The 109,947-nt window shown below is 38.2% G+C and overlaps 6 protein-coding genes and 1 long non-coding RNA gene across 17 annotated transcripts; 2 read left to right on the top strand and 5 right to left on the bottom strand.

Annotated features, from left to right (window-relative positions):
- Window positions 1-436: 436 nt before the first annotated feature.
- Cher (filamin A protein cher) lies at window positions 437-59,591 on the bottom strand. Of its 11 annotated transcripts, XM_077426544.1 has the most exons (25): window positions 59,487-59,591; window positions 54,763-55,061; window positions 52,509-52,927; window positions 40,322-40,665; window positions 39,534-39,661; window positions 39,163-39,177; window positions 38,422-38,560; window positions 37,429-37,713; window positions 36,995-37,311; window positions 36,263-36,689; window positions 35,784-35,999; window positions 35,115-35,502; window positions 31,293-31,862; window positions 28,808-29,152; window positions 28,038-28,651; window positions 25,939-26,237; window positions 23,062-23,200; window positions 15,428-15,653; window positions 9,034-9,174; window positions 8,234-8,536; window positions 6,986-8,044; window positions 4,621-4,814; window positions 3,071-3,512; window positions 2,241-2,444; window positions 437-1,815 (listed from the first exon to the last, which is right to left on the bottom strand). In XM_077426544.1, exons 3-25 carry the CDS (start codon window positions 52,849-52,851, stop codon window positions 1,631-1,633), a joined length of 7,323 nt encoding a protein of 2,440 aa, XP_077282670.1. In that variant the 5' UTR covers window positions 52,852-52,927; window positions 54,763-55,061; window positions 59,487-59,591; the 3' UTR covers window positions 437-1,630. The 11 variants fall into 11 exon arrangements, with proteins under 11 accessions (XP_077282670.1, XP_077282672.1, XP_077282671.1 ...); XM_077426546.1 differs by lacking the exon at window positions 31,293-31,862 and having other exon boundaries at window positions 59,487-59,579; XM_077426545.1 differs by lacking the exon at window positions 39,163-39,177 and having other exon boundaries at window positions 59,487-59,579.
- Window positions 59,592-60,994: 1,403 nt separating this feature from the next.
- Window positions 60,995-65,201, bottom strand: LOC143908770 (succinate--CoA ligase [GDP-forming] subunit beta, mitochondrial-like). Its single transcript, XM_077426556.1, has 6 exons — window positions 64,780-65,201; window positions 64,487-64,586; window positions 63,365-63,960; window positions 62,633-62,767; window positions 62,432-62,560; window positions 60,995-62,253 (listed from the first exon to the last, which is right to left on the bottom strand). Exons 1-6 carry the CDS (start codon window positions 64,979-64,981, stop codon window positions 62,141-62,143), a joined length of 1,275 nt encoding a protein of 424 aa, XP_077282682.1. The 5' UTR covers window positions 64,982-65,201; the 3' UTR covers window positions 60,995-62,140.
- An 11,070-nt stretch (window positions 65,202-76,271) lies between these two features.
- LOC143908771 (contactin) lies at window positions 76,272-84,572 on the bottom strand. The gene is made up of 8 exons (XM_077426557.1): window positions 83,311-84,572; window positions 82,843-83,221; window positions 82,644-82,746; window positions 82,089-82,561; window positions 81,692-81,970; window positions 81,030-81,479; window positions 80,145-80,860; window positions 76,272-79,938 (listed from the first exon to the last, which is right to left on the bottom strand). The coding sequence occupies exons 1-8, from the start codon at window positions 84,136-84,138 to the stop codon at window positions 79,468-79,470; spliced, it is 3,699 nt and encodes a 1,232-aa protein (XP_077282683.1). The 5' UTR covers window positions 84,139-84,572; the 3' UTR covers window positions 76,272-79,467.
- Window positions 84,573-86,202: 1,630 nt separating this feature from the next.
- Window positions 86,203-91,662, top strand: Rpn1 (regulatory particle non-ATPase 1). Its single transcript, XM_077426559.1, has 4 exons — window positions 86,203-86,368; window positions 86,906-87,636; window positions 88,298-89,868; window positions 90,183-91,662. The coding sequence occupies exons 1-4, from the start codon at window positions 86,291-86,293 to the stop codon at window positions 90,482-90,484; spliced, it is 2,682 nt and encodes an 893-aa protein (XP_077282685.1). The 5' UTR covers window positions 86,203-86,290; the 3' UTR covers window positions 90,485-91,662.
- Window positions 91,663-93,599: 1,937 nt separating this feature from the next.
- On the bottom strand, window positions 93,600-100,340 carry LOC143908772 (VWFA and cache domain-containing protein 1). Its single transcript, XM_077426558.1, has 11 exons — window positions 100,196-100,340; window positions 99,401-100,127; window positions 98,837-99,202; window positions 98,357-98,527; window positions 97,816-98,288; window positions 97,382-97,583; window positions 97,067-97,313; window positions 96,318-96,984; window positions 95,859-96,228; window positions 95,215-95,791; window positions 93,600-95,147 (listed from the first exon to the last, which is right to left on the bottom strand). The coding sequence occupies exons 2-10, from the start codon at window positions 99,942-99,944 to the stop codon at window positions 95,253-95,255; spliced, it is 3,579 nt and encodes a 1,192-aa protein (XP_077282684.1). The 5' UTR covers window positions 99,945-100,127; window positions 100,196-100,340; the 3' UTR covers window positions 93,600-95,147; window positions 95,215-95,252.
- LOC143908774 (uncharacterized) lies at window positions 95,658-97,100 on the top strand. Its single transcript, XR_013260244.1, has 2 exons — window positions 95,658-95,799; window positions 96,885-97,100. It is a non-coding gene; the product is annotated as an uncharacterized LOC143908774 (long non-coding RNA).
- Window positions 100,341-108,521: 8,181 nt separating the features above from the next.
- Window positions 108,522-109,899, bottom strand: LOC143908767 (uncharacterized). Its single transcript, XM_077426538.1, has 3 exons — window positions 109,297-109,899; window positions 108,841-109,195; window positions 108,522-108,611 (listed from the first exon to the last, which is right to left on the bottom strand). Exons 1-2 carry the CDS (start codon window positions 109,424-109,426, stop codon window positions 108,849-108,851), a joined length of 477 nt encoding a protein of 158 aa, XP_077282664.1. The 5' UTR covers window positions 109,427-109,899; the 3' UTR covers window positions 108,522-108,611; window positions 108,841-108,848.
- Between the last annotated feature and the right edge of the window lie 48 nt (window positions 109,900-109,947).

Below are 109,947 nucleotides of genomic sequence, written 5' to 3'. Positions count from 1 at the left end.
ATTATCATATTTCTTCTCCAATTATTTTTCGTCATCAAAATTGTTTTCTCTTTATATCTCGTATATAACTTTCGAAAGTGATATTGAGCTAAACAACATAAATCACAAAGTTGAATTGGCGCAACTAGCTCTTGCTTTTCTAATAAAACTGCTTTTCTAATTTGTTCTATTAGCTACTGCGCAATTAATAAAATGAAATTGCATTCTCTTTTTGAAAATAAACTTCGAAAAATAAAATTGAATTATCTATAAACTTTTTCAAATTTTCATGTTTTTTTGCTTCCTCTGAAATGTTTCCTATCTACTCCGAAATGTATTCTTTCTCTCAATCCTTCAATTATTCAAACAATAACATGCATTGCACACTTATTGTCCCGTAGACAAGAAACATGCTTCAGTTCCTCACAAGGATAAGATGGTAAACGAAAAGATCATATAATAAATATATTATTTATTTAATTTCTATATTATTATTATTATTATATTATAATCAGTTGCAATATATTTAATCTATATTTACAAAGAAATGATCGAAACTGTCTCTCGTCGATTTTGAAGGGCTTTGGACGTATTTTAGAACAGTTAAAAATAAGAGACAATATCTTTTATATATGCTTTTTCGTACATTTTAGACATTGAAACAACTCTTCTCGAAGTTATATTTTTTAATTTCAATCAAATATTAATTGAAATTGTACAATATATGAAAAAATTTTTCTAGAAAAAATATATTTCACGTATTTCGTAATATGTATTTAGATATTTTGAAAATATATTTCTTAATATACCTTCCGCTGCATTATTATTGCAATTGAGATCGAACCATTGAGTACTATTGTTTTAACCTTCAAACATGTGAAAAAACATATATAAAAATATAGGTTTCTTTTATTTTTATGCTGTTTTATGATATATTCAAAGCCCATCTCAAAATCGATAAGGGACAGTTCCGACTATTTCCCTGCTCAATAACCGATAATATGTAACATAATGTAATCAGGATCTGACTTGAGTGAGACATGACAGCGTCTTTATCTGTGTCTTTGTGTATGATATTGCATGTACATGTGTGATTCTGTCGAATATATCTCTGTAAATGTACTTACATCGAATCAAAGGCACAATTGGTATTTTTGAACAAACAGCAAGTAATTGACCTACGTATTTCTCTGTATCGTGTATTTTAATCTCTCTCGTCACTTCTAATCGCGACTGTATAATCTTTTAGATTTAACAAAAATCATCAATTCTAAGATGTTCAAATTGTCTCCAGGACTTTGGAAGAATGAGCGAATGGAACTATGTCGGCGAGAAGTGACATCGCAATTTTATCGTCAGTGTCATAGTTGTCTTCTTTATACGACCGCTATTCTAGAAATCAAGATAACGTGCGTCGTTTCGGCGTAGGCCGGATCGTTTTTAGATGTATTTTTCGCCAGCGATTAATATCGAGTGAGTTTACTGCTCGAAAATCTAGATTGGCACTTAATTCGTTTCTATATTCGGCGAAATTGGATGTAAACTTTAAGGACCCGTGTAGTTTTACAACAAAACGACGCATGGCTTTATTTTATTGACCGTCGTGGCGATGTCAGATGCGTTGCGCGTCTAGTCTGGATGCTGGTTCGGCTTAAACTTCAACTTTGTAGGGTGAACCTGGAATGTGATCGTCGCCCCATTTGACGATCACGATGTACTCGCCCCGTTCGCGCACTAGGTAACTCACGTTGTAGTTGTTGCGGCCCGCGTGCTTCACGTAGACTTCGTCGCACGGCCCTTTGGGCCCGTATACGCCCACATAAAGAATATTGTTACCTGCAATTACGGTATTGATCAGCGATTTAGATTTACAACAATATCGAAATATTATAGACAGTACAATGTAATCGGCAGACTATCTTAGTTGCTCAGTTGCAAGGAAGATTTTTAACCCTAGCTCGACACATTCCGGTCCAGAATAGACCGTTGAATGTTTTTTTATTTTCTTTTTCTTATAATAAGTTCAATTTAAACTTAAATCATTTTCTTGACCTGATATTATCACACACATCCTATTTAGATTCTGTATTTCTAATTCCTATATATATACATTACAAGCTTAAAAATATTAGGTAATTAGGCTGAAAATGACAATGCGACAAAGTCGAGTAGTCTCACGGACCGGAGTGTGGCGAATTAAAGACTCGAAAATAAGTGTGACTAGCTAGGATTTAAAGGATTGTGATATAGCAATCACATACCGGCATCCCCCGCGTTCACGGTGAATTGATTTTGCTTTCCTAGGTAAGCTTTCTTGAGACCCATGCCTTTACTCGTCACCTTGCCCGCGTCAGACTTGAACAATGGCAATACTGGTCCAGTTTGCTTGCTTTTCGATATCTTTTGCACGGTCTCGACGACGATTGAACTTGTCTCTTGTGCACCTCTCTCCGCCAAATCCGCGCCTGGAATAGACAGTATTTACTTTCTCCAATGCCGTTTTTTGTTAAAATAACTTATAAATTATTGTAATTATTAGATTAATGTTAGAATAATTTATAAATTATGTATATACATTAAGGTTCCTGAGCTCTTTCCCGACATCTCGTGAGATGTGACGTCAGAAGCGAAAAATGTTGAGAATTGACACGTTGAGAATTCTTGCATGGCATTTCCAAATAAAAAGGTATTTGCATAAAATAACACTTCAGATCACTTTCGGCACACTTCGAAAATACTCCGTGTTTAGGTTAGGTCTACCCCTTTCCTTTGACAGTTAATAAACAGCCATAAAATGAATAATGTAATACGAATCCTTGTCATATGCTCCTGCGCATAAGCCCGCATCATATCACATTTCTTTTACGGATATGTTGAGATATTTAATAACTGTCAAGGGAAAGGGATTTCAACTCGGAGTAATTTTGAAATGTGCTAAAGTGATCTGTAGTGTTATTTTAAGTAAATATCTTTTTATTTGGAAATACCATGCAAGAATTTTCAACGTGTCATTTCTCGCTTCTGACGTCACATTCCAACATGGCCGCGACGAGTACCCAGAAACCGTAAATATGTTATAAAGAATACCCACCTGTACAAGAAACCTTGTATGGTGAACCCACGATGTGGTAACCGTTGTACTTGATGCTGATATAGTAATCGCCTGGTACCAAAGGTGTGTATCTGACCTTGTAGCCCTCTTCGACCTCGGTACAATCCATGGCGACCTTGCTGGGTCCATCTACAGTGACTCCCAACGCTCCGCTACCGGCGTTGCACGTGTCGATGATGAAGTCTGTCTTCTGACCGGTCTTGATCTCCTTCAGGCCGTTGCCGTAGGCGTGCAACGCTGCCGGGTCGGCGTCCACTTTCCCAACTTTGACGCGATACGGACTGCCTGGTATGTGCACCCCGTTGAATTTGATGTGGATCAGGTGGATGCCGTTGTCCGTCGGCATGAACCTCACCGAATATGTGTCTCCATCGATATTCTGAATGAAGCAATCGTCCTGGATGCCGCTCGGAGACACGATCTAAAAGAATAACGGATAGATTGACATACGACTCGGCAAATCAGCTCTTATTCTCTCAGAAATCTCTCAGCTAAAGCATCTGGTATCATATTGCCTTAAAAAGTATAAAGATAGAAATATTATTAAATTTTAAGTTTCTGGGGGGATTATTTTGTCATTATAAAAAAGAGGTGTAATTTTATACTAGGTCCTTTTTTACTTTTTTTCTTCTTAATATCTAAGAAGTATATTTTCCTTTCTCAAGTTGCGCTTTCTTTCTTTTTTATAGGTATTCAAGAAGTATATTTTTGGCAATTATGCATGTTAGTTACGACCTCATAAATTTCAACGACCTTGACATATATTGTCAAGAACCTCGTTTTGCCTTGTAAACAGGGGATGGGGTGAGATGGATCTCGTTTCACGTGAAAAATTAGAAACACATGTGGAATCTTTTCATATTAAAAATAATCGCTATATTTTGAATAAAATAACGAACGACGGCTTTTGAAAACCTTTTGAAAGTTACTCAGAGTCGTGTCCTTGACAATATAGGTATGTATGTCATTATGTCAAGGTCATTGAAATCGGTGAAGTCATAACTAACATGCATAATTACCATATTTTCTTTTCTTTTTTTCTGTAAGTTTTATGCTGTTCATAAATGTAAAGTTTCCTCTCGATATTGCATAATTTCAAACTGAGAATTTTACGATACTTGGCGTCTGAAGGATAAATACTACATAGTATCATACAACTTAAGTGTTTTTCAAGTGGAATCGTCGAGCCGTAAAGAACCGAGCTTGAAGGAAATAAAACATCGCGACTGTCAAGCGAGCGCGACCACTAAGAGGAGCCGTTACGAGGATGACGGAGATGCTACCACTTTGTGTCGAAATCCTCCATGACTCATCCAGCTATGTGCATATGGCGAACAGTAAAAATACGTTCGCGGTCCCACCTACGCGGTCTGTTGCAACGACGGCGTTTCACACGCGCGCGAGTTATTTACAGCGCTCCTCCTCTCTTTCGCAAAGAGATGTGTCGCGGTGTGAGTTGGACTCGCGAGAATGTTACAGCCCCTCCGCGAGTCTTTGCGCTACCGACAAGGGAAAGGGCAGCTTTATACCTTCGCGTCCAGTTCACCCTTGGCGCCGTTCTTGCGCACCAGGAAGGTGCACGGCTTGTCGGGCTGCACTCCGCTCTCGGGGAATTGCGCGACCTCGAGCTTGTGCGCGTCGCCCATCGCCGGCGAGATGTAGACCTTATGCGGCGAGTCCGGGATGTGCTGATCGTTGAACTTGATTCCCACCCTGTATTCGCCTGGAAAGAGTGGAAAGTAAGCACGACGATACGTAAATAAGTGAATTAAATAATGTAGACCTGCTCATTGCTTGTATGGAGGTTTTTTTTTAAATAATAAAATTGTGGTATTCCTCTAACGTTTATATATATATATATATATATATATATATATATATATATATATATATATATGATCTTTATGAAAAAAGAATCGATTTTTTTTTTCATAAAGATCATTTCATTTAAATAAAAATTATAACTTTTAAATGAAATAATAATCTTTGGGACAAAATAGTTTACAGGATATAATATAATGTAAAAAAAAACTGAGATATGTATACCTATTAGGATATATGTTGTAGATTGTTATTTCACAATTAATATTTACATGGCTCGAAATATTTACAGGATAGCTACATCGCGCGTTTTCTGCTTAACGGATCAGTAGGAAAATTCGCGAGGATATCCGCCCAAGGATCGAACTAACCATCGCCTTCCTGAGATTCCTGCGGCTCGTTTCCGGTCAGGACGATCTGCGTAGTGGCTGTGAAGGTAGCCATCGACCCTTATACGACACGGGTTTCGCCGGAAGTGAAAGTCCAACGTTAAAGAAACGGGGGGAGCTTTTTGAGCGAGATTAACAAGAAGGAAATCGGGGGAAGTAGCTAGGAAGGATCCGGATCGAGAAGGGGGAAACGGAAAGCGTGAGAGGACTGAGGAAAAAGAAAAGGAGCAAAGAGGAAGTAAAAGGGTGGAGAGAAGAGAGGAAAGAGACGGAACGATCGCAGCTGTAACCGAAGGTTGGTCGCGTACCACTACTTTTCCTCGGGTCGATCCTGATCTCGATTCGTCGGCGAGCTTTCTCCCCCCCTCGTTCACTTCACCGCATCCCCGCGTTTCTGTTTTGCTCGCGCCCCCATGCCCTCGTCGATCATCCCCACCGTGTCCGCAGTCCGCTCCCACGGGGCCCAAATATAACCATCGCGTGCTAATCCGCGTCCAGCCGCGAGTAGCCAACTGCGGGGCCAAAATATGGATCCACCTTAACAAATATAGACGGCGATATTTCGGGAACCGGAGAGAAAGAGAGAGAGAGAGAGAGAGGGGGGGCGAGAGAGCTGGACGATCAACAGGGCGGAAAAGAGGGGTGGACGGATGGGTGACGACGGATCAACGAGCAGTCGAGCCGAATTCATTAACACTTTGTGAATAATCGACGTTGAGCTACGTTCGCGGCTACGGTGCGCACGTAAACTCAATCGTGCGTGAATATGTGACAGATCGTCAATGGGAGCTGTTTCAATGCTTACTTAAAGGAATTTAAATTTTTGAAAACTTGCAAACGCAGAGTCCATTGCATTAATCTACTCTATCAAGTCACTTATAGTATACTGTGCTTATGGTACATAAAAGAATAAATTATATTTGAAACAATATAAAAGAAGATATTTCTTTTCCTTCAATTATTATATGTACTATCAGTTATTTTTAAGGAAAAAAAATAGTTAAAGAGAATATCGAGTCTCATAGAAAATTTCAGAGATAGATTTAGTAGACTCTCGGTAGCATGCTGTTTTCATCGAGATCATAAAATTGTCGAATGTGGAGTGACGTTTCGCTTTATCTAGGAGGCATTCAAGTATTTAACTGCGCGATCAAATTCGCGCGTATTAAGCCCAATAGGTATGCGTCCACACGTCACGGGTGATTTAGCACGCGCGGATATCGCCGGTGATCCATAAAATTTGTGCGGATAATTTTGGAACGCTCGTGAGTCACTCGGGCGACAGTACGCAATGGATTATGCGCGACGAGTAATCCATCGCGGCACAAAGTACGCCGCTAAACAGTCCGTCGTTTAACAGGATTGATTTAGCAAACAAATCTTAGGGACTGGCATTAGTATCTTCTCGAGGCGCAAATCGTCTTTGCATCAGTCAAACAAGAATTATATGGCGCAAGCAGAATCGATGTTGGCAAATGTCCATCTTGCTAGTATATTGTAAACTTTATGGACACCTGAAATGACGGATTGGTAATTTCTACAATGTTGCAGTTCAGAATTAGCTCTCGAATACGTGTTAACTCTTACGCGCGTGCGATAACTTTAGTTGCGCTTTTCGTAGAATTTTGCGATGGCCAAAACATCCGCGTCGAGACCATAAACAAGGAACACACTCATGACTTACCGGGTTCGTTAACGACGTAGATGACGTAACAACTGCCGTCCTTGCGATCCTTGAAATCTATCTGCGCCTTGCTGGGTCCCTCGACAGAGACGGCGAGAGTGCCCGCGCCCGCCTCCCTGGTCCAGATGTTGAACTCGCAGGGCTCACCTTGCTCTCCCCTCTCCAGGCCGGATCCACCCGCGTGAACCCTATGGGCACCGCCGTCCCTGAGCGGGCCCACCGTGAACTGGAAGGGCGAGCCGGGGATGTGCATGGACTTGTAACGTACAGACACCGTGTGCACGCCCAGCTCCTTAGGCACGAACGCCACCGCGTAGATGCCGTCCTCGGCCTCCTTGATCTCGGCGTCCTCGGTGACGCCGCCGGGTGACGTGACGGTGGCGGCGAGGTCGAAGGACGTAATACTGGGTATCTTGAAGGTCAGCTTGCACTGGCTACCGACCTCGGTGATCGGCACGGCCTCCCGTTGCCTCTGGATCTTCTCCCTCTGTCGGTTGCTGCCTTCTCCGCTGACCTTGACGGTGAACGGCGAGCCCTCGACGTGGTGGTCCGCGAACTTGAGATTCATGATGTAGTAGCCGGGCTCGGTGGGCTTGTAGGAGATGTTCAGGGTGCCGTCCTCGTTGTCCTTGCACTGGATCTCGGCCTTGCTCGGGCCCTCCATCGAGAGGGAGAGACCACCGAAGCCGGCGTTCCTCGTGTCGATCGAAAAGTTGTTCTCCACGTGAGTCTTTCCCTCCTTCAGACCGGGACCGGAGACTTTGACCTTCTTCGCGTCACCGACCTCGCGGTCCTTCACGTCGATCTTGAAGGGGGAATTCGGTATGTGCTTGCCCATCCTCTTCACACCCACGGTGTGCTCGCCCGCTTCGCGCGGCGTAAACGACACGCACATGTTGCCGCTGCCCGGCATCTTCTTCAGGAAACACGGTTCCTCCAGGCCGCTGGGTGCCGTAATGGACGCATTTAGGGACTTTATGTCGGCGTCGGATACCTTACCCGGCAGCTGCACTTCGCTAGAAGAACCTACGGAGATCTGATTCCTCTTGCGGCCCTCGCCTAGAAATGACGACGTTTAATATTCTTCATTACAAAAAGAACGAGATACTTGGAGTAACATGTATTAAAAATTGAGAATATTGTCGAAACACAATAATTTTTTATCTGACAGCCTGATCCGACAATTTGGTATTGATAAAACATACTTCGGAATAAATCGCAATGCAAAAATAATCCTGATGCACTCACCCGTGATTTTGGCGACAAAAGGACTGCCCTTGATATGCTTGTCGCCAAACTTAACGGTAATCTTGTATTCTCCGGGCGCGGTGGGTAGGTAGGACACCGACACCGTGCCATCCTTGTTGTCGTGGCAGCTTATTTCGGCCTTGCTGGGTCCTTCGACCGCCAGCGAGAGACCACCCGCGCCGGCGCCTTTCGTCGAGATAGTGAAGTTTCCAGGCTCGCCGCAAACGCCGTAGACCAAACCTGGCCCATACGCTGTTACGTATCCACTCGCCAAGGAATCGACATGGAATTTAAAGGGAGACCCTAGCAACAAAATCGTATATTAATATAAAACACAGAATACTTTTCACGTAGATAATTATATAGTTTTATTGTAAAAAGTTTATATTTATATAATTACTCGCGGAATTATAATTTCAAATCAAGTATCGATGTATATAACACGAGTTATTGTAATAAATAATGTATTAAAACATATTTTTTCTATTTGAGAGAGAAAGAGAGAGGGAAAGACGAGGTAATTGGGAAATATTATACTTAATGATGGTCGCGTGAAGTAAATTAATTTGTCGGACGAAGAGATTTATTATTAGCACAAATTGGCGCTCGCGAGATCCATTACACGGGGAATGAAATTTCATATAGCCTCTGTGTTTCAGGATCGTATACGGATCGTACACGCGCATCGTACATTAGCGCGGTTTATTCTTAGATGCTATGTGAATCTTCGTATGATCGATCGCGCCTCTCACGGATTGCGTAATCGCCGTTAATTTGCCAGATGAATGGATTTAACTTACCCTGGACGTGTTCGCCGTTGAATTTCACATAAATCTCATGGAGGCCCTCCTCCCTCGGCTCGTACTTGATGGATACCGTGCCATCGTGATTGTCCTCGATAACCGGCTTGTCCACGTTTCCGCTAGGCATCTTCACTTCGGCTGAAAACGAGTAGAGTGGCGTTTATCAGACACGCCCCCAAGGACATCTGCGCGATATAGTTCCCTCGAGTGCGCCGCGATTGGTTGGCACTGGCGTATAAAATTGTAGCTTTCGCACCCAAACAAGATTTCATATCAAAAATAACTGCTTAATGTTTGTGTTTGTCATGCTCACCGTTTTCATATTCAAAGATATACATAAATAATATTCCTCAGAAATAGAAAGTCATATTTCTTGCCTCTCTCTCTCTCTCTCTCTCTCTCTCTCTCTCTCTCTCTCTCTCTCTCTCTCTCTCTCTCTCTCTCTCTCTCTCTAACATATCCCTAATAATTAGGTTGAATCCGGTTGGTATTTACACTTTAAAACGTATGTCTAAACAAATTTGCAAAATCTTGAAATAAGATGGAAATAATAAGCTGAAATATTTTTCGGTCAGAGATGCGTATTAGAAAAAAGTTGCGTAACGAAACGTTGTGCAGATTTTTCACTAAGTATTTAATTTTTAATAAGTGTTCACAAATTCGTGGTAGACAATACAAATTAATTTTTCAGTTTATACAATTACGAAATCTGATGAATTATAAACTGTTTTAAATATCGCTTGCTGTTTGAAATTAGTTAAGGATGAATTGAAAGGTCTCTTAAAGGCAAAACCTTTTTTCGTGTCGACGTAGAAGATACTCTGGAAGATGAGCGGCGCGAAATCGAGTCCAGGTCCTAGAACCTCCTGCTGGACCGTGCTTTTAGCGTAGCAGACCGGTCCGCGCTCGGCGTGATTGTGTTCGCTGACGAACACGCTCTTCAACCAAGCTCTATAGAAGGTCGATACCTCCTGCCACGTGGCTGGTATTTCCGTTAGCTCCTCGCCCCAAATCATCTCCAACGGAGTACACTTCAAGATCTCCGTCGACGTTGACGCACTTGACAAACTATTATCGTGACTCGCGATCGTATAGGATCGCACCGATTCTATTCCGAGTTCACCGCAAAGATTCAGATATTCAGAATAATCGCGATTTGTCAAACGAGAGAAAAATTATATATTTATATTGCCAGGAGAATTAATAACATTTTTTATTTCTGTGATTATTAGCGAGACAAGTGTATATTCATTTTGCGCGGGGTAGCTTATTTTAATTAAAAACGGTTTTACTTTTTTTTATTTCTCCTCGCAGACAGATCCTATCTTTATTTTACGCAGAAAGAATCAAGTTTAACAAAAAATCTTACATCACTTCTAAATATCGGCTGAGATGATTCGATATAAGTGAAAGAATTTAGTTACAGCGCGCCGTGTCACGTGCGGGAAGGCGACACCCCAGAGATATAAGATATCCCCCGAATAGATTGACGTTGATAAATCTTCTCCGAGTATCGGAACGCCCACGCTAAAAAAAAATTCGAGAATCTCCGGGTTCCGCGGGATAACCGACTTAAGGGGAGACCGACTGACCCACCCACCGACCCACCCACTGACGGACACACCGACCGACCGACCGAAACGGTAACAATGTCTCCCGGCGTTCTCCAGGTGATCTCGTTCGCGAGGTCTCCAGCCTGATGGCGCCTGTCAGTCGACCTCACGTAGGCGCATCTCCGGCACGACTGGCGGTCGCGGTGGTTGCACAAGCACCAAAGTCGGTCGGCGGCGAGGACGATGAGCTGGCCGTCGATCTGGCTGGGTGATCTTTTTTTCCAGCGTTAACTACCGTGTCGCCTGCCACCTTGCCAGTCTACCTCGTCTATCAGACATCCTCGTCCCTTTCTTTCTCTCCCTCTTCAACGATCTCTCTCTCTCTCTCTCTCTCTCTCTCTCTTTCTCTCTCTGATTTCGTCTCTCTTTACGAAGAGATCTATCCCTTCTATTGGCCGCGCCACACGAGGATCACACGTACGCAGGAATATTACCAACAGCGACGAACACACACATATCCGTGCACGCATACACAATCGGGATGAGAACCTATGGAAGTATACGCACGCGCTAATCCGAGAGGATTCCACGGCTGGGTGGGAGGAAGCGGATGGTCGACGTCGCGGCGCCTGCACCTGGTGCGCGAAAATTTATGACACAGGTATATCGATGTGTGAAGATGCATTTTATATGCATGCATATACATATAACGTTGCGCGCCATGCATGTGTAGTAAAGCGCGGTTCGCCGAATCGTGGATGGATCGGTTACATAGGCTGCGTTCTGCGTTACGTGATGGGATCAACGCTGGACGGGGTCCGCGCTGATCGGGGTAAATTGGGAACGCGACGACGACGCGACCATCATTAAGCGCGGTGCATGTGATGACGTTATTGCCAGGTGCTCGGCATATTGCTTTTGATTGCTAAAGAAGAAGGATCGAGGTTGTCTTTGGAACGTGATACTTCTCGCGTGACGAGGACCAAATTAATAAATTACTATTATTATAACCCGACGAGAAACGTCTTACTCTTGAAAATGTCTTCTCTCTTCAAATCAAAGTTTTTGAGAAACTTGGCAAATATATCTTTTGATGCATCACGAATCACAAGAATAAGAAAAGATTTCTTTAACTCGTTAAAAGATTAGCAGTTACACTTTATATCTCGTTTTAACCCTTTGTTGCGCAAGTTTTTCTGTTGAACATATTTTGTTAAATTTTCGTATATGTGGGTTTTTGGGGATTTGCAATTCTAATTGCAAATCTGAAATCAAAATTTAATAAATTAAAATGGCGGATTTAATATGGCAGCCAAATTGAAAGAAAATTAACTTTGACTTATTTACGTATAAAATTTTTTATATACGCAAGAGTTTTTTAGGCTTCGGATTTTTAATTTAAAATAAAAATTTGCAAGTGCCAAATTCCGATTGTAATAAAGTTTTATTTTAGAAGTGATAGATAAATTTAGAAATTATCAGTGATAGAGTCAAAAAATAATTACACTACCGCTCAAAAGTTTATATATGTTATTCATGTACATACACATACAAATCTAAGGAACATAACGATATCAAATGTTACATAAACCAATTATGAAATATGTAAAACCATAGAAGAATTGCGAAGAAATAGGTATTCCCCATATAGGGACGCAAAGGATGCAACAAAAGGTTAACAATGCAATAATAATATAATGACCTATTTTTGGTCCAAATAAACTTGAAGTAAAAAAGAAAAAAGTCGTAAAAAAATATTCTGTAAAGTATTCTTAAAATAATTCTGCATATCTTCCCCCGATTCTTTTGCATTCTTTCGTTCTCATCTCTTTACGGGGGGTTACGTAAATTGTTATCACACGAAAGAATTCCATTTTGATGGTCCAACAAAATTATTTTCAGATCTGTATCTAATAGCGAAATTTTTGGATACTTCAGCAAAACCGTTCTTTCCGCGTAGAATTCTCAAAATAGACAAGACAGCACAATTTTGGCGCGTAACATCCTGGCTACGCTTCCGTGATCGCTATTTCATTTACTATGAAGAAAGTCATTAAGCCAGCGAATCGGTTTCGCGCGCGTCGCGGCATTTAACACGCGCCACAGCCGTTATGATGAAGAGAAGCGGGTGTCGGCCGGGGTTTGACTAATTGCGAACAACAAGCGTGATGCGTTGAAACGTCCATCGTGCACAACATTATTCGCGCGCGTGCATCGTCGCGCGTCAAAAGTTGCCGGAGCTATCCAGCGTAATCCGCCAGAAAATCACTGATCTGATTCAAAGTGATCTTTCATTCGAATGACTTCCGCGTCCCTATTTCCCGTATCCCTGAACTCGGGTAATATTAACGTCACGAAATAAAAGTAATATTATTTAGCTAGCTGGAAGCGGAAGAATATTTGCACGAGATTTCCGCGGACTTCCAGCAATGCAACAAGATACTGATCTCTTGGCAAGTGGTACCATGCGAACCACCGTCCGGAATCGAATCGCGCCACGGGTTCGTCGACCGGAAAATCGCTCCAGTTGATCTTCGCATGCCGGCGCATGAGGGAACCTGGACCGGTGGATGATGAAGAAGCAGGCCGTGGACGTGGAAGGGATCGGGGTCTTTTTCTGGACCCCGCGCTATCGTCCTCCTCGGCCGCTCGGAGAATCTCGAGGCTCGGCTTTGGACCAACCGCAACCGCGCGACTACGGTGCATCCGGAGCCACTTAATCACCCAATATTAATATCGCGGACAGTGCGTCGCGTTTACCCGACATATATATACATCGTCCTTCCACGCCGGCCTGTGTGTGTCCAGGCTCGCCATATTTTTGGCAAGAAGGTATAGTGGATAAAGCGCGAATACGATGAATCCGTCATGTCTGTCATTTGACGCTTTCCGAACGCGCATTGGTCAACCGCGAAACATTACGTATAACTGAATCGCATTTACGCGTCGCCGCACGTTTATTTATCAAAGTAAGTTCGTCCATCAAGATAGGAGACTCTTTCGCTTATCTTATAACGTTGCTCAGTAATAGAAGCTTACCATTGTTCCCTCTATTCCTTTGACATTTAGCTATTTACTTGAATATTTATTTAATTAAATACTATTAGCTCTTATTAATTAATTTATTAGTGATTAATTAAAGTCCGATTAATAATTAGTATTTTTTTCAAAATAATTATCTATATATTTTTATTTATCTAATAACGACAATTGGAGCATATTACGCTGAAGTTCTTAATTTGGTTTTCGAAGTGTTACACGAGACAGCATTGTCGATCATTAATCAACTCAATTCATCAACTCATCAAGTACAGCAAGTACAAGTAGTCAAATGCGGCATCGGTGCGCACGCATGATTAATGACGGATATATCCTTCGTCGTAATGTTAAGTATAAAGCGTTTAGGAATAATATCTATATATATGCATTAATTGCCGCAAAAAGGAAGAGGAGGGGAAAGAAAGTTTCATCCCCATACGAAAATTTAAGAGCGCGTAAATCCGGTGTAGTAAACGCGCCGAATCCGTCTCTATGCGAGAATTCGGCAGAAGAATTCGCATCGTAAGGTCTCTCGACAGAGCAACGCGTGGCACGTTGCGCAGGCGCAGTAAAGTCCAAGATTTATTTCCGCGCGGCGAATGGGTTCCAGCCGAGATGTGTGTTTAACTATTGCTAGTTAAACTAATAATAGAAAATAGACTAAATAAACTAACTGCTGTAAAAATATTATTTATACAGTTCGATCAACATTGGAAACAAGTTTGTTGTTCTATGTGCAATCAGTCGTATATTTAAAAGGACATAGTTTAGATAACTCGATTCTTCAAAAGGCAATTTTGGAGCGCGTTAAAAGATACTCATTTTAAAAAAATTATCAATAAAAAATCTTTAATATGTTTAATCGGTTATAAATTATAATGAGATTTCTTCTCAGAATTTCCTCGCATAATTATAAATGTTGACTAAGCAGAAAAGGGAATATCAAAGAGAATACGCGATCTGTACTGTTTCAATGAATAAGAGAATCGTGCGTCATTCAAAGTAGTGCGAGCTAATAATAAATCAGACAGTCTTGCAAATTCTGTCTCTCATCGATTGATAGCATTTTAACTAGGTTTAATTAACTAAAAAATGTGTACTCTTACTGTAGTCATGTTCTTAAATAATATTCATAACCTTTAGGCGTAGTAGTATGAGGCAATGTTAAATCATACAGCGCGTTACGTTATTTCTTCCTAAGGCCTGAGCAGAATGGCTGACTTGTAATTTTAAGACACTATTTTATGCTTTAAATCTTTGTTTTTAACAATGCACAATAACTGCCTTGTGTCTCAAGTCTTACAAATGTTGACACTTCGTACACTCGTTTAAGACTCGAGGCATAAAACAGTATTGTGCGTTAAGGCCTGAGCATAATGGCTGACTTAAACGAGTGTACGAAGCGTCAACATTTGTAAGACTTGAGATACAAGGCAGTTATTGTCCCTTGCTAAAAACAAAGATTTAAAGTATAAAACATTGTCTTAAAATTATAAGTTAGCCATTCTGCTCGGATCCTTACTGTGCATTGAAATTAGATTTACAAAATAATCTCCGTTTTCATGTGTGAGTGAAAAAAACATTATTAATACTTCACACTTATTCTCTTATAAGAGAAAGCAATTTTTATATTTCTCGGTGTCCAACCAATCGTAGCGCATGTATTCAAAACTTATATCATTATATAGCAACTAGTACCTTTTAGGCAAATTTCGAAATAACGAGTAAAGCAACGTTTGAAAAATATAGACGAAGATTTTAAGAATTCTCGAAATACCAGCGAAAAATATGTTACTTACAAGTAACTGTGCCACCGCTCGCGAGAGGTAGTGGGATGGAGTTCAATCGGATAACGTTGAAATTCTTTTTCGATAGCTCCTGCTGGCTGCTACGCTTTGTGGTGACGGTGGAACTCTCTTGTAGGGTTGTGCTGCGCTGCTCGACAACGTGCTGATTTTGCCTCTGCTGTGTTTTGCGAGCCCGTTGAGTTTTGTGAGTGCTATGTTCCCGATACTCCTCGGATGCCTGGAAATTGTCGTTGAAATTGAGAAACCAGTTAACAACATTGATGTCTATAATAGATGTTCTTTTGCAGTCCATTCGTAGACCAAACACTTTATTATAGACTACAGATATACTGCAAAGTGTGTTATTTTTACACGCATAAATGTTTAAAAATTACACGTTAGTAGAAGGTCGAACTTCTACTAACATAAGAAAAACAAAAATCGCGGCGACGATCGTCAATAAACAGCAACTAGTTTAGCTCAAATGTTATCTGGTAAACTCGATATATTGGTGGCGATCGTGGCGCAGAAAGATGTGCGCTGGTCTAACGAGCCGAAGATCCGAGTTCAAATCCGATCAAAAATCGTCGGTTCTTATTTGATCGCCACCTCTCGGAAAGGTTAATGGCAATCCACTGAGAGTGTATCTACAAGAAACCAGAAGGAAGGCCTCGGGCTTAATAAAGGCCGAACTTCGTTCGGCCATGGCTCGATTTTGAGCTGTAGTTAGCCGTTGAAGAAGAAGAGAAATTCGATTAATTTCTCGAAAAAAGAAAAAGGTAACTTCTCTATAATGATGACTAAAAGATATTGAGTCAATCTGACAACGTTTAGAGAAACGTGATTACAAAATTAAACTGAAGAGAACAGTCATGTACCATTTCGCAAAATTCACAATAGTTGTTGATGAGCGAATGAGCGCACACTGCAAATCCAAGTGTGTTATTTTTGCGTATAAACGTTTAAAATGACACATTTGACTGAAGTTTTTTTTTTACATAGTTCTTGCGTATTAAAATACGTCATTTAACACGTTTATTCGTATTAAATTACAAGTTAATACATTTAATCGTATATTAAATGACGTGATTTAAAACGGAAAGAAATGTGTAAGAAGAGGTTCAGCTGAAATAACACACTTGGACTTGCAGTGTAATTATAAATTTTTGAAGGAACAGTTTACTGTACAAATAATTGACATTACATTGCACTCCAAGTACGTGAACGTGATTGCGTCGAAATAAAATATATCAGATCGAGGTTTGCTTCTTATTTTTATTTCTGCTTATAAAAATGCAGATTCAGAGATTGTGATTGTTAATAAAAATAAGTTTACGACGTGATGACGTGTCTCTAGCGACAATGGATCGCGATACCGCATGATCGATAAGATATTTCGGTGCTGGAACAACGCCAAGCATTAGAAAAAGCATTTTTTTTTTGCTTTTTTAACGGCTAATAAAATTCTTGCGAAATCTTCGCAGGAAAGAGGAGTGCAGGAATTTTCGAAATCGGGAGATGGTGTGCGTTACATCTCATTACGATAAAATCTACGTATTTCGATGCTGGTCGCAAGCCAAAGTGCGATGCGTGTAAAGAATTTATTATGTAACCGCGTTAGAATTATTGCAAAATTCGAATCATCACGAAAAGCCTGTATCTATAATGACTTCGCATTAAAATAATTTGCAATTACTTATATTCTACTGTATAAACCACAGGTTACATTGTAAGTTCGAGTATAGCAATATTTAAATCATGCCTGATTAGTTAAAATAATTTAGTTATAAAATAAAGCAATACTTATAAATACCAATATAGAGCTTTGCAGAAAATAGTTATTATAAAAATTATATATGTTTGCTTAGCCTGTAAACACATGCTATAGGAAGGATCTCTTTATATTGTGTAATGGATTTAAAACTATATTAATAATTTCATCTATCAAGTTAAAAAAGAGAAAGAGTTGGAAAAAAAACTGTTTTTTTCCTAGAGGTATGTAAATAATATAGCATTATATGTGTACAATATCGGAATTGTTTAATATCTTTTCGCAATATTTTGCAGAAACAAATTTTATATATTCTTAGTTAAAGATATGAAAAGGTTCGTCCAGGAGAATCGAATTCCTCAAAATGCCACTGTCAATTAAGAGGTATGAAATATTATGCAAAGCCTGTTGATCATCGAGACGCAATATTGCAGCTGAAACCAAAATTAGCTTTCAGGGAGATACTGAAAATAGTCGGCTTTCATGGTGGAAAATGCGACACGACGATATCAAAGCAATATCACTATGAAATTTCCTTTTCCTGATTCCTACAAGAGAACATATCAGATAATCTGTTTTTAACAAAGAATTTATTACAAATGTTTCTGTATAAGTTTATGAAGTATATATAAAGATGGGAGATTATTCATTACATATAATAAAATGTTTTATTATACATATCTCAGTGGTCGAATTGATAAAGATCCCGTCACGGATTGAAGGGAGGTCCAGGTTCGAATCCTAGCTAGGGTGATGATTTTCGCAATAAATTCTTTACAGTAATTTAAAGGATGCTTATCAGCATAAAAAAGTTAAATCAATTATCGATTTAAGTACGTTAAATTTATTTATTAATTGAATAACTGTGTTTTAAGACCGACAAATAATCAGCGTGCAGTTTGAGTGGAAAAAGTATATAAATTCAAACAAATATTATTAGACTACAATGAAACAGCCCGACAGAAGATGGCATATCTCTATTTACTTATCAAAATTTTTTATTATAGATCCCGATAAGAAGATGCTAATATTCCATAGAAAATCATTTTTATCATCTTGGATCAGGTATCACACACTGACATACATTGCCGGCCAAAAGTTTGAGACCACTATAAAATATAAAAATATTCCAATTATAATAAGTAGCTACTTAAAAAAATAAATTTTTTTTATTTCAGAGTAAATACGCATTATATTTAGCTTAGCTGTGATTAACATAGTATTGTTTAATTTCAAGAAAATGAACTATGATCTGAACTAAAGCTTTTTCTCCAGAACTGAGCTATGGACTATTTTAGATTTTTTTGATGAAAGAGTTTTTCGCCAAAAAAAATAAATATATACTTGTAGCTGGATTAGGTACTTAGATTAGTAAAACAGTAATTAAATGTAAAGGTGCTTACTTTGTCGAAGAAAGTGTCTAATACTCGTTTCATTTTATAAAAAATATTTTTATGGAATTTTAAAACATTTTATATTTTTCATTATAAAACAACGAATAAAATAACAAAAATATGTCAAATTACAGTGCCTAATTGTGATTTCATATAGTAGAAATTTTTAATTAATGGTCTCGAACTTTTAGCCGATAGAGAGTTTCACTCTTATTTTTATTTTTTAAAAATACTGTGTACGATAAATTGCAAAGAAAATTACATATAACTTGTCGAAAGAGTGAGGACTCATGGAATGAGATTATATGTATATTCTATCAATTACTTCGCTCAAATCCGTGTTATTCCTTAGCCAATCGATTCGGTTATCGCGATCACTCGTATCACTCACTCAGTCCGCAAACGAACGTGACGAACGTAACCATCGCAAGATCGGCGTCATATTCTAAGCCTCCCGGAGGTCCGCGGGCCTTTCCTCTCCTTTTACGAAGGATTGATTGATTAACTATAGTTGCGAATTCGTGTACCTGACCTGGCTATCACGCTTCGGCTTCACCGATTTACGAGGAAACGCCCAGCTACGTCGGTGGCCGATACGAAACTCGCGAGTCTCTGTGGTATCCAACCAGTAATTCCGGGCACAATGCTAAATTTCATGTACTATAATTATAGATACCCAGCCCCCACTCGTACACATTACAAAAGAATAAAGAATACAAAGCACAATACGGACGCGATTGCGCGACAGTTAATCTATAAGTGACAATTCGTGCATGAGTTATTAAGGACGTCACCGGATACATATAATCGGAAATTTGATCCTCAATGTAACACAGGATAATGAACTTTAAGCGATGGAATTCAATGTAATTAAAATACATATATAACAAATAAAATGTAATAAATAATTCCTTAAAGTTTGGAATTAAATTATCAACAATTACGCTTAATGTTACACATGTTTACAGTAAATAAGTATCTATACCAGTAAATAACAATCTATGAAATCACCAAAACAAAAAATATAGTCCGCAATATTTTAAGTACATCGTACAAAGTCGCGAAATCTTAGATCCGCGATCGTAATGTATATCCAGAACAACAGTAAATTTGGATAAATCCTAAATATATAATGTCAGGTTTTAAGACTAATTCACCTATATTAAACTGACATCAATGATCAAAGTAAGAGATTCACGGTTTCCTTAGTACCCTACGAAGCGTCTGCAATTATTTATGCAGCTTTTGCATGAACACTTGGATGCGTATTTTTTCATACATATTAAAAAAATAGCAGAATAAATATTAAATAATAGCGGATATTCACGCTGCATATAAGAGAATCTTTTGATTCCCCTATATTGCCTTTGTGTGCGAGAATCAACTTTTTGACAGAACTAACAAACTTCATGAAAAGGTATGAAAGATTTCCATTTATAAATAATTTAAAAATGCAAAAATTTTTACGACAATTATTTCAGAATTATTATTCGGTTTAAAGGTGAAAAGAATTCGATTCTGCGAGAAAGTGAGAAAATAATAGCGAACATCGGCGTCGGTCGTCAAGAGGAATGTGTCGCACAAAGTCACTGTTGTGAATCGTGGCACGGGGTTTAATTTAACTCACGGTATTAATTCACTCCCCCGTCCCCCGCCGGCCACCCACTCCGTTTCTGCTTATAAATTTGGGGAAGCTTAACTCGCACTCGAAATAGTCTAGGAGCTCTCGGCGGAGGATGGACGCCGGCATCGAGATGCGTATTGGATTTCAAAACGGGTCGTAGCTTTAATACGGAGAATATGATTGATATTTCAAGAATTGAGAGAGATATCTCTTACCAGATGTCATCTTATTAGACAATAGATCGATCGCCAATCGCCATGCACGTCGTGCACTTCTGAATATTATTTATGCGCGGCAGTCGCGAAGAATTATGACGCGTGACGCGACCTGTCATTATACGCGCAATGTAAATTTCTCTCTTGACGTAAAATAATGTTATCTTAAGTGGATGTCTTAAAATATTTCCATCAATTCAGTGAATTGTAAGATGATCCAATTTTATTTTGTTTTCTTCATTTTTAAATATTTACTAAAATATTTACTAAATGCGAAAAGATAGATAAATGAAAATATCAACATAAAAGAGAAGCGTAAAGATATTATTAAAACTATTATTAAATAATATATAAAGTGTAATAATTAGCAAATCTCTATTTTGTCACTTGTGACTTCTCAGATTATTCTTTTTTTTTTTATTGAATAGTCGAATGTATTAAGCTGCATGTAATAAGCGTGTAAAATTAAATAGCACAAGCACTTCATTCAGTTCACACCCCGAAGAAAGAAAACCGCGCATCTCGAGACAATGATATTTCTCAAGCATTGAAGTTTAGTGAGTTACTTGAGCAGGTGTCACAAAATGCCATGGCGACCGGCGACCGCACGAATATCCGAGCATTTATATCTCCGACTTACATCGCGTTCTATAACTCATCGCGTTTCTCTTCGCGTCGTGTTAAATCAGATTTCGAAGCAAAACAAACTGACGATGAGACAAATTTCACAAAAAAAATAAAGATAGAAAAAAATACATTTGTCTACAGTCTTTACTTATTGTTTAAAAGAGGGATGTCTGGCTATATTAGTCTTTCTACTGACAGCCATCAGTGAAGAAAGCCATCCGACTTAACGAGACAGACGAACAATGACTGACCATACATGTTTATTTATATTAATGCATATCTTATCGTATTACATACTGAAAATATGTAATAAGTAAAAAGATTTATAAACTAATATTTAATAATTATAATTTTATTTACTATAGAAGTAGAGAAGATTGAACGGTCCGATAATGCAGAACAAATGTACCTCTGATCATATCATTATATTAATTCATTCTATATTACGAAATGTTCATATATTTCGAAAAAAAAAGAAATAACTTCCGATGTTTACGGAATTAGAGTAGGTAGTTTGGCCAGCATCAAACATCACATGTGGATTAATAAAGGTTCTTCGTGTGGTTCTTCGCTTTTAGCAGGTTAATGGCGGTCCAGCATTTGCGATCGGTGGCACTCTGGACCACTTGATGACGGCAGCACTCACACGCGTGCGCATAGATACACATGCACACACACACACACATACACACACACCTACACACAGCTGGTCTATGCCACGTAAAGTGGGGAGGGATGTAACAGGCAGAGAAGATTTAGCGAGAGATAAAGATGTATGCGTGTATGTGTGTGTGTGTGTGTGTATGTGTGTGTGTGTGTGTGTGTGTGTGTGTTTGTTTGTTTGTGTGTGTGTGTGTGTGTGTGTGTGTGTGTTACTTGGAGCGGAATTCGTGTGTTACGGTGCGACGGGGTCCATGTGACGATAGGCGAGAATTCGTGCGATAACGAGCCAGCGGATGCGGTCTCGATGAGCCTTCGCAGTGGACTGTTTCGCTGGAGACTACGCGACAATATCCTGCACTACGTGTTGCCTCTATAGTTAGATACACCTCGCGCCCCACCCACCCGGGGCTCGTCGTTGACGAGAGCACCGGGCATCCAGATCGGCATCGGGAAGACGATCACACAAGGAGACTCCACGCATCGTCGGTCGCCCCTTGTCTCACGAGGCTTTTCAAAGGCAACCGACACGCGCGAGAGGAAGTATTCGCGAACAAAGTTTATAATACAGCACGTGTCCCGCTTGTCCCGCGGCAACAGATCTCGCGTTATAAATATCAACTGATCATAAATGCAAGGATATATATTTTTAGACATTAAATACTTGACTTAAAAACTGATTTCAAATTCGTATTAATAATACTTGTTGTTCTTCATCGGAACGAAAAAAAAATCTTGGCGTCATCAAATGATACTAAGAGATAATTTCATCAGCGCGCGTTTTACGGTCCAATTTCATGTAATTATTTTGCATTTCACTGGTATGAACCCGACACGTTTGTCGATATATAAATACACGAGAAAACTCAAGAATTTCTTTAGTATGGTAATACAGTTTCACACAGCGATTAATTCAATAAGAAGAATTAACAAAAATACAAAAATTATGATTTTTTTAAAGAAACTCAGGAAATTTTCAAGAAAGTCCAAAAAATTATTTCAGTGGTAGAAATTTTAATATCTTAATATCCAAAAAATTTGTAGAGGAAAGTGCCCTATTATGAGATAGGATCCTAATATGAGATGGCGGGGTTTTTTCATGGTGGGATCAACAGATGGGACCTATATAAGGCCTTTTAGCTTAACATATCTCACATTAGAATCCTGTCTCATAATATAGAGCACTTTCCTCTACAAATTTTTTATATTAAGGATTATTGTAAGATATACAGCGCGCTGTATAAAGAACTTTGCAAACTTCGATCATCGTATTTTGTACGAACAGATAAGTATACAAAAAAATAAAAATTTCGCAAAATAAATCGCAAAATATGAAAAACAATGCTGTTACTCACTGTGAAGGTATAGAATCCTTCAGGCACCGGTTGACCGCCAAACTTAATGCTGAGGGTGTAGTCTCCCGCATCGGCAACAGTGTAGTAAATGTTAACTGTGCCATCGCCGTTGTCTTCTATGTCAATGTCAACGACTTCACTGAAATCACAGACCGAGACGCATTATTCTGAGATTAAAATATAGACCAGAGATCCATTCACAAAATTTTCGCGCATATTTTCGTGACACCGCTACAATTTCATTCAGCAATACATCACTTCGAATACTTTCTCGCGACTTTGTTCCTAATTATTCAAATTTTTCAATCGCCAGTAAAGTAAGAAACTTGAAAGAAGTTAGAAACTTTTTTCTTCTTTTCGTAAAGAAAACTAAATTTAAATTCTACAAAGAGATGAGATTTAGGTATATCACAACAATAACAAAATTTTGTAAAGCTTTACTGAAAGTAACAACTCTTAAGGAGACAGCAAAAGAAAGAGAGAGAAATTATATATCATTGCAATGATAATTTATCAGAATACTTTTTCTCTTCATATGTATAAAAAATTTAACTTATTAACCAACTTTTGAAAACTAACATTCGTAGAATGTACAAAATAAAAGAATCGGGCGATCCAATAAATAACTGCTAATAATGATAAACTATAAAACAAATCGTTATTTGTTATAGGTTTAGCATGTAAAATGTAATTGGAATCGCGTTTATAGGAAATACTGGACGCAACGTGGCATATCTCATCACTTAGTACACTTGTGATAAAGAATTTGGCTCGTTCTAAAATGTCTTTTCGACAGAAGACACTCACTGCCAACTCGAACAACACGGGGTATCATGGATGAATTATGAGGTAGCAGGTGTGTACACCACTGTCAGCGTTCAGAATGCATTTATAGTCGATTTGATCAAAGTTGTGACAATCTTTTACAGAGCATGCGCCCAGTTATGCGTAAATGCACATGATATCTAGGCAGAATAAGAAGTGCACGTCTCTCTCTTTCTAGGGATCCCGAAATATTCGCGAAGGACATAATCGCGCGGATGTCGCGGCGTTACAGCATCCAAATCGACATTGTAACGAACAAGAAATGATAACAGTAATCTTAGACAATGACAAAGTAGAACATGATTATCTTTCTGATTATACGAGATTTATCATTTCATTTTGTTGTAGTAATATATTAAGATTATCTTAAACATTATATCAGTTTCGTGGATCTTTTTCTGATATTTATTCACGCTGTATAAATTCGATACGAACTTTGAATTTTTCGACAAATAATGTAGATGTGTGTGTCGACTGATGTGGATTAAATTTAATTCGAACGCAACTTAACTGTCACTATAAAGTGTCAAATAGACAAACAAATATCCGACACGGATGACAAACTCTTATATGAAAAAAGTCTTCAAAAGACCGTCTTCACGACGGTCCAATGTGGCTCTTTTTCAAAGAAAGCGTGTAAAGTGATCTATAGTCTGGCATCAACTATGACAATTAGAGGAATACATGCAACATTATATAATTAATCTAGCGCTCAATTGCCAATTGTATGTATATATAGTGTGAGATAAAGCCAGCCCCGAGAAACGAATATTGCGTACAAAGAATTCTCTTATTTCTGCAATTGAGTACCTAGAAAACGACTTGCTTATATATATTGTTTATGAAATAAATCTTCGTGCATCCTGAATAATCATTCCTCTTGGCGTTCGTTCGCTGTCGATGCCAAGTTTTATTAAAAGTATATTTCGCTTTCGGATTAAACCAAACCGACATTTCATTTCAATGTTACGATATGATAATCGACATAGGTACCACGGCCGGAAATTCGCGACGAACCACTTATTACCATCGTGTACATGACGTTCGTAATGGCAACGTGCCACGTGCCTGATTTTCTACCGGATTTGTTACACGATTTACAGCCGACTAGTCATTAACGCCTTTACACTGCAGATCTAATCCCAATACATGATTATGAATCAAAGTGTAACAACATATGTCTCTATTATTTGTGCTTCTTATTTGTTTTTTCAAATTGCTTTTGTTTCTAAATGTGTAAATGCACTGATTATTTAGAAAAATAACTTATAATTAGAGTTTGTATGATAAAGAATAAAAAAATATAATAATATAATTGTACATGTAAGAAACATACAATATATGACATCATAGAAGAATGAAATAATAATTTATTGTAATTTGTTCGATATTTAATAGCGGTAAGAGATCTTTCTCGAGTTTTCGCCTATGAATTTAAAATAAATAAGTCGCGACACCGCGACGCATAAAATAAAACGGAATTTTTGCCTGAAATCTGAAGATCGAAAAACGCAAATGCGAGGAATGCGGTAAAAATATGAACCGCCCTCACGTGTATATTTGTAACACAAAATATCAAAGTTATAACTTATAACGTGCGAAGAACATTATTACTGAAAATTACAAAGACTTTAATATATTAAAATTAAACAGAAAAAACACAAATGAAGAGTTGACTTATCTGTAAGTCACTTCTTGCAGAAAGAAATGAGTGAAGATACACATCAGATACAGATTAAAGATTCATAGACAAATTAAAATTAAGTTAAAGACAGAATATTTCTAATTAATATTGACATATACGTATAATATCACACAACAGATTTCCGTTTTCTAAAAAAAGATATCTCTTAGGCATATCCTAATCACAAACGGCGTGAAAAAATTGTACAATAAATTAAATCTCAGATTTCGAAAGAAGAATGAAGATCAGAACGTTTTTCGGCAACTGTGAGAGCGAGATTTTGAAGGTTCCCGCAATGTCTCGTCTCACTGATTCACCTCCTCCGAAATAGTCGGATTTAAATCGGGGCGCGGATCACGCGGACTCACCTTCCGGAAGTGGAGCGGATGCGGCAGGTCACTGCACCGCGGCCTGCATTTTCGGTGTCCACGGTGATGCAGTACTCCTCGCCCTGAGCCAAAGTACGCTGAATGCCCTCTTTAATCTTGCACTGATCCGCCTTGCCGGTGGACACGCTCTGCACGTTCACCGGGCTGCCCGGCACTTCCTTGCCGCCATACTTCACGTTGACCTTGTAACGACCGCAGTCGTCCGGCAGATAGGTCGCCTTGTACTTCCCGTCGCCGAGGTCCTGCACTTCTACCCTGCGTGGCACTTGGTCTGGTCCCTGAAAAGGATTCCGGAAGGCATTATTTGCGAAAATGTGATGAACGCGATCGCTCACACTACCCGTTAGTCATTCAATTATTTGCACTTAATAGTCGATATATATTATATAGGTCTTTCTTGGAGCAGTCACGTTAAATGTGTGGTGATAAATACGAATAACCGCTACAATGTTGGCAAACACAAAAGTGAAAGTTTTGATTGGTGTTTGTACAACCGGTATATCGAGACAATTTGGAAAATTGGTACAATAGGCACCAAAATATGATAGGTCAACTTATTGTTAGTGATATTAAAAACACCCTATATGATGTTTCTATATATCGAGATGTCGGGATTTTGTATATCGTTCTTATAAAGTTTTGAAATAAACTTAATATATAAGAATTAAGAAATTGACGTAAATTGTCAAATGATAAAATAAGTTATGATAGCGTAGAAAATTGTTTTTCTTCCATTAACCCGTTACGCGGTCACACCTTCAAATAATTACATAAAGGTTACACGGGGTTTATTGGACCCTTGTCGAAAAACAATCGCCATTTGAATGCTATTTGAGATTTCGTTTTAAAAATTTTACTGGACATATCTGAAGATCTCTTGCTTATGACCCAACTTTTCAAAGAAATATTAATTTTAACACAATAAAAAAAATGAGTTAAACAATTTTGAAAAAATTGACTTTTTATAGAAAAATATTCATCAAATTATTAATTTTCATTATTTTTCGACAAAAATTTAAGGGTGTATTTCTGAGACAGTATTATACTTTCATATAAAAATTAATGTTATAGTGGGTTTAAAAAAAAGGTATTTATTTTGAGAAATGATGAATTTTGACAAAAAATGAAAAATAAAGATTATTTATAACAAGCAATATAAAATAAATAAATATTTTTATATGTTTACAGATATGTAAAATAGAAGATATTCCGTATAAGAAATTTAACCCGTTATACAGTCCAGTGGACCCCGTAGTGCATCAAGCATCAAGAGATATGCGTATAGGATGATTTATAGAAGAAACTTATTTCTGCTATAAATCATCCTATACGCATATCTCTTGATGCATAAATGTTTCCCTATCGTGCGCTTTATTATAATCGAAAAGGACTAGCTCAATCTTGTGTAATTTCTATATTTTTTACTTATTTTGTACATATATTAATACAAATTAATAAACATCAAGAGACACGGTAGTGTCTCGCGCCAAGTACACGCGGAGCGAGACCGACCGTGACTCTTTTACGCGACGCGATATAATATACTTTGCAATATATTTTAATAATAATATAAATTTGTTGAACTTGCCAATACTGCGCGCGAATATAAATCAGTGAGATTTTATTTCCTTCATGATTGAAAATCGAAGCAATTAAATTTATAAAAAGATTATTGCAACTTCTTCCCAACTTCATTTGGAAGATACGCCGGTTTCTTCATCAGTGAGATATCAGATATCATTAGTAAGATTTCAAGGTGATAACTGCTTTCTTACAGCTTCGCCAGTATCCGTAATCACTATTATAGGCTTCCAAAATTATAAAAAAAAAAACAAGTTATTTAGAAGAAAAAAAGAGAATGTTATACAGTTCGTAAATTTAAAAAAAATTAATTATATCCTGTTCTTAGTACATCAAAATATTTACGAGAATCTTTTGTATGTTAATTATTATTTTTAACAATAAGGCTAATATTTGTAAAAATATATATATAACTCCCTTTCTGCTCCCTCGAATCGAATGTGCAAATGTAGAATGTCAAACGCGCGATACAAAACACTTTGCGCGACATTACTCACCACAACTTGCACTTCGAGATCGCCGTATCCAGCATTGGAAGTATCCACGACGAAGTCAGTCGGGAAAGAGGCAGTGCAGACGGGCGACACCCCGGGACCCGACAACGTCACCTTGCTGGGCTCTACGGTGGGCAGGACCTTCACCTTGTACGGACTGCCGTTGATGTCCTCGCCGTCGTAAGTAACGCCGACGTGCACGTTACTTCCGGCAGGCGGTGGCTGATACGTCACCTCGTACAGGCCGTTGCCCTTGTTCTTGATCTGCGGCTTCTGCGCCTGTCCCTTATCAGTCGACAGTCTCACATCTAGCTGCGCCGCCTTGGCGCACTTGGACGTGTCTACCGTGAACTTGGCGGGCACGCCCTCGCGTACCATCTCAGGTTGCAGGCCGGGTCCGTAAGCGATCACGTTCTTCGCCTCCGAGTCCGATACCACCTCGATCTTGAACGGCGAACCGGGTATGTTCTGTTCGGCGAATTTGATGCCGATTTCGTAGTCACCGGGTTCCGTGGGAACGTATTCGACGGTGCAGGAACCGTCGTAATTATCTTTGGCCTCCGCCTTGACCTCTCCGTCGCCCGTGATCGACAAACCCAACCCGCCGTTGCCAGCCTCTGAAAAAAAAGTCGCACATGTGCTATTTCTTCTCTATTTTCTTTATATTTCCCTTTGTCTACGTAATAATCTTTATGTTCTCAATTATACAATTTGTAGGTAGTATAAAATTACAGCATTAAGAATTCGTTTGATCAAAATGTTGGCTTGCAGACCTTTGGTCTCCACCGTGAAACGGTTCGTCTTGTTCACGATGCCTTTCTCCAAGCCAGGACCATACGCGCGGCACTTGCTGGGATCGGAGCCGCGTTGCACGTTGACGGAGAACGGCGAACCCGGGATTGGCACGTTGTCGTAGAGAATTTCGATGGTGTGACAGCCCTCCTCGAACGGTGTGTAGCTGACGCGGTAGGTGCCGTCACCCTGGGGGATGATGAGCTTCTCGGTCTTTCCGCCGCTGGGGTTGTTTATGGTGCAAGACACCTTGCCGTCGTCGGTCTTCGACTTGGCGATGTCTCTCGCGTCTATCGTGAACGCCGTTTGCTTGTTCACGAATAAACCTGCAAAACGCGATAATACGACATGATTGAATGAAGACGCTCGAATATTTGTTTCAAATAAATGCGCATATCTATATTATATATCAGATGTTAACTTTTTGAAATTAAATTTCATCATTCTAAAGAATTATTTTTCTTAAATTGCATATCTCTTTCATGTCCGAAAATTCGAGATTGATGATGTAATCAATGCATCTTTATGACAGAAGCTGCATTTCTTTAAGGTCGAATTTTGTATATATATATATATATATATATATATATATATATAATATATATTGAAAATATTAAATTTATAACCCTGTATCTTAAATTTTGCATATTTTCTTACAGGTTAAAGTTTTATATGAAACAATAATATAAAATAGACACATATACGTCTTTAATAAAGAACAAAATAATTTTATGTTATTACTACTATTATCAAAATAAGTTAGGATAAGTTTATATTTTTAAAGCGATTAAAATTAAAAAAGTAGAAACTTGCACATTGTTTCCTCGTAGTTTTTAATTGTGCAAGTAGAAACTTGCACATTGCTTCCTCATAGTTCCTAAGTGTGCAAGTTTTTATTTTATTCGAGGTATAATTATCGGTATTTATTTGTTTTGGCTTCCTCATAGAGGAAGCTTTGTTAGCAAAGGTTCTGATTTCACACTTAACTCTTTTGGGGACTGCGTAAATAATTATATACATTCACTAAAAAATACTAAAAATACTTGTCCACTTAAAAACTAAAACAATACTTTATCGATAAAAAAATCAGCCCGATATTATAAATATTTGAGATAGCGATTTATTTTTAATTCTATTATATTTTCCAGTCTTTTCTACCCCTATTTCATATATAATTGGTTAAAATTTGGTTGATCAGATCAAGTTTTATAAAGCTTCTATGTATGTACAAATTCTTCGAAATTTCAAATGTGTGTAATACGAGATCTGATCAATCAAATTTTAATGAATTATATATGAAATATAAGGGTAGAAAAAAAACTGGAAAATATAATAAAATTAAAAATAAATCGCTATCTCAAATATTGAGAAAGCGGCAGCGTAAAACACATTTTTCAAAAAAAGGAAAATCTGCATAAAATCTATACCGGTAGACCGATTTCAATAAAATTTGAGGAGGACATACTTTCTATAATACTCTATTTGTGTGCAAAAATTCAAACTGGTATCTAAAAAATTGTAGAAGTAGATGCGTGTACAAAAATCCGTACACACACACACACACACACACATACATACATACTTCCGGACATTTTTTACTAATATGATTTTTCGACATTTTAGAACATTCTAAACCTATTTCCATCAAAATCTCGAAAAAAAATTTTTTCACCATTACAAAGCTTCCTCTATGAGGAAGCAATAAATTGTACTAAATATGTGATTTTTAGGTATGTTTTTACAATAGATACACTGAATACACTGAATTACCCTGCCTAACGTATCGTTTATAATTTAATAAAACGTCTATTTGTTTTAAACAATACGTAATACCTAATTTAACAAATTATTTGTTAAAATGGCAATACATAAGCGCATATTGTAAAACAATATATAAAATAAAATGTAATTATGCATTCTGTGAATGATTAACATAAAAAAAATCACAATAGCATACAAGGTTATTATTTATGGCATTAAATTTCAATCATTGGACAAACTGAAAACGAGGCATGGTCGTAGAAAGAAACAAACTTAAAAATCGTCGTGCCGTATACATACTTTTTACAAACATGTCCTCAAGTGTGTCTTCAAGCATTCAAGTGCCTCGTAACAAAAGTATAACGATAAAAACAGCTACAGATCAGAAAGTCTAGAGCAGGGAATGCCATAATGACAATGAGCAACCAAAAAAATGCAATCGCAACACACATGCATCGCTACGTCAACGTATGCATCTCGGAATGATCATCGGGATTTTCTAATGACTTTCTATTTTCTATATTGATAAGTAAAGAATTCATTCTGCATGCACGAATATTGAACAGTATTGTCCATCCCTACAAAATCCCGAGACGCATTACGAGACTGATCGCGCAAATCCAGAGACGAGCAAGTCACAATAATACTCTTTCTCTCAATTTCCAATCGCAAAACGATTTCCGTGCTGACGTTCCTTAACGGTACCGTGTGGCTGGATGCCGCTGCCGCTGACTTTGATCTTGGAAAGGTCCGCGTCCGGCACGACGATGGCCTGGAAGGGCGAGCCCGGCACGTGCTGCTCGTTGAAGGTGATGTTGATGCCGTAGTCGCCGGCCTCGGTGGGCAGGTAGGCGACGGAGCAGGTGCCATCGCCGTTGTCCCGGCAATTAATCGCGGCCTCGCAGGGACCCTCGACGGTGACGCCAAGGCCACCTTGACCGGCGCCGCGCGTGTCGATCACGAACTCGGCCGGCTTGTTCACCACGCCGTGGGAGAGACCGGGTCCCGAGGCGTGCACCTTGCCCGGATCGGAGCCGTGGACGCAGGTCAGCCGGTACGGTTGTTTCGAGATCGGTTCGCCACCGAAGCTGATGGCCAGCAGATACTCGCCCAGCTCGGTGGGCGTGAAGTTGACCAGGTAGCCCTCGTGGGTCGGCACCACGTGCGCCTTGACTCGATTGCCGGACGGGGCTGTGATCGCAACCTGGAAGTCCGCCGCCCTGCCCGCCTCCTGCGTTATCACGCGGAACTGCTGCAGGCTGTTCACCGGGGCCGCTGCGAGGACGTTTGCGGTTTCTCGTGGTGAGCCGCGATGCGTCTTTCGCTTGTGCTTGCGCGACGGGACGACGGCCCGCGAGCCGGCGAACGGACGTCGCGCCGTCTTTTGCTGGTGAAATCGCGGTCGATGCTCGTCGAAGAGAGGATCGACGATTACGAGGGATTGAATTAATAAGGATAAACTGAACGTCAGAGATGTGCGAATCAAGGATTTTTCGTGTCGGATCGAATCAAATCGTTGAAATATATAATTTGTAATTAACAATATAATTATTTTCAGATTGAATTTTAACACAGATAATAAGAAACTATTTTAATATATATATATGGAAAAATAATATTAATTATATAATATAAGTTCAAGTCGAGCAATATAAAATAATATTTTGGTTTTAATCACTGGCGGATGAAATTATATTTTTCTGTATAATATAAGTTCTATTTTTTAAAGCAAAACATATTTGAATATTTAATATAAAACTAGTAAAAAAAATACTTTATTTAATGTCGCAGTAACTGAAACAATTAGGCGAAAAATCATAGATAAATTATTAAAATACTCTAATGTAGTATCCAATAATATACATAGAAATTAAAATAAAATAATATAGTTTATTTTATCAATACTAATAGCTTACTATTTTTTTTATGCATATTAAAACTTTTATTTACAATTTGATAGGATTACAAGGCATGTCAAGAATTGAAAATAAACTTTTTGACTGCCATACTTAGCCGCTCAGTGAGTGGTTATAATACTGAATGGGATCACTGAACGCACCTATTAATATGATCGTACTTTTGCTTATCAACTAGAAATGTGATTTATTTATAAAATTGACAATGTATATGATTCGTATTCGATCCATCTAGATTCGAAAGTTTCGAATAGTTCGAATCATAGAAGTTCGAATTCGAATAGTTCGCACATCTGAATGTACAAAAATTTGAAGAATTCGAGTGATTAATTATAATACGCAGTTTACGGGCCAACACTCACCAGCAAGTACGGCCGGACGTTCGTCGCGCAAAGTTTATCATAACTGTTAGATCTCAAATACTGGATGTGCATCGAGTTTGTGAGAGAAAGCCACATACATAAGCCCACAATGCGCGTGTAAATTAGGCAGAGCGTATTTCAAAATAGGAAGATCTCCCGCGATTAACGAAACACTGATAACGTGGTCTTAGCTAAAAGTGCATTCAGTTACAACGTGTATATTATTCAGCGTGCAAAAATAATTATTTATTTTTACAAAAAAATGTATATTGATTTCTTGAACGGTACTCCTATTTGCTTATTTTTAGAATTTTATCGTGACGCGCTCAATGCGACGGAGCTGCTGCCTTCCTGCGTGTGGAGGGCTCCAGGTAAAGTTATGTGGAAGACGCAACGCGTAAAGCACCGAAATGCAATATTTTTAGAATATACGAAACGCGATAGGGTGTGCGTGTCAACTGTGAGAAATCCGCGAGCGCCGCTATAAATAAGTCATCGGTTCGCGCTCCAGCGGAATATCTATCCGCGGGGAGACCTTGGCAACGCTATATTTCGATAATCTAGGCTAGATACACGCATCGTCTACGCTACATGGTAGCGTCCCCGGTCCCGAATGATCCCCGAAAAGAATATCGGCTGTATATGCCGCGAAAATTATTCTTCTCAATGATCGCTGCAGGAAAGAGCGTGATTTGGCGCGATTTATTTTCGAGCTAACGCATTTATCTAAGTGCAAGCTCTTACTAATTGCACTTATTAATCTTCATCTAATCGCGTTTAACAAGTTATCTAATTAAAAGATAATAAACATAAAATTTTTAGATTTTTACTACGGGAGAATTATTTCATTCAAACCAAATGAGATATAACGATAGATAAATGTTCTTGATTATCTCTTGTTAAGGTATTCCTTTCATGACACCAAAGTCTTAAGAATTAACTGATTTTTTGGTACGAGAAAGTTAAAATGTATATCTTTACGCTAGAAAAAAATTAAACCACATTACCGAACATCTAAAGAAGAATTATGACTTTGAAAATTCGATATTTTATATGTGACGTTATCGAAAAAGTCTATTTTCTACATTTCAATGTAATAATTTGTTTATCTTAAGATTTATGATATTAAATATTAACTGCGCTACACACACACACACACACACACACACACACACACACACACACACACACACACACACACACACACATATTCGCTAAACTCTATACTTTCGATAGTGCCGATAAAAATACAGAGTCACCGAATATTTAAACAAAATATTTATGTTAAAAGTTGACTTGAAATGTGGTTTATAGATGAATATCTTTTATGGTGACTTTCAAGGAATTATTTGGCAACGCTGGCGCTGCAAGCTGTGCGCTCGTGTCACACTTCAGTTCATATAATGTACGGTTTATTATCAACTTTTATTTTCACAAATTGTCCCTTATTTTTGCCCACATTACTCCTCACTTGTTATGTTTCTTATCACACATTATTATTATAAAATATCTCTTTGATAAAAAGAAAATGTCACAATATTCTTTGATTGATGAAATTGACACTTAAATTGACACTTACATTGACACTTTTGTTATCAACTTCACATTTTACAATCGGCGCCCTGAAAAGCGCAGCGTTGCCATATTGTTCTGACAGTAAAATTTACCAAAAAATGAAAAATTTCTAAATACACATAATATTTTCACTTTTTTCTTATAATTAAACATAATAATCAATTATAACTTGATTTTATATAAGTTTAATGCAATATACAAGAGTTTGCTGAGGCCCTGCTTAAGCGCCTACAAAATACGCTCCTCCGTGAAAGGAATACCTTAATAGTCTACACTATTACATGTAATATTAATTATTAATTAAGTTTATTTATAAATTCAGTTCTAATAATTTAAAAGAAGTAAAATAATATATATATATTTTTTACTTATATATTGTTAAAATTATAATTATAATGAAATACTACTAATCGATCAAACATGTCGTCAGGTTTATATCTTTAAACGACGAGATATTATGCCAAAGAACATTCAACCATTGTCCCAATTTCGTAGGACGAGAGATGCTGCGTATAATATTTAATATTTTGATTCGAGCATATCTGCGATTAGTGACGCATTTATCAGATGATTAAATCTGATTTTAAATAAACCGATAGTGTATGGTAATCGAAATATTAGGCGGTGATTATCGGATATTAGGTACTTGAAGAATTTTCGATAATTATACTCACTTGGTTCCAGGCCGTCCACTTTGACCTTGGACACATCCACATGAGGCTGTACGTTAACTTTAATGGGACACTGGGGTACTTTCAGACCGCCATAGTTGAGATTCACCGTATAGTTTCCCGGTTGGGGCGGCATGTAGTCCACGACGTATGTGCCATCCTCATTATCCGTCAGCGAAATTGGAAGTTCCCGACCTTCGGGGCTCAGCATTTTGACATCCAATTTACCGGGGCCAGCCTCGCGACAGTCGACGTTGAAATGTGTCGGAATGTTCGATTTCACATCTTTCTCAAGACCGGGACCGAAAGCGGAGACCATGGCGGGATTCAAGGGCGAAGCTATCTTAACTCTATACGGAGATTTTTTCGTGGCCACTCCGCCATAGTTCACCTGAAAAAAAGATATTTTTAAGAAATCAAAATAAGTTGGCACTACGGTCATGCTTTCGCTGAATATTTCAACAAAGTTTTATGCAATGCTCTATGTATCTGTTTTAATTTGGATGGAAGTATCCAATATAAATCCAAATTCCATCGGTTTTATTCTGCTAAGAAGTCTCGATCACATTGACTACTTTCATTTTTTCTGGATTAAAAAATAGCATGTTCTAAGAAATCAACGATTAGCGAAAATTCAATTCAAGGCTTTCGAAGCCAATATTCTGGTCGTACCATCACAACATGCTGGGAACTGGATGTAGGTGTATAATGCGTTTGGACAGTGCCATCCCGCTTCTCTTCTAATCTGAGCGGAACGTCTCTTCCAAGAGCATCCTGAATGGCGACTTCCAGAGCCGCTTGACCAGCTTTTCTCGCATCCACCGTAAAGTGCGTCGGTTTATCTCTGGCAACACCTTCTGACTGAATTCCTGGTCCATGAACTTCAACCTGCAAAGTACAATCGGTACTGTATTTCTTTCACCGGCCGAGTCAATAGAAGCAATATATTATTACTAATTTGGTTAATATTGAATTTATTGGATGTAAAAAGTTGGAAAATCTTGTGTTTTTCATTACTATAAGATGTTCTAGATTATTCTAGAATATAAGCAAAAGTAGGTATATGTATATAAAAATATACATGGAAAATTTATACATATATACAGATTATATAAAGAAATATTAATAGTAAAATAAAAACTCGAGTTTACCTTTTCCGGATCGAAGTCGGCCTTTGGTGAAATAATCGCGATATAAGGCGATTTGGGGATATCCTCGTTATCGCAGAGGATGTGGACCGCGTACTGGCCCGGCGCGGTGGGCAGGTAAGAAACATCGGCGGTTCCATCGCCATTATCGTTGCATTCTATCTTTGCTTTAGACGGGCCTTCAATGGAGAAACCAAGGGCTCCGGTCTCACCGTTTGTGTCTACTGTAAATTTCGCTGGTTGGCCGACGACGCCGGTGTGCAGACCCGGTCCGAAAGCCCTGATGTTGGACTCCTTGTAAGGACCCACATTGACCTCGAAGGGCGACTTGGGAATCTCTTTGCCGCCATACGTGATCATTACTACGTGGCGACCTTCCTTGATCGGTGTATAGTGGCATTTGTAAGTCGTAGCGTCGGTTTTGGACATTCTAAAATAATTTAATGTAACATTGTTAATGAAATCGATAATTGAATTTAAAGCAAAAACCTCTGACACAAGATATTTTAACACTTGCTCCATTTCATATATTTTTCCTTTTTTTTCAAATTTAAACAGACAAAATTGTAATAATTTTATTTACACTTCTCGTTTCTCATTAACGCTTAAAAAGTTATATAAAAGTGTAATAAAATATATAAAAATAATAAATGTGACATAAACCGAGAAGTAAAATGTTAAAAGTAACAAAATATTCTTGAGTGACAATTTTTACTGAATATAGCAAGGACTTACTGCACTGGTCGATTGACGCCTCCCGGGCCGATTACGCGAATGTCCGGTACACCTTCACCAGCGTCCTTAGTGAGGACGACGAAGTCGGCGATGTCCTGAACACGGACGCCAGTAGACAACAATCCTCGTCCGTACGCTCTGCATTTCTTCGCGTCGGAAACCGGCGCGATGTTGACGCCAATGGGACTTCCGGGTATAGGTTTGCCGGCGAAGAAAACATTGACGGAATGTATGCCTGTCACTGGCGACACGTACTCACATCTCCAGACGTCTGGCGAAGTCTGACGCAGCTTTGCCGGCACCGTGGTTTTGCTACCCTGCAAGTTAAATTACATATAAAAATATTTTACACGGAATAACAAGATTTATCATAATGATATTTTATTCTGTTATTTAGTAATGACGCGTAACGAACAATGCGGATCATTTTTTACCTGCGGATCCAGGATGATAACTTCCGGCACTCCACGACCGGCGTCCTTCGTAAAGATGTCGAAGAAGGTAGGTCTGTTCACAACAACTCCCTCCGGTTGCAGACCCGGCCCGCTCGCCGTGACTTTGCTCGGATCACCAGCGTGCCCCTCAACATTAACAGTATACGGACTCTTCGGGATCTCCCTGCCGGCGAAGAGCACCTTCACTTTGTGCGGACCCTCTGTCTTCGGAGTATACGAGACCGAGTATGTCAGGTTCCTGTCCTTGTTGAATCTGATATCGACCTTGAAAACACAATCGAGTCGGCATCATCAGGATATAATACGGGGAATAAGAACGGCGTTCGTTCAACTTGTTCGCGTTCATGCTCGCGCGAATGCTCGTACATTCAGATAATACGTAATAGTCACGCGGTACACAAATAGCTATTGCATCACACGTGTCCACGTCCTGTGGCGTAATTACTCCGATTGTGATAAGCATCTTCCGACTTCCGCGCTCGACAATAGATGCCATTAGCACATACCTATTTAGTTAATATTAAAACGGCATATATATATATATATATATATATATATATATATATGGATTTGACTTGCGGGAAATTTTTCTAATATCTCTCTAGTAAATTAAAAGACTGCCTCTTCTCTCAGTAAAATCTTTTGCCTTCAATATCTTGGTCATATAATTAAGTAAATTAAAATACTATTGAAAATAAAGTCTTATTGGAATAAACTGAAGAAATTGATCATTGTTAATAGATTTATTAGTATTAACTTTAACTTTTCTAATTGCTACAAATATAATTTCATAATCCTTATTTCATAAGTTTAATTACAAAAGAAATTCCCATCTCGGACGCATCAAAAGAATGTAGAAAACTATTCAAAATTTTTGGAAACAATTTGCACAGCTTGGACCAATGTTTTCAGACAAACTATCCAAAGATTTTGTATTTGAAAACTTGATCGAACATCATTCGATAGACTTACCGGTAGTTTGTTTCCTTTGGGATCATCAACGATGACGTCAACGTTACCCTTGCCGGCGGAGAAGGTTTCCACGGTGAAATTGGCGGGTGCGCCGACGATTGGGCCGGTTGGTTCTATACCGGGGCCATAAGCGCGCACTCTGCGCAAGAAAATACAGTTAGAAAAGGTAATTTGTAAGCTACCAGCCCAGTAGCCGCGACATTGTTACATCAATACGTTAAGTAAATCCATTTGCCAGACGGTTACAAGCGGTTGCTTTGTGCCACGACGATTGCGCGATGATTTGCCTCAATCTTTTCGAAAACAAAAATTTGCAAGCGCGCGACACGTTCTGCAGAATTGCGATCACTCACTATCCGGTTAGTTCAATTCGGCCCTCCGTGAAACTTTCACGTGTGTACACGTACAAAGAGATTAATTATAATGGTATTACATTAAGCTTTGAGAAAAAAGAAAGATCTATCTATCCGCAAAAACTCGGAAAGGTATAAAATCATTGCGCCATACCTACTAATCAAACTCTCTCGCTCGTTTCCTCTTGAGGAAATTTGCAAACCGTGTATTCGCTAATCGCGCACTACGCAGGTTTATTTACTCTATCAAGCGTTTTACGTACATATACAACGTTTAAAAAAATGATTAGGAGCGTTGTGGGTTAAGAGATAGATCTCATCAAGGCGGCGGACATTAATTGCGCAAAAACCGTTATACGTCACAATACATGATCAATGCGCGACTTACCGCGGCGGTGGGATGCTGCGACCGAGAAATGAAATAAATTGATTAATTAATCACAATCACCACATCAGAGATCTACACGCGCACTTTGTTTCGCACATTTCTACTAACAACCGTACGCCGAAACAGAAAAAAAAGATCATTTACGATCATTTCAGATCACTCTTAGATGATCGGAATCATAATAAACAGCACCGATTGTAGCATTTTTTATGAGCAATATAATAATAGAATACGAAAAAAATCATACAATAAAGTATTCAAAATAAAGGAAATTGTTTGCAATAAATAACATTGCAAAAAAGTAAATACATAATACGAAACACGTTCTCGTGATAACGTTTTAAGAGATACAAAGCTGTTTTTATTCCTACCTGTTTGGATTCGTTCGGGCGCGCAAAGGGGCACCTGATTTTAATTTTGCGCTCGGATATTGCGACAGGTATGTCATCATCGACATCTCGTCGATGTTAGGATTCACCATCTCTTCGGGTTTAATGAGCTGTAACGAAAATGACGTAATTCGTGAGACGCTTCTTAACCGTGAAATTAAAAATTATTTTTTATTTTCCTTAATATATTTATTGGTTATAGCGTTAAATATCACCAATATGTCTCAGTAATCGAATTGGTAAAGACGCCCGTCACGGATTGAAGAGAGGTCCAGGTTCGAACTCTGGCTGAGATGGCATTTTTCGCAATAAATTCTTCACAGTGATTAAAAGGATGCTTATTAGCATAAAAATATTAAAGCGGTTATCGTTTTGAATTTATTGTCCCATTAAATGATTGTACTTCAAAACCGACAAATAATCGGCGCAATTTGAGTGGAAAAAAGTATATAAAATCACACAAATATTTTAGACACAATCAACCAGATTACCAAACCGAAAATAGCACATATCTCTATTTATTTGAAAAAATTAATTTATCGGTAATTATACATCTTTTTACGCCACACATGTTAACTAATTGGTTCTTTCCATAGATAATCTTCAATTAAAATTATAATCCATCAAAGTAAGTCAAGTTTAATAACGTTTTGAAAAGTTAACGTACATGTAATTGGTAAAATTAATATGAATTCGATATATGTGTGATCAATCCAAATCTTTCTTTATTTCGAATAGAACTTAAAGTCAAATAAAATATATCGGCGAACCTGAGGAATATTGAGCCAGTCGTCAGCGAGACCCATTGCTTCGGACGCGTTCTGGATCGCATCTTTCGGGTTCCAGTCCTGCCAATCCGGGCAAAGGCCGGGCGCGACCGCGTCGACGAGCGCACCTACCGCGCGGCCGTCGTTCCAATCGGAAGTAAAGTTCGTGATCGGTAGATCCGGCACCTTCGACTGGATCCAGTGCATCAGCCTCTGCTTCGGGGTGGCGCCTTTGTCCTCGCCGTCGTCGCCTTCCCACATGGGCATAGAGATCGAATAGTGCAGGATCAAGGTCCATATTAGACCGAGGATCAATTTCAATTTACAGTCTACGATGTCCGAAGAGTCTGCGAAATTAAGAGAAAAAGTAGATTAATATTCGGCGTATAAGCAAGCTTTTTATATTATAAACTATATATTTTATTACCGGATAGATGTCGAATTGGCCGCGATTCAAGAGTTTTTATTAGAGATGTGCAAACTATTCGAATTCAAATTTCTATGATTCAAATCCGAACTATTCGAATTTATCTATGATTTTTCGCCTAATTGTTTCAATTACTGTGACATTAAGTAAAGTATATTTTATTAGTTTTATATTAAATATTTAAATATGTTTTTTTTCCTTTAAAAAGAATTGTTATTATATAATTAATATTAATTGTTTTTCCACATTAAAATATTCTTTTATTATCTACGTGTTAAAATTCAATTTAATAATAATTATATTGTTAATTAAAAATTACATTTCAACGATTCAATTCAAATAAAATTTTGTCAATTCGATTCAATTCGAATTCGAAAGAGGAAATAAAATTCGATTCGATTCGATTCGACATCAAAAATCCTTTTGATTCGCACATAAGTGTTATGTTTACAAATCTTTCTCCTTACGTTCTCGGAAATTATTATTCGCGAGAGATTAAATTTTACTATCATGAATAATGTGTGTAAGAATTCCTTTTTATTTTAATACTGCGAGATAAGTTCACATAAAGAGAACTCACTTTAAAGTTGCATGCATGATTTCAAATCTAAATACGCGCGGTGAATAATAATATAATTTATAAAAATGCAACTTCCTCGAAATTTATTATTCATGAGTGAGTAACTTCCTTTCTTTCGCGAAGAGATTTCATCGAGTTCTTCTTCCCGTAAAGTCTTATTATTCATCCGTAGATCGATCACCGCTCAATTATCCGACATGAGTAAGATCGAGTGGGCGTTATTATAAGAGAAATATTTCACCACGATGCATTTATGGAATCGAGATGATGCGTTCTTTCACAATGCGCGTCTCGAAGCGACACGCTAACGAAAAAGCGCGTTGCGTGTTTGCGCAATGAAATTGTGCTAATAGATATCCTCGACGCGCATATGATTCATTTGTTGAGCGATCGCCAAATGTCTGAATAACTGCAGAATCTAAATTTTGTCTAGAATGGTATCAATTATATGGTTGGTAAACTTCTGGCAAAGTTGTGTTTGTCAGAATAAAAACGATTAAAATCAGATGACACGTATTATAAAACACGTATTATTAACGTGCGGAAACGAGGAAGCGCGCGCGCGCGCGACAAGTCGAGGTGAACAATTTGGTTTTCTTCGAACAGTCATCTTTGATACAAAGATCTCGTTTGCTAATCTTAGGAGGGAACTAATAATTTTGATCTCAGTCGAAGTGACCAACTCGTAAATAATTGACAGTGATGTTCAATCACGCACAATGGAAACAAAATGCATGTCTTTCTTAATGTAAGATATAGACAATGGAAGGTTTTAGTCTGTCAATCGTATGATAAAAATCTCTAAGATTAATCAGCATAATTGTAATTTACATAAATATAGCCAGTGACATCTTTTTATTGCATAACTTTTGCGGATACGCTGATAGTTTAAGCATGCACGCCGTTCCGCGCGTAACAGCTGCGAAAGTCTCGGCGCGTCATTCACCTTCTTGACATACCCTTCACGAAGGTAAGAAAGAGCTCTCGCGATCGTTGTAGATCTCTTATTAAGAATAACGCTGAAGATGCACTCGGTCGCTCGAATTTAGTCGTATCCGAGCCGCCGCGGTTATTTCTGTTGTCCGCCGGTATACTCGGCATTATTGTCCCGCCGTCGATGAAGTTCGCGCGTTGTTCGGACGACGACGGGGGGGAATCGCCTCTCGTCGCCATCGGTGACGATTCATCCGGACTATTTTCAGCAATTACCGAGAGCTAACCAGTGATGTCACAAAAACGTAGTTAGCGCCGTGACACGCGGGTCGGCCAAGCGCCAGCTAATTCACCCGTGATGACCAAGCATCCGAGATTCTCGGACGTTCTCCGCTCATTTCACAGTTTCCTCGTGACAAACAATAAATCGAATAGAGACCAACTTCCCTATATCTGTACCTTAGAGGTAAAGAATCGTATCTCTATTATCATGAATTCTGAGAAAAAAAAATAAGGTTTAAAGTTTTAAATAGGAAAATGATATACATATTTTTTTAGATAAAAAAATAAAAGTAACGCCTTGATTTATTAAGTTTTTAATAAAGTAATTTAAATGACATGTTTAATATCACAACTGTCAATAACACGTGTTGTATGTACGTGGTTTAAAAATTAGACACTATAACAATTTTTAATATGACTTTTCCTAAACATTGTATCTTAGGAATTAGTAATAATAGACACACATAAGACGCTTTACCATTATACATATATATAATTTAAACTCCTATTATATTGAAAAATGTATGGACTCCATTTTGACAAAAACTGGAGATACTAAAACGATTCATTACCTCTAAAGATACAGAGATATATCGGAATTAAATAGTTTTCTAAAATCTCTAGAGATAAGAACAATATTATTTCTTTTATAGTACATTATATCTACTATAAGAATAATACTTGAATATTATTCTTAATATTTAGGTCTACATCTCCAATGTATAAAAGAAAGAATACCCTGTCGTGCCTTGTAAGGTTGCCAAGCAACGCAATGAATAATATGCGTGAAAAAAAAACGAGAGTGAAACGTAAGATGCTGTCCTTTTGTTTGAAGACTCGAAATGGATACCCATTGTCGAACCTCTCCTTCGAGTCGCATTTTACTTAGCCGCAATGCAAAAGTGCATTCGTATACGTATACATATACATATACTTACGGACGAGTTGTAGAGAAAGTCTCCAGTACGCAAATGACATAAAATTTTACTGTGACAAGATAAATAAAAAATCCGATAAGTTTAATGCTATATTATTGTTATTTTATTCGAAGGTATAATTAGTTTCATCGCAAATCTCTCTTAAATTATTTGTAACTTTAGTCAATTGAGTCTTGATTATTGCCATATGTAAGACGCAAAAATCTTGAAAATTTTGTAATGGAATGCCAATAGGATTGGATGGATCTGTGAAAGAAATCTTTTCCGTACATACTTTTTCATGTGTTGCTTTTCCGTAAGCAATAATTCACTTGTCACCGACGCATCTTAACGAGCAATAAAGCTGGAGAGGCCAATTGCATTCCTTTTGGTATTAGGTAATGGACATGTTTGCTTTCAATGCTATATAGATATATAGATCTTCATAAGGAATGATTCTTACAGTGAGATACGATCTTTCTCGTACCAATTACTTGTGGTGTAAGAAACGTAGAAAAGAATTTAAGGTACGGTTTTTCGTATTATTTCATATTATATCAATTTTCGTTACAAAATTGTTCAAAATCTGTTGTAAAATTTCGTAACTTAACATCATCTTAACAGTAATGAAATAATGAGTAACTAAACGACATGATAATCATTAACATCTTGTTGTTAGCGATTATAAATGCGTCAAGAAAGAAGAAGGCGAGAACATAGATAGTAATAAAAAATTCATTCACGCGGGGTTGTCATTTATATGTCAAGAACTTTGCGTAATACTATTTTTGAAAACGTCGACATTGCAGTAAGATCGGCATTCGATTTTAATGATTGAACAAATTTTAATAACACCCATATGTGCAAATGAACGCAACAGGTGAATCTTTATTAAGAAAACACGCAGCTGTAAGTATGGATTTCAGTGCTAATAGAATGAATAGCCAGCCAAATATTTTACTTTCTCGAGATATAAAGTGACACTGTCATACGAATATTTGCTATATAGTCACAGCCTTATACACTATTAATAGCATAATGTACCTCTACATCTACCAAAAAATTATATCACGGAGAACTCACGTCGCGATTGATTAACGGGTTATTTTTCAGTATTTTACGAGTCAATGAAAAGAAAAATAATTTAAACAAGTAAAAGTGTGCAAGTAGAAACCTGCACATTGTTTCCTCATGTTTTTAAGTGTGCAAGTAGAAACCTTTGCTCACAAAGCTTCCTCTATTTGTTTTGGCTTCCTCATAGAGAAAGCTTTGTGAGCAAAGGTTTCTACTTGCAAAAAACCCCTTTACCAATCATCGCCAAATTCAATACCGACCTTCCTTGAATGATACTCTATTGGAAAAAAAAGAAAAAAAAAGAAGAAAAAAACCCAGCCCGATATCTCAATATTTGCGGAAGTTAGAGCAACTAGTACTTGCATCTCGTTTTTAACTTGAATATAAGACCCGACTATGAATACCGGCATTAAAGAACTATATAAAATAGAAATAGAGAAGACTGAAGAATATAACAAAATTAAAAATAAACCGATGTCTTAAAATTTACAGAAGTTAAAGCTATTACAAACATTTTTCTAAAAATTAGGGACCTTTGATCACGTATAAAGCTGAGTCTAATCAACCAAATCTTAAAGAATTATATATGAAATAGGGGTAGAAAAGACTGAAAAATATAATAAAATTAGAAATAGATCGATATCTCCAAATTTGCGGGAATTAAGGCATAAACAAACATTTCTGCAAAAATTCAAAATTTTATTAAAAAAGAACCCCTTGATTATTAGCAATTTTTATTAATTCTATTATATTCTTCAGTCTTTTCTACCCCTATTTCATATACAATTCGTTAAGATTTGGTTGATCAGTTCTGGAGTTATAGAAATTTCGGTAAATTTGGCACAGACATACACACATACACACATACCACACATGCACACATACACACATACATACACACATACCGACATTTTTTAAAATAGCGATTTTTCGACGTTTTAGAACATTCTGAATACATTGGCAAAAGCAATTAAAAAATTTTTTTTTTTACGAAAACAAAGCTTCCTCTATGAGGAAGCAATCAACCAAGTATATATGAGCGGTCACCTTAAACTTCATGTCGTTCGCGGAACGGCAGTGAAAATATATTTCCTCGTCGCATTAACGAGACGACTGTTCGAACGTTCGCTCGTCGTGAATAGCGAGCTTCAAAGTTGAATTCGGTGTGATGTAACGTACAGTCTAGTCCCTATCATAAATATACAACATCGTCGCGGAATCCTGAAATCCTCCCAACAGGAAGATTCCGAACCGAAGGTTCCGAGAACCCACGAGGATCGCTCTTAAAAAAAAAAAAAGAAAAGAAGAAACGATCAGAATTCGCGGGTCCAGAAACGGGCCATCTTTATTACTCTTTCATCTGGCCGACGCGGTAGCCGGAGTGATCTATTCTCGGCTCGGGAATCTTTGTTGTGTAAAATAAGACTCTGAAATGAATTCTTCGCGAGCGCCGTTTCCGGCGGTAGGTGCTTGGATTAGAGAAAAAGAACGAGCAGGGAAGAACGCGAATCGGAATAGACCGCACAAACTTTGCTTATATTTCCAAACTTTAAAGTGAGTATAGAACTATAGAAGAAGGAACGAATAGAGAAATTGGATCGCAAATCGCGCAGAGAAGGTGCATAGGTATTTCTGTATTGGAAAATTAATCTCGCAATAATTAATTCAATTATTCCTCGCACATTCAATTATCTCGACTTGGAGCCATATATTAAAGGTAATTTAATAATTAACAACTAAATGGAGAATTACGCGGCGTTGACTGCTTCTTTATGTTAAAAGTACGTGGAATATTATAAATAGCTCGACATATATCTTTGAGAGCTACGAGGGCCACGTTGAGTCACTCTCGTTATTCTAATGTGCAATTAAAAGACTGTACTGATTGTGAGTATCGCAACATACACTTGTCCATGCGTGACGTTTTCAACGACACGTTTTCTACGGCGAGTTTAGACGATGACGTCACTGGCTCTCGAGAGATTACCTCACTGAACGGAGAGGATGCCTGGTCAGATCTTCGCCAAAGCGACCTTCTTTTCACAATCGTCAAGGTGCGCGATCAACGTCTGTCAACGAAATTGCATCTCAAATGCGAATTTAATGTTCTACAATTAGATATATGTATAATTCCCAGTATTGTTCAGAATAATACATTTCGTTTATTTTAACTTGTCATATTAACAATTTGTATTCACACAATATGAATTTATATCAGTTACATTATTTGTTTGGTTCACGTATGAAACAGTTACAGAGTACTTTAATGAAATATTTACGTTTAGCTCACAGCTAGAATATAATATTTGCGATTTGTCGTGCAGTTGTGTTGGATGTTACAAAAGTTGTGGCGTTTACAAAGTACTAAAAATAAAGAAGGCAAGCGAAGAAAACTGACACATAACTCAGGGCTCAATATTTACCTTCTAGCGAGGAATTTTTCATAGACACGTGAAAATGTACGTGGCGGGCAAATACATTTCGGCAGTCGTCGGAAGTCCGGCGAGTTGACGCGCGCGAAGATACACTCTCGCGCGATTACACATGGAGGATAGTCGTTTAATGTCAAGGTTGCGTTTGAGAGTGAAAGTAATCGTTGCCAATACACCGTAAATTAAGCGCGGAAATACTGTAATTGCTTAAGCAGCATCGTCGTTCATGTTTCTTCATGTTTATGATTTCCCATTGAGAAAAAAATTTCGTCAAAGAGCAACATTTTATGAATCTTTTAATAATATTGATTAATAATTATCTACAATCTAAGCTCAAATTTAACACATAAAAATTCACCAATATGTTTTGCTCATTTTAAAGAAATTTAAACTTTAATTGAACTAGTGACACGATCTTATTAATTAATTAATAAATAATTAAATTTAAAATTTTCCTTTTCTATAATTTATTAAGTAAATTTTACATACTCTCTAAATTATTCTTATAGCACCGGATCACATTTCTCTATTACAAAATTTTTCAAAATTTCTCCCTTTCGTATAAATCCTTTATATTAAAAATCCTCAAAATATTAATATCTATTAATTACTTATCACATTAATGTTCCAAAGAGTTAACTTGCGATAAAACAGAATCGAAAAGATGCCGAGAATCATTTCCGTTCGACAATAGAGATGCATATTTGACTAGCGGAGAAGAGAGGGAGAGAGAGAGACGAGAATTGGTCACGTAATAAACGCGAGGAAAAAAGTCCGCGGTACCAAGGTGAGCTTGACCTTCACCCGGTCTACATGGTCCCGCTTACTTTCTTTCTTTTGCTCCTTGGTGGGCCCCGCGGGACATGTCCCGAGCCCGAGCCTGTTTCACGGTGCCTCTCGCGTAATAGCGCGAGCGTGGCTTTCGCTGATATTTGATAACCGGGCGGCTTTAATATCACGGTCCAGCGATTACGTCTTAAGGATCACGAAAGTGCGATGGACGAATACCGGACACATTAGTTTTCTGACTAGCATCAAGGCGAACTTTTTGCAATAGATCTCGAGTACCGTGAGCGAGAGAGAACTCTCACCATGCACGCCGAACGTCCGGGTTCCATTAGTGCAAGATGAGAATTGAAGAAATGGATGGGACGGGCCATTTTTTAAAGCGTCGATCAATTCTACTTTCGCTTCTCATCGGTTGGAAGTTTTCGTCGTCTATATATAGCATACGTAGATATATATTGAAGAAAACTTAAAATTTTTAAGCTTCATATTATCAAAATTAATTTTGAATCATTTTATCTTATCTTTTCATATATAGACAAACTTCTCTCTCTTTATGAATCAAAGTCAGTATATAGCATTTGTAAAAGAAGATATATATATATATATATATATATATATAGATGCCATTACATATTTAATTTAAAATTTAAATAATTCAAAACAAAAATATATAAAAATAAAATTCGTTTGGTAAATAAATATTATTCAATAAAATATGGATATATATAGTTAACTATATATATCCATATTTTATTTTTGTATTTTTAACTATATATACATATTTAATTATTATTATAAAATTAACAATTTAATAAATCACGAATAATTTACGTAATTGTTTTTATACTTAATTTTTATAATGATTTAAATATAATGGCTTTACATATCCATGCATTGTGAATTTATAAATGATATTTTTTGTTTTCTGTCCATAGATCAGTAACTTGAAATGAACAAATTTTGAAATGAACGATTTTCCGGGTCTAGAAAGAGATTGTGTCTGAAAATCCTTTGCTTCACGAGACACGTCTGTGCATTTATGCGTGCTACATATATTCATCGGCACATCTTACTTACTTTCGCGATATAACAATTGCAGATTGAGGAACATAATGACATCATCAATAATATATTCAATTGCGTCACTGCCAGTCGAATATTTTACTCAAGGATACGATAAACTGTAATGATGCCGTCAAGTAGTCGTTAATCTTCCAGTGCAAATATGAGACACCTCAAAATACGACGTTGTCGTTTCTCAAATGAGCAGTTTATTTATTTCACAAAAATTTGAAAATAAGAGATTTTCCATAACTGAAATATCATGCACTCGACATTATTGGCTTCTCCCTAGATTCTTCTCTGCTAACAAGTGGTTACAGACATACCTATATACACGTGGTCGGACTCTGATATACTGTAGACTCGACAAACCATATGGATTTCATTGAAAATTTTGAAGATTGCGTCACATTAGCGAGACTTTCAACCAGATTTAAATATCTAGGTTTCTCTATCACAAATTTTTAATGTCTAATTTTAGATATTTTAAATTTAATCTTACAAATTAGAATTTTGTTAGATGCTTGCATTCTCAAAGCTAAAATTGCAAAACTTTCTGACTTAAAGAATATCGATGTTGCGATGGGTGTTCTTGTATAAAAAAAAATCGATTCTATATCTCTCGGAATGAATGGATAGAGATGCGAGAAAGCTGACGCATACCTTAAGTGTTCGTATCGACTTGTTTAGTTTGAAAATTACGTCACATTAACAAGACTTTCAACCAGATTTAAATAGACGAACGGGATCTACGGACCGATGACATAATGGTTAGTTTGTTCACCCGCGAGAAGTACGTGAACAGCATCATCCCATCGCTATCCTCTGGTTTCCCGGGGTAGCCCGGGCAAGCGTCATCGATCCACAACCCTCTCGCCATGCTCTACAATCGCTTTTATATTTCGTCGCTCGATGCATCCGCGCTCTAAAACGGTTGATCCTAAATGCAGATGCAGAGACGCGCAAAAATATTCTGCATATTATTACATCTGGCTGCGCATTTTTCATTTGGTAATAAAAAAATATTTTGCCACAAGATCTCGCTATACGTCGACAGAGTTTAGCGAAATTTCGTGACAAAATTTTCGTTCTCTATATATGTCGTGGTATTAAAAGAAATTCAAACCTGATGTTTCTAAAGTTGCAAAATTATATATATATATATATATATATATATATATATATATATATATATATATATATATATATATATCGAGGAGCGTGAGTAATTGCGTTAAACTTCTTCTCAACTTCGCGATCGCATGTTGATCAAATCTCAATGCGCGCCGCACAAAGTCGCAAGTATTCTTTTTACGCATTATCAATAGATCTACATGAATCTCCACGTAAGCGAAACACGCGATTAGTTACTCGACGCCTGTCCTCAAATTTTGCCGATTAATCACTCTTCATGGCTTTCGACTACATTTTTTATCGTGCGGACAAGCGGACAAGCACATACTTGAAATTGCTATTACAGATTTCGCTTAGCAGTTGTTGCGTTAATTTCAATTCACTTAAATAAAATAAAATTATATTCTGTATTTATAATGTAACTACAGTAAGCCGCGTAATAAACAAACAATCCTGTCGCGATTTAAAAAGTTAAATTATTTTGTGAGAATGTACTGTGTGGGAATACCGAAGTGTTCTTTGAGATTTCTCTCCGCACCCGCGAGTAATTTGTTTTCTCCCAGAATCAACATTTCAATTTTAAACGGGGCTTCTATCCTTCACGCACATGTATATACTCATACACTTTTCTATTACTATAAATTTACTCATTTTCTACAAATAATGGATAATTATATTTGCTTTTACATTTCCTTGTCATCTAATCTTCATAGTTGATTATTATTTATAACATCATTTTTTAGTTTTTTTATTATGTAATTTAAATAATATAAATTTAAATAATAATAAAGTAAATGAGGAACACGAACACGCTCGTATGTATCAAAATAATATAAAGTGATTAAGAGCGAGCAAAACATAAATGTTACAAAATCAAATTAATATCTATATTAACTTAAATACATAAAATAAAATAAAATGTTTTAATTATACCGAATCTTTATATCAGCCAAATAGAATAATTAAATTTAATTTAAATTTTAAAATTAAATGAAGAACAATAAATAAAAAAGATTAAAATAAATCAGGAATAAGAAGTAAATCGATTTCAGTACAATATAATAAAAAGTAATAATAGAGAAAAATAAAGTAAATTAGTAAACGGCAATACCCATAATTTTTGCTCGTTTACTGGCCCTCACTTTACAAGTATTTAAATAATATTTCTCATTCAGTGAAAAGCGTTACATATTATTGAATTAAAACAAATAAATGATAAAAATTAACATTGATGGTCAATTATTAATAAATCATTTTACATTTCTAACGAACAAATAATACTCAACCTTGCTTTATGAGTACGAAAAAAACGCGAATGAGAAAGTATCTTCCTGCAATGTTTATATCTGTAACGTATTGCTTGTTTGTGTATATTTATAGGGTTTTTTTTTCAAGAATTTGAAGAAATTGTGTGGAAATAACTCTAATAGAAATCGATCGAATTAATACGTGGAGTTATATATTTGGAATAAAATTTGAATTTAAACGTTACGATTTTATTTTGTGTTTATTTACACAAAATAAACACGCTTGGCTCTAGAACACCGTGACCGCCGGGGCACGAAGCCCTCGGGGCACGCGCTCCGCCTAACCGAGTAAGTAAGGAAACGATGAAAGTAGTGGTATTTCACCGGCGATGTTGCCATCTCCCACTTATGCTACACCTCTCATGTCTCCTTACAGTGCCAGACGATTTTATTTTGTGTTTATTTACACAAAATAAAATCGTAACGTATAAATTTAAATTTTATTCCAAGTATATAACTCCACGTATTAATTCGATCGATTTTTATTAGAGTTAATTCCACACAATTTCTTCAAATTCTTGAAAAAAACCCTATAAATTCCTGACGTGCAAAAATCTACGGATCGATAAATCCAATCTACGCAGAATCCGTGAAACGGCGCAGACTCTGTTCACGTCACTCGCGGTAATCGTAACTACCACGTGGTGGTGTAACGTATCGAGAGGCTTGTAATCTAAAACCTAAGGATCATAATTTTAAAAAATCTAAAAATCGGCCGTAAACCGAAAGTTACTCGTTAGACTCACACACACACACAATTTTCGCCGAATATTACATAAATAAATATATTCTTATCTAAAAAAAAAAAAACATCCGCTTCCATAAATTACTTGCTAATTGACATCAAAAATGTATACCGTGCAACCTTAACAAATGAATATTTCCGTCGACAATCATTATTTCAGAGAATGATTACTTTAGTTAAATATGGAAAGTAACATGGCAATTGCTGTTACTCAAAATTACCGCTTTTAATAAAAGTTTTTAAATAAAAATTAACAAACTACTTACGGCATTGCAATTGTCCCAATTTAATCATTTACACATATTCTTTAGATTAATTATGGAGCTACAACGTTGTGTATTCTTAAATTAATTATTCTTTTCACTAATAAGTGATAACGCATCGGTGTTTCATCGCACTCTCTACTCACGATCAATCAATTGGATTCTTCCTATAGTACTATATACGAAGACAGGACGAATCTATTCTGCGACGCGTGTGTAAGATCCGGCACATGGGATTTACTCACCGATATTGACAATCCTGATGCCCTCGTCCTCCAAGAACTTAAGTGCGACCGACACGTTCTCCAGTTTCTGGGAGCGGAAGGTGGGCCGTTGGTTGTGTTTCGGTAGCCGTTTCTGCGAGAGGACCTCGATGAGGCTCACCAGCCGGAGACCGTCGGACAGGTCGCATTCCAGGTCGCCGATGTGCTTGTTCGCCACCTTCAGCCGCTCGTTCGCCCATCTCGTGAAGGTGTTCTGTTGTATTCGCTTCCACTGCGCGTCTTCGGCCAGCTCGCGCTCGAACATCTCGTCCTCCTCCTCCTCGGCGGAGTTCTCGCACTTAACTGACTTATCATTCTCATTCATTTTATCGGCTGGTCCGCTGCTACGCTCTCACGTACGAGGGTGGTGGGGGGGGGGGTGCGCGCCTCTGTGTTGGTGCCTGAGGAAACACAGTGATGGTAGTTGCGAGCGCTATCGATGACGAGGACGAGGCACGGTTGTGTTGGTGACTCGAGAAGTAGCGATGGGCACAAACTGGCGTGGACTTGGAATTTTAAAGAGTGCTGCTCACGTGTGTTAGCTCAGAATTGACTTATTTGTTGACATACCCAGCTGACCTTCGGATTCACGCGCGGGTTTAATTTAGATCTTTGTATTCAATTGGATTCCACGGTGAATATATGTAGAATTTGGTATTTAAGAGAACGTCCCTTTTTTCTTTCGTGGCTACCTTTAACTTTAATATAATTAGAGATATAAGTACGCGAAATATCTCTGTTTTCGAAAGCTAGCGCGAATAATCTCTTTCTTTTCGCTTTGTTCTCGGAACTCTATCTGCTATCGGGCCTTCGAAGACCGATCTTTCTCTTTGCCGAATATTACGTGGCCCAGTCGCATGTCAATATGCCTAGGAGCTATTATTACAAGGAGACGTGCGATCAGCTGTCGCGTGAAAACAATAGATACCGAGTTCTTCTCGAAAGCGCGATAATCACACATCACAGTCGAAAGTGAAATATAAACATGAAATATAAACTATAGACAACGATAGAAGTTCATTTAATTATTACATAATATTGCTAATTAATATTATTTCGTACAAGTTTAATTCATCAATTAAATAATAAAGAGCGATGTGTCACTTTGTCTCGGGTAAATAATCGCAAGAAGACAGTTCGAGCATAATTACACTTATACGCCTTTATCGTTATCCATTGCTCTTTTCACTCTGTTTACTCATTTTTCCATCCACGTGTCTATTTGCCAATTGGCAATACTTAGACGTTGCTCGTAAGACCCAGGTAGCAGACAGTCGTCATAATGACGTGATTTTTACGTCATTTTATGACGTATGTTACGTCATTTATTCCTAGAGTTTAACGTAAAAATGACGTATTTTACACGGTCCTAAGTCACATCCCAAAGACGTCATTTTCTGACGTTTTATTGACGGCAAAAATAGGTCCAATGTACGTCATACCGGTTTCTAGAAATGTTTTTTATGAAATTAAAATTTTAAAGTGTCTACTTGATAAACGTTTATAAAAATATGTTCTTTTTTTTTATTTAATAAAAAAAAGCTTTTTTAACTGTTTCGTTACATGCCATGTGCATATAGCCGCTCTTCTCTCAAGGCGGTCACCCATCCTAGTACAGTACCGCGTCGGAGTCGCTTGACTTCGATGATCCAGTGGACAGTGACGATCTTCTCACCCTGATGCTTCCTTATTAACTGTACTTGTGTATAACAGGTACATCTTTAAAGTGTTAAAAAATTATGTAATGATAGTTCTTGATAGTTCTAACACTGCATGAAGTAGTTGTCAGAAAACTATAATTACACACGCAACTAGATCCACTTATACCATAAATTCACCACGTCAATCATAAAGTTACGAAACACTTTATAAATGTAGAAATATACCTGTGAAAAATATTGTGAAAAATATGTCATTTTTACGTTAAACTTTAGGAATAAATAACGTAACATGCGTCATAAAATGACGTAAGAATCACGTCATTATGACGACTGTCTGCTACCTGGGTAGTCAATTAAACGTCTATATAATGTCATTTTACAAAGTCTTTTTGACGTATTAAAACATGACGTTAAATATACGTCACTTAATCGACGAATGACGTTACTGACCAATTATGACCAAATATTGACGTCAAAATGACGAGTGCTTGCTACCTGGGGAGCGTCGTGTCCATCACTAGCACGAGCACGCACATCTGCGCAACAATGGGAGAAGAGGACGTCGGTGAACTTACCTGCACGGCCGTACGTACGTGTGCCGGCGAATCGAACGCACCTTCTTCAGTATGGGTGCGTGTGTATGGATGTGTGTGTGGGATGCTGACGCGAGATCAGCTGGAGCGAGACTCCGTTTCCACGCGATCCGCTGACGAGTCCGCCGAATCTGCTTTCACCGGCGGAGATCGCGGCTTCGGATTACTCAGGATGCGTGTCGGTCCGGGAGGTTTTCCTTGACAGCGGTGCGTCGTCGTCACCTTGAAGCGCCTTTTCGAGACAATCGCTCGTCCTGATTCGCAGCGAAGCGACGATTCACCTGCACCGCGAAATGTCATGATTAAAAGATTGCCGGCGATCGCGAGTTGATCGAATAAGATCGCTTATGCCTTGCGGCATAAAATAAAGTCGATATATATCGATAATTAATTTTTGTATGCTCCAATAGTAATTTGTGAACGATCGCAGTACGAATAGTATTTAAAAACTCGGAACTTTTCACGAAAAAAAAAAGAATTATCCGAGAGATCTGAAGAAAACTGTTTAAAGAATAAAGGATTTTAATATACAGATACAAGTTTAAGTTGATGGAAAATCGATGTGCCCATCACTTTTCATCAATCAAAGTGTCAGTTTCCGTATTTTGGACGCGATTGATCGAATCGGTGCTTATGAAAGTGCACGGAATCGATCAGCTTCGCTCGAGTGAAGATTCGCGCACGTGCTCGACTTAAGCTGTCCAGCCTCAACACAACTTACGCGCGTTTGGCCTATCTATAAATAAAGTACCTAATTATAAATAGCGAAGCATCCCGAGGAAATGGCCCGTGTGTCTTTTTTGTTTACGCACGCTCTTCCACAATTTATTATTAGTTTATTTAAATATATTTCTTACTCAGATTTGCATCGGAGATAAGGAGAAACTATCTCAATTTATTAAGGCATCCTCATTTGAGAAATAAATCTGTATATAGTTATATCACCGTCTTCGAGCGGCCCATCAAATTTTCCGCGCATAATAGAAAATTAATCGGACGCACGTTAAATTACGAATCGCAGCGCAACGGCGAGATGCCAAGTTATTTTTGGTGCGCGCACGTATACGTGACTTTTTTCCAAGGTCTGATATTACATCCAAAAGATGAACTTCATAAGCGCGAACATTGTGTTGTTTACGAACACTGAATAGATAACATGATCGAAGTTGCCTTTTTACAGAGAGACAGTTTAGTTTACATCGCGTCAAAATACATGTGCGTATAACTTAATGATAATAATTCAATATAATATAAGATATAGTTCGCGATTTAACATCTCGGCGTCGGAATGATAAGAAATGCTTGATATCCTGAACCGAGATTTTTGCAATTTATGAATCATGTTCTTATATCTGTTTTATCGGTTTTATCGGTTTTATCTAGTTCTCCGATGCTTCTTCTTGCATTGAAAATATTACCATGAAAAATAAATATAATATATTTATAATAAAATATAATAAAATATAATAAAATATTATATTGTCAATGGAATTCACGTTGATACGCCATGTAATATGTTTATATGGCACATAATTGTTATCTATAATTATCTATAAAAGTTATTACCAGACGATGATGCTAAAATACGATTTGTTATCGCGGCACTCCAGAGTCAAGAAGAAGATTCGAGATGCCACTTCACTCAAACGTAGACCGATCAAGCTGTCATCGAAAAAAAATTTAGAGATTTCATCTATTCTCCCACCATCAAAATACGATTCGCATTGTCTTGAATCTAATTATACAAATAATATGCGAATAAATAAATAAAAATCATCATGGATCCCACATATGTTTCTCTAATAAAAATAAAATTAATCTATATTGTCAAATCACATTCATTGAAATACCAGGTCAATATTTTTCAATACATGACTAAAGGTATTTTAATAATAATTACAATGATTATTGCGTTAACACAATATTGTTATTCATGCTAAATTGTTTCTTTTATTTATATTCACAAACTTTTCTCAAATTTACTTTGCACAGTCAGCGAAATATCAGTTACTAAAATACAGAACAAACCTATAAATTCGTGAAAAGAATTTAAAAAAATTTATAGAATGGAGGCACTGTTTTTTCGATGATTTCCTGATACTCCGGTAATCCAACAATCACACACAAACCTGTTTGTTCAGACAACAGAATTCTTTACTTCGTACGATCGACTGACTCTCTATCAGCGGTCCACGAAAAACTGTCTGCGAGGAGTCGCGCAAATTAAATGGCAAAATGCGACAAACGAATTGCGAGCAAGTTGCGCAGACAGATCGCGAATAAATCGTAAAAGAGTCGTAAGAGAATTACGAGCGTAAATATCTTCGACAATTTGATTTTACTACAAAGACAACAGAAGATCATTAAAATTTCAATTCTCATCGCGAAAGTAAAGGAAACACTCTTCTGCACGACCTAGGACGATTATTTTGGTATACCTGGGACAATCGAGAAGAAATCAACGCAAAAGACATAATATATTGATCATTTCAAAATAGTTTTCTTTATGTACGAAGCACTACCTGACTCATAAAAACTAAAGCATATATATTTATTTATATAACGATTGGTCTACAAGCATTTCTAGATTTGCGTACAACGCAATGAACTTGACATCTTCTCCTTAAAGCGAAGCTGATATCAGTCTATCAGAGGCATTTGCCCCCTTAATTCTACCCTAGTAGCACTATTCAATTTGGCGATACATTGGTTAAATATATATAAAGTATATATATTTATATTGATATGACCTGGTATATATATATATATATATTGGGCCAATATTATTTAATATAAAACCAATATCAGTTATAAATCAAATGCCAAAATAAATTAAATTGTCAACATTGTGCACTGTAATGACATCAATATTGGGTAAAAACTGAAATATTGGTTTTGTATTATTGCATTATTTGTCAATACTACTAATTATATAATTATCAGTGGACTACATCTTATACTATAAATTGAACATAATTATTGAAACTCTTATGTTAAAAATGTAAGTACTTTTGTGTCTTTAAAAACGGCAGGAAAGAATAATGTAGCCTCTCGCGGCAAATCGTAAACTAGAAAAGAAACTCATATTTTTTTATTTTACGTTCAAAATATAGAAAGAATTTTTCATAGACTTTTTAGCTTCTAAATTTGTAATTCTTACATACTTCTTGATATCTTAAAATAAAAGTAAAATAAAAATTTTGGACAACTTTATTCTTGTAAAAAACTATGCATAATATATATATATATATATATTATTATAATTATATAAATATATTAACATTTTAATGCATATAATGTGTACACACAATATTAATGTAAAACGTACATACTTCTTATTAAAAAATTAAAAGTGTCTGTGATATAATAATAGTAATAATACTAATATTTGAAATATAAAATAAATTTATGTAACATTAAAAAATGTATATAAATACTGGTGTATTTCAAAGGAAAAATAGACAGATTTATTGAAAAAATTTTGCAATTTTGGTAAAGAAGTGATGCAAAAAAATGTTATATCAATTTACTATAATTGCAACCAAGTAATAATGATAACCTGTTATTTTTTCAGATCATACATTTAAATATGGTCAGATTTAAGTCCCATATATTTATTTTTCTAGAAATCTTGTATGTTTGGTTGTTTAGATTTTAATAACAATCGGCCCAATATTATTTTTTATCATAGAGATATTGGCAACAGAAAAGAAATGAAAAATAAGTTTTATTAATATTACTTGAAAAAATATATGCATAGCCCAATATTGAAATTCGATATGGACCAGAAAACACAAGACATATCTATTTTGCAAATACCAACTAATGTTGGGAACCAGTTTGTAACCGATATTATCCTATTAGAGTATACTCGATACGCGTGCACTACCTATAGTTGATTTAAATCGATTGTTTGACCAACGAATCTTGAAGGAAAACACTTCGAGCACTAGGCATGCAGCGAGGTGTCGCTGCCATTAACAATGAGGTCAAGTTACACCGATAAACTTGATAAATTGATTTATATGATCGCCCGCCTCTCTCCAGATAATACTCGTAATACTATATAACGATAATACCACATACTCATCAAGCATGATATCGTAATGACAAATTGTGTGATAGAATCAAATTATATTATCTAATAAAAGTTTACCACGCGTTTTTTAATTAGATATAGATAAGTTTTAAGAAAACGAAATCCTTTTCTGTATAGTAAAAATTTGGCGCGCAATTCATTTTAACAGAAAATCTATTTCGGTCTTATAATAATTGTCAATTCGGAAAATATATATCCACGATAACTAACGATCTCTCAAATACTCGCTTAAACAGAGCAAATTGACACAATACAATGCAAAATCTGCCGAAAGATCAAAACGATGATAGGTTTGTTTCGTTATCTTAAAACGTCGATCGTCTTCAGACTTTGTCGTGAAAGCAAAAATTAAGTTGAATCAACATTGTGTTTCCCCCTAGATAGTACAATGTCCAAAAATCGGGACATAAGACGTCATAAAGACGTCATTTAAGACGTCATAAAGACGTCATTTAAGTCGTCTTTAAGACGTCTTATGTCCAAATTTTAGGCACTGTGTTATCTGGGCCCGTTTCTTTTGCTCTCGCAGTCCGGTATCGTCCTCGGTTCAAAAGTTAATCGCGATCGCGAGCAACGGAATCGGATCGAACGCCAGCGCGGATCTTACATGCAGTCACACGGGGCGGCGATCTCTTCAGATCGGATTGACGCGGCGCTCTCTCGATCGGCACGGCGCGGTTCGCAGGCGATTACTGACGTTTACGCCGTCTGCGAGCCGAGAGTCGAACACACGTCGAAAGAAGTTACTCAGGATCCGTAAAGTCGTCCAAGAATAGTAACGCGCTCCCTCGCCACCCCCTTAGCCGAGGGGCAGGGGGTCGATCTATATATATATATATATATGTATATATACGCACACGCACAAATCGGGAGGGATCGGTCCCCGGTCCCGCCACCGCCAACGCCCACTCTCCCTTTCGGGGAGAGACGCAGAGACGTGTGTGCGAAGAGGATCGGGTTTAAATTCGTATACGAGGGAAACAAAACGAAACGAGTCGGTCACCCGCTGGCCGCTGGCCTGACACTGAAGAGGAAACTAAGACGGTCATTGTTACGCGCCGCGCATCATATTATGCCATTATGCGCGATATTAAGTTCTTTCGTCACCTAGACGATCCCCTCCTTCTATATGCGGTTTTAGCAGAGTTCCTTCCTGGAGAAAATAACTCAGATAACACAACGTCGAAAATAGGGACATAAGACGTCTTAAAGACGTCATTAAGATTTTTCAGACATTTTTTGAAAAAATGAGTAGATGCCAAAAAACAAGTATCTGAGATTTTGAGATGAATAGGTGAAAACTGATGCTGTCGGAAAGTATTTATCATGTTTATCATGTTTAAAGAGCGAGAGGAGCAAAACGATTATTCTAAGTAAAGCTTTATTTTTTAAATTAAATTCCTCTCCTCTCTCCCCGAACATTTTTACGTTTTACGTTACGCGCATCGAGATCTGTATGCTTATAAAAAGTGCGACAAACTAACGCACGCCATTCGAAAGATAGAAAAAGTCATAGTCTGTTACAGTTGGGGCCTTATGCTAAAAATCACTGCCCATATATGGGCCGTTCTCTCAGGCGAGCGCCGCCCGTTCAAAGCGAGTTATCGCCTCGGCCCAGCGAAAGAGTTTCTACTTATAAAGACGCGGATACCATACATGGGCGAAAAGTCGATTGCACGTTCACGCGCGGCTATTGCTCCTCCTCTCGCGACAGCACGCGTGATTGGCGAGCTTTGAACACAGGATTCAGTCTTCGAATACGAAGGTTACTCGCTTCGCCAGAATTCAGAGATTTAATTGACTCTCAGGTACTTCTCGATGCCGGCGATTAGCATAGATGATTAAGCGGCATAAAGCCTTATTTATGAACTTTGTCATCCTTGATCTGACAATAATAACTATAAAAAAATGCCATGTGAATTGAAAAAACATTACAAATATTCAAACGTAGAAAAATATGTGACTAAAATATGCAACAAAACTGCGGGAGATAACGATATACTTTAAAGAAGATCGAGTTTTGCATAGATTTCAGTTAAATCTTATAATTAAAATAAAAATTGTCACAAATGTGCAGGAGATTTAAAGCATAAATAATTAAACTAAAAAAATATATATAAGGAATCAGAATTTTTATTAAAGAGATGTAGAAATATATTTATTTTCTCTTTCAGTATAAACCAATTTATAAGTCCTGATAAAAATAAATATATTTACAACATAGTTACAAAACTAAAAAAAAATATATATATATAATATGTATGTATCGGATGTATACGTATATATACATGCATGAGCAATTCAATAACGCCGCCAAATGCAACTACGCGACTCATAGACGTATATAATAGACTGAGCATTCCCATTGAAGAGCTTCCGGCAAGATCTGAAGGACAGAAGATATGCTTGTGGAGATGCTTTCCTTTTCTAAGCGACACAATTAGAAAAGGGAGAGCGTTTCCGCAAGCATATCTTGTGTCCTTCAGATCTTGCCGGAAGCTCTCCAATGGCAATGTTCTATTATATACGTCTATGACGCGCGGATTAATGCGACCATTTGTCCATAGCGGATCACAAAAACAAATCATATAATCGCATAATAAATTAACCACGTAAATTATAATCAAGTAACAATAATCAAATGGAAATCCTACATCGTCTATCGTTTGATATAGCTACGAAATAAATGTTAAGAGACAACTTGAGACTAAGTCAGAACCTAAACCTGCATTCAATATCATTCTAGTATTCATATAACTAGGTTTATAAACGTTAAATGTCTTTATCAGCGATTTTAAACTACACAAACACAACCCAACACGATAATATACACATTCCGATCTCGTTTTATAACACAGGATTAAAATGAATTTTAAAATTATTTAAATGATCTTACTTCCTTATAGATTCCTTATAGCAAAAAGAGCTACTTATAATCTTGGAGATATTAATCCAATTTTAATAGAAGTGTAATCGGAATGTATGTGCCTATGGATGATGATTGAATTGAAGATAAAGGTCAACAACAACATATAATACGCAACATTTTAGATGCGTATTTGAACATATGCGAATCCGTAAATCGTATAGTATATGAATTAATCGATATAACAGTATTCGCACAGAACATTCTAAAAATAAGTCGTTCGTAACAACTCCCTGCTCCAAGTTGTTCGCGTAAAAAATTTTTAGTGTTTCTTTACATTAAAACCACAGGTATCCAGTCTTAGATAAATATGAGTCGATAGTATACTGATACGATTATGCTTTTACTGAGATTACCGCTTTTTTCGCCGCTTCATCCAAATTATTCGCTGTAAGAATGGGCAATCCAGATTCGAACAAAACTTTCTTGGCTTCTGTCACATTAGTACCTAAGAAATAAATCATTAAAAAATACTTGAAATTTATTTATAAATTGTATTACAAGAACACAAATAAAAATAAACAAATTATAAATTTAAAGAACTTATAAATAATAAAAATAATAAAAGATTTAAACTATATTAATAAAAAAAAAAAAAAAAAAGAAAGGAGATTGGGGGGTCTTACCTTCTAGCCTTACAACAAGAGGTATTTTAAGTCCTAAATTTCGCGACGCTGCGATAATTCCTTTCGCTATCGTTGCACAATTCACGATACCTCCAAAAACGTTAACGAGAATGACTTTGACTTTTGGATCTGACGAAAAAAAAGAAATTTCCTTGCATTTCCTGTTTGTATCTAACAAAAGTCGTCCTGTGCATTACATACCTTCACTGAGGATTCTAAACGCCTGGAAAACTTGGTCTTCTTTTACACTACCGCCGACATCCAAGAAATTAGCTGGTGATCCTCCATTTAACTTAATAATATCCATTGTAGCCATGGCTAGGCCAGCTCCATTTACTATATATGCAATATAAAAGTATATTCGTATATATTTACAGGTCAACTGATTATATCATTCGTATGTTGTTCCTCACAGTTGTATACATTGGCTGCGTGGCAATATTCACTACCAGTACTGAAAATCTATGTATACGTAACGTATAGATTTTCAGTATTGACAGTATAAATATTGGAACGCAGTTATTATAACACATTATCATGTAATAACATTATTTCGTAATTCTCTATTTATTTAGTTGTTTAACTGTTTGAGTGCCGAAAGTAATTGCAAAAATTGTGCAAAAAATGCTAAACAATATGTTTGCGTTTCTTCTATTCCGTGTCAAAAAGTAACCATGATAAGTAAAACTTACTACATGTAATTTTTTTATCTATTTTTAATAAGTTGAAAAAAATTACTTCAATTATAAAATCTAATCAGTATATAAAATCTTATTTTGTGAGAATTACAGTAGAAGAATTACAGTAGAAGCTGAGTGCATTATCAAACCTGCAACAGCACATTTTAACAATGCAATCATATCGCATGGCACTCAAAATGGTCAACAGTCAATTTGTTTATTGCAAAAATATTAGCAATAAGATATACTTTACCTAGACATCCTATATTACCATCCATACCAATATAATTTAAGTTAAATCGCGATGCATCCACTTCTCTGGGATCTTTCTCGCTGACGTCTTCCAAGGCAAATAGGTCTCGCTGCCTAAATTGGGCATTGTCGTCGAATGCGATTTTTGCGTCTACCGCTACCACTTGCTTGTCCGTCGTCTCCACCAATGGATTTATTTCAACTTGCAGGGCGTCAATATCCACGAATAACTTCCATAAGTTTTTCAATTCATACATGGCTTTATTAAGCATATCCGCATCGGAGAATCCCAGAAAGACGCACACATCCTTCGCTATCTCATCATTGATCCCGTCATAAATGTCCAATGGAACGGTTTTGATCTGCTCGGGATGCTTCTCTGCGACCGCCTCGATATCCATTCCACCCGCTGGAGACGCTATCAACACTGGACCGTTGTGCTGACGATCCATAAGAATACAGACGTAAGTCTCGCGCGCGATATCCACCGACTCGGCTATCATAATTTTCTGCACCAGTATGCCATCCTTCGAGGTCTGTTTAGTGATGAGTCGATGACCTAACATATTCTTCACGTAATTTGCAACGGCATTACGGCTATTAAAAGAGAAAAAAAGGGAATCAAAATTATATAATACTGTTTACGTTTATTGGGTAAATGTCTCATTTAACGGCCACATCTTACTCTCTCTGATTATATTTTAACAAAAATACACTTATTTAATATGTTTTTATGTAACACAACAAAAGTTTTAAAAGCAAAAATTGTAACTCTAAAAGCAGAAATTAAGCACTAAACTGACCTAACACAAATCTAATCCTATAACTAATTTTAATTTTAACTCTTTGTCTGTTTTTTTGCACCCTTGGAGTGTATACGTAGGTCTGTCACGTTTGACGCTATTTTTCCCTACCTTGAAGTATTCTAAAAAATGTGAAAAAATTCACAAAACATCTGTCTACATTGTAATTGACGATTTTATAGTCATTTTGATAAACATTGTTTATTTAATATTTTCTGGCAAGCTTGCAAGTTTTACAGTTACAAGCAGATATCGTTTTGGCTCAGACGCCGTGGACCCACATATTTACAGAGGATTAATTAAATTACATCAATGCTTACTCTTTGGTAAGATGTACACCTCCCTTGAATCCATTATCAAACCATCCTTTGCCACGGCCACCAGCTAAGACTTGAGCCTTAATAACAAATTCATCGGCCTCTGCAAGAAACACAAAGCTGCAGAATATATAATTATATCGGTTCCCAAGTGAGTTACCGTCAACATATTGGCCAGACGTGGGCATAATTGCTACGCTACATATTGACTGCAAAAGCATGATAGAACGTAATAATATTGCCATCAGCATCGCGAGCTCTCTCACACACAAATGTACATACTCCGGGACACTCACGTAGCTTGTCCAAGGCGGAATTCGTTTTGGTTAGGTCGTCGACGATAGCGAAGTTCTGCACCGACACACCGGAGTCACGCAGAAGTTCCTTGCTCTGGTACTCCAGCAGGTTCAGGTACCTCGCGGACGACACGCGGACGATCTCCGTGCTCCTCTCGAGCAACCGCGCTGCGCGCATGGAGCGGTCGAGCACTCGCAGCATGGTTAACCTCTCCGAAGATTCGATGCACCGAACGAGAGAAAGGAAGGCTGCCGGTCAATTGACGTCAGCGATCTTAGGCAATTTATTTCTCTTTGCATTCGCGGTTGCGTCACAATCGATATCGTTATCTCGGCATTACTAATGTCTCGACGAGAGACGAGATAATGAACATGAGCCGATTATCGAACCTGTCGGCTGAACCGCTGAACCTAAAGTCGCATGTCGCATGGAACATGGAATTCATGAAAGGGGCATTTATCACGAATATCACGATCTAATGCGTCGCCGCTCGGTGGTGCTGTAAGCAGAGTCGAGGTAGTGATCTTTTTTTTCAGGTCTCAGAACTTTTCAGATTTTTCATACGAATTGGAACATTTTTGAGAAAAACTCAGACAAAATAATAATAAAATATAATCAGATTTTTCCCGCCAATACATCTTTGTAAAAATCTGAATAAATATGAGAAATCATATGCAATTTATCAGAAATGTTTATACATACGCCGCGGATACTGAAATGGTTCGAAAATTCTCAGCCAATTATTTCTGAAAGTATCTGAGAAATTATATATTTTTTGAGAATTTTTTATAAGTGATCAATTCTTAGAAAATTTCTGAGAAAATATAAGAAATTTTTTCACCCAAGTTATGAATAATAACAACAGAAACTATAAAGAAAAAGAGTAAAAAGATATTGACAAAGACTCAGCGGAAGATAAAAAAGTTTTTAAAAGTACTGTCCAAGCAAATAAACATTATTATGGCAAACTTTTAATTAAAATATTTTAGTATTAATAAGGTATATTTAATGTTAAGGTATTTAAAATTAAAAAAGAGCTGATTGAGCATTTTAGCTTGCATAATTAACAGTTGAATTGTGAAAGACAGTATAGATATACTTAAGGGGATGCTAAAGCCGTTCAAATTACCGACAATTACAGTCAAAGGTCTCATTTTGAAACGGCTTTACAGATCGCAAAATCCTTTTACAGGAGTAAAGTAGAGGTACTAATGAAGGGTGGGATTGTCAAATAATTAGCAATAATTGAAAAAATTTTTTAAATGCTGTCACTTCATAACCTTATTTTCTAATATAAACAGTTGTATAAGTAATATGTACGAAATTAAACTTTCCCACCCTTCAGAAGACGTGCACAAACAATAACGTACCTTTGAAATTGAGATTGAAAGCCTGGAATAAAAATGAGAGCTTTGAAACGATCGTGTATATTTTTCACAAATATTCACGCAGAGCAGCAATCATGTCACAGCAGTAGTTCACGGATCTTGCAAAAGATGACGCAATGGCGCACGCAGCTGTGAAGGGGCCTTTTCATGCTGACGCTCGACGCTCATTTTCAGCGGCAAGAAGGTCGCATGACCACACGTGACGTCGGCGTCAATTGAAATTCATGAAAAGGAAAACAGCGTCAAAATTTCGGCGTCTTCGCGCTGCTTTGGCTTTGACGCTAAAGCTGAGAAAATCCAGCTTTCTTTGCTTGACGCTAGCGTCAGCGCGAAATCACGTGATTTTGCGATACGCTGAAACGAGCGTCCCATGAATTCGCACCTTGAGCAGTTTCGGGGTTGGCTTAAGGTGCGAATTCATGGGACGCTCGTTTCAGCGTATCGCGAAATCACGTGATTTCGCGCTGACGCTAGCGTCAAGCAAAGAAAGCTGGATTTTCTCAGCTTTAGCGTCAAAGCCAAAGCAGCGCGAAGACGCCGAAATTTTGACGCTGTTTTCCTTTTCATGAATTTCAATTGACGCCAACGTCACGTGTGGTCATGCGACCTTCTTGCCGCTGAAAATGAGCGTCGAGCGTCAGCATGAAAAGGCACCTTTATACATTTGTCTGGTTCCTACACAGCAATCGAACCAGGACAGATATATGATACAGATATCTCGTTAGGCATTTTTACATTTTTTTCAATTATTACTAATTATTTTACAATCCCACCCTTCATTATAGTACTTAAACTTTACTCCTATAAAAGGATTTTGCGATCTATAATGAAGCCGTTTCAAAGAACGAGCTTTGACAGATATGTCGTATACAGGGGCCCGATTTTCTATCGACAAACGTATGCGTAAACTATGCTCTAATAGAAAAGCTGCAAGCTTATTGGCTAAAAACTGGGCGATAGATCCAATCAATTTGCAGCCTTTCTGTTAGAGCAGAGTTTGCGCATACGTTTCTCGTTAGAAAATCGGGCCCCAGATGCCTCGTTAGACAAGGACAGTTATTTCTCGCGTATAATATTATTCCTTTGTATGTAATTTGCATGCACCCATTTATTCCTCTCTTTCTCTCTCTCTCTCTCTCTCTCTCTCTCTCTCTCTCTCTCTCTCTCTCTCTCTCTCTCTCCCTCTCTCTCTCTCTCTCTCTCTCTCTCTCTCTCTCTCTCTCTGTCTCCATCCCTGTCCCCCTCTCTCTTAGTACACTGATGGGTAGCGTATGTACATACACTTAGTATGGTAAAATCAGGATTTTTTGGAAGTGTGGTATTAAGATTCTAGGGTATATTTGAAGAAAGAAAAACGGTAATATTATTTAGGACAAAAAACTCTCTATTTATTATTTCGTTGATAAAATGTTAGGAAATATAAACAAAAAAATACATATATAAATTAAATATATTATTTTTTTATTGTTACTGTCAAAAGTAAATAATATTACATAAAACTAGAGCGATAATGCAATTATTGAACATAGATATACATACACACGCACACGCATACGCAATCGCACATATAGGTATACGCATACGGCATACGCACATACATATATTATTCTTATTGATTTTTCTGTGGGCCCCAGGCCCCAGGCCCCGTCGACGATGACGATATCACGGACACGTACGGGACGTCTCCAGAATCATGCTCCGATTACTTTGTACAAGAATAATTCTGCATAAATTTTTCTTTTGTGCCTTTATATCATATGCATTTTTCAAGCAAAATGCATTTGCAGAATTATATATATATATATATATACACACATCTTTCATCGCGTAAATTCGCGTAAAATCTTCCTATAGCTTCTTCTCCTCTCTATATTAAAATGAAAGAAACGTATCCGACTAAAAAAGGCCCGTTTGCCAGTCTCACGCGAAAAGCGAACGTCGATTTTATAACACAATGGCTGCGTTCGGGAAGCGCGCTATTAGCACTATTGCATCATTCTATCTTTATCGCTCATCAAGTATAAAACAAGGATAAAATAAACAAATAGCACTAATAGCGTCTTCTCGAACGCCACCCAATAAATTAGTATTTAGCATCTCGAATGTCTATCAAGAAACGAGGGTCATTTTTTTGTTTTCTAAGAGAATTCAATCACTCTCTAACCGAATTTCACTAATATCTAAACGTCAGAAACGCACGTGGTCCGAGTTAGCACAGTCCGACAGATTTCTTTCTATAGGCGGCATAGTTGCCAAAATATATTTCATGAAAAGAAAATTAATCTGCAAAAATCAAATAATATTATGAGCACGAAAAAATATACACGAAGAATTTACTTTGAGAATCAGAAAGATTTAAAAAACGCGACAAATTTTTTTTCCCTCCGGATGAAATTCCAACGTGCGCTTCTAAGGTCAACGCGCATCCTTTGCTAAACGAATGAATTCATACACGTTTTGCTGCCAGATTTTTATTGACGTGATATACAGACGGGTGTATGTACATCTGAGCCTCAATAAAGCGCGAGTTTAATCGTAAATCAATTATGCGAAAAATCGTAGATCTTATATTCGTCAATAAAGTTATAAAATCCGCAAACAATGCGAAAATTTGCGCATAGTCCCTCGTGATCAAATATATAAATGCATCGCGTTGCTTCGCTAATGATCGGATAAACTCTTTCTCGAAAACGCAACAAAATATTTGCTCCACGAAATAAGCTCGCACAAATCGCATCTGACAAAACTGAAATTTAACAATTATATGTAAAATCAAAAGCTATAAATTAGTTTTTTGTTTTTAACAAGAGAAAGTTGAGACATGTAGCGATAAAATTGAATGAATTCCCAACACGATATAGATAAGTTTAATAACTTTTTTCTACGGTTTTCGTTTCCTTTTTAAGAAATAAAGAAGTTAAAAAAAATCAATATAAAGTAATCTTGGTGTAAATTTTCAAAAGGAGAAAAGCAAGTTTGAAAGAATAATATGATAAATCAACATTCTCTGAATACATATTAAAAACCATTCAATTTTTTCCCTACTTAGTTGGCATTACCGACGTCGAGGAAGTTCGGCCTTAGCTTTAGCATCCCCTTAAATCTGAAAGTTTTTCAAAAGTATATGTAATTCCTGCAATTGATATCTTTTCTTCTGAAAAAACACACACACGCGTTGAATATATTAAATATATTTATGGCGAGGTTTATATATGTTAATGTTTGTTAGTTTAGGACAAATTAACTGTCATTTAAAACCATATTCTGTGTTTCAAAATTGTATCATTATATCTCAATTGCATCAAACATTGTCGTTTAAAAATTATCTTACTTTTCGACATCTTCACCAAAAGGCTTCATTTGTGTCTTACGTTCTCTGGATTGGTTTTGGTAAATGAATTTTACTTCTTTATAACGGCCTGCCGATTTTGAGTGTCGAATGCGGACTAGCTGATTAGCTCGTCGGATGTTCAATAGGTAAGCCCAAAGACAGTAACCAAATTTCAATTAACACTAATTAAACGTTGTTTATTATAATTGTGAATATTACATTATTACGTGAACTATATTTACATTGCAGTTGCGCGTGACGCGCTCGATTACAAAAAAGGTTTACGCGGGCTGTATGGAACGGTTAAACGCAAGCAAGATGCGCTCAGGATTACAAATAGAAGTTTACGCGGGCTATATACAAAACAGCTAAACGGCGAGATGCACTCCTGATCACGATCGAAGTTTATGTGTGCTATTGACTACACTATATGCGAATGGTCCGGCACGAGATGCACACGTACGTATCTGCGAAGGCGCGAATTAAGCGCGGTCGGGATGATTTAGCGGGAATGAAAGCCGCCGCGCCAATGGCTATAGACAGACTCGGACGCACTAGCGCTAAGATATCTTGGCCGAGACCAAGTTTTCTTGACCCCGCGGTTTTGCCGGTGCGAGCGAGGATTTGCCGGTGAGACGGGAGTTCGAGCGGCGCCCAAGATCCCTTGGACCGAGGACAAGATCACTTGACCCCGGGTTCTATGCTGCTCTTCGGGATACGCGGAGTGCTTAGGAGCTGGAGAACAACGGATCGGAAGCTGACTCGAAGCGAAGTCTCGCTCTGGGCCTGGTGATCGGCCTTTTAAACCCCTTCGGAGCGATATGGTTCGGTGGGGGTAGAAGACCCCCCTCTCCGAGCGAGGAGAGCGCCAGGGGTTAAAACGGAACGGAGTGGAATTACGGGCTTATATCGGCTATCACCTATCATCGTTATCGGTAGACTTGTAAAGTGGCCGGACGGCATCCGGGACCTGGGTGATGACCGCCGGGAACGATGCCCTTATGGGGGTGCAATGTTACATTTTATGGGTTATAGTCCGAAAGCCCACCGCAAAAATTTGGGTCCATCGCTTTTATGGATAAATTTACTTGCAAAAGGTAGTTTATAAGTCGTATTATCATAAACGATTGTCAGCCAAACTTGTACCCCCTGCGTTATGAGCAATAAAAATTTATTAATAATTGGATTTCTAAGCGATTTGGGTCTATCACTTTTATGGACGAAACTTGTTTCATTCGAAAGGGCATCAAATTCCCTTTCAGAAAATACCCGGCTGATTTGCCCTGGCCCCTGCAAAACCCAGGCTGATCATGATTTTTGACTCAACGCGCGAGTCAGATCGAGCGTGGCGTTTGAAATGCGCGCCGTAAACAAGGACAGAGCGTCACGCTTTTATTTATACTTTGGATACTATCTAATATCATAAATTTTTAAGGGGATCCTAAAGTGAAGGCTGAACTTCCTCGACGTCGGTAATGTCAACATTTCTAATCCTGTTTTCTATGTCATATATCTATATCTGTCCTTGTCTAACGAGAGACATCTGTCCTTGTTTCGCGTGCTGCGCCATCTCTCGCTACACGCAATGTCAACCTGAATGTGCTTTTGCACATATAAAAGTTTATTTAAACTAATCTTTTTTCTAGGTTTTCAATCTTAGATCTAATTGCATGATATTGTTCTTAAATGTTGTCCCTAGGTCATGCCGGTCTAATTTTGTGGATATTTATTGTGGAATTTTTGTACAAAGCAAATATTGTCGTCACGTATAACAAAAATTAACAAAAATATTAATTTTTTCTCGTTTTCGATATAAATTCGACCACCATGACCTAGATTTTGATGCGTACTTTAATTCTAGACAAGAATTTTGCATTTCTATAAAGCCAATTAAAAGATTAGTGCTAAGAAAAAAAGCCGGTATTACAGACGGCTTTAGGATCCCCTTAAAGATCATAATTGTTGTTATTGTTATTATTTAACGTTTATGATATTATAATATTGTGTAGGGATTAAGAATATTTTTGATTTTCTTTATCATTCATATTATTATATTTTATATGTTAATTATATACTTTTATCATTTATCATAGTTAAAAATATCATATTTCCAGATAAAAAGTATGGAACTGTCAGAGAACGTAATGTAAATTGGAATTTTGTTGAATATTTCCAAGTTTTTTACATTTTTTTATAATTAATTGAATTTTAACAAAATCATAGCAAATACTACACGGAAAAAAATAAACTGTAAAAAATCGTCAGAAATCTGATGACTATTTACAGTTTATTATGTAACTCGGCCACGGGTAATGATAAACTCGTAATTTTTCAATAAAATAAATGAGATACTACTAACACGTCAAATGAATTTTTGATATGCACATCAATGCTTTTTACAGTGTATAATAATATTAATATATATTCAAACAGTAAGATTAGGTTCATACATCAATTTATAATAAAAATTCAGTAAAATGACTAAATTACAGTGCTAAACAGTATCTTTTATTGATAATTTTATTATTTTTTACATATCATTTTTTCCGTGTAGTATTTGCTATGATTTTGTTAAAATTTAATTAATTATAAAAAAATGTAAAAAACTTGGAAATATTCGACAAAATTCCAATTTACATTACGTTCTCTGACAGTTCCATACTTTTTATCTGGAAATATGATATTTTTAACTATGATAAATGATAAAAGTATATAATTAACATATAAAATATAATAATATGAATGATAAAGAAAATCAAAAATATTCTTAATCCCTACACAATATTATAATATCATAAATGTTAAATAATAACAATAACAACAATTATGATCTTTAAAAATTTATGATATTAGATAGTATCCAAAGTATAAATAAAAGCGTGAGGCTCTGTCCTTGTTTACGGCGCGCATTTCAAACGCCACGCTCGATCTGACTCGCGCGTTGAGTCAAAAATCATGATCAGCCTGGGTTTTGCAGGAGCCAGGGCAAATCAGCCGGGTATTTTCTGAAAGGGAATTTGATGCCCTTTCGAATAAAACAAGTTTCGTCCATAAAAGCGATGGACCCAAATCGCTTAGAAATCCAATTATTAATAAATTTTTATTGCTCATAACGCAGGGGGTACGAGTTTGGCTGACAATCGTTTATGATAATACGACTTATAAACTACCTTTTGCAAGTAAATTTATCCATAAAAGCGATGGACCCAAATTTTTGCGGTGGGCTCTCGGACTATTAGGCCCAATTTTAATTTCTGGTCTGATCATTTTGCAAACTATAAATATTAGCAGAATTTTGCTAATATTTACACTGTCTTTGTTCATTCAATCTTGAGATACCTCTAATATGCACAGTATAAATAAGTAGTAAGTATAAGATAATACTGTGCCTAATGCTTGTCGGAGAACAAGCTCATTTTTTCCTTGTTACTCGTTAATTTTTTTTCTACAACTGTCTCTCGTATGGATAATCAAACACATATGACAATGTATTTTAAATAAATGTATACGTTCACCTCAGAATAAAAATGTAATTAATATTATGAGTTAATCGTTAATTTTAATAGTCATATAAACTTTTATAAAATTGAATATCGAAGTGTTAAGGATTTAATAGATAAATGACTCGGAGAGGATGCTATGTAGTTTCTTTGCCTCGTGTTGTGAAATAATAGAACGATAGCGAATGCATTTTTGGCATATAAGGCGTTACTTATCGTTACTAGATAAAATATATATATCTATACTATTATTATAAAGCAACAGGGTTTGCATTTTTTTTGTTCGCTATGATCTCGGAAACCAATGGACCGAATTTTTACCAAACATATATGAAACAGGGGTAGAATTTTCCGACGAGTGCTATAAAGTATATAATTTTTCGTTACCGATCTTTTTGGAAACCGGTACGGAAATTTTTTCAATTTTTCGGGAATTAATTGACCGGATCTTGAAGAAATGTATATGAAGTAAGGGTAGAATTTTACGGGGAGCGCCATGATATGTATAGTTTTTGTTACCGATTTTTTGGGAATCGGGGGAGAGAGAGAGAGAGAGAGAGAGAGAGAGAGAGAGAGAGAGCAGAGCGAGGATATCAGAGAAGCGAGCAGAGAGAGAGAGACGAGCGCTATGATCTTAGATCTCTAGGAGAGAGAGATAGATAGAGAGCGAGAGAGATAGAGATCGAGTCGCGCAGAGAGAGAGAGAGACAGACAGACTATTTGCGTGTCTTAATACACATGTTCTCCGGGACGAAGCCCGGCGGGGCATGCTAGTATTATATATATGGTATATATGTTATATCCAATACCGAAAACGCTCAGTGCTCAGTGAGCGAAAAAAATTGCCACAACGCGTTGTGGACGGTGCTGATTATCCACAACGCGTTGTGTGCGTTTGAGAAACGTCCACGACGCATTCTGCATAACGTGTATGTACTTTAAGTTATAAAACGCCTTAGATAGGTACCTAAATTTGATATATGTTAAATATACAGTAATAAGGGGCATGTGTACGAAAAATCAAGTGAGGTTACCAACACTTTACAAGAAATAAGTCATTCTAAATATGCGTTCGCGGAGCGTGCCATTGTCATTCTATCCTTGTTTACATCTAATGAACGAGAAAGATAGAATGATGCAAATCGCCACGTCCGAGGTTTTCAACGAATAATACATGTACTTAGCGATCAAATGAATACATTATTCATGTCTTAAAATATTCCCTGAAGTTTCCGGATTTCGTACATACCTTGAAAATATAAGGGCTTACCGAATGTTTTGCTCTGATATATGAGGTTAAATAAGTAGTGGATCCAATCGCATATTGCTTTACTCGTACTGTCATGCCTGACCTAACGTAAATCGAGTCCAATACCGCACTACTAGGCCGCAGGGGGAATTGATCCGCGCAATTCCTTGGGCCCAACGCACCCACGGCATACCGAGTTCAGTACACCGCGGACATACACACACAGTTACACATACGCACAGTCATATACATAATCAAGAGAGGGTTTCTGACCACAATCCTCCCCTCTCTTGATTGTCTCAAAAGTGTCTTCCAGTGTGCGAGATGAAAAGGGATTTTACATAAGGGATCATAGTCTAAAGAGAAAAAATTGTACGAGGAAAAAAAAGGAATACTTAAATGTGCGAGATAAAAAAAGGAATTTATAAGGTGGAAGAAAGCATAGGGAATCATTGTAGACCAAAGAGAAAGGATTGTACGAGGAAAAAAAGGGATTAAGTATATAGGATTTGAAGAAAACCACGGATCAAGACCAAAAACCTCTGACGCTATATAGCCCAAAGGCGAGGCTGAAGGCGTTAATAACCCCAACCGCGCGCGCGCGGGGTTAACAACTACAAAAAAAACCGCACTACTGTGATATTTGTTTAATTAGTAAATAATTAAATACGGTTAAATCGTGTGTGTAAAATCATGTTATATTATTATAATTATTGGGATGTTGTGTAATGTTTGTCAATATGTTTGTTTTCAATTACCTCATGACGGACTGTTACTTGACTAGCTGGGTCCGCGAAAGGACCACCTTAAGTGCCAGGAAGAAGAAGAAGAAGTAAAAAATATACGTAAATGTTGCTTGAGTATCTTGCGTGTTTTACGTTATCTGAAAATTTATTTTAAACAAGACAAAGCGCGGCTCAAACCTGTAAAAAGATTTGTACAGTATATGGTGAGGATGCCGTAAAAGAACGCGTATGCCAAAAGTGGTTTGCGAGATTTCGTTGCGGACATTTTTCCGTCAAAGACAAACCACGCTCAGGCCGACCAAATGAAATCGATAGCGACAAATTGAAGACGATGATCGACTCCAATCCACACTACACGACGCGGGAGATTGCAGACGTTCTCCTAATATCGAAATCGAGCGTGGAAAATTATCTGCATCAACTTGGATACGTTAGCCATCTCGATGTTTGGGTTCCACACGAACTGAGCGAAACTCATTTAATCCAACGCATTTCCATCAGCGATTCACTCGGAAAACGTGAGAAAAGCGATCCATTTCTGAAGCGTATGGTAACTGGCGATAAAAAATGGATCGTCTACAATAACATCACGCGCAAAAGACCGAGCAAGATTATGCTCTCAATTTGGTGGGATTGGAAAGGTGTTGTGTATTACGAGCTACTTCCGAAGAACAGAACGATCAATTCAGATTTTTACTGTAGTCAGCTGGATAAATTAAATGCAGCGATCCACGAGAAGCGTCCAGAATTGGTGAATCGTAGAGGCGTCGTCTTTCACCATGACAACGCTAGGCCGCACACATCTCTAGCACTACAAACCCGGCAAAAATTATTGGCGCTAGGCTGGGATGTCTTACCACATCCTCCGTATTCTCCAGACATTGCACCATCAGATTATCATCTGTTCCGCTCCCTTCAAAATTCCTTGAATGGAAAGCGCCTCGTTTCTGAGGAAGCTGTCAAAGAACACTTGGAACAGTTTTTTGCCGAGAAAGACTGGAAGTTCTTTGAACGAGGAATTATGAAGCTGCCCGAAAGATGGCAAAAGATAGTAGATAACAACGGCCAATACATAATTGATTAAAGTTATTACCTTCTATAAAAATAATCATCGAACATTTATAAGTAAAAAAACGCACGGACTTGGCCAACCCTATAATATTGATATATTCAAAAAGTATGTTAAAAATATATATAAATAACTAGGAATATATAGGCAAGTTATAAAATTGTTAGAAAAGATAGAGAACAACAATGTTACAATTGTAAAAAAAATGTATATTATATACGACGTGTATATATTTCTGCGATATAATGCATATGCAATACATAAAAATTATATATATATGTATATAAAATTAGAGAAATTGATATTACTACTGTGCCTACTACCTTCTAATCAAGCAATCGATAATCGATAATCGGCAACAAACAATTAGAGCAATCCCATCATTCTCTGATTTCTCATTACTTGCATTGTGTATTGCTATTTAAACATAATATAAATAATAAACACATTTATGAAATTTCGTTGTATACTAATATTAAAAAAACGTATCAAAACATATACGTTCCTTAAATTGTAATATATAATAATAGTAGTCAAATAATAATATCATTTGATACTTATTATATCTTATAGTGAACATTTGATGAACACTATTATGTTTCTATAAACTTATTTCATATAATATCTTTGAACTATTCTAATACTGTCATCATATCTTTTTGACAGATTTTTAGATCAAATAAAAAATACATCTCTATACACAAATTTATAGAGAGTGATTAACAATACAAGAAATATAATGTAATTTTGTAAGCTATATAATAATAATATACAATTCTGTAACTAAAATTTTAAGTATTAGAATAATTCAATGACTAACAAACATTCGCAATTTTGTCAAAATTAGCCGAGTGTTCATTACTTACATCTGTATACTTGGACGGAAAATTACGTTACACTAGTACGTTACATAATTCTTATTTGTTATTATTTGTTATAAATTCTTAGGCCGGTATTCATAGTCCGTTCTTATTTCAAGATCGTCTTAAATAATGTCTTAAGAGGCTAAAATAGGATCATTTCATTGACTGGATGTCTTATTACTGCCTTTGACCAGACTTAAGACGATATTAAATATACGATCTGACTATGAATACCGGTCTTAATCATTATATAGCAATTAGTAATCGTACACGAAGAAAAAAAATTGGCTACTATAGTGATAACTAACATTTTTTTGCTGCGAGTAATAAACTTTTTGCTATTGCAACAAAAGGTTTTGCTACTATTGTTAAATTAATTAGCTCTCGCAGCGAAAAAATGTTTGTTGTCACTATAATAACAAATAATTTGCTAGTACAGCAAATCCTCTTTTTCTCCGTGTAGCAATTAATATATAGTATATGTATTATCTAATATATGTTTATCAAGCTATTAAGTCCTAGAAAGCTCCTACGTGCTTCCTGCTTTAAATTTTAACTCTCCACATAGACAGATGTGTTGAACATAGTATGTAAACATTTTATGCATACATTGTGCTACTAGTGTAACAGCATAAAATTACAAATAAGTAACACAAACTTTACGTGCATCTATTATGATGTCATATTGTTATTATATATTTTATATACATATTATGATATAGTAATATATAATGTAGTAGGTAGAAGTTTTTAATCGATCCCCTTGGGGTTACAATTTTCATTTATCACTATCCTCATCTCTACACTTAACCCTTTTTGGACCAACGGTTTAACGTCTTTTCCGAAAGACGGAACCCAGTTTTCTCCGCATGAAAGTTAATTTCTCGCGCGAGGGTCGCAGTTTTCGGAAAGAATTAAAATTCCATGTTTATGTGGTTCAAGTGGACTCGAACCTGGTTCAGATTACGAGTGCTGTCGTTATAAGCACATAATAACGCATAACGAGTTACAGAATCGCACTACTGGCGCTCTACCACTAGACCACACTGCCGCCCATGATATAGCAATATGTTCCTACTATATGTCTATCTGGGTCGGATCCTAATCAAAATTTTTAGATCGCAATCGATATTTAGGGCTAACAAGAATTACTTTTTCTGAAAAACAAGAGTAAATCAATAGAATTATTATTTGAGTAATGTATAACAAAAATTCTCAAAATGATAGATAAAATCATTTATTAGTTGAACATTTGTCAGTAAAAAGGTAGAGGTCATTTACTTACATTTTCAACCTTCATATCTTTTTTCAGGTATACCACCTCATCGTCGACATTTTCGAAAAGAGCATTTCTTTTTATACCTAAATATCAATTGCAATTTTGAAATTTTGATTATGATCAGAGTTACATGGATTTAAAACAGAAAAGAGTGTAGGGGTCTCCTAGGACTTAATCAGACTTAATGGGTTAACTGAGTATATAATTTTATGTCTTTCTATTCAAAATTTACAATCTTCTATCTCGCATTAGATCAAATGACGTCCATATATTTCTAGACATGCATATTCTCGTTATCTTAGACTGTTTACAAGCATCATAATAGTATAGCGTAAACATTTGTTATCAAATATTTATGCTCTTGTTTTTAACAAGTAGGCTGTCTTATGTACAGTACAACTTTGTACATTGAAAAGTGAACGTATTCACATACCTTTTTTTATAAATTGCTGATTTAATAATCCTCTGTGTAGAAATTCAACGTGTATATGATATATATTCCAAGTTACTTTGCTTATCTCGAAAATATACCGTGGAATGAGGTAGAATATTATTCTAGAGTTACAAGATAGAGATTTGACAATTTTGCAAACAAAAAACGGGCATTTAACATTTGAAATTAAAACATCTACAAGTTTTATAAGAATGGCAATAAGAAAAGTATAAAAATATATAAAAATTTTGCACAAAATTTTTTGTATTGAATACTTTGTGTGTATATATATGTATGTACATACATACATAATTAGTTAGATAATAAAGGATAATATATATTATTCGTAATTTTCAAAATAAAATATCGTTAATTGTATTGTAGATGCCGAAAAATGCATATTATAGATAAACAGAGTATTCTTCTCTCATATATAGAATGAAAATTATATCGAACTCATTGCATATTATTCTGCGCGATATTCAGATCAAATACAGATCGGTTTCAGTCTCCTTATAGTACCATGATTCTTCTTAAAAAATAATTGTGGAAGTACTTAAATGCTGAGTTATACCGTTATTAAAACGCTGAGAACAGAAGTGACTACATCATTAAGTAGCATTAGTGACGTAGTAATAGTAATTGGCCCGTCAAAGATTAATCCAACAGATCATAAAATTACATTATTGTAAAAAAGGCCTTACCGTATCTCATTAAATCTCATTTAACTTTTGTTTTAGTCTGCGTTAAATCCTTTAGCTTTCCTGTTTAATGGAGAAATCATGGTTGTTAATCAATATAATCTTCACTTACTAGGGGTTATTTTGTACTATACATAGTCGTAGATTCGTAAGAGCATCAAGAGAGCTATCCCCAGAGCGGTGTCCAAGACCTTGTCCCCAGTGCTACTCCTGAAAGCTGCGGCGTCGCCCATTTGGAATGTATGGGTAGGACTCGACATCCGGCCATCGCCGCCGTTGCTGAATGCGAGCACTCTCAGATGGTACGCTTTGCCTGGGCTCAAGTTCTTGATGTCAGCCTCTAACTTAGAACCACCCGGTATGATCGTGTCGTTTGCCGTACTCATGTCTTGATCAACCTCCCACACACGTATCTTGTATCCGATCAGCGGCTCTTCCTCCAGGCTTGGTTGCACATAACGCCAGACGACCCTCACCGTTGATGGGTTTACACCATATACGTTCACCGACGATGGTGGTTTCTGCGGCGCCTTGCGATAAGTTCGCTCTAGATACCGTTCGCTCTCCGGACCTTCTCCAGCGGAGTTATAGGCCATTACCTTTGAGAAATTTATGATCCTTATTTAAATCTTTCACTTATAAGTTTGCCAATATATTTTAAATACTTTTCTATTTATGTATTCTTTAAATAATTAATATTACGTGTAATAAATATTTCAAACAATTGACTTTAAAATTGGATTTTTCAAGTACATTCTTAGTGGATGTTCATATAGAAATACAAATAAGACTTTTTCAGCTTTACCTTTACGTAATAATATGTATCTGGCTGCAATCCAACGACCAGTGACCAAGGACGAGTGGTACGCGACAAGTAATAAGTAGCATCCTCCTCGCGATTACTCTCTTTCCAGTACTTAATCCTGTGACCGATCAATTTGCCTCGCACTCGCTCGCGAGTCTGCTCGATCGGTAGCCAGCTGACGTTTAAGCTGGTGCTGTTATAGCTCAAGGCGTACACTTGTTGCGGCGCAACCTGCGGCATGTCCTCCGCGCTGTACACCGTCACGATTTCAGATATCGGCCCTTCGCCCATTGCATTAATCGCTTGTACTCTCACTTCGTATTCCGTGTAATAATACTTCGGCTGGATCGATACGACACTGCTACCGACATTGCCGTATTCCTTCAAAGACAACGACTGAAACTCCGTGTCGTATCCTTTGCGACGCCAGAATATCTTGTAATAGATTCCAGGGCCGTTCTGATCGGACGGACTGAGAGGATCCCATGTAATTGTGAGATCCCCGATTTTTCCTCCGCCACCGCTGATATTCGACGGTGTTTTCATAGGTTTGTCGGACGGAGTGCTGTATTGAGGTGAGGGAGTTGATGGCGGGCCGTAACCAAATTCATTAAAGGCAAGCACGCGGAACTCGTACGTGGAATACGGATCTAGAACGTTCTCTAGGTATGCCTCTTTTCGACCGTTATATCTATCCATTTCCACAGCCGTAATATCTAAAAGCAATTATATACGTGTGAGGTAACGCTACAGAGAGAAAATAGATACAGCGAAGAAACTTTTGAACATTTAATTTGAAATCGTAGAATCAAAGAAATCATAATTAAGTACTAATTGTCGAAATCATTTTTATAAGAAATCATGATTATTAAAGACCAAACTTACTTTCTACAAGAGGAAACCATGTGCGATTCCAATTTGTTCGCGCGCTGATTGTGTACATAGTTATTTGTTTGCCGTTCAAAGCACCGTCGGTCCACCGTAATGTGGCTGAAGTTTTGACGATATTTACAACCTGCACTCCACCTGGTGGTCCTGGTGGTCCCTGCACGATCAGATTAAGCTTGCTTGATATTTCGCCAACAGCGCTTCTCAAGATACATTCGTACTCGCCGGCTTCAGTGAATGTGGCATTTATAATATCCAGATATTCGCCACCGATACGTAATCGTGGATTATTCTGTAAGTCCTTATTACGGATACGCATACCATTATGCGTCCAAATATACGCTACGTCCAACATTTCGTCTGTTTGGGCCACACAGCGCAATGTCAGATTAGAATTATAGCTCAGAAGTATTAGTGGCGGCAGTCTTTGAATAAATTGTGGTCCACCTGGATAATATAATTAGCTGTTATGTCAAAATCAATTGTTATCTATATAAAAATCCCAAATTTTCATGATGTGATGTAAATTTCAGTATACATAAACGATAAATATCAAAAGCATACGTGATAACTGATATTTAATATATTCTATTAACATCTTTTTGCATAAATATCTTTGTGAATTCAGGATTTCCTTGAGCGTCAAATGATTGACTTACGTAGTACGATCAGTCGTCCGCGAGTTTCATCGCTGCCGTACTGATTTGTCGCTGTGCACACATATGTTCCTTCGTCGTCTCGCGATACTGGACTGATAATAAGATTTCCAGTTTCTAGAATTCTTCGTCTGCCACCGGATCCAATCACGTTCCCATCTTTCTTCCAAACAAATTTCGGCCTGGGCGCAGCTTCAGGTTTGCATACAATTGTGACGTTACCTCCTTCTGCTGCATATGTCTCGGATTCCATAGGCCGTTTTTTGAAGGAAGGTTTCAACGCTGGAATATATTAAAGAATTATATAATAATGCCTTACACAATTATACAATGACGCGACGAAAATAATGATCCGTTATTTTCATCACTACGCAATTAGATTTGAAAGAGATATACTCACACAAGACTCTAAGCTGAGCCGATGAATACGTCATTTTCAATTGATTCTTCGCGCGGCATTGATACATAGCCTGATCCCTTTCAGGCTCCAAATTTCGTATATTTAGTACATTATCTTGTATAGTATAACGATCCCTATCTTCAGGCGGTAGAGTATACATGTCCAAGAGTTCTCCGTTTCTAAACCAACTGTAAGTGACGTCTGGTATGCCGAATGCTTCACAGGTCCAAGTTAAATCCGCTCGGTTATCCATGTGCTTGTCGACTAAAGGAATGGTAAAATTAGGCGCCGCTTGTATGGTCAGTTGCACGGAATTTTCGATAGATAATCTGTCGTTATGCACGCGGCAAACATATTCGCCTTGATCCTCCACGCGTACATGTGGTATTATCAATACTCGATTGTAACTTGACGTGTATGATCCACGTGGCAAAACGGAACCTCTTCTCGTCCAATTGTACGAGGGAACGGGGCTGCGAAAATACATTATTTATTACAGTTACAAGATCTATATATTTTTACATATATAAAGTAAAATATTGCGAATAAACTCACTATCCGAACGCGATGCATTCCAGACGAACTTCTTCTCCAGCTACTGGTGCTTCCGGGAACGCTTTTGGAAAATTATTAGGAAATTTCAACTGTTGGAAGGAGGCTGAAAAATTTAGAAAGTTATTATTACGTTTATTAGTCTATTATTTTCTATTATGTTGTTTAAACAAATGCTCAAAAGACAATTCAAAATAATTACAGTGCATATCCACTCTTAACGGAAAGAACGGCCCGTTACGTCCGGTATCGGATGCAACGCTTTGAACATTGCACGAATAGTTGCCTCGATCGATTGTTTCCAATGCGGAGAAGTAAAGCGCTCCATCGTGCGAGACAAATACACGTTTATCCTCTTCAACGAAATTGGGGAAGTAATCGCGCGCCCAATAATATTTTACACCTGGAAAATGCTGTGGGGGATCGCAGTAAACAGCTTTACCCCAGTGGTTATCTCCGCGTTCCTCAGAACGTTTTAAATTAAACTCCAAGATGTATCCAAACGACAGTTCAACGCTCTCGGAGATAATTGTGCCAAATTTGTTGGTTGCTTTGCAATGATACGAACCACGATCTTTTGTCTGTAAAGAATAAGTAATAAATCAATGGAAGTTTCTAATATAACAATATTTTCTAATATATTTGAAAAAGAAATTAAAGAGATCTTTACTTGCTCTGGTTCGTAAATTATTAATGTTCCACCGCTCACGGTATATCTGCTATTTGAAAGAGGATTTATTTTTGTTGCGACAAGTCGATCGTTTTCATAATCCTCCTTAAACCATTCGTAAGTAGGAGTAGGATAGCCTCCCGCCAAACAGCTCAGCGAGACATCGTTGCTTATTCTCCTTTTCGACACGTCAAATACCTTGCTCACAGGCTGCTTTATAAAATATGGTCCTCTCGGTATTTGAAGGGGATTGTCAATGTCAATTCCATATTGATAAGTACGATCATCGTCCACCAAGTTGTGAAGAGTGACTATAGGCGCTTCGCAGATATACAACAGCTCTTCTCTGCCAGTGACTTTCTCCAGTCCCCAACGCTGGAGATTATTGGAGTAAGAATACGCTAAGTAATCCCTTCCCAGTACATTGTCATTAGGCTCGGGCAGAAAGGCGTTGTCCATGTTTATCAAAGTCGTACTGTCAGCCTCGTTTATCCACAGGCCGCTCTGGAGCTTCATTCCGGTATACCATCTGCGGTGTTGCGGATCCTGCCACAACAATTGATAGAGCACAAACCCGTGCTCCTCCATTGAATTAATAGCGAGCAGATCGCTTTGGAACGCTTGGCAATTTCTGCGCGCATCCTCCCGCGGTCTCAACGGGCTCTTGATAAAACGATAACACGATTCTTGGAATCGTACCCAATGCTGGGGGCACTGCAGAGGCACAAAGGCTTGTTCCCCATATAGAATGTTTTGTGCAAACGCGGGAAGCGAGAGGTTTAGCGAGAACACCGCGATGATTAATAAACGTGACATCATTCCGAACATCTTGTAATTTAATTATATAACGGGCATCTTATATATATATACAATTTTCACAAGATTGGAAATGTAACTTCAAAAAATACAAAAGAAGTGACAAAACACACAGCTCTCAGGAGACACTCCCTGTAGATGACCACCTTGTTAATTCATGCTGTCTCGCCCACACATTTTCGGCGTGCAATAACTCGATTTTGTCATTTGCTATGGAACGCAGATAACGAAGTGGTGGTATTCACTTAAATGTACTGGATCTTATATGGCGAGTGAAGCTTTCGAAAACAAGTAATAATAAAATAAAAAACTACGTTAAATAAAAACACGACCATCAAATCACAAATACGACGCTACATCGCCAGTGAGCGCCAGACACTCCCTGTAACGAACGGTAACGGAAATCGACGAACGTCGACGAATGTTCAATTGAGTCCCATCCCATTTTAACCTATGCATCAGAAAGGAGAGAATCCTTCTCTCTGATTTCTGATTTCTATTCCCTGTTCTTATTCCTAGAGACCCTCTAATCAGAGTCTAGACATCAGGGAGCACGCTCTGATTGGTCCGCCATTTTTCTGCAATTCGCGCCGGTTTTATGAAATCTCTATTGCTATGAAATATAAAAACTTATTAATTATTAATAAAAATACATTGAAATTTTAATTTAAAACGTTTTAAAATATTACGAGAGAAAGAGAGAGAGAGAGAGAAAAAGAGAGAATGAATGAGTTGAAAGTAGAAACTTTGATAGTAATTAACAGTAATAAATTAATATTTAAAGAAAATATAGTAAAAAAAAAGTAATAAGAAAATAGGGAATAAATAACACAAATATATATATATATATATATAAACAGCATATAAAAAATATTTATTGTTATAAAAAAACCGAAAATGGTTGGTACAGCGTGTGGTTTCAATTTTCTTTTATTATCAATTCTGTTCGGCTCCCACATTTCAGGAGCAAAATGCACCTATAAAAAGAGGTTAATAAAATATAACTATCAAAGAATAAATAACTTTATTTTATAAATAATGTTTAATATTTTAGTTTAATATGCCAATAAAAATAAACAGATTATATTAAAGTACAAAAACATGCTTCTCATTCATAGAAAACAATATTATATTTTAATACAAAATCATGCTTCTCATTCATAGAAAACAAGATTATATTTTAATAAAAAACCATGCTTCTCATTCATAGAAAACAAGAAAGCAATAGAAGAATAGCAAGATTAATGTTAATGTTTAAGTATTTGAATTAAAAGTAATGTAACTTGATTTCATGTACTTTTATATATATATAACCTGTATTTTATGGCTTTCCTTTTTTATAAAAATATTAATTTAATGGTATATACTATTTCTTTATACATTTTTTAATTAAATGATAAAATATTTAAATAAACTATTATAAATTAAATGAATAAAAAAATAATTTACCTCGCACAAGTAAGAACTATTTGTTGGCGTCCAATTTGGACGATTCATATTTTTAACTCATTGCTCTCGACGATGCTTATCTCTTGGGAATATCTTCATGATATAGCCCTTTGCAGAGCTATTGTTACAAAATTCTGCGGCACATCCACCCATTATTACAATTTACTCTACTTGACCCAGTACACGCAGTATAAGCAGGTTAGGAGGCATTAACGAAGAGAGTGAGGTAGCACATATCTCTCTCTCTCTCAGGATTTTGCAAAAAAATGTCGGACAACCTAACTTAACCTTCTGATGTCCAGACTCTGATTAGAGGGTCTCTACGTCCGGTCACACACCAACGCTCAGTGACACGAACAGACTTTATATTCCTATATCCATGGGTATTACAAACAGCTTTAGGATCACTTTTAAGGGCGCGTTCAGCAGAACAAACCGCTCAGTAGCAATCGAACGTGATTGGCTCTTACTTTTAGATCCAACAAATCAACGTAGCGTGTTGATAAGACGACACACGACACTCAACAGTTGTTTTTGCTAAACGCGGCCTGCTACAGCTACAGCTACATACGCCGTTCTATATAGTGCATCCATGATGGTGACTCGCAAAACCTCTTGATTGCTCATCTTAACCTCAAATCTCAAACTGTGGCTACAATTGAGGAAGAAGTCGAGTGTTTGTTTCGTATATTCGTTTAGAAAATAAGTGAGTAAAATGCCGGAGAGCACGAAAACGGAAACAAAACCGATCAAAGAGATGAAGAATGGCAAAGAAGATGATAAAAATGAACTGGTGAGAAAGTAACCTGTGTCAGATATTGATACTGTAGTCGTATTGTCATCAAAAAAGGGATATTTTAATTTGATTAAATTTGTATTTACAATTCCTGCGTCAGTATGTAAATAAAACCGTTAATTCAATGTTCTCGTAATTTATATTAAATTTAAGTATATGACTTCTAAATGAGTTGATTGTCATTAAATGGTTTGCTGTCCTTACAATCCTTTTAGTTTTTTTTTCCAATAATTATTCCTTATTTTAAAAAGCCGAAGCCAAGTAAAGAAAAAATGTGATGGTCAACATAAATATATTAATTAAGTATATTAAGGGGGCTTTCCAACAAGTAACACAAGTCGACACATGTGTCGTTTTGTCTTTGTTACTCATTGCCAAAAAAGAAAGGTAGAACGACGTTTGTGTCGACTTGTGTCGTTTGCTGGAAAGCTCCTTAAGTATATTAAGATAATAATAAATGTCTTAATATATGAAAAATGTGAAAATAATATGAAAAATGTAAAAATAATATGAAAAATGGGTTTTGTCCTTCAGTCAGAAGAAGACAAGCTTCTACAGGAGGAATTAACTATGCTTGTGGAGCGCCTACAGGATGCCAATACCAAACTACATTATCCTGCCTTGGAATCCTTGCGTTCCCATATTCGTGCATCAACAACATCAATGACGAGTGTTCCAAAGCCACTGAAATTTATGCGACCTCATTATGATACTATGAAAAACATACATGAAAAGATGACAATTGTCAAATGTAAGGAATTATGTTCGGACATTATTTCGGTTCTATCAATGACTATGGGTGAGGGCCGAGAGTGCTTAAAATATAGGCTCACGGGCTCGGCACTGGCAATCGGTGAATGGGGACATGAATACGTTAGACATTTATCGGGGGAACTAGCAGGAGAATGGGACGAGGTCACAGGCGACAATGTTGAAGCAACGAATAAGGAATTGATCGCTCTGGTGCATGAAATTGTACCCTACAACATGGCACATAATGCAGAAACGGAAGCATGCGACCTTCTGATGGAAATCGAGAGGTTGGATTTGCTGGAACAGTACGTCGATGAAAGTGCGTATCAGCGAGTATGTCTCTATCTTACGAGTTGCGTATCGTATGTGGCCGACCCAGAGAACAGCGCCCTTCTTCATGTCGCCTGCAAATTATATCGGAAATTCGGGCAGTATCCGCAAGCGATCAGGCTAGCGATGCAACTGAACGATTTACCACTAATCGAATCAATCTTCACAAACTGTCGAGATCTGTAAGTATAATTTTTTGAACTTTTTATTTATAAATTTAATAACTCGTTTTTTTTACTAATAAGAGAAGGCTCAGAACTGAACTCCGCTGATTTTTATGAAACTTGGCAAGATTACAGAGAAAGTTTCCTCAAATGTAATAATATCCTTATTTGGATATTGATGGTCAATCGTTTCCGAGATGTTTTATAGATTCATAATCACATAATTTGTAGATTCGAGTTCAAATCTTACAATCAATTAATTTCTTTTTATATAAAATGTTTTATGATAAAAGTAATTATTGTTGATATAAAAAATAAATTATTTTAATATAAAAGACTTATATAAATTATTGTATAAATAGTCATGATATAAAATAACGTATATATAGATAAAATAATTATGAGGCATATCCACTACGTCACAAATATTTGTTTTTGAGTATCCTAATAAACTCTACTCTAAAGACGCCATTAAATTTATTAATAAAATATCTCGAAAACGGTTGATCGTTTTCTGTTTCCAAATAAAAATATTATTACATTCAGAGGAATTTTCTCTGTAATCCTGTCAAGTTTCATCAAAATTGGAGGGAGTTCAATTCTGAGCTTTCCCTAGTACATTTTCAAAATGAATACATTTTCCAAGCAGAAGGCTAAAACTTTCATGTATGTTTTTTAGTTCTGTGCAAAAGCAACTGGCCTTCATGCTGGGTCGCCAGCAAATCTTCTTAGAGCTACACGAAGCTACAATAGAGGACGATGATCTGTTCGAGATAATGTCCAACTCTCACTTGAACAATCATTTTTTGAACTTGGCACGTGAATTGGACATAATGGAGCCAAAGACACCTGAGGATGTCTACAAATCTCATCTAGAAAACTCGCGACCGCCTTTCGGTGGTGGCCAGGTTGATTCGGCACGGCAAAATCTTGCGGCCAGCTTCGTCAACGGTTTTGTAAACGCCGCATTTGGCCACGATAAGTTGTTGATTGAAGATGGTAACAAGTGGCTGTACAAAAACAAGGAGCACGGCATGTTGAGTGCGACGGCATCTTTAGGTCTGATCCTGCTGTGGGACGTCGATGGCGGCCTGACACCGATTGATAAATATCTTTACTCGTCGGAGGACTATATCAAGTCCGGCGCCTTGTTGGCCTGCGGAATCGTCAATTGCGGCGTGAGAAATGAATGCGATCCTGCTTTGGCTCTGCTCTCTGATTACGTTTTACATAGCAGTAACACTATGCGTATCGGCGCCATTGTCGGCCTCGGTATTGCGTATGCCGGCTCTAACAGAGAAGGCGTGCTGGGCTTGCTAACGCCGGTTCTCAGTGACACTAAGTCAAGCTGGGAGGTGTTAGGTATGACTGGTTTAGCATTAGGAATGGTTGCCGCCGGTTCCTGCAACGCTTACGTCACCACGGCGATTATGCATACGCTGATGGATAAGTCGGAATCCGATCTTAAAGATACATACGCGCGGTTTTTGGCGCTCGGTTTGGGGCTGTGCTTCTTGGGTAAACAGGAAGCGGCAGAAGCGATCATAGCAGCTTTAGAGGTTGTTCACGAGCCATTTAAGTCGATGTCGACAACGCTGGTGGAGGTGTGCGCATATGCCGGCACAGGAAATGTCCTCAAGATCCAGCGCTTGCTGCACATCTGTTCGGAGCATTATGAGTCGAGCAACGAAAAGGAGGAAAAGAGCGAGCGTAAAGACAAAGATAAGAAAGAGGAGAAGAAGGAGGAGAAGGTGAAGGATTTCAGTTCGAGGCAGGCTGTCGCCGTTCTTGGCATTGCTTTGATCGCCATGGGAGAGGAGATCGGTGCCGAGATGGCTTACAGGACCTTTGGCCACCTGCTGCGTTATTGCGAGCCCGTGATTCGTCGCTCGGTGCCACTCGCTCTAGGTCTCATATCGGTATCAAATCCGAAGCTGAACATCTTGGATACGTTGTCTAAATTCTCGCATGACAGCGATCCCGAGGTAGCGCATAACGCGATATTCGCCATGGGTCTGGTTGGTGCCGGTACGAATAACGCACGACTGGCCGCTATGTTGCGGCAGCTAGCTCAGTTTCATGCGAAGGATCCCAACAACCTCTTCATGGTGCGTATCGCACAAGGCTTGACGCATTTAGGCAAGGGCACGCTCACCTTATCACCTTATCACAGCGATAGACAGCTGCTCAGTCCCGTTGCTCTTGCTGGTCTTCTGTCGACGTTGATCGGTTTCTTAGACGTAAAAAACAGTGAGTATATATTCTCGATACAGAGATGCAATAGATGCAAAGATACGTTCCTCGCTATTTGCATTTCAGTTCTTGTAAGCTATTCTTGTTATGAAGAGTCTTATTTTATTATGATTATAACAAGGTAATCAATTTGCAGAGATTCATGACTATCTTATGACAAAGGAGAATTTTGATTCTATTTTCTTACATTTCTACGATTGATCAATCGTATAACTCTACTAAATTTTCACTAAATTTTCATCCACCAAATAAAAAAAAAACACTAAGTATGACATGTCTTTATTAACGTAATATATGTTATAACATTTTAGTTATTCTTGGACGTTCCCATTACCTCTTGTACACGCTGGCTGCTGCAATGCAACCCAGAATGCTGGTGACATTCGACGAGGATCTAAATCCACAGGCCGTGCCGGTAAGAGTCGGACTTGCCGTCGATACCGTCGGCCAAGCGGGCAAACCGAAGACCATCACGGGCTTCCAAACACACACCACCCCGGTGTTGCTGGCATATGGCGAGAGAGCCGAACTCGCTACCGAGGAGTACGTACCATTGACACCGATCATGGAAGGTTTTGTAATCTTAAGAAAGAATCCGGACTTTATACCTTAGTCATCTTAATACTCTTGATCATCAATGTACCTCGTATCGAACTACTTATAAGGAAAAATAATATAATAAAAATATCTCATTATATTCATTTTGCGTTTGCGAAAGACGCAACACCCTCCACATATCTCCCTTTTTGTAGAATCAAAACGCGTTTCACAGTCTTTTTATTACGTTGCGCAGAAAGGGATGCAAGGCAATAATGTATTTCTCATATAATAATAAAATGCAGATTTTAATATAAAAAATACTGATACAATGTATAAAATCTCGCTCGGCACACATTTTTTACGCATCTTAAAAAAAAAAAAAACAGTATTTTATACTGCATTCTTAGCGATAACAATACATCAACGGACGTTAGCTTTCTTTGTAAGTACAAGTCAAAACGATGTACGCATATCCCACGTAAGTTCGTCATCGCCATTGTTAGCATAAATCGGACCTGCACAACTTGCTGATTAGACAACGTCCTTGGGGCCCATTTTCTCTTCTCATGGAAGCGTCGCATACCATTGATGATACATAGAGCAACAAGTGTGTTAGAGTATTAATTTAACTCAGTTACTGACACATACCGACTTGCTGCCTGGTGGACCAGCAAGTTGTGCAGGCTTGGTACAAATCACATCTTAATATTTTCTATATTTTGCTCTTTTTAACTGAAAATTGTAAGAAATGAAAAGTCTATTCACGTTACTTTGTTAAAGTATAGGGGGAGTCTCCGGGAGACTGGATCATACGGGACAGTTGAACCATTTCAAATATCTCGTTCAAATTTGGCGTGAAGCGCGTAGTTGTCAAACCGCGATGTACAGGTAATCGGCAGCTACTATTTCACGTGACAACATGGTGCTCGGCAGTGTGTTTCGGCTATGAGTGAGACAAACGTGTTTTAATGTGCTCGGAATAAAAAAAATATTTTTGTTTATTTTATCATCATACTTTTATATGTCAAGGTTTGTAAAAACATTATACGTTATTTACACCATATATTATCGTAGTTTGAGGTAGTGTTAGTGTTTTTATCCTATTATTTTTATTTTTTCTGCAAAACTATCGAAGTCAAGATGGTACCGGGTAGGGGATTTGAACCACCCGAAATGGGCATCAGTGAGTCAACTGTCCCCTCTTTTACCCATAAAGATTTCTATTATTCTAATAAAAAAAAAAAAAAAGAACTTTTTTTTAGTTCTCAACGGCAAGATGCCATTCGATACAAATGAAAAGAGAGTACTACTCATCAATTCAGTGAGCAGACGTTGAAAAATGCGTTAGAAGATATTGGAAGAGGTATGATATAAGAAAAGTTGCAATCAATACGATGTAAATAGAATTACATTACGCAGATATATGGAGGGATGGAAACAAACTGAAAAAAATAGAAGCCGAAGGATGTCAATACAAAGGTTTTTTGTTATTATTTCAAGAATTTCTATTTAGTTTATGAATATTGATCTCAAAATGATTATTTTTAGTTAATTTAAGGGGAGGTTCTGCTTCAGAGGCCCAAAAAATTCATGAATTTCAGGAATTTTTTTTTGATATAAAATAAATGACAATTAAAGTAATTTAAATCGACCTGACTGGCAATATATATAACGTCTTTCCGATATGAACATTGAAAAACTGTGAGCCAACTTGGTTTGTCGGATTCACACAGCACTTTTTTCAGATCGATATCGAGACATTATTAATTTTGACCATAATTTTGGTCAGTTGATGTAATTTCTAAATTAAATAGTTTTTAATTTTATTGCGAAAAATATTACCCCAGCCAGGGTTTGAACCTGGAACCTCCCGTATACCGTGCGGGTGTCGTGCCAATTCGACCACTGGGGCTGTGGTAATATTTATCGCAATAACAACTGTAAGATGGAGCACCGATTCCTAGGTCGACAGTGTGTATAATAAACAGTTATATATATTGCCAGTCAGGTCGATTTAAATTACTTTAATTGTTATTCTATATACTGGCGAAAGAAATTTATTATTCTGTTTAAAATAAATGAATTTGAAAAAAACTTTTAAGGGGTTTTTTATTCTTGTACTGTTACATAAGAAATTGATTTTTTTAAATTTAAAATGGCGGCTCTCGCTTTCACGCCATGAAGCCATAAACGACGTGAGTTTATGCGCGCGGGGCGCTCCACAGCCTTACCAGCTGATCTGAAACAAAAAAACAAAAAATTTATTAAACTAGACTAAATTTAGGGGGCCTCATCGTTTTCCGATTTTAAAAAATCCCTGGAAAACAAAATGGCAGCCATTTGAAAAAAAAACCATTTTTCCCGTTAAATGGGTTTTTTTCAAATGGCTGCCATTTTGTTTTCCGGGGTTTTTTTTTTAAATCGGAAAACGATAAGGCCCCCCAAATTTAGTCTAATAAATTTTTTGTGTTTTTTGTTTCAGATCAGCTGGCAAGGCTGTGGAGCGCCCCGCGCACATAAACTCAGGTCGTTTATGGCTTCATGGCGTGAAACGAGCCGCCATTTTAAATTTAAAAAAATCAATTTCTTATGTAACAGTACAAGAATAAAAAACCCCTTAAAAGTTTTTTTCAAATTCATTTATTTTATATAAAAAAAAAATTCCTGAAATTCATGAATTTTTTGGGCCTCTGAACCAAAACCTCTCCTTAAATGTTTTAGAAGTTCTTTTTGGTTATTTTTTGTTGTGAAAATTAATGAAAACCATGTGAAAGCATATAGATATTTAGTTCAGTTTTTATTTTTTGTTAATTTTGTTCAAAAAGCTCAATTAAAACATTAGAGATGTGATTTTAATGTCTAAATTTGTGAGTTCTTAATATAAACAGAAGTCTTATATTTTTATTATTTTTTCTGGGTTTTTATAGGGTATGGTCAAATCTCCCTATACGGGTGGGTCATGTCTCCCACCCCTTGGGGAGAGATGAACCAAATCTCGTTTTTTCTTTAAATTAATATAACACTTACGTTTATAAACTTATTGAAATTACAAATTCCACAAATTGTAGCCATATAAGGCTTTACTTTGACATGAATAAAAAATCTATATATCAATTACACTAAATTTTATGGACCTTCAAGTAAAACGTGGTTCAACTCTTCCGGATTCCCCCTTACGCGCGAGATACGCATAAATGAAAGTGTAGTGTATTGTATTGTGTCAATAAAATATGTTCATTGTAAAACTTTATATAATACTTTCATAGAAAAGCTTGTACTATAAACTACAATAATAATGTAATTTGTTTTCATCGCAACTGCATAGAAGACTCCAGATTCCTCTTTTCTTGTTTCATTATTTTCATCGTGACGATTTTTTTGCATTGATAAAATTACGATATCGCTTTAAGAGAAATACTTAAATATACTCGCATAAGAATAGAAAAATAATAGAGAAAGTAACAATTATATATAATATGTAAAATAGTACCTACAATATAGATTCTATATGTACAGTTTTCTAAAATTATTTTGCACAATTTATATTTTTAACGTTTTGGCATTGTTATTTATGTAAATCATGATAATAAGTACACTGTATAAATGTAGAAAAAAAAAAGAAAAAGGATTCATGTTTCTAAAAATAAGAGTCATGGAATAATAATAAACCGCCGGCAGTCTTATACACCATTAAAAAAGTCAAAAAACATACAAATTTCCCTCTCTTTCTCTCTCTCTCTTTCACGTTATCAACCATTAATAAAATCTTCAACCGTATGATTTAATCATAGAACATGTGATGGCAGTATTTCAGATGAGTTAAAATTAATTTGTCCAAAGTGGAAGCTGTCATATTACTAAATATAAATATTTCATATTATCATTAATTTTTTATACTTAATAATAACTATAAAATTTAAATTTCTTAATTTATATACAAGATGTAACATAATATGTCAATTGCTTTGTAGTACTGAATTCTCTTTTCTCAAGTGTGTCTCTCTTATCATGATATATCCTACTTGAATGTGTAGCACTATATATATATGTATGATGTGTGTGTGTGTGTGTGTGTGTGTGTGTGTGTGTGTGTATATATATATATATATATCCCCGTTATATATCCCCGAATGTACAACTATTAATGTCTAATTTTTTGTTACTCGCACACACACACACACACACACACACACACACACACACACACACACACACACACACGCACACGCACACGCACACGCACACACACAAACACACACACACACAAAGATATTACTTGGCAAGCTGTACTTATTACTATTCTAAAATAGCATACTTTTACATTTTTAAATATTATTGCTCGACCTATATAATTAGACTTATAAAAATTTGCTGTTGTTTATATAATCTATTTATAAAATCGTACTTTAAGTTTCTCGCTCACAATATAGCAGCCATTTGAATTATGTCATGAAACTTGTACTACCATTTTTAGTACTTTTTTTCAGAAATTTTTATCAAACGTTCAGTATTTTATCAAACTTTCTTATAGCACTTGTATGGAAAGTTTTAGTATTCATATACAGTTTATAAAAATTACGTACATTTTCAAGCATAATCAAAGATTCATGCTTTTCGTCTCTCGAGATTAATAAAAATAATATTAACAGTCTCGTAAAATAATACGTTTTCCGCATCAGTAAATCACTACACGTATTAGATACTTACCATTTAACTCTTATGTCCTGAGATTATATCTGCAAAAAAAGAGCAACTGTAATGATTTCTTACCACAATGTTTCGAGGAAATTATGTTTGTCTTACTCTTTTAAATAAATAGCAGTGAATTCAGTTTCATTCAGTCAACAGTAATTCGTTTCCATATCGCGATGGACAGTTACGGGTGCCAAAACATGATGTGGCGATCCCAAATATGTCGTAGGGGAAGGCATTCCGATGTCGGATTCTTTAGTCAAATCCGATTCGATGTTATTGTCGATGGTTAATAGGGGTTCGGAGGCGAATGTCTGCTGTTCGGAATCATCGTGAGGCGTCATTGTGCTGTACCCATGATCACTGTCCCCACCAGGTGGCCTTCTATAATTGGTAGAAACTCTGTACGGTGATATAGGTGCAACACTGTCTCTCACGAGACAATCCAAATTATTTTTGGTCTGATCCAATTCTGCCGGTTCCGGATCGCCCTCGATATGCGTCATACGCAATGTATCGGGCGAGATTTGGAGATGCAAACATTGATGCTCCAGATTTGAGTGCACTGATCGGAGTCTGTAGCAGAACAGAATGACACCTAAAATCAAGAACAGTGCAAGAATTCCACCAGCTACCGGTCCAACTGATGGCCACTCTCGTACTGCAATCTCATCTGTCGATTGTGAATCTGGAAAGGTATAATTTTGTTATCTAATGGTTAATGGAAAAGAAAAAAAAAAAAAAGACGGACTTACTGTAAGTGCCATCGCTGTAAGGTATCAAAGACCCAAAAATTCCTTTAAAACATACGGACATATCAGAGCAAAACGGTTGCTGCAAAGGAGTCTCTCCATCAGTGTCGACATGACACCACTGACAATCCGCGACACCCAAACAGTCACTCTCCGTCGTATATGATTTGCAATTGATAGATGGGCATGCTTTTAAATTCATCGGCTCTATCCACGGAGTTTGTAAACTCGATCCTTGCTCATACATAGGCGGACAAGGATCCAGATTATCGATATTTTGTTGTGAACAGCCAGAAGAATACAAGGAGCATTCGCAAGGACACTCACAACCAGTTTGTTCCATACTTCTGCAATTCAAGCACGAGTGATCCATCTGTAATATTCAATAAACAGATACAATATATCACGTAGTAAACTTAAAAATATCTTAGAACAAAAAAGTGCAATAAATTGTAGGCTTACCGTGCTGCACGGACAAAAAGCTCTAAGCAAATTACACTGATTTGTCATATTGACAACACCAAGGAATACATTGGTACCCGGTACAGCAGCTACCTGATATTTAACACAATGCTCGCCATGTGCTATATTAGTGAGCACCTCGTCGAGCGATGTGTTAAACTGATAGTACCTTTGCACAGTGCCATCTAAGTGGCTAGCACATGATTTTTTTTTCACGAACGATCCATGATTCAATATGTCGTTAGCTACTAAGAGCTCCTTGTGCGTTAAATGTTGTTGCTCGATCTTGTCTGTCGCTTCCAACAGCTTTGGATGTGATACCAAATAGCCTTTATCATCCATCAGGAAACACTTTACAGTTACGTCATGACAGAACGGAAACATGTTCAGTAACACTCTCATGATGTAACTCATTGTAACATCCATAGACATAATAGCAATCGCATAATTTGTGCTTCCATTAGCCTTGACAGAATATTTTACAGTTTGACTTAGAGTGACTACATAGCCTGATCCAGCTGCATCTAAGTAAGGTGGAGTTAAGATTATCTTATCGAATTGTTCCAGTGCTTTCCCATACCACATTCGCCTTTTGGGATCAAATCCAGAATCTAATATCATCCCTGGAAATATTTCTAATACTCCACTGACCGTACTAGCAATGTATCTAGAATGAAAAAATAAAATAAAGTGTAAAGATATTAGTTTATAAGCCATTGATAAAAAATTATGTATGAAATTGTAATCACCTTCTTATTATAAATTTATTTAACGAACTCTCAACGTGCTGCTTTTTAAAATGTTCTAAAACTTGTGCTAGCATTGCTACGTCTGGTTTTACGGACGGATGTAGACCGGGATTAGCTAAAAGACCTGTTACATCTTTTATATATGCCATATAACTTTGTACATTCACGGCTGAACCTGTTTCCAGTAATTTCAATTGTTCCATTGGAGATTGAAAGCACCATGGTGATAGATAAAATACACCGGTTGCTAAAAAAAAAAGTATTTTAATATTTACAAATTTTATAAACAATAGTTACTAAATTTTATTTTCTTACATAAAGTTATAATCTTGTTTCTGTAAATGCAAAGTGTATCTTTGTCAACGACAGTTTGAAGCATAAGATCGAGGCGATGATGTAATATATTTGCCGGCAGAGGAGGCACAATTCTCGCTACAGGCGATATTCCCTCTTCAGTCGTTGATGCCAGGCATATTATCAAGTCATAAAAAATTAAGTGTTTCCATCTATACCGCTTCTATATTGTATATAATGTATGTTAAAAGTTTTTAACGTATTTTTTATTTACGGGCCGGTTGTTCCAACATATTGGTAATCTAACTAATAGTTAAATCATATGTCTATCTTTATTTAATTTGAAGGAAAAATAAAGATACATACATATATGATTTAACTATTAGTTAGTTTACCAACAGGTTGGAACAACTGGCCCTACATCTTTTCAAATATTTATGGATATATTATCTTACCTGCTCGCCCAACTTTGTCTTTACATCCATGATTCCTTTCTTCTCATTTATCATTTTCAATACTGTTTGACTATCTATATTTTCAATGTCTTGCAAGTGCACCTTAAGTGGTTGCTCAACTATTGTCTCAATCCTGGGAAAATTTTTATGCATCCAAACCACTCCTTTGCTATCGAAAAATATAGCATATACGCTTGGACCAACATTAAAATATGTTATGTCGTCAAGGAAGTCACGTAATTTTATCTCTAAGGATATTAATGCAGTTTTTGTGACTTGCCCAATAGATACTGTCATTGTCTTGCTATATGGCTCAATATATGGATCTGAGACATGATAAGCTTTCTTATGGTAATCAGGGCATTGCAAACAAGAAAATAGTTTTCCTATCTCATATACAAGAACATTTTGCATTGGAAAAATTACAATACTGTCATTGCTTAATTTTTTAATAACAGTGGACGGTTGCTGGTCTAAAAATAAATTAAGATATAAAAATATTCCTCATATAAATTAAAGTAAAGTAAAGAAATTAGCTTACTTGTAACAATAACAGTTTTGAGGTAAGCCTTAAACTTTTCCGAAATTATTTCAAAAATTCTTTGTACGTTTGATATATTTTGTAATTTATTAGTCAAATGCATAATAAGCACTTCACCAGTTAGATTTTGTGTTAATTTTTTAAAATCAATCTTTGTCACCTCATTCGAATCTGAAAGAAAATTAAGGATGTGAAGTCAGCATATATTTTTTAAACAATATAATAAAGTACTGATAGGTTAGTGCTAGAACAATTGCTCGTTAAATAAAAAATCTAGATTAGGTTCCCAAATCTGTTATCTCGCATGATATAAAAAAATCTTGAATGGAAAATATTGTTTCACTAACAGAAACAGTAACAAGAATAAAAATTTAAATAAAGTAGATGGACTGAATATAATTGAATAAAAAGTAACAAATCGTGATACTGTGATTAAAAAATCTGAAAGAAAAAATCTACTTACTAATTTCTATTAATTACCTGTTCTACTTAAACTATCGATATAACGGGTTAATTGAAACTTATTAATATCTGTCGCCTTTAACAAGCTATCTTTACAAAGCAGGGGAGCAGTATTGGCAAGGCCCACAACAGCAATATTATCCATTTCAGAAAGCATATCTATAATAGTTTTGGCTGTTACTTGAACCAAAGCTAGCTCTGATTCAGACATGAATGTGCCATGTTCCAAAAGTAGAATGACATTTTTTTCAGAACAGTACTGAGATAATAAAAGAGGTCCGACATTGTGAGTCAATATCGGTGGCCCACACATTATATCTGGTTCGTTTATTAGCAGTATATGCATGTTCTTCCACTCTTGATCTCTTAGCTGCGTTGTAAGTTCTGCAAACAAACCCAATAATATATCATATCATCTAGGGCTGCATTGCAGAACCATGCTCTTAGCGCTATAAGCGTGTTCTGTCCTTGTTCAACTTTCTGTAAGTAACAAAGATAGAACGATGCTCGAGCGTTGAGAACGTGATTCTGGAACGCAATCTAGATAAAGCATAAAAATTACATTGTTCTGATAATAGATACCTTTCATGATATCGGTGCATATATCTGAAACTCTGTTCATCTCCATCATATCGTATTCGACTATTCGACTAGAATAAATGACAGGGAACGGTTTGTGTGTCAGTAAGTGATATACGACTTCGTGGACTTGCTCAAAGACGTCAATGTGCGACATCAATTTATTGTTAAATTTGTCAACTAAGGCACTCAGTTTTGCATCCAAATTGCTGGAGACATCCACGAAGTCCATCTTATCAGTCATCTCCTGGAACGAGGAAGCGCCGAGCTCTTCGTCAACGATGGATCGCAGCGTCTTCGAGAGATGTGACACAACATCTCTCAGGCACATGCCGTTTAGGGGTTCCGCTAACACCTGTTTACGCGTCGGTTTGCCGAACTGGCACTTGACGGCATCGGCGACGCCATCGTTAACGGCTACGCAAATATTCGTCAGTAACAATGCTGAACCTAAGTACAGAATCTTGTTTACAGTTATCCCAGCGGAGTTGGAGCCGCTTCGGCGGCAAGCGTCTCTCATCGTGATCATAACCTCACGAATTCGCATTACGACAGTGACAGCTCATGCCGGCGATAAGTGATAAATGAGCATTTCAAGCAGCCGAAGCAGCGTTGTCGTGTATCGCGTGATTTTCGATGCTTCCCGACTCATGCATGATACGCACGGATCACATCAAAACTTGAACCGCTTGGACGTCATTTCGTTTCAGCACTTTACACAATATGGCGTCTACAAAAGAATTATTTTATTAGTTTATTTGACGAATATGTATATGATTTATCATCAACTTTAATTACCATCGAAAGTAATATAAACATGATGTTTTAAAATTTTAAGTAAAAAGATTTACGAATACTATGGAGAGAGAGAAAAAGGGAGAGGGAAAGGGAGAGGGAGAGAGAGAGGGGAAGAGAGAGAGAGAGAGAGAGAGAGAGAGAGAAAATAAAAAAGATAAAATTCTTAAAACTAGTGCATCCATCAGTTCAGCAATAGAAAACAGACCCAAAGATTAATAAAATGTGTAAAAAGGTTAAGGCCCGGACACATAGAAAAACTTAAGCAGTAAAACTCAAGCAGTAAGCAAATCAGCCAATCACAATTAAGAACTTAAGGCACGGCCCTAAGCGGTAGCGAATCCATACCGTTGATTTCTTACTGCTTAAGTTTAACTGCATAAGTTTTTCTATGTGCCAAGGCCCTTATATGGCAAAAAAAAAAATATATGTATATATATTTGAAAATTAAATAGAAAGTGTTATATATATATTTCTAGTTATAAAAGAAATAAATTGTAAGAGAGGAATATCTTAAATAATACAAAAAATAAATATAAAATTCATTAATTCTAAAGTCGAATTTATTTGGTAATGAAAAATCAGAAAAATTACGTTTACAGAAGGCATTTATTCCCAGACAGCACACAATATCCTATGGATGTCCATCTTATGTCCAGAATGCCTATGGACGTTATCAGAGAGAAGCCTGAGGGTGGACAGATCAGGTGCCTGCTACAGGTGCGGGGCTGAGGGGCACACGGCGAAGGAGTGCGGCGCTCCCATTAAATGCGTGGTGTGCGAAAGTAATAAGGGTTTGCCCCACGACCACCGAATAGGGGGACCGCGATGCACAGGGTGCAAGAACGTCAAGGGAAGGGAATCAAATGGCAAAGGGTCCGTGACTACGCCAAAGGCAACAAGGGCCAGGGCGGGGTCCGGGCAAAAGCCGAAAGTCGTGGAGAACCTGGTGATCTCCGGTTTCGCCGTCTCCCATGAAGGGAAGTTTGTCGCCGGTCCGGAGGACGAAGCCGCCCCCAAAATCGTCTGGGGAGAAGGCGGTTGCACCGCAGGAGGGGGGGGGGCCGCAGAAGAGATGGAGGTGGAGGTAGCAGCAGAGGAGGCGGTACTCCCCCAACCTGATGTGGAAACAGGGAGGGAATCTCCGCAGAATATGGATGCGGAATGGGAGTCCGCAAACAACAAGGACTCAGTTGGGTGGGATGAGCTGGAGGACTCTTTGGTGGGCCGTATGTAATGGCCTGGCCGGTCCTCCAAGCGAACCTCAACCACGCCCGCGCGGCTCAGGATCTTTTCTGCCAGACAATGGCGGAGCGCGGGTGTGGTCTGGGGATCGCGGCCGAGCTCTACAACGTCCCAAGGAACCACCCTTGTTGGGCAGGGGACGGGGGGGGGCTCGGTCGCGATAACGTGGAGGAATCTGCCGGAATCTCCTCAGGGCGTCCCGAAGAAGTCGGAGAGAGGGTACGTCCGCGTGGATTGGGGGCCCATCTCGGTAATTGGGATATACGCCCCTCCAAGTTGGAGCCTGGCCGAGTACGAGCAGTTCTTGACTGAAGTCGAGGACTGTGTTCGCGGATGCTCGTCCGGCCGGGTTATTGTCGCCGGGGATTTTAATGCGAAGTCACGCGTTTGGGGTTCCCCGCGGCAGGATCGGAGGGGCGACGCCACAGAGGAATGGGCGGCGAGCCTCGGCCTGACACTGATAAACACGGTCCGAGCGAGCACGTGCGTGCGGCGGCGGGGGGAGTCGGTGGTGGACCTGACTTGGTCCACCCCTCTCGTCGCCCGCGATATACGCGACTGGCGGGTGGCTGCGGACATGGAGACACTCTCCGATCATCAGTATATTATGATGACGGTCCACACCACCCCCAGGGAGGTACTCGCCCGCCGCCGACTTGTCAACAGGGACAAACGGAGGTGGGCCCTCAGGAAAATGGACGGGGACCGTTTCCACGCGGCCATAGCCGCCCTTACATGGGGCGGAGAGGAGGAGGTGGCTGACAGGGAGGACGTGGACGTGGATCGGATGGCCGGGGGTCTAGCGCGAGTGATGGCCAAGGCCTGCGACGTTGCGATGCCCCGGGTCCGGTCGCTCCCCCCCGAAAGGCCGTGTATTGGTGGACGGAGGAGTTGGCTGCGCTACGCCGCTCCTCCGTTACTGCCAAAAGAAGGTGGCAAAGGACCCGCGCAGGCAGAGGCGATCCTTTGGACGAGGAGGAAGCGGGGGAGGCCTGGCGTACCGCCCGCCAGGCTCTCTCCACAGCCATATTTGCGGCCAAGGGGCGCTCCTGGAGAGAGCTCCTCGACAGCGTAGAGGAGGATCCGTGGGGACGTCCTTACAAGCTCGTGTTAGACAAGCTTAAAGCTTGGACGCCCTCGCTTACGGAGACGCTGGCTCCCCGGTTTGTCGGCGTGGTAGTCGACAAACTCTTCCCCAGAAAAGATGGGGGAGAGGTGAGATTCCCGCCGACGGCAATCTCGGAATGGAAGGAGGAGTGGGGGGTCAACGAGGAAGAGCTGTCGAGGGCTCTCAAAAGGGTCAGGAGGAACAAGGCTCCTGGCCCTGACGGGATACCCGGGAGAGCTTGGACCTTGGCCGCAGGGGAACTATCCGGCAGAATGCGAAAAACATTCACTGAATGCCTGAGGGCCGGACGGTTCCCCACAAGATGGAAGGAGGCCAGCCTGGTGCTCCTGCTGAAGGCGGGCAAGTCTCCGGACTTGCCCTCAGCCTACCGGCCCGTGTGTTTGCTGGACGAGGTGGGTAAAATTTTCGAGCGAGTTATCGCCGAACGCCTCGTCCAGCATCTGTCCAACAGGGCAAAAGGCGGTATTTCGGACGACCAGTATGGTTTCCGTGCCGGGAGATCAACGATCGACGCAATCAAGCGCGTCCTATCCCGGACGGAGGCCGAAATAGAGGCGGGGAGGGTAGTGATGGGCGTTTCTTACGACGTCAGTAACGCCTTTAACTCCCTCCCCTGGCCGGTGATCGGGGAGGCCCTGAAAGGGTTCGAGGTCCCCGACTATCTCATCGAGGTCGTCCGAGATTATTGCAAAGATCGCGGACTTATATACACGGACCGGGATGGGGTCCTGAAGTTTAGGCTCGTCGAGTGCGGTGTTCCGCAGGGGTCAGTGTTGGGCCCCCTGCTCTGGATCATCGGCTACGACCGAGTTTTCAGGACCCCTCTCCCCCTAAACTGCTGGCTCTCGGGTTACGCGGACGACGTGTACCTGGGAGTCAGCGGGGGAGAATGGCAGGAGCTGTTTGGGCTGGCCAACACAGCAGCGAAATGTGTGGTGCGCTCAATACGGAGGCTGGGCTTGGAGGTGGCCCCGCAGAAGACTGCGGCGACAGTTTTCTGGAACCGTCGGGCGCGGGGCCCTCCTCCTGAACGACTCAGTCTCCGTGTGGAGGGAGTACGAGTCCCGACCACTCCTCACCTCAAATATCTGGGGGTTTGGCTGGACGAACGTAGGAGCTTCAGCGAGCACGTGAATCGCGTGGCCCCAAAGGCCAAGAAGATGGCCAATAGCTTGGCCAGGATCCTGCCAAACATTGGCGGGGCGAGCGGTCACGTGCGTCGCCTTTATGTGGCGACCGTCCATTCGGTGCTGCTGTACGGGGCACCGATATGGTGGGAGAAGGTGGGTGGCAGCACCCACCTAAATGCCAAGATGGCGGCCGCGCAACGGATAATCGCGCTTAGGGCCGCCAGGGCGTACAGGACGGTCTCCCACATGGGGGCGACAGCCCTCGCGGGAATCCCTCCTATGAGGCTCCTGGCCAAGTCGTACGCCAAAATGTACGAGGCGGCCAGTGAGATAAGAAGGGTACATGGGACGATTCCGCCGAGGGCAAAGCGGGCGCTGAGGCTCCGAATCAAGGAGGCCCTCCTCCAGGACTGGAAGGCGTACCTTGCGGACCTGTTGCAGGCGCAGCAGCCGCGGAAGGTCTACGGGAGGAGGGTCCTCGAAGCGGTCCAGCCGATACTCGAGGAGTGGTTGGAGGGCAGCAAAAAGAGATTCGCTGCTTTCCACGCGGCACAGGTGATAACGGGCCACGGATGTTTCGGCGACTACCTGTGCCGCATCGGGAAGGAGCGCACCACACGCTGCCACTACTGCCCCGAGGCGGTGGACACGGCGCAGCACACCTTGGAGGCGTGCCCAGCGTGGGACGCGGAGCGCCGTGTTCTCGGGGCAGCGATAGGCCAGGACTTCTCTCTCCCGGCGGTGTTAGCCGCCGTGGCAGTGCCGGGGGAAAACGGGAGAGAGAGGTGGAAAAAATTCGTCTCCTTCTGCGAAGCGGTTATGTCGCGGAAGGAGGCGGACGAAAGGATTAGGAGGGGAGAGGTTTCTCCTCCCGCGTCGTCGGGGAGGGAGAGCTCTGACGACGACGGGAGTGACTAGCGACAACCGGGCACGGGTGGGGGAGGCGCTCTCTCCGACGAGGAGCGCTCTGTAACCCCTGCCCACACTGTGCTCGGGCACCCACTTCGTCCGCGTTTTTCGGGGAGGAAGTTTGGAGTTGGTGTTGGGCGTTATGCCGAGGAGAGGGTGGAACGGGGGCAGACCGCTGGGTCTGCCTCCCTACCACCCATTTGGTGCCAAGAGGGTTGGCGGAGTAAGAAGGGGCGGGCCGGCGGGGGCTCGGGCGGGATCCCCTTTGGGGTTCCCGCCACTAGTGCTCCCCCCGGTCCGCGGGGGCGGGGGGGTCGTCCGCCACGAGGAGGGTTGATAGCTCTCCCGGGGCGGCGGCTCCTGACCGCGCAATCAGGGGAAGTGAGGGGAGAAGGAGGACACTCCGCGCAGGGGGGGCGATATTGCCCCTCGTCTTTTGTTGCCTCCTCCTCCCCTTACCCGGGGGGCGGTCGGGTGGACGGGGATATCCACCCGGCCGCTGCTCAGATGTCGAGCAACTCCGGAAGGGGGGGGTGGCGGATGGGCGTGGTGACACCCATCCGTCACAAATTAGATTTGATTGCCTAAAAGGGCGACGTACGGGGGGGGGGGCCACGGAAGGATCAGTGCGTTTCCCGGGGTCCCCCCGGTACAGTACAGTGAGGGTCACTCGTGGTGGTTTTAGCCGGTAGGTCGCGGAGAAATGGCGGGACCTTCGGGTCTCTGCTCTCCGTGGAATCCAGCATTACCCTGTCCCACCCCGGGGGCAGGGTGTCTTTCCCTCTCCGGAGGGGCTACTGGTGTTCCCGACGATGGCGGAGGCGCTCCCCGATCAGGGGCGCTCCCCGATCAGGGACGCTCCCCGATCAGGGACGCTCCCCGATCGGAGGCTTTTTACGGCCTCCGTGACTGGTTGTCCCTGTGACTAGTTGCTCCTGTGACTGGTTGCCTCCGCGGGTTCGAGGGACGCCAGTAGTTGAAGATTTCCACCATGTTAAAAAAAAAAAAAAAAAAAAAAAAAAAGAGAAGCCTGAGGGTGCCATTACATGGAGCGCGGAAACGCGGAAACGCGGAAGCGCGGAAGACAAAATTTACTAGATTTCCATCGATCCGTTCCGTCTGTTTTGAATGCCTTAATATTACATGGAGCATATTTTGAGCGGAAAAGCGGAACGGAGAATTATAAAATATTAATTTTTAACGGTATTTATTGATTAAAATGCTTGTATTCAATAGATAAGCTGAAAAGATAAGCATATTAATAAAAATTGCAATGAATTAAGTGAACACAATTTTAAGAAATGAATACAAATGTCTATTTGTCAGGGTGCCATTACATGGAGCGCGGAAACGCGGAAACGCGGAAGCGCGGAACAGAATAGTAACTAGATTCCGCGTTTCCGCGAGTTGAGTCCCGCACGTTTGAACGGAAAAGCGGAATCCGCTATTATCGTGTATGTATGTATGGCTGCGTTTCGATATTCACTGCCAGTACTTAACGCAGCCTATGTATGTACCCTGGCTTGCATATAAGATATACTTCATAATAACCATCAACATGATGTTTGGATCTATAATATTATACTGCCACTTTTATTAAATAATAAAGTAATCGAAGAGTATGTGTAAAAGCTTTTTTTTCAATGTGATTAAACAGCTCCGAAATTTGATTGAGTATACTGTATCCGCGTTGACAACGGATTTTGACGCGTTCGTTCCGCGAGTTTGTTTCTCCTTATATTACATGGAGCACAATTTGCGCGGAAAAGCGGAACAGTATAGTGACAAATAGACATTTGTATTCATTTCTTAAAATTGTGTTCACTTAATTCATTGCAATTTTTATTAATATGCTTATCTTTTCAGCTTATCTATTGAATACAAGCATTTTAATCAATAAATACCGTTAAAAATTAATATTTTATAATTCTCCGTTCCGCTTTTCCGCTCAAAATATGCTCCATGTAATATTAAGGCATTCAAAACAGACGGAACGGATCGACGGAAATCTAGTAAATTTTGTCTTCCGCGCTTCCGCGTTTCCGCGTTTCCGCGCTCCATGTAATGGCACCCTCACTATACTGTTCCGCTTTTCCGCGCAAATTGTGCTCCATGTAATATAAGGAGAAACAAACTCGCAGAACGAACGCGTCAAAATCCGTTGTCAACGCGGATACAGTATACTCCATCAAATTTCGGAGCTGTTTAATCACATTGAAAAAAAAGCTTTTACACATACTTTTCGATTACTTTATTATTTAATAAAAGTAGCAGTATAATATTATAGATCCAAACATCATGTTGATGGTTATTGGGTGCGTTCAGCCGATACTCCGCTAGCCTATAAGTAATCGTGAGCAGTCGCTCGTTTTCGCTCGTTTCCTCTCCTTTGACCCAATGGATTAAAAGGAGAGGAAACGAGCGAAAACGAGCGACTGCTCACGATTGCTAGGCTAGCAGAGTATCGGCTGAACGCACCCATTATGAAGTATATCTTATATGCAAGCCAGGGTACATACATAGGCTGCGTTAAGTACTGGCAGTGAATATCGAAACACAGCCATACATACATACATACACGATAATAGCGGTTTCCGCTTTTCCGTTCAAACGTGCGGGACTCAACTCGCGGAAACGCGGAATCTAGTTACTATTCTGTTCCGCGCTTCCGCGTTTCCGCGTTTCCGCGCTCCATGTAATGGCACCCTCAGGGTTTAAACGGAAAAGTGGAATCCGCTATTATCGTGTATGTATGTATGGCTGCGTTTCGATATTCACTGCCAGTACTTAACGCAGCCTATGTATGTACCCTGGCTTGCATATAAGATATACTTCATAATAACTATCAACATGATGTTTGGATCTATAATATTATACTGCCACTTTTATTAAATAATAAAGTAATCGAAGAGTATGTGTAAAAGCTTTTTTTTTCAATGTGATTAAACAGCTCCGAAATTTGATGGAGTATACTGTATCCGCGTTGACAACGGATTTTGACGCGTTCGTTCCGCGAGTTTGTTTCTCCTTATATTACATGAAGCACAATTTGCGCGGAAAAGCGGAACAGTATAGTGACAAATAGACATTTGTATTCATTTCTTAAAATTGTGTTCACGTAATTCATTGCAATTTTTATTAATATGCTTATCTTTTCAGCTTATCTATTGAATACAAGCATTTTAATCAATAAATACCGTTAAAAATTAATATTTTATAATTCTCCGTTCCGCTTTTCCGCTCAAAATATGCTCCATGTAATATAAGGCATTCAAAACAGACGGAACGGATCGACGGAAATCTAGTAAATTTTGTCTTCCGCGCTTCCGCGTTTCCGCGTTTCCGCGCTCCATGTAATGGCACCCTGATGAGAGAGGCCACGGCCACGGGCGCGATTTCGCTGTAACTTTATTTTGAAGCGCCTCTATGTCCACAAAATGTGGACATTGAACTACGTGGCCAATGTCTATAAATATGTAGGTAATGTCCACGATTTTGTGGTGCTCTTCCGTGCTATGTCTACGACCTCGTGGTAACAGAGAGAAGCCTCTCTGATGGTAATGTCCACGATATTGTGGTGCTCTTCCGTGCTATGTCTACGACTTATTTATATATGGTATAAACAGAAAGAAGCCTCTCTGGTGGTAATGTCCACGATTTTATGATTCTCTTCCGTGCTATATCCACACAGGAACGAGGAACGATTAAATAGAATAGATACGGCCAGTTTCACCGTCTTTCGATTCACGAGGCGAATAGACACGATTAGGAATAAGAATAGGGGAATAGGAATAGGAATAAGAAAATAGGGGAATTGTAAAAAATATTTTACATATATATTACATCCATATTATTTTTTGTTATTATAAAAAATGACATTAATTCCCCTACCCCTACCCCTGCCTCCACCTCTGGCCCCACCCCTAACTCTCCCCCTGGCTGTTCCTCTTCCTCTTCCACGTGTAGCCGCAAGGGTCGCATGTACAATATTTTGTAAAACTCGTGTCTGAAACAGAAAATTTAAAAGCATGTTAATACATTTTAAATATAAAAATGCAATAATAACTAATTAATTATAAAAACAATTATAACAATAATCTATAATTCTGAGAAAATTCTGAACACACTCGAATTTTAATATACGAGAGCAGAGACGAGAGTACATTAAATATCCTAGTATTTGCAGGATACACAACACTATTATATATTAAAACGTATAAATAAAGGACACTTACATTTATCGTTATAATATTTCCTTCCGTCGTCGACCCCGCCGTCGGCGCCGTGACCGCCGTCGTTGCCGTCGCCACTGCCGTCGGCGCCGTAACCGCGTCGTCGTCATCGGCACCGTACTCGGCACCGTGACCGCCGTCGTCGTCATCGACACCGTCCTCGGCACCGTGACCGCCGTCGTCGTCGTGGACACCGCCGTCGCGGCGCCGTGACTGCCGTCGTTGCCGTCGCTACTGCCGTCGTTGCCGTAGCCGTAACCGCCGTCGTCGTCATCGGCACCGTACTCGGCACCGTGACCGCCGTCGTCGTCAGTCGTCATCGACACCGTCCTCGGCACCGCTATCTTTTTGATATTGTCTGAAAAAATTATATAATTAATAAATAACAATATAATTATATGGTATAAATAATAAATAAAAGACATAATTTGCAAATAAGCTACATGTATCTGTACTTACTATTTCTCGCTCTGCCTCGTGCCTCGTACTTCCGTGCCGCGATGCCACTGACCGACTGACTGAACACGCAACACGCAATGTGACCGAAAGATCGTGTTTTTTTTTCGGCAGCAAAATATGCGTATCGCATTGTTGCCGCTATTCAATCACGCGCGCGCGTGGACCGATTCGATCCATAGATTTTGACCGTATTTTTTCCTTTCTACTTGATTTAAGGGGATGCTAAAGCCGTCCAAATTACCGACAATTCATTTCAAAGCTCTCATTTTGAAACGGCTTTACAGATCGCAAAATCCTTTTACAGGGATAAAGTAGAGGTACTAATGAAGGGTGGGATTGTCAAATAATTAGTAATAATTGAAAAAAATTTTAAAATGCTGTCACCTCAAAACCTTATTTTCTGATATAAACAGTTGTATACGTAATATGTACGAAATTAAACTTTCCCACCCTTCAGAAGACGTGCACAAACAATAACGTACCTTTGAAATTGAGATTGAAAGCCTGGAATAAAAATGAGAGCTTTGAAACGATCGTGTATATTTTTCACAAAAATATTCACGCAGAGCAGCAATTATGTCACAGCAGTAGTTCACGGATCTTGCGAGAAATGGCGCGATGGCGCACGCAGCTGTGGGCAGTTTCGGGGTT

This window comes from Temnothorax americanus, unplaced genomic scaffold (genome assembly GCF_048541705.1).
Source record: "Temnothorax americanus isolate GAGA-0224 unplaced genomic scaffold, ASM4854170v1 Scaffold115, whole genome shotgun sequence".
NCBI classification, from domain to species: Eukaryota; Metazoa; Arthropoda; class Insecta; order Hymenoptera; family Formicidae; genus Temnothorax; species Temnothorax americanus.
Note: the sequence above shows the minus strand (reverse complement) of the source record. Positions and strands in the feature narration are given on the sequence as shown.

What these genes read in the sequence shown, in the direction of transcription:
- Cher (XM_077426544.1), bottom strand. Translation starts at nt 52,851, where the DNA reads ATGAATGAGAATGATAAGTCAGTTAAGTGCGAGAACTCCGCCGAGGAG. An exon ending in CCGACTTCGATCCGGAAAAG is followed by an intron (nt 36,000 to 36,262) that starts GTAAACTCGAGT and finishes TGTACTTTGCAG; the next exon opens with GTTGAAGTTCATGGACCAGG. An exon ending in ATCTCGAAGTGCAAGTTGTG is followed by an intron (nt 26,238 to 28,037) that starts GTGAGTAATGTC and finishes AATCCTTTTCAG; the next exon opens with GGACCAGACCAAGTGCCACG.
- LOC143908770 (XM_077426556.1), bottom strand. Translation starts at nt 64,981, where the DNA reads ATGCTGCGAGTGCTCGACCGCTCCATGCGCGCAGCGCGGTTGCTCGAG. An exon ending in TTCCGCCTTGGACAAGCTAC is followed by an intron (nt 64,587 to 64,779) that starts GTGAGTGTCCCG and finishes TGTTTCTTGCAG; the next exon opens with AGGCCGATGAATTTGTTATT. An exon ending in GTTTAGAATCCTCAGTGAAG is followed by an intron (nt 62,561 to 62,632) that starts GTATGTAATGCA and finishes TTTTTTCGTCAG; the next exon opens with ATCCAAAAGTCAAAGTCATT.
- LOC143908771 (XM_077426557.1), bottom strand. Translation starts at nt 84,138, where the DNA reads ATGTTCGGAATGATGTCACGTTTATTAATCATCGCGGTGTTCTCGCTA. An exon ending in GTTAAGAGTGGATATGCACT is followed by an intron (nt 82,747 to 82,842) that starts GTAATTATTTTG and finishes TAAATTTTTCAG; the next exon opens with CCTCCTTCCAACAGTTGAAA. An exon ending in CGGACGACTGATCGTACTAC is followed by an intron (nt 81,480 to 81,691) that starts GTAAGTCAATCA and finishes TATATTATCCAG; the next exon opens with GTGGACCACAATTTATTCAA.
- Rpn1 (XM_077426559.1), top strand. Translation starts at nt 86,291, where the DNA reads ATGCCGGAGAGCACGAAAACGGAAACAAAACCGATCAAAGAGATGAAG. An exon ending in AAGATGATAAAAATGAACTG is followed by an intron (nt 86,369 to 86,905) that starts GTGAGAAAGTAA and finishes TTTGTCCTTCAG; the next exon opens with TCAGAAGAAGACAAGCTTCT. An exon ending in TTCACAAACTGTCGAGATCT is followed by an intron (nt 87,637 to 88,297) that starts GTAAGTATAATT and finishes TATGTTTTTTAG; the next exon opens with TTCTGTGCAAAAGCAACTGG.
- LOC143908772 (XM_077426558.1), bottom strand. Translation starts at nt 99,944, where the DNA reads ATGCGAATTCGTGAGGTTATGATCACGATGAGAGACGCTTGCCGCCGA. An exon ending in AATAAATTTATAATAAGAAG is followed by an intron (nt 96,985 to 97,066) that starts GTGATTACAATT and finishes TTTTCATTCTAG; the next exon opens with ATACATTGCTAGTACGGTCA. An exon ending in CTTTTTGTCCGTGCAGCACG is followed by an intron (nt 96,229 to 96,317) that starts GTAAGCCTACAA and finishes TGAATATTACAG; the next exon opens with ATGGATCACTCGTGCTTGAA.
- LOC143908767 (XM_077426538.1), bottom strand. Translation starts at nt 109,426, where the DNA reads ATGCGATACGCATATTTTGCTGCCGAAAAAAAAACACGATCTTTCGGT. An exon ending in ACGAGGCAGAGCGAGAAATA is followed by an intron (nt 109,196 to 109,296) that starts GTAAGTACAGAT and finishes TAATTTTTTCAG; the next exon opens with ACAATATCAAAAAGATAGCG.